Source organism: Ictidomys tridecemlineatus, chromosome 16 (genome assembly GCF_052094955.1).
Source record: "Ictidomys tridecemlineatus isolate mIctTri1 chromosome 16, mIctTri1.hap1, whole genome shotgun sequence".
Classification (NCBI taxonomy): Eukaryota; Metazoa; Chordata; class Mammalia; order Rodentia; family Sciuridae; genus Ictidomys; species Ictidomys tridecemlineatus.
The window spans coordinates 14,065,014-14,196,820 of NC_135492.1; the positions used below are offsets into that span (position 1 = coordinate 14,065,014).

Here is a 131,807-nt window from a genome sequence, read left to right on the forward strand (position 1 = left end):
ATTAATCCTCGGTATACACCCAAAATAAAATAAAAGAAATCAGACATTGACATAGGACTATTCTGTCCAGCTGAGATTATGGGAAAAATATTGATGTGATCATAGACTTCAGGCATAAAATAATTTTATTAATGTTTTGGTTTGGTACAAATAGGCCTTTAAGTCCAAATATAGCTTTTGAATAAAAAAAAGATGATTTGAATTCAATCAATACAGAGAAACGGAGGAAATGACAATTGAACCTAGAGAGGTTCACATAGGAAAGAAGCCGGAGGATCCAATCATGCTTCCTGCCGACTTCCACTGGCTAATGAATAATGGCCAGTTGGGCAAGGGTTGGAATTCTATGGGGAGTCAGTGCTGTGGAGCTATCTCTGGACAATTGTAATTGTTCTTCCCAGTATAAAGTTTCTGGTGACCAATGAGGTTTGACCTTACAGGAAAAGACTTTTACAATCTATGGATTTGTGAGAATTGTTGCAAGTATGAATGATCGGTTTCTTGTTAACACTTGAAGCATACTTAAAATTTGCCACATTCTTAACATTTACATTGTTCTTATCCAGTATGAATATTTGGTGAACAACAATACTTTTCCTAATAGAATAGCTTTGCCACATTCTTTGCATTTTTATGTTTTCTCCCCAGTATGAATTCTCTGGTGTTGAGAAATGTGTAATATTTGATAAAGAGCTTTGCCAAATTCTTTAAACTTGTATGGCTTTTTTCTAATATTAATTCTCTGATGTCAAATAAGTTATATTTGATTAATCTTTGCCACAATCTCAAATTTGTATGGCTTTTCTCCCATAAGAAGTCTCTGGTGTTGACTAAGGAGTGACCTTCAATTAGAAGCTTTGCTACATCATAGATATTTGTATGGTTTCTACCTAGTATCAATTCTCTGGTGTTGAGTAAGGCATGATTTTTTATTAAAAGCTTTGCCACATTCTTTACATTTATATGGCATTTTTCCACTATGAAGCCTCCGGTGTCGAGTAAGGTGTGATTTTTGATTAAAAGCTTTGTCACTTTTTTTCACATTTGTATGGCCTTTCTCCAGTATGAACTGTCTGGTGTCGAGTAAGTTCTGACATTTTATTAAAAGCTTTGCCACATTCTTTACATTTGTATGGCTTTTCTCCAGTATGAACTTTCTGGTGTCGAGTAAGTTTTGATTTTTGATTAAAAGCGTTGCCACACTTTTTACATTTGTATGGCTTTTCTCCAGTATGAACTCTCTGGTGTTCAGTCAGGTGTGATTTTCGATTAAAAGCTTTTTCACATTCTTTGCATTTGTATGGCTTTTCTCCAGTATGAATTCTCTGGTGTTGAGTAAGGCATGATTTTTTATTAAAAGCTTTGCCACATTCTTTGCATTTGTATGGCTTTTCTCCTGTATGATATCTCTGGTGTCGAGTAAGGTTTGATTTTTTACTAAAAGCTTTGCCACATTCTTTACATTTGTATGGCTTTTCTCCAGTATGAACTCTCTGGTGTCGAGTAAGTTTTGATTTTCGATTAAAAGCTTTTTCACATTTTTTACATTTGTATGGCTTTTCTCCAGTATGAACTCTCTGGTGTTCAGTCAGGTGTGATTTTCGATTAAAAGCTTTCTCACATTGTTTACATTTGTAGGGCTTTTCTCTACTATGAATTCTCTGGTGTTGAGTAAAGCATGATTTTTTATTAAAAGCTTTGCCACATTCTTCACATTTATATGGCTCTTCTCCAGTATGAATTCTCTGGTGTCGAGTAAGTTTTGATTTTTGATTAAAAGCTTTGCCACATTCTTCACATTTGTATGGCTTTTCTCCAGTATGAATTCTCTGGTGTTGACTAAGGCATGATTTTTGATTAAAAGCTTTGCCACATTCTTTACATTTGTATGGCTTTTCTCCAGTATGAATTCTCTGGTGTTCAGTAAGGTTTGAATTTTTATTAAAAGCTTTGCCACATTCTTTGCATTTGTATGGCTTTTCTCCAGTATGAACTCTCTGGTGTTCAGTCAGGTGTGATTTTCGATTAAAAGCTTTTTCACATTCTTTACATTTGTATGGCTTTTCTCCAGTATGAATTCTCTGGTGTTGACTAAGGCATGGTTTTTTATTAAAAGCTTTGCCACATTCTTTACATTTGTATGAATTTTCTCCAGTATAAATTTTCTGGTGTTCAGGAAGGGGTGATTTTTTATTAAAAGCTTTGACACTTTCTTTACATTTCCAGATTTTCTCTCCAGTATGATTACTGTAGCATTTAGAGAGGTTTGAGAAACACTTAAATACATTTTCACATTTCTTCAATTTGTAAGGTTTATCTCCATTGTAAAGCCTATTGTTTTTAGTAACACATAGAATTTGAGTAAAATATTTTTCACATTCTTTACTTATGGAGGATTTATCACAGCTCTCATAAAGAACTGAGGAATTTTTACATGCTTTTACATATTTTTTTAACTTGTAGAGCTTCCCACCAATATTAATTCTCTGGAGGTCAGAAATTCTTGTAGTTTTATTAAAAATGATTTCACATACCTTATAGCTGTAATTTGTCTTTTGATTATAAAAGCTTGGATAAATAAATTTTGGGTGTGGATTAAAAACTTTTTCACTTTTCTCATTGTAAAGCTCTTTTAAATGATCACATGGGTGATTTCTAGGATTTAAAAAAAGAAGAAAATTTTAATGACTTTCACAGAATTTTCATTGTTTTACACCAAATCTATTATGCTGCGAATTACCTAGCGTAGAGACTGTCTACAGGTCCTAACAGATTTATCATAAATATAGGTCTCTCTGAGTATCAATGAGGGTGTTTTCAAAATTCTTTCTACTTTTAAATTAAGCAATATTAGGTAAGTACAAATACTCCCACAATCATTATAATTCCATGCATTGCAACAAGGAGAAACTGTTCATTTCATCATTTTTGTAAAGTAACAGTCAGAGAGACTACTAAAACTCAGAAATTTCTTCTTCTCCTTCTTTTTTTTCTATCTTGTCTAAAGAAATATTTGTGTATATTTACTCAATGGTGAATTTTAAATTATTCCAGTGACTAACTAAAGCATGAAATAGACTCCGTTGCAAATTTTTCATTTTTTAGAGAAACAGTATAATTACAAATGCTGTTCAAAAATGTTTAAAAGAACACACAGGTCCTAAAATGTGACTGCCAAATGTGTTCTTGTCTCTCACCAGCTTAGCCAATGCCCCACATCCCTACAGTTCCACCTTTCCTCCAACAAACTATTGTCTAGTTTTAATTTGTGGGGAATCCTGCAGGTACCAGGACATATTATTGCCCTGATATGCCAGAGCATTCTTTATTAAGCCAAAGAGCAAATTTCATCTGAGCTTGGCTGCTCAACTTTCCAGCAAAAATATCTATCACTGAGGGTGTTTTTAAAATTCTTTCTATGTAACTAGCTTATTGAAATAAGTTAGAGAATACTTTTGATTTGTTGAAAACATATTCCTTGAGATGCACAGATAAGTAGAGCTAGGGCCTCAGAAAAATCTAATGGCAACAGGATTTATTTCTTTAGGGACTTGTATAGGATCCAGGAAGTCTCTGTTTCTCACATTAAGAAAGTTTTTCTCATTCCAACCAAAACCACAAAAATGCATAGATGTTTTGGGATATTCACTTGCAGTCTGGTCAAAATCCCTGTTGATATAAAAGATGAAGCAGTGCATGTCAGATGGAGCTGCTGAAAGATATCTATAAACTGTGCATGAAATTAAAAAAAAAAGCATGGAAGCCTTTAGGTAAAAAGTCTGGTATCTAGGAACTCACAGTTGAAATCCAGCTGGTTTGAGACTATTCAGTACACGTTATATACTACCTAGTTTTGTCTAAATTAAGCATGGCATTGGAGATGGTATCATCCATTGGAGCCATATAGCCACTTAGCATCACAGAGATGGGTGAGACATGTCAGAATGGCAATGAACCTGTCTCAAGAAAGACTCTTCCCGTTGAAATCTTATTCCTACTTTGATGCACACTCCCTTAAATAAAGAACTGGAAAAATTATCTAGAAATTGTTTTTCAGAACTTATGTGGTCTAGAGAATCTATAAGATGTTTTACCGCTTTTAACATAAGTTTTTGCCTGATCTTATATTCCTTTACTAATTATTTCAGATATTTTTTTTTTCAGATGACTCATCACCTTCCAAAAAAGAAATTACTCAGGTGGGATGCTTGATGTCCCATGACATGGAGTAATTATGCTAACTTATGAGCCATAAATACATTGGTAACTACACACAGACTGCTTCAATTTGAATTAAAATTATAAATAAATATTTACAAGCACCTTTGACTCAAACTATCAAGTTTCGTGGAGAAGGTACTAAAAAAGTGGGCTTCTGCAATGGTAGACAGAATCATTAAATGACAAAGACATTATAGATCTTTTTTTTTTATCTTACAGAGGAGAAGTTTAATGGTAAGCCATTCCTCATTCAAAGGTTGTCTTAAATCACGACTGTGGCTGCTTTACTTTTCTCAAAGGGTTATACAATTATTAGCTTATGCCCTTCATTGTTCTTCATTTGCCCCACACCATCCCTACTACTTCTATCTCAGGCTTGTTTTATACCTCTTACCAAGATCCCAGAAAAGTGTCAGAAGCCTTCCACAATTCTCACAAGACCCTCATGTCTGCTTTTGGGGTGTGATTCCTGCAAGACATTTTGGCTGTGGTCTTTCTGGGAGACTGTGCTAAAAGTTCCTGGGACATTTCTGTGTTTGGATTGTCATACATGACAGAAGAGCTATATGCTTATTTGATGTGTTTTAGAAAGATTCAACTGCTTCTCTTCTTATTTTTTTTTGCTTAATTATTTCATTTAAAAGCAATACCTAACAAACTTTCACTGTAAGCACATTTAATTATTGAATTGTTCTTTTAAACAGAAATGTCTTACTAAGGCTTGTTTCAGCATTTCCTTAATCTGCATGTATTTCTTTTAAGTAGAAATAGTATGCATGTGTTTAAATTAGACAATTTTTCTATACTGTGTAGAAAATCTCTTTTTATTACATTATAAAAAAGACAGATTAGAATGCTGCAACTTTAAATTAATGATCTGTACACTTTTCTCTAACCTGCGCTTATGTAGAGATTATTAAAACTTTTAAAAACATAACTGACTATAAGCATTTTATAACTTTTTGAGTTTTTTTCCATTAAAATGCCTATTTCTATTCTAATCCTATTTCTAACGCTGAGAATACTGGATGAGTCTTTATTATTCTAAAGGTATTTTTAAGAGACAGCTTCATATTGCCCTGTAAACATTGTGTAAATGTAATTTGATACGTGTTTTTGCAATTTAAAATATTGTGCATTGCAAGTGGTTTTACAAAAAATACTGAGTAGTAAAACTTTTACAATTACAATAGTGCAATTTAAAGTTTTAATGAAAGAAAAACTGAATGGCACAAGATGAGCAGTCAGTCTTCTGAGATTTTTGTAATAATATAACCTGATGAACTTGTAATTTTTTGAATAAATAATTTTCATGTTTTTTTTCAATTCATTAAGACAAATTTTCTGAACTTCCCTCTCTTTCAATTTCAATTTCTTGTTTAAAACCAAGTATTAACTGTCCTGCTTTCCATACCTTTGCTTTTTCAAGTTTTGCAAAAAATATTGTATTTCTTGCTCCCCTGAAAATTCTTGATTTTTATTAGAAGACATACCTAAAAAAATAATAGAAAGTATTTCATTTACTATGGTGAATAACTCTGCAATTATATAAAACTTTATTAAAGTGGGGGGGAATAGCAACAGAACAGTATGACTCAAGGTGATTATTACTCAAGAAATACATAGAATTTACTACAACATGATGACAAAAACCTTGAGAATTTTGAAAATTATCTTAAGAAATTATAGCACCACAGATGAGGACAAAATGCAAACTGACTAATATTACTACAACAATGTCAAAATAGCCCTTCACTTCAACATATTCAGAATCCACCTGTGACTCAAGTGTTTCAGAGAATGAATATCTCTTATTTGTTTATTTATATTTTTATCTTTGGGGGCATTATTTCATAAGAGAACACAGGGGTATTCTATCACCAAACTAGATCCACAGGCATTTCTTTATATCTATATCTGTATCTATATCTATATACTTTTTTTTAAAGACAGTTTATTAAAAAGATGATGAAATTTATTTTAAACTGGCATTCCACTGTCTCAGCTTTCCAGTTATATGGAATTAAATTTATATATCATTGCACATCACCTTTTTTTTTGTTTACTTCGTAACTTCCAAATATTTTCCGAAATGACTATAATGATCTAATTGAAAAGATTTTGGATAGTAATAAACCAATGAAAATAATAGCTCACACAATAAAAAGTATAATCAACTCAAGCAAACAAACAATGTAATACTAGTAATTGAGAGTTCAAAAATTGATGTTGTTAATTATCTAAGTAATGCCAGAAAACCACCTGAAATGTATTTAATGAACTAAATATCAATGTAGAAAATTGAAAAAAAATTAGAAAAAATAGCAACAAAAAGTTAGAAATTATATACTAAAAATATTCTTTTAAAAACCATGTCTCAGGCTGGGGACACAGGTAACATGTTTGAATTCTTGCCTCACATTCAAAAGAATGGGCTTAATCCCCAGCACGACCCCCCCACACACAGTCTCATAAATTAGAAATTTGAGGAAGAAAATATATCAAAGGCTAGAATTAATTAAAATACACAGGTACTGCTGGAAGATGTGGTACATGACTGTAATCCCAGTATCTGGGGAGACTGATGCAGGAGCACCATAAGTTCAAAGACAGACTCAGCAATGGTAAGGCACAAAGCACCTCAGTGAGATCCTATATACTTTTATATAATTCAAAAGTAATGATAAAATAAACATTGAAGGTAATAAAATAAAATAATCACCATAAAATCTATGAAATACAAATTAAGGCAGTTTTTTTTCATAGTAGAAAAATTTATAAAAAAATCAACAAAATTTGAAATCTACAGAAATAAGTTCTCATCAGGAATTTAAGTAGAAATAAACTAATTTGTAAAAAACTAAACAGAAAACAATGTGATTAACAAGATTAAACATAAAAATATATTAACTATGTCAGATGCAAATCTACATAATGTTTTCTTAAGATATAAGGTCACAAAAGTCTAAAAACAAAAAGATATAACAAATATTACATTCAAAATTGCATAGGTTATGATAATTATATAAGTGAGAAACAAAGTACAATATCATAAAGATAAATATGACTAATCACTGGAATACAATCATAGTTGAAATATTTGTAACTCCAATCATATTTTTTATATATAGAAAGAAATCACAGAAGAAAATTCAACAGCATAAAAAGCAACACAGTAATAGTAGGATACATCTATCCCCAGTTGATGTAAATAAAAAAATAAATCATTGCATTAGTACTCAGGGAATGAAAATACTTCAAAAAGCATTAAAAACTAATTAGGTTTACAGAGGCAATCTTCTTTATAGTGTATGGAATATTGTTCCAAAGACATCAGGTTAAAAATACAAAACAAATGTTAAATACATTAAAATATTGAAGTTGCTTTGTAACATAAAATAGTAAGTTGGAAAGTAAAAGTGAAAGTGATATTCAAAATTTATGAATATGAGTTTAAACCACATTCAGCAATTAAGCAAGGCCCTAAGCAACTTACCTAGGCACTGTCACAAAATAAAATATAAAAACAGCTGCCAGCTAGGCACAGTAATATACACCTGTAATTCAAGAAGCTTGGGAGACTGAAACAGCAGGATTGTGAGTTCAAAGCCAGCCTCATAAACAGCAAGGTGCTAAGCAAATCAAGGAGACCATGATTCTATGTAAAATTTAAAAATGGGGCTTTAGATGTAGCTCAGTGGACAAGTGCCCCTGAGGTCAATCCCCAGTACCCTTCCCCAAAAAGAGCTGTTGATGTGGCTCAGTGGTTAACCACCTGTTCTTAAAAAAAATGCCAGTAGCACCCCCCAAAATCTAAGAAGACTATGTAATACCAAACAATCAATATTATTTTTGTGTAAACAAAATAAGTTATTTGAACAATTCTTTAGAATATTCTTGGTACATCAATAAGTATACATACTAAAATATTTAAAAAATAATTCCTGATATAAAATAATAAAAGCTACAATATTCACTGGAATGAGGTTAAATGAGAAAGCCATGGGTAATAAAATTGAAAGTATATCAAGTAGCCCTCAAGTTGATGGTCAAATCAAAATATATTTACAGACCTATTCTCATTAAATAACATTCAAAAGAGACCAATGTGGCAAGCAAATCAAATATCATTTCAAATGACTACATGAAGGCAATTTGAAATGAAAAAGTTAGAAATCTTTTCAAAGATAATAAATTATATAATATCTACAATGATCAACATTCAGGAGAGTATATTAAGTAAAATAGTAATTCACACCCCCACACCAAAAAAATACCAGGTAATTCTACTTCTGAGAGATATCTACTGTAGCCAAATATAAAGACCAAAAAGAATGGCATTAGGGATGAAAAAGTAAGAAAAAGGAGAACTTGTTTGAAGAAAAAATGTGATAAAAATTTTTTAGAAAAAAATGTTACAAAAAAATTTAAATGAACAGAACTAACCAGTAAATTTAAAATATATAAGATAATAAGTTCAGCAAAGATATACACTTTTGACCACAATTACATATTTGACAAATATATAAAAGATAAAAGAATTGTAAGCATCTTTATGGTACATTTAAAAAGCTAATGTCTTACTCCTAGACAAAAGAAAAGATTTATATATGTAGAGATGATGAATATGCCATTAATTCTAGCTACTTGGAAGGCTGAAACATGGAAATATAATTCCAACCTTTTGCCACTTAGCAAGAGTCTATTTCAAACTAAAAGTCAAAAGGGGGTGATGATGTAGCTCAATATTACAAGAACCTCTGTGTTCAATCAGCTGTATTTGTATGTGTGTGTGTGTGTGTGTGTGTGTATATATATATATATATATATATATATATATAAAACAAACTTTAGATATATTACATGATTAAGCACAAAAGCAGAGTAAATAATCAAGGCAATATACAATCATATATAAAACAGGGGTAATATTTTTACTTGTAAGTAAAAGCATAGAAAACTTGATTGAATATTGGCATATGGGTCACATGCAGTTTAATTTTACCTAATGTTGTCCTAAAGTGACGTCATGATAATTTCTATTCAATTATTACATATAGATATGAAAACAAAAACAGTATCACTAATGTGAGAAAATATAATGAACAACACTGAAGGTCTCTAAAGAATGAGAGTCAAAAAAGACACAAGAATTAGAGAAATGTTACCTACAATATTATGAATAATTGTATTACAATAGAAAACTTTCTTTTAATTTTTGTAGCGATAGATGGATAGAATGCATTTATTTTATCCATTTATTTTTAGGTAGTGCTAAAGATAAAACACAATACCTCACATGTGTGAGGCAAGTCCTCTGCCACTAAACTACAGCCCCAGCCCTAAAAATTCTTCTTTAAACCACATTGATCAGCTATACTTACATTTCCACTAGGTGTAGGTATTGTGAAATACTGCTATTCATTACATGGTGAAAAAACTTTACAGAATATTCAATATAAGCATTCATATAAAGTTCTGATGAGAAAAATTTGAATGAATAAATATTTAAATTATATTAAAGAAACTCTCCTGTAATATTAATACCTTACAATGGTTTGCCTAGAGATATTTGGAAATGAGCAGATTTTCTAGGGAGCCTCCAAATGCAAATAAATGCCAGGTTATGCATATCCTCACAGTCATTGTGGAATAATTTGTAGGGGGGACAAGAGTTTGTTTCCCCGCCTTAGAATGCCCTGCAATTTTCCCTAGGAACTAGTCAAGGAATTAAATACATGTGCAATGTAAAGCTGCTATGGCAGTGCCCTGCTTGAAAAGGCTCTGCACTAGAGTATTATCAGCCTGAAACATAATCTCTGGCACACAACTCCTTGGAATAAAGAAACTCTCTTTTTAGACAAGCACAATGGTTCACTGAGTCTAAATCTGTCCATAAAACAGTAAGTTTATACAATGGACTTTCTTGAGAGCTACACAAAACTCCTAACACTGCACATTGCAACTTAGTATTTAACTGATATATAAGCTGCATAATGTTGCTAAGTTTGTAATCTGCCTAGTAATAAAGTGAACAGTGTATACTAGTAATGCCAATGACCTAAATTAACCTGTTGATATAAATAAAGCTTGGCAGTTTGGCCTCTTTGTCACTATGCCACATTTCCTGTCACTTATCTGTGTCTTCTTTTGATTTTCTTTTTTTTAAAAAAAGAGAGAGTGGGGGAGAGAGAGTGAGAGAGAGAGTGGGGGAGAGAGTGGGGGGAGAGAGAGAGAGAGAGAGAGAGAGAGAGAGAGAGAGAGAGAGAGAGAATGAATTTTAATATTTATTTTTTTCAGTGGACACCACATCTTTGTTTGTATGTGTTGCTGAAAATCAAACCCAGGCTGCATGCCTGCCAGGAAACTGAGCTACCACTTGGGCCACATCCCCAGCCCTTCTTCTTTTGATTTTCCTACAATATTTTGTTAACTGAAATGTAGGGAGATCAGTGAAGAACAGGAAGGAGCTTAAATAATTGATATGCATGGTAAACAGAGAGTATGAAATGCTCTTTAATGATTGGAACTGAAACAAACCTAGGTTTGAAAAAATATTTTCTGTCAGATTTTAGCTTATTAATTAACATTTTTAAATGTGAATTCCTCTTTAATTTTGCACCTCTTATCTCTATTCTTTGCTTCATTGACTTCTACCCAATTTCATATGTCTACTGTCACTTTTCTCTTCAAATCCCAAGGTTATTTCATTGGAAACCAAGTGGTGACCAAGGATTACATAGAGACATCAATACTTTTTTTTTGATGGAATATGTCACATTTTGTTATTTTCTTGGTAACTAAAGACATCTTTTAATGTTACACTCATTAGGAAAAAAAGAAAGAGAAAATATCCAATAAGAGTTTACAAAATTATTTTCTCAAATATGTTTTTTCCTAGACAAAAACACTAAAATACTTAGAAACCATTTTCATTCTCTACATTGTAATCAGTACTTAGAAAAGATAAGTTACACCTAAAAAGAAAAAAAATCTTTAACATTTTTTTCTACATAAACAAATACCCAATCTTTGTACTAAAAACAAGAAACAAACTTATTAATGCAGAATAGACGCTACCATAAGATACTCTATAAAGTTAAAAAAATAAATATTGTTTTTTAATTAAAAATCCTGAATGAAATTTAGGCTCACCAATAAAGAGTAGGTTTTTACAGATCTCTAACATCACATCTCCATATAAAGTCTGCTGGGAGGGGTCCAGGAATTTCCATTCCTCTTCTGAAAATTCAATGACCACATCTCTTAATGTCAATGGTTCCTGAAATAAAAATGAATACATATTACATAAACCATATGATTAATAACATAGTACTTAATTTCATACAAATATTAATGAGAGTTAAAAAAGGTGGCTTTCACATATGGTAGTGATATCAACCATTCAATAAGATACATTTTTTTTGTGGTGCCCGGGACTGAAACCAAGGCGTTTTGCATGAAAGGCAAGCACTCTACCAACTGAGCTATATCCCCAGCCCCAATAATTCATTTTAAGCAGTAAAATTGGTGGATAATTTTGGTATAATGAAATCCAGCCAGCAGCACATGTAAAGCAAAACACTGAAGCAAAAAAAGTGGGAAAAAATCCAACAAAATTCCAAAGGATAAATAATAGTTGCAATTAGTTAATGAATATTCAAAAGAAGAACCACCAAACAAATCAATGATACTTGAGATATGCATAGCAAAACTGTAAGTAATAACTATACTCATATGACAGTGGTCACCTTAGTGTGTAGAAGACATAAGAGATCACTAAAGACACACCAAAACTTTCAATAATCCACATAATTATGGATTATGTGGATTATTGAAAGTTGTCTATCTTCAATCTCCAAAGTTGTCTATCTTCTCATTATTTAAATATACCATAAATCTATACTGTATTTTAAAAATTACTTTTACAACATCACAACTCACTTCTAAAACAAAAGAATAAAATTTTTAACTATCAAACTATTACAAAACACTTAGGTACTTGGGTCAACTTGAATCACATGGCACAAAGTTATAACAAAAAATAAAAATAAAAAAAAGCAAATTAAGTGAATAGACTATTAATCTCTCAGTTAATAAGGAAACTGACATATTAGGTTTAACATTCCCAGATTAGTAAAACCACTCTCACTGTGAAACTGTATCCTCACTTGGCTCATTTCAAAGTAGAAATTGAAAGAATACTAAGCAGTTAAGAAAAAAAATTCTGAAAAGCTCTTGCACCCTAAATGCCTCTCTGACAGTTTGGAAATACTCCTTTTACCAGGGTCTCAGTTATCACTAGTGAACAAACACATACATGAAGTTAGCTTAACATTCTGATCTGTGGTGTCTTTCTTCTGATTCAGCATTATTATTTTTTTTTAATTTAGAGATTTAATCCAGGGGCACTCTACCCCTGAAATGCATTTCAAGAAGTTTTGATTTTTTTTATTGTGATAAATGGGCTTACAATGTTGCTTAGGGTCTCTGAATTACTGAGTCTTTAATCATATTTACTTTCTTCCTACCTCATTTTTCCACATCACAATGATTACAGGTTTGTGCCACCAGTCCTGACTCTGCAACCACCTTTGATACCAAATGTGCAAACTTGCATAACAACCAATATTTGAACAACTAGTAGTCCAATAATTCAGTTCTGATACCATTCAGTATAGATCCCACAAGTTTGGTGTTCACTACTATCAAATTTTACTAACTGAGGTGACAGTTTTAAGCCCCAGAATAGAACAATATTTATATTTATAATTCATTTTTTATAAATTAGGGGTCTCTACATCAACTCACTCAAGTTACTTATACTGATAAAAAGAGAACACACTTATGTATACCAGCTTGTTATAAATTATATAAATCTGGAAACTGATAATTGAAACCTTGCATAGAATCTAAAAAAAATGACAGAGGAAAATGCGATACTATATATGCCATTTAAGGAAATAAGTGGTTGAAGATATTACCTTCAATTTTTATGTTCTGCCATAGAAGAGCCCCTTTCCCACTATGAATTACAAGATCCTCACTATTTTAAATATGCTGATTCAGATACTCCTATTTAAACACTTTTAAAAACATTCAAGTTTGTGTGTGTGTGTGTGTTTGTGTGTGTGTGTGTGTGTGTGTTTAATGGGAATAATTTGGGTAAATCAATTTGGACTGTTTTGAACATAAAGCTAAATGATTCATTTTTATTTTTTATCATGAGATAATAGTAAAAATGTGCATAACACACAATGTATCTTCAACTTAGTTTATTCTCTTTTTTGGTGTTCATAGTCTACTTATGATTTTTAACCTAGAATAACCTTAGACATAATTTTTATAAAAGAGTTTCTTAATATGAAAGCAAGAGAACAAGATAGGTCTACTGAAAAAATATTTCCTCCACAAAGAGTTTGACTAAACACCTGAAGTTATATTAAAAAAACATTCTTTGATTTTTTTTTTCAACATGGAAAATCTATTCTCTATATACCCCCACATGAAAGGCTGAAGTGGACAACTCCACACAACACACAAAGAAACCACACAGAGCTAATGTGTTTTCAACTATGAACCAATGGTTCCTAGTTCTGGCTAAAGTGTACAGTCACCTGAAGGGCTCCTTAATTTCCAAAAATAAAAAATAAATCAATATTGCATTAAAACAATGTAATCCATATCCCTGGAGAAAAACCCAGGAATGTGTGTCTGTGAAAGATATGAAATAAATTACCATGTGCAGTAAAAACAAAAAACTACTACTTTAAATTAACATCTTTTGATGAATGAGTTGCAAAGACATATAAGATATGTGCTCATGACATTGGCCACCTAATTTCTATTTTTTGTTTGTGCAATTTTTTTAGCTATGAAATATATTTGTGATAATCAACTAACAAATAAAAAATGTCATATTTAAATCAAAGTTCTGGAGATTATTTTTGATAAATGCTTGGTGTTATACCATCATGTTTGAGGTGAGTGAGCACATTATGGCAGAAGCCCTTGACAAACAGAAGCACCAGGTGTCAACAATTTCTTTCAAGTACATAGTCTACAATAAACTAAACAATTCCAAATATGTTTTATTTTTGCAAAGTTGTCACTAAATAAAACACCCTTGAAAATAAACCTTAAATATATGAACTATTATTGGGCAATTATTCAAACCAGAGTACCTGTATTATATTATTGATATCCTTTGCATACACTGATCATTGATATCCATTTTGCCTATTCAACTCAGTTAAAAATTACTGGGAATACACCAGACACAGTTTTAAGTGCCTTGATTATGAACCACATCATTTTATCAAATAATTTAATTGAAGAAAATTATTAAAAATTGTGTTAAACCATGTATTGTGCTGCATGTCAATAATCCTAGCAATGAATGTGCCTTATGCTTTTGGATTGCAAGTTCAATGACAGAATTCGTAACATAGTATGGTGTCATTTCAAAGAAAAAAAATTATATTCACAAAGTGAATATTTTCCAGTGAATAATATATATATATATATATATATAGACACACACACACACATATCTCCACTGGTGTGTGTGTGTGTGTGTGTGTGTGTGTGTGTGTGTGTGTGTATTTAGTGATTATTTAGTGATACCTACTTCCATCCACTGTACTGAGGGAAAAAAGTGAATAAAAAATAATGTTTACCAAATGGTTGCTGAATTAAATAAATAAATAAAGTTATGTCCAAGTGTTAGAACATAGATAAATGCTTGAGAATGATAAAATATTAAAATAGAAAGAAAACCAATTTGAGATTTATACCAAATCATACATTTTTACTAGTATTCTGAGAAACATAATTATTTCACAAATATAACTTTTAAATTTTTTATGAAAGTATGATGTACATATAAAACCACATGAAGCATTTATATAAAGATTCAGAAGTTATTCAAAAGTAAACACATTTTGAATCAGCCTTGCTCAGGACAGTCTAAATCAGTTTTTTCATCTACTATTTCAAAGAGCAAAAAGGTTCTTAATAACTAGCATGGGAATGTTTTACTACATAAATGTAAAATATACCTTAAAAAAGTAAATATTTTACCAGTTACCCAGATTGAATACCTGTGTATTATATGCCATTTTTATTTTTTCTATGCTTCTACCCATTTCACAACATAGGCCAGCCATCCTCCTTGTATATTTATTTTTTGGTGATGTCATATGTATATGTCTTGAATGTCATAGAAATACATTATACAGTTTAAAAAAATTGGAATGTTAAAAACTTCACTGCTTTTAAGCACAGAGTATTTACATCATTGCCCCCAACCCCCCCAAAAAAACAAAAAAAACCATTTTCTTTTACATGCATCTTTGTTTTTCCCAAAAGGATGATACTGTAATGTATTAAAAATCTATAATTTTATTTTGCCTGGCATAATGCAATATAATTTAAATACAGCTGCTGTAAGAGACAATAAGCATGTGTGCATCAGTAAAGTGTTTCTTTATATTGATGACTGCTTTTGTATTTTATGGATGCACTACAAATTGTTCATTTCAACATTCAAGAATATTTGAGTTATTTCTTATTTTGGACAATTAGGATGAATGGGGCCATCAATAATTTTAAACAAATAATTATTCCACTCAGCTTATTCTTTCCTAGTATTTCAATGAGAATATATTTTATTTTTACTGGTTGCTAAGAAAATTATAATTTCCATCTTATCATTTCAATTTAATTAGAGCCAATATTATGAGTTTACTAAATACAAAAACCTTACCACAGACTGTTTATTTTCTTGTACCCTTTGTGCAAGTACTATAAATGTTTATGTACACATTATACATCTCAAAATACACTGAATAATTTTTGTACAAAATAACCATAGATTATTATAAAACAAAGAGAAACAAGTGTCAACCTTAACGTTGCTAATATCTGTTAGCCATGGCGGTTCACACCTATAATTCCAGTGACTTGGGAGCATGAGGCAGGATGATCACAAGGACAAATAGTGCTTCTGCTACTTAGCAAGGCTCTAAACCACTCAGCAAAACACTGTCTCTAATAAACATATAAAAAGGGCATGGGAGCACAGATTTGTCTCAGTGCTTAAGTGTACCTAGGTTCAATCAGTGGTACCACAAAAAGAAGATTTCTAATATATTACAAAATTTAGGCAGTGTGGTAAAATTTTGAAAATAATACAGCACATACAGAATTCAATAGATAATACTGAGAAATTATAAAATGTTATTAGTGACATTTTGGCTGCAATATTGATAGGTATTATTAATAGTTTTTGTTAAATTTTCTTTCCTATGTGCATATATTTCTAAGTATAGATTTTTAATATAATTATTTATAGGTTGAGATACCATTTAAACAACAGAATATACTATTCTTTTATACTGATTTTTTTATGTTTTACAAGACACTTTTTCTCAGCTTTTTAAAGTTTCAGGAAAGTGAATTCAGAAACAGTTTCAAAGTCACTGAACACTACACAATAAGGAGTATAGAGATCCTTTAATACCCCTGGTAAAAACTCTAAGACACATTAGAGAAGAAAAACAGTTCTATGTGACCATTCTGAATTTAAGTCTTCACTCTCAAATTTTTATGTACACAATGACAGCACACTTTAGATAACATTCAGCCAGAAATTCACCACATTAATCAGAAGCCCAAGTGCATATGCTTTGTTGACTTTTTTTTTAGGTCTGTTATAACTCATTAGGGAAAAACAACAAAATTAAATAGCAAGAGACACAAGTAAACTACTTGGTATATACCTTATTTTTACCATATTAAAAATGTTGGTTTGAATCTCAAAAATCTACAATTCAGAAACAAACCAAAAAAAAAAAAAAAGACCACGAAAGAGACACAAATACATCCACTCAATGAAAGAAGTGAAAGAAACATTAACCAGTAGTAAATTTTCTATTCTCAATTAAGTAGATGACAGAAGCAATAAATAATTCCTCCAATTTTTAAAAATAAAAACATATTTTCAGGAAGTTTGTCAGAATCAGCCCTACACTTTTGAACACTGCAAAAAATAAAATTTATTAAAAAGTATTTCAGAACAAAATATTTTATAAATGAGAAGTTATATAAAAGATAGAGTCACATCTGCAGTAAGCAGCAGGTAAGATATTAAATAAATAAATAAATAAATAAATGAAATACTGAAAAATTTGCCTTACCAAGCTCATTCTGTTTCTGAAAATATGCTAGGCAGCTTTCAATTAAGCTTGCAAATATATACAAACAACCTGGAAAACCAGTATTTATATTTGACACCTACCACTTTAGGAGGATTCACTTTGGTTACATTGTCAATTAAACTTGCAAAAAAATCCATAGATTCCTATTGCAACTAAAGAAAATAATCACAAATATAACAGCTTAAAATAATAAAAACATATTCATTTATAGTTATGGATGTTTTTATTATCAGGACAGAGGATTAATAATAAATATTAGAAAAGACACACTCCTTCAGAAACTCTGGAAGAATATCATTTCAGCTTTAAATGGCTATCGGTATTTTTTCTGTGGTTACAAATGTTTCCCTTCTCCTAGTAGTGATACAGCCTTCAAAAGAATAAAGAGAGACTATACACACACATACACACACACACACACACACACACACAGAGAGAGAGAGAGAGAGAGAGAGAGAGAGAGAGAGAGAGAGAGAGAGAAAATGATGCTGTGATAACAAGTTACAACATTGAAGCCTCATAGAATCTGAGAACTACAGCAACATAGAAGTTAGATCCTCCATTGAGCTTATTTTTATTCTTGCACAGAGTATTAGACAGAATCACAAAAAAAATAAAATTTCATGCACAGTGGATGAAGAAAGAGAGAGGACACTGATCCAGGAGAATGTAGCAAGACAGGTTAATTATGCACAAAAGTGACTATGACAGATAAAATGTGACATCATACACTGTCTCCAGATGCAGAGCAGAAGACAGAGCTGTGTACAGAGTGGAAGTCTAATTTATTTTTTCTTGAAACCCTGAAAACCCTCTTAATTACATGGAGCTTTGGATTATTCCAACTAATACTCTATTTATACTTTCTGCCTGTCCTTGGTCATCCTCTTACAATGAATGTGCATGGTACTTATTTGAATACTGGGAAAAAGAAACTATATCAGTGACTTATATTACTCAATTTTTAAGACCCTTTCCTGTTTATTTTCATGGATTTCTGTATGAGAAGGCCAAGTTTTAATATTGTAGATGAGGAACACTCAGGTATCCAAGCTAAAATATAAAGTGAGAGAAAATACTTGCAAAGTACATATGTAGCAAAAAGTTGATATGACAGAATAAAAGTGGTTTATATTTTTGAGAAAAAGAAGGCATACCAAAAGAGAATGTTATGATTAAACTATTTCTAATTCACTTAATTAAAGAGGAAATATTAAACCATTATGTAAATTTACAAAAAGGAGTATAAATCATGACTATTGAGACAAGTTTACTAAAAAGCAAATTCACTATTGCATATCAATCAGGAAGGAGAACATGAAATAGAAAGGCCAAAAAAATGACTGAAATTATAAGCCTTGTGGAAAATTGATTTGGTACTGCCTACTTAGGTATACCTCAATGAGTCATCAGTTCTACCCTTGGCACCAAATATTCTGAATTTTCCAACTGGTAACTGACACTCCTGTTTTAATCATGAAAATACACTGCTTCTGCCGCCATCTTTCACTGTCTAGTTTCTCTAAGTCAGGGCTCTGGTTACCAAGATTCCCATGAGCCCATGCCCTGTCCCACAACAATGTCAGATTAAAGCATAAGGAATGTGGCATCCTTGAGAATTAAGGATCTGAATGTGGACACACATGAAAGAAAAAGCAAATTGCAACAAGAAGAAAAAATGGTGAAGGACTAAAAGAATGGATCTAAGGAGGATGGAGAAATTGCTAACTGTGTATTAGATGAGAAAAGAGGTTGATCCCATGGGGAAGAAGACAGGAAATATGTGGCAGCAGGATACATACCCCAGTGGCCTCATATTTGGACATTTCTGAAAAACAGAATGCTGTAATAAAACAAGTATGCCACACACCTGGCTTCCTGCTCTTAGAGCTTTACCAGAAATGTCACTCTCATTTTCTTTCAAGACTTTGAATTTATCCCTCTCCAGGCACTGCTCATCCAACTTAAATCTACTGGTCCTCTACTTCTGAACCTGTTCCGTCTGAGCTCCCTCAGATTGTCTTCAGTAACTCATACCTAATCTTTTTTTTTTCTTTTTCCTCAAACCATCCCACCACCCTTATACTCAGGTAACCTCTCATAACTGAACTCTTCATGCTCTATTGCTGATATTTTGAGCTACCCTTCTTTTTTATGACTCCTGGGTCAAGCAAGGCCTGGACCCATCCTAGCGCAAATGGCACTAGCAGAACTGAGAAGCTGCTGTGAAGTTCCTGAGGACTCCTAGGGTAACTCCGCTGACTGTTAACTATAGATAGAAACAAAGTCAGTTTGACTTGCTTCATCTTAAACACTTAGCAAAGACAGTCAAAGCCAAAACACAGCTATTCCTGGACATTTTAATAATAATAATAGTTAAATGTAACTTCCAAAAAATAAGTAAACTGGAGGCTACAAAAGAGATTCTCAGACAGAAATGCCTGATAACTATCATCTCAGACAGGAATGCCTGATAACTATCAAAAGGAACTGCCAGAGTAGTTTTTAGTTTAACGCATTTATTTCTAACCTACACAGGTAGGCTTAATGTTTGCTAGTATGGTTATCCAGCCCTAAGTAACAGAATTAAAGATTTCTTTATTACACACAGGTCATACTAGTAAAAGAATTTTGCAAGATCAGATGATATTAAATTATTAAACTATATCTTAAGGGACGGACAACTATAACCCTAGAAGTTAAATGTTGTGTTTACATCCCTGACATTTCTGGTAATGTGACAAATATCCTTAAAAATTTACATGCTCAGATAGAAGCCATGTCCTCAGCAACTTTATCATGGAAACAATATCTTAGCTCTTGGTTCTTGGTACTTCCTGGTGGTAAACATTGTTAGTCTTCGTCTTTGCCATCATACTCATTGGCATATTCCTGTGCTATGGGATTTATTGCTACATCAATATGGTTCCAGTACTAATAAATTCTTGTTTCTCTTATAGACCACCCATCACTCAAATGGCCCTCCAGCCTATCATGGACCACTCGATAGACCCAATTTTTAAAGGGGGACTCCAAACTGCTTGCCCCACACAATGTCTCTTTTCAGCCTGAAGAAGCCAGAAAGATCTTCTTCACCCACTTTCCTTACAGCAGTAAGGAGTTCCCAAATTAGAGCAGGGAATAAAGCCATATTTAAAGTTAGGTAGTCAGTGTAGTTAGGTAAATCGGGTCTAATATCGAGTGAAATCTAAAATGGAGGCCATGCTGGGAATGACTCCAGGAAAACACAGGACAATTCATGGAATGTTAATGAAGTACCTAAAAGGCCCTAGGCCAAAGTCTACCTGGAAGAAGTATTAATGAATAGCCCCAAACAGATTTGGAGATAGCCCATCCCAGAGAAGTGGTAATTAGGCCCACCTGTGTCCCACCCCTCAGGCCTTTCAACCTACATTCTTTCACCAAAACTATAAAAAGGGGAAACAACCACACTTCCATGGATTCCACCTCTTGGGTCCCCTTCTTCCTCTGGGAGAAGTCTTTTCTGCTGTCCTTTAATAAACTTCTAATTTCTACACTGATCTTGCCTCAGCGTGCTTCTTTGGTGTTATTCTTCAACATCGGGGAAGCAAGGACTCGTCACTGGTCAACAGCGGGTGACACTATTTGGTCCAAAAAAAAAAGCTTCAGGCATAATTGGTGTAAGATTTTGTTTGCTACACAATGAGATACATATTTTACTCATTTCTTGTACAATTGATGAAATAAATAAATGGTCCCAATTGTTTTTGATTGTTTGTTTGTTTAAAGAATAATACTTTAAAATAACTAGTTGAAACAAAAAAGTTGAAGTCACCACTAGGGGTGCCTGGAGTGTATAGTGAAAGCAAGAGAACATGAAGCTGTTCTATGTAGCATCATTAATGTTCTATTTCTTAATAGAAATAGTAGTCACATAGTAATGTTTCACTTGTAATAATTCATTGATCGGTAGAGTGTGATGCTGATCAAGTATTTGCATTGTTAAATATAATCAAATTAATTCCATAAAACTTGGTGGGGAAGAGCATAAACGAGACAAAAAAAATTAGAGTACCTGAAATTACACTATTAAATGATTAATTCAAAATAAAAGTAGGAATTCATTCACTAAATATCAGTCTCAATATTTTGAGAAAGGCAATTTTTATATGTAGAGAGTATAGGGAAAATACTAACAAAGGAGTGATACTTGAAAATATTAACAGTGAATATAGCATAGAAAGTATCAGTAATTCCAAATGTTGCATTGAGAAAACAACTAAAATTAAAAGAGCTCTGGTAAATTTTATAAGGAAAATTTTCATATTTATATATTATATACTTGTAAAATGTATGGTATGTATAATGATGCCTCATTTAATTATGTGGATACATTATAGAAAATGCACCATAAGGTGAATGATGCAGGGTACTTACATAATTCTACATGGTATACACCACTACACACCTAGGTTATAATTTAGCCATTAGAGTACATAAAGTCCATCATAAATGAAAACATTGTGCTACATATGACTATTGAATTTAACATTATAGCAATCAATATAGATATCATGATGAGGTGAGTTATTAGCCCTGTGGAACTAAAGACCGAATACTTAAAAAGACTCTGGCCATTTAGACAATATATAAAACAGAAACAGAACTACCATAAAGGAGAAAAAAAAAGATAAACTTTCCAAAAAAATCTGCTTAAATAATGGAGTATCTGCATAAAAAATGCCATTGTATCATTTCCTAGTATTACTTAATAAATCACTCACTGGTAAAATATACTTTAATATAAAAGAAAAGTATGATTTACGCCAAAGTTTTTACAAGAAAGAAATTTATACAGTGTACATAATAGTTGGTGAATGTAATACCAGCTACTTGGAAGAAAAAGAAAGAAATATTGCAAAATTAAGATCAGCTTAAGCATCTTAGTGAGATGCTTACTCAAAATAAACTTTAGAAATGGCTGTGAATGTGTCTGAGTAGTATGACACACCTTTTTTTTAATCATGAATAATAATAACATTAAGAGACAGATATATGTTTTATTTTTATTTTCAAAGTTAAATGACACCTTTATTTTTTGAGAGAGAGAGAGAGAGAGAGAGAGAGAGAGAGAGAGAGAGAGAGATTTTTTAATATTTATTTTTCAATTTTTGGAGGACACAACATCTTTATTTTATTTTTTTTTATGTGGTGCTGAGGATCAACCACAGCACCCTGTGGATGCCAGGTGAGCACGCTATGACTTGAGCCACATCCCCAGCCCCTAAATGATATCTTTATGACAAAACAGTAAAATACTTAAATGCAAATCATATTTACAATATGACACCATAAAGGGTACAAACTGAAGTAAAAAATTGGGGAAAAAACTAATTGCCTCACATATGACAAAATGTATGCTTCACATATGAAAAAAGAGTAACAGAAGCTAAGGCAAAAGGATCCCAAGCCTTAGCAACACATCCAAGCCCATAAGCAAATTAGAGACCCTGTCTAAAGCTTAAAAAATAAAATAAAAATATTAGGGGATGTTGCACAGTAGTTAAGAATTCCTGATTTTAAAACTGGGCACCAAAATAGAAAATAAAAATAAAAAGAATATCAAACATAGAGACTCCAAAATAGAGAAAGTAAGAGCTATGATTGGTGGCAGATTTTTATACTCCCAGCAGCTCAAGATACTCAGGAAAGAGATTGTGAGTCCAAACCTAGTCTCAGAAGTTTATTAAGGGACTAAGCAGTCAAGTGAGAACATGTATCAAAAGAAAATATTTTTAAAAATCTAGGATGTTGTTCAGGGGTTAAATGCCTCTGAATTCAATCCTCAGTGCCAATAAAAGAAAGGAAAGAGACTTCAATAGCCACCTTTTAAAAGAAAAAATAGTGTTCAATAAATATAAAATAGCTCAATAGCTTTAGAAATTTGAAAATGGCAATTAAAATCATATCTGTGGCACAAAAATTAAATAGTATAAGTAAAAACATGGAGCAAGTAAATTCTCAGGAACTAAAAAGAGAGTAAAAATTGTTATTTCTTTTAAGAAGTGGCTGTTAAAAATACATGTTTCTTCCCCAGCAGAAGCATATGTTTATTAAAATTACTGCATATCTGAACCATGGTAACATATATGGATATGGCCGTATTGGTCCAAACAGCTGAAATCCAGGACATGGAGAAAAAGCAATGTACATTGAGAAAGATATAACAAGAATAGGGTTAGAAAGGCAAAGGGAATACAGTGAGAAAAACGATTTTCAAAACCCATTTTCATCATAATATATTCAGTTTGAAAAATATGTGAGTCATCACATAATTTTATGTAGATGTCACATACATGTGTTATTTTGCATTCATGCATATATAAAAATATGTAGAGTTTGAGAAAATAAAAATATACAAAAGGACATAAAAGACTTTATCATACACATCATTGTGCACATGATAAAAATGATCATTACCAAGATGCAAAATTTTCCCTAAATCTACAATATCACTTCATTAAAATATTAGCATATTTTACTTTTAATGAGAGAAGTGACTAGAGAAAAAAATTCTAAAATTCATCCGGAATGTTATATGTTATATATGAAACCAGCAGCCCCCAAATTCTGAATTTAAAGAAGAACTTATTTTACAATAATGAAAAAAAAAATTCATAGATGAATGTGTATGTATGTGAAACTTTATGTATACTTAATAGGAATTGAAAGGTCAACATAAATCTAAACACCTCAAAAACAACATCACATGTGAATGGTTGACATGGCCAACCTGAAGAAAGATCAACTTGGGGGAAGAATTCACTGGCGTAGTTTGTGTACAATCTGCAAAACACAGGATTACAATAATAGCCCAATAATAAAAGGCATACATTAAGTGAGGGCAATGTTGGGAATATAAATAAGTAGTACCTCCTGATTCACTTTCCATTAATGAATACATTAAATGGAAATATAATATTTCAAGTTCCTCTTAGGCAAAGTAAAAAAATTAGTTGAAAGATTTATATAAACTGTACAACTTGAAAATGTCTACCCTTTGATGATCTTAAAAAGCTAGGGTAGGCTGGGATCTAAGTCCAGCCTTAGGCAATGTGCTATGTAATTGGAACAGAATTACCACCAGCTAGTGAAACCCCAAGAAGAGGAAGATTGGGACCATATATATAAAACCCTACCACTAAACTGTTTTCTGTGCTTTAGATCTTAATTTTGCTTGTGCTGAAGAAGGATCCTCACATTAATACCACTAAGAATACAGAAAAAAATAATAGTTATCTATGTTCTTTCAAGGGCTTCCATGGGCTTAAGACCCTGGGATTGGGACAGAGAAGTTAAATCACAAATAACTTAGTTTATGCATTTATGGGTGTTCAGCACACAAAGAGCTCCAGTCTTCAGCTTGCCCCTCTAAAAATTCCATGACAGCCAATTTTTGCCAGCAGGAAAATTTTTTCTTTATTGACTGATAAATATCTCAACATCTTCCATTTAATAGAAGAAACTAGTTACCTCACATATAAGGAAACACTCTAGAGAAAGAAAAGTAGGAGGCTTAGGCAGAGGACCCCAAATAAAAAGCCATTCCATATGCTCAAGTTCTGGGAATAAAGTTTACTGATCATAGGCAAATCTCCCCTAGATAACAAAATATTTGTTTACTATTGATTTGCAAGCAACTAAATGGGCTTCTAAAATCCCAAGCAGTAGTTCAGATAAGGGGTTATAAAGCACATATATTTGTTAATTCCCAGAGAAGGTTTCCATACACTCTCTCTGTGGATACTTGACAAACTGGACTCCACAATCTTCCCTGAAATATTTGATAAGAAAGTCAAATAGTGGACAATTGTATACTGAACACAGTTGTTAGAGTAGCTTTCATCAGCAGTAACAGTTGCACATGCCTGTAACCCTGGCAGCTTGGAGAGTTGAGGCAGGAGGGCCTCGAGTTCAATGCCAAGACTCAGAAAAAGTGAGGCACTAAGCAACTCAGTTAGATGCTGTCTCTAAATAAAATACAAAATAAGGCTGGGAATGTGCATCTCAGTTAAATCTCAAGTGCCTACCCCCCCCAAAAAAAAAGAGAATAGTTTTGTCAATAATCTAATACCAAAAAGTCAAGAAACTATGAATATGAAAAAAAAGAAAATCCTTGCACTCTGTTGGTGAAAATGTAAGTTTTAAAAAGTCACTTGTGAAAATAATGTAAACTCCTTGAACTATTTAAAACAGAAGTAACATATAACATGGTTAAATTAATTCTGTATATAAATTCAAAGAGTTAAAATGAGTAAGTAAAAGAAATGACTGCATGCCCACTATCATGTAGCAGTATTGCCAATAATCAAATAAAAAAAAAAAAGACTTAAGTAAAGGGTGTCTCAGGAGATTTATTCCAGGTGCAGGGCATCCAACTACTCTCCAGATAATTTCCACACAATATTTCAGAGTGCTTCTCCCTTTCCAGTGTACAGATACGGTCTCAATACCCTGTGCAGTAACTATTGCCTGGCTTTCAAGGTGACTTGCATTTTCCCAATAGATTTTTTATTATCTATGTGGAAGCAGAACCTCAGTCTCCTGAACACTGTGAAGAAAGCCTAGAAATGAATCTGAAAGAATGACAAGCTCCAGAAATTAAAACTCGATCAGATAGTGTAAGTCATAGCTTTTGTACTTATCATATGTTGGATTAAACAATTATCATCCAAGAGTACCTGATTGGAAACTGCGTCTCTCCTAGTCTGAATCCACCGAGCCTACTATCTAATAACAGTAGATGCCTTCAACTCCAGGAATCAATGAGGCCAGAATGAGTCAAGATAGGCATGTTTTTGTGTGCATTTACTTCATTTTCTAAAGGTGATTATAATTGAGTACAGACAGCAGCTTTTTTAAAAGGCAAGTTTATCCAAAAGTGATGGAGTCTAGCCTGGCAATAGGATATTTACATTAAGCCTTTTATATAGGATAATATCAATGTATAAATTAAATGCATACATATTGTTAATTACTGAAAACTATATAATGGGCAATATTTTTTTTTAATTAAAGTCTTTTGATCTAATTTCTAAAAAGACAGTTAGAGCTCTCAACTGAGAAGCACTCCCGTAATCTCCAACTACAAATAATATGTAAGGCACAGGTGTAGACTTAACTATTTTAGTATATACTATTAAAAAAAGACATAGTTGAAATTTATTTTAATCACAAAACTGAATATATCTAGAGTATTCTTATTATGAGACAAATATAAAGTTAGTAATAAAGAATATATATGTATTTAGAACTCCATCCTCACAACTCCCTCATTTTTAATGCTCTAGCACAACTTAATTCATAATGATCACATTCCATTTTGAGAATATGGCTTCCCTGTCCTTGGTAAGTCAAAGTGCCTGGACGCCTGCATTCCATACAGGAGATATGAGAATACACTTTCTAATATGCTTTTCCACAAAACCAAACAGCAGTAGTGGCACTGCCCTCAGAAAGAGAAGTAAGACCAAAAGAAAAGGTATAAAAGATAATGATTTTTTTTCTATTTGATGCTGGACACAGACTCATTCCCATTCCAGATGTCAGATAGCATAACAAAGAGTTCCAAAAGTTGGATTTCTCATTTTGGTATATCTTTTCACAGCCTTGACTCTAAAACTTAAATATATTAAAGACAAACATCTTATTTTGTAACTTAGCCTTTGACCTAATGCCTACCTAGGCTGTGATATTGTTTCCTCAGTTTGTATGAGGTATTGTAACAGTTTTTGCATCAATCTGATGTATACATGTCTGCATTAGCTAATAGCACCTCAATAATGGTCCAGACTTAACATAGGGAAAAAGGAAAACAGTACCAATAAGGCAACTGCTGTTTTCCACAGAATTTTCTCCAAGTATGTGACAGAATCTTGGTTTCCAATTATAAATGGTGAATGATTCACTCTAAAGCTTATTAGATTTTGATTGGGCTGCTTTATTAATTCAAGCTGGGCTTATCTGGGTTTTTCTGGTAAAAAAAAAATTAGCTAATGGCTGGTGAGCTTCAGGGGGTTAGCTATCATCCTCACAGCAGCACCTTGATTCTCTGCTTTGATAATTCCTCCACTAATGTAGGCTTGTTATTTTGGACACAACAGGATTTGAAAAGTAAAATCAAAACAAATCAGGATCTTATGAGTGTAGATACTATACTATTCACTTTCATCTTTACTGGTTCCTATGAGCCACAATAAATAAAAAAATGCAAATAACAGTGGTGGGTGTGTGAACATAATTCAAGTGTCTCAGGAGACTGTGGCAGGAGAATTCTTAAAAACATTCTTTAAACTGAGCCTCAGCAATGTTGAGAAACTAAGAAATTCAGTGAGACCCTGTCTATAATAAAATAAAAAATAGGGCTGGGGATGTGGCTCAATAGCCAAGTGTCACTGAAATTAATTCCCAGTACTCCACCCCCCACTCCAATAAAAAAAGAAAGAAAAAAAAAGAAATAAATATTAGATAAACTTAGAAATAGATTCTGCATTTTAAGAGGTGAAGATGAAAAACACAATACATACTTTAAAAAGGCAGAAAATAAGGAAGAATTGCTTATATTAAGCACTCTATATCATTCAACCCTATTTTATACATGAAGCTTATACAATTATTTGAAGGAAAAAATGTGTTTGTATATCCACAGCTATTAAGCAGACCAGGTAGAATTTAGAATCAACTATGCATGACTCCAAATCCCAAAGATTTCCACTAAACCACATACTAAATGCAAATTTGCTTACTCTCTGAGGTTTTGAACAGAGACATACCAAAAAGAGGAGGATCTGTATCCATATTGTGTACATCACCAGTGGGGACAATATACTCAAGAGTGTTCTTCTGAGCCTTCTAATAAGAACTTGCAATAATTTTGAGTAATGGCTGATGTCTCAATTTAAAAAAATATCAGTAATCAACAATATATTCTTAATTTCTTACCATGTGAGAAATATGAAAATGCTACAATCTATCCCACAGGCATTGCATTAAAATATTCTATGAAAATTTTAGAAAAAAATACATCATCTGTGTCCCAAAAGTGCTAAAAATAAAAATTTAAAAACCCATTAAAGAGTGTAGAAGAACACAGCACTTTTAAACAAGATACCACAGAATACACTAGAATTCCCTGATGAGATTATTATCTGTGCCTTTCTATATGAGAACATTAAGCTACATGGAACTTGTGTCAATACAAAAGGATTTCAAATAGACATAATTGGGAAATGCATCCCATGATTATGATATATATGCATTGGTAGAGCACTATTTTAAATTTAATTGCAAGAATTATTTTAAATATCATAAGATAAATCCATATATGAGTTAGAGTAAAAAAATAAATATAAATGAATAGAAAACAAATAATAATTTAAATAAAAATCAATTCTAAAAGAAACGTGAGGTACACAAACCCCCCCTCTGTCAAGAGTAATCCGTGGTATACAGATAAAAATTCAGTTGCAGCTATTACCTAAAGAGGCCACATTTATCCTAAAGTTATCTGATTATTAACACTTCTGTTAATAAGTGAGAATGATTTTCAATAATGCAAGTTAGCAATATTTCATCTTTATAAAATACAAAAACTAACAAAACTTGGTGGCACTTATCTAAAATCCCAGTGTCTCAAGAGGTAGAGGTAGAAAAATAAGAAATTTAAAGATAGCATCAGCAACTTAGTGAGGCTCTAAGGAACTTTTAGGGGTTCTGTCTCTAAATAAATATGTAAAGGTATGAGGATGTGGATTAGTGGTGAAGTGTCTCTGGTTCAATCCAAGGTTAAAAAAAAGTGTTGTTTTCTCTTTTTTCTAAAAATGTTCTGCTTCAATTTTTTTCACTAGTTGTTCCTGTTAATGTCTCATAAAATTAAGTAAAAAAGTTCTGTCATTACATATTATATCTTACTGACATTGACATATCCTATTACCTTAATCATTATAATTATTTGAATATTAAGGTAGTATATACACAAATAAGTTTGAACAACACAACAATGGAAGAAAACTAGAAGTCTATAAGTAAACTTCATGACTCTGGTCAATTTAATTTCGACAATTGTGTCAGAAAAATTAAATGGAGAAAAAGTAGTCTCTTTAATGTAGATTGATAAAAATGCATGTTTATGTTTTAAGTAATGTTATTGGATTTTACATGAGATTATGTACAATATTTAACATAAAATATGTTTTGCACTAGAATATAAGAATTAAAACTATTAAAAAATAAGAAGAAAACAATTACATATTTATAAATCAGATTCAGCTGTGGAATCTTCATTATGCTTCCAAAGTAAAAATAAGAAATAAGAAACTGGACTTGAAAGAACTGCTGTAAAAAAAATAACCTCACCGTGAAAGTGAAGACATAATTATCAAGTTTTTCTTTTTGTTTTCAAAGAACTATCTTTTCCAAGTTTTTAGACTTGGCTAGAGAGCAGTCATTCCTCCTTATTGAGAGGCTGATTGAGCCCAGAGCCCAAATAATTACCTTTTGAGGCTCTCATACTCCAGTGACAAAATGCATCCTTCATAATTACCCAACAATAAGGGAGTAAACCATTGAAAAAAAATGTTATACATTCCAGAGACCCCCAAATTTTTAATCTGTTAAGTCAATGATAATTCCTAAAATCTAGATGACTTCATAGTACATAGTATATGGTACAGAGTACATAGAACTGCTACCACAGTTCTAATATGTCTTTGTTATACCTTCGAATGAACAACTATGTGTTTATTTTTGACATTATTCTTTTATTCCTTTTGCCTATCCAAAGCAACTGTTTTATATTATGTAAACAAAAATTATAAACATTTGCAAAAATACCCTAAAATAAAACAATTTGGAAAAGAAAAAAATGTAAATATGCAGAAAATTGAAAATTCCATGCCTCTCTGATACAAAAGTAAAATTACATTGATGGTTTCTTGGTAAAATAAAGAATTACTAGATGAAGAAGCATTCATTTTTGAAATATACCAAAAGTAACTGGAAATGTATTGAGACTGTCATTCATATAGGAATATTTATTACTGAACTACACATAAGAACCAATATGTAAAATCAATGCAAGGTAAATAGATAAATGGAAACATGTAAATCCTCACAGTAGACTGTTACTCAGGAATATTATATTTGTGTTGCTAGAAATTGAATTCTGGGCCTCACACAGGCTAGGAAAGAACTCTACCTCTGAGTTATTTTCCCAGCCATATTGAGCAAGTAGGATTCATGAGAGCACTAAATGTTACAATGAATGTGTACATGGAAACCTTTAGCTAATTGAAAGTAAGCAGAGAAACTGTAATGTGATTTACAATTAATATTATATTTAATTTTTTGCACAAGTAAATTCATGAATCCAAAACACATATAAGTCATTGCCTAGACCTATGTGAAAAAAAAAAAAAACCTGCTAGTGGGCACTAATTTCTTTTCATCTAAAATAGTTTTGGAAACTAAATGCTGGGGATGGTAAACATGTGAATATACTAAATGATAAAGAATTACATCCTGAAAATATTTATAAAGTAAATTTAAAGTTCACATGTGTTTTCTAGGAATGAAAAGATAAATAATTTATGAAATTCATAAAGCAGCCAAAATTAAAGCCTGTAAAACAGAGAAATAAAAATGTAACTTATTACTGTTAAAAAAAGCACTGAGTTTTCATTATGGGATCCACTTACATTTATGTGAATATTCTGTGACTTTTTAAAATTTTCATTGTTACTTTATAATTTGTAATAAGTATATAGAAAAACTATGTCTATACATCAACCACTATTGTAAAGTTGTCAAGTTTTTAATATTCTTATATGAATTAATATTCATAGTTTGTGAGTGTGTGTGTGCATGCACCAATGGAGATCAAATCCAAGATCTTGCACAAGCATGACAGGTGTTTGACTGTTTTGCCAAAACCCATGTAAAAATGTATATTTTTAATCTTTGTGCGCTCTCTCTCTCTCTCTCTCTCTCTCTCTCTCCCTTTCTTTCTTTCTGTCTCTCCTTGTCTCTCTCTTAGCCCCTCACTCTCTTTCTCTCTGTTTTGTATTTTTGGACACAGATGGCACCCTGGAGTCATTTACCACTGAACTACATCCCTAGTCCTTTTGATTTTTTTGGCAGGGAGTTTTTCTAAGTGTATTAGACTAGCCTCTAATTTATAATCCTCCTGCCTCAGCCCTCAGTCCGAGGATTACAGTTATGTCTTGCTATATCTGCCTATTTATCTCTTTTTGAAAAGATATCTAATGCCAATTTTCAACTGTATTATATATATTTCTTATTGCAAAAGTGAACATTTACTATGTCCTAATTAACATTCTGCTAATACTATATTGATTGTTGTTGCTGTTTTATGAGTGGATAAAAATTTCACATGATTAACTAGAATCTTCTAATACTTCACATATATGCTTTCTTGTATTGCCTATTTATTTTATGTAGATTATAAACTTGATCTCCCTGCTGACTAATGTGCTCAGTCTCACACAATCCTCAGTTCTCTGGGCTCCTCAGGCTCCTCACTCCTGCTTTTGCTATAGTTGAGTGTCAGAAATCTCTCTTACCTATGCTCTTGCATATGTCACCGGGTCTTAATCTAACATAGCAAGGAACAAGACTGCATTAAAACAAACAAAACTCATCTAAAACTAATAGCCATGTTTTCAGACACTATGCATAGGGACACTCAGATTTGTGAAAAAGGAGTCACAAGGCATTTACTAAAAGACAAAATGAAAGCTGACAAATAAGATCCTGAGCATAAAGTTTCCTGACATGTTATTTACACATAAGTTATATGAGTAATTCACAAAGATGCAAATTACACAATTTAACATACATTGGTAAAACTGGCAAATTACACAATTTAACATACATTGGTAAAACTGGAGACTGAGGCCAGAGGATTACAAATACAAAGCCAACTAAGCAAGGTCAATCTATTTTCAATTGTCCTCTTTTAAAATCTTAATAACTGTAGGGGGCAGTGGAACACTACTGTAATCACAGAAATGATGAAGGTTGAGTTGATGAAGGATTGCAACTTGGAGTCCAACTTCAACAACTTAGTGAGGTCCTATGCAACATAGAGAGACCATGCCTTAAAAATGAAAATTCTCAGGCTGTGACTCATTGGTAAAGTGTCAATGGGGTCAATCCCCAAAACCCTTAAAATGACTAATATCTGAAATTTACTAAAAATGAATTAATTATCTAATAGTTCTTTGAATTACAAAATTAGCACTTAGGTGAAACAAATATGGTCTACAAGTTTATTAGCCTCTACTTTAATTTCTATTTGAAGGAGATAACTAAAAGTTGCAAATCAAAGGAACATGATATATATTGTAAATAACTGATGAACTGTAATCTCCTGAGACCAGGACGTATACATTACTTTTAATTCATTATCCAGTTTCATAAAGCCTAATTATAATAGTATGGGTTTAATAACCAGTTTTATTAACAAATATTAGTTTAGTAATAAAATAAAAACCAAATGTGAAGTATGTATCTTGTTGTGGATGGACTTTTAATTTTTATTTATTTAAGTATATGTGATGCTTAGAATTGAACCCAGTACCTCAAACTTTCTCAGCAAGCACCAGGCATGATGGTGTACATCTATAATTTTAGTAAGTTGTGATGGTGAGACCAACCAAATAAGTACAAGATTCCTTGTTATGATGGTGAACTTCTGCAATACCAGTAGCTCAGAAAAAAAAAGCAGGTTCTCAAGGTTAAAGGCAACCTCAGAAATTTAACCAAAAAAAAAAAAAGAGTTTTTCAAGTAACTCAGTGGTTAAGTTCCTCTACATTTAATTCCTGATACTAATGAAAGTACAAAACTAATTGGGCAACTAAGGAAGAGACGATTTTGCTCAATTATAGAGCACTGCTAGATTTGATCCCCAGTACAAATAAGAACAAAAATAAAAATAATAAAATAAAGAGCCATACATTTGTACCCAACCAAATGTATGTGTGTGTGTGATTAAAAAAAAATGTTAAACACTTCAGTCTGAAGACACTCTTTATTTTTTACATGTTTTTCTTTAGAAACCTCAAAATATGTGTCAAACAATATAAAGAAGAATACTAAGAATGCTTACCACATAGTGAGAGGTTTTTTTGATTTTGTTTTAATTTTTCAGGCTAGAGTTTTTGAGGAACTAGGGACATATATTCTAACTATGCAGTTTTATGTGTTGCTTTCAATATCCATTAAGAAAGTAGAAAATGTGTATTTCTATTGCCTTTTATACTTTTGTTTGTACCTTTACGTGTCTATTTTCTTGAGCTACTTTTCTGGACCAGCAATTATAAATAGTTGCAATTTTTTTCCTGTTCACTAGTTCTGCTGGGCTAACCTTTCATGAATATCTTCATGCTGTCATGCTAAAGGTCTCTCAAAATATTATATTTCAATGAATGTACACTGAGTAAATTATTAGCTGTTTTTAATGGACACATTGTAGTAACATTAATTACTAAAACTACTCACAATCACCTATGAAGTAGTCACACTGCTATTTTCTTTATAGGCTTACCAAAGGTGATGATAACCTGAATAAATAAAATTAAATATTTTTTGAATGAAACTAAATTTTGTCATTGGCCTACTCATCATAAAATGACAAATTTGAGTACAAACAGTAAAAAGTATGTCTGAAACTAGCTACATTGGGGTCATATAAGATTGAAGAAATATGAGCTTATTCATTTTTAGTTACTACATAGCTACAAAAATATTAAATGTTGTAAAACACTCTCAATATCATGACATTAACATGATATATATTTAATTTAGTAAGTACTACAGAAAATTATAGAGAAACATTACCCCCCAAAAAAAATTTTGCTACCACAATAATAGTTGCATGATGAATAAAAATATATTTTTTTAAGTGCAACATAGTTGTATTTGCAAGTTTAAAATGACATCAAATGAAGACGTGCAAGATCTAGCTGGGAAAGGTGGCTTAAGTCTAGAATCCCAGTAGCTCTGGAGACTGAGGATGGAGGACTTCAACTTCAAAGCTATCCTCAGCAACAAGGCACTAAGCAAATCTGTGAGGCCCTGCCACTGAATCAAATACAAAATAGGTCTGTGTATGAGGCTCAGTACTCCAGTAGCCCTGAGTTTAGTTTCTAGTTATCCCCACCACCAATCAGAGACTTTGATGGGAGACTTTGAAGAAACCAATATCAATGAGGTAGAAAAGTAGAAAATGGGACCATAAAATTGATCAAACTACATTCACTTGATGAAACAAATGATAGGAAACTAGCCAGTATATTGACCAAATTTAAATTGAGTAGGTTAAAAAGCTGGAAATAAAACAGCCAATCTCCAAAATATAATACTAGAATGATCAGAGTATATATATAACAGTAGAAAACTTCCTTTTGTAAAAATCAGTTTTTTTAGTTCCAAATAATAAAATGAGTCCTTATTAGGATCATAAGAAAATAATTGTCAAGGCAGAAGTTATCAGAAGTAACTAAAAGCAAAGAGAACATGTGAGTATCTAACATGATGAGAATGGTTTAGCAAAGAACACCAATAAGTTACATCACAAAGAAACAGGTATTTCTCTCTCTCTCTCTCTCTTTCTCTCTCTCTCTCTCTCTCTCTCTCTCTCTCTCTCTCTCTCTCTCTCTCTCTCTGTCTCCTGTGTGCTAGGGGATTGAACCCAGGGCCCTATGCATGCAAGGCAAGCACTCTATCAACTGAGCTATATCCTCAGCACTGGAAACTAGTATGGAAAAATCAATCACAAATAAACTTACATACTATTTAGAAATTTAACGTTGCTTTATCAACCTGTTTCATACACTCAGAAAAAGCAGGGAAGTTTAAATCATATTTTAAAGCAACTTTGTACAATGTTCTCTTAATTCCTACTTAATTCTGATCACATTATCATGATGGAAATTTGAATACATAGATTTAATTTTCAGTAATTTCTGATTTTTAATATGGCTAAAAAAATTAAGTCACTTATTGAAATGAAATAACCAGAAATTATTTCTTAAAATTATGGATTATTTAAATACAAGACTTCCACAGTGTGAATGATTTTGAGTATATAAATTTTTATCAAATTGATGAAATAGCCATACTTCCTATAAAAGTCTAAGAGAAAATTATTACTTGCATTTTCTCAAATCTTATAGCTTCTAGTGTTCTTTAGCTTGTGACCACAAATACTTCTCTTCTGAGTTGGTGGAATACAAAAGATAGATAAGCCTTTTTTTTTAAGAGAGAGTGAGAGAGGAGAGAGATAGAGAGAATTTTTAATATATTTTTTTTTTTTTTAGTTCTCGGCAGACACAACATCTTTGTTATTATGTGGTGCTGAGGATTGAACCCTGGCCGCACGCAGGCCAGATGAGCGTGCTACCGCCTGAGCCACATTCCCAGCCCCTAGATATGCCTTCTCACAGGGAAGATGATAGGAAAACAGCAGGGGAACTACCTTCAATTCCCACAGGGTCTGAGAACCATATTATACCATATGGAAGACCCTCCTATAGACTGACTATTCCAAACATTGTTTGCAAAGATAGAAAAAAAGTCAGTTTATTGAACAAAGTGAATGAAGTGGGTTTGTGCCTCTGCAGATGAGAATAAGTTGTAAAAAAGCAACAAAAGTGAGTTCAGGACTGGGCATTACAAGACTTGGCTGACAAAATCCTGAAAACAAAAAAAAAACAAAAATTCAAAAAGCACTTTTCCCACCTAAGCTTATTTGAGAGAATCAAATTCAGATGAACAGCAGAGGAAAGAGGCATATCCAAAGTGATAACAGTATCTATTTTTATTAAATTTTTATTATTATTTCCCATAATTATAGAGTTCTGTATCACCTCAATTACTACTTTTTTCATCTTTCAGGTGTTATCATTACCTTGTTTATACAACTCATGCTGTTATCATTACCTTGTACATACAACTCATGTACACTGAATTTACCCTGCATTTATGAGTCCATCATAGGAATTTCACAGAGAACACCAGAGGTGGCGCTGTATTGGTATCTAAGTCATCCAACACACATTTCAGAAAAGAAGAGCTAAAAGCAACCAATGATACTGCCACTTCAGAAAACCAGAGAAAGAAGAGCAAGGAAAACCTAAATTAACCACAGGTAGGTAACAGAAAAAGTGTGGAAGAAACCACAATCAGGAAATCCACAGTCTGCAAAATCAAGTTCTTCATGAACATCAGCATCACTGATTAACTGTCAAAAGGCTAAGAATACAGAGGACAGGGACTGGGGTTGTGGCTTGCCTAGTGCTTGAGTGAAACTGGGTTCAACCCTCACTGCCACATAAAAAGAAAAAAATAAAAAGTGTAAAATATATAATAATATTAAAGAAAAAAACAACAAGGACTGAAAACCTACTAACAGATTTAAAAGTGTCATCATCAACAATGCATTGGGACTTCAAGATTATTTTAAATGTGCTTGACACAAATTAGACAACTTGCAGAAACTGGACCATTTCTTTGAGAGAGACAATCTCCTACAACTTACATACAAGGGGAAATACACGAAATAAATAAGCCCATGGCTGCTGAAAAAAAACAGACTCAGTAACTAATTACTTCCCCAAAAGGCAAGGCAAGGCTCTTTCACCAATTTTCTACTTTTTTCCCAGAATATAGAAGCTGAGTTAACACCTCCTAGGTCTTTCTGAGGCATAAGTTATCATATTATCCAAATTAAATAAATAAAGAAAAATATTAAAAAGAAGACTATGAATGATGCTCATAATCATAAATGCAAAATTTAATCATAAATGCAAAAAAATGTACAATTAAGTCATCACACTCCAGGTGTCTATGCAAATGATGTAAAAATTATGGGCACAGGAAGCCTCACTGCAGTTCCTACAGCAGCCATATCCACAACTGCCCAAAACTAGATGCAAGGAAGATGCACCTTTCAATACTGAGTGGACAAGCTGAAGTTTAACCACACCAAAGTGCGTCACCCAGAAAATGAGCTCTGCAGCCTGGAAAGATTCAGCACCCTTAAAGGCAGACTGGTAAGTGAGAGAAGCCAGTTTGAAATGGCCAAGTGCAGTAAGATTCCAAGTCAAGAACATTCCAGAAAAGACAACATTATAGATGCATTAGCAGAACTGATGGGTGACAGGGACTTAGGGAGCAGAGAGGGAGGAAGGAATGAGGAGGAGTGATGAATGGGTGGAACACTGGATTCCCAGAGCAGTGAAACTCTTCTGTATGACATTATCTTTTATAAGACGTGAAACACACAATCACATCACACAGACGAGGAGCCCTAAGGTAAAGGATGAACTTTGGCTTATCCTAACATGTTGCTTCATCCATTCTCTTTATCAAATGTTCAACACTGGTTTAATAACTAACAAATACCCTACACGAATGCAATATGTTTAAAACAGTGGCGACTATCAGCTGGAGAGAAGGGGTATTTGATACTATGTGTAATGGCACATTTAATTGTCATCTTGATTGGATTAAAACATGTCAGTGATTAATGAGCTTGAGGGTATGTCTACAAATGATTGACATATGGGATAGTGAGCCAAACTGGAGGACCTCCTTAAGCTAGGCAGCACCACCCAATAGAACGGTGTCTTGGGTGGGACAAAATTCTTCACTCTCCCAAAGTGGACTCTGCCAGTGATTCTCTAGTGAGTTTCCAGAATCTTTGGTCTGGACTAAGGCAGCACCATTGATCCCCCTTGTTCTGAGGCTTCAGCCTCTGGGACTCTGCAGCTACTACTTATCAAGCTCTCCAGCCTGCAGATGGCCACTGTGGACATCCACCTTCGGGTCAAGTAGGCCAATCTAATGAATCCCCTTTGATAATCATACTTCCTCTTGATACTTTTCCCCTAGAGAACACTGACTAATGAACTATGTAAGCCTAAAATTGCTCATAAAAACAAAGTTTATCTAATAAAGAAGTAAATAAACTACCAAGCCATGAAGTTTTAAAAATGTATATATAAGAAACAATATTATATGCTAAATACCTTTTTCATGATAATGCAAAAAATAAAGCAAAGAGGAAGAGTCATAGTTACAAATTTCAAAAGTATGAACAAAAGCAAGAAAACTAATTTTCAATACTATTTTCATCTGGAAAAAAATTGGATGATAAGTCTTCAAAACTCATTCCAACTGCTAGTGTAGTGGTGTGCACCTGTAATTTTAGCCACTAGGAAGGTCCAGGCAGGGAAATGGCAAAAGTTTGAAGCCTGTCTCAGCAACATAGCAAGACACTCAGAAATTTAGTGAGATTGGTCTTCATCAAAAATATAAAGGGGGCCTGGGACTGTAGCTGACTGGCAGAACACTTGCTAACATGTGTGAGGCACTGGGTATGATCCTCAGCACAGAAAAATAAATAAAATAAAGGTATTCTATCCATCTACAACTATACAAAATATTGAAAAAAAGAAAAAGATAAAATAAATAAGAAGAAGAGCTGAGGATGTGCTCAGTGGTCAAGTGCCTGTAGATTAATTCCACAGTAAAACACTTGCCCACCTCCAGAAAGTTGCTCACAAATTGAAATTTATTTTTGGAAGATAACTAAGCATGAGCATGTCCATGGCATAAATTCCCAGCACTCAATAAGTAAGCAAATAAATAAACAACAGTCTACAATACTAATACTCATGGGCTGGAGAGTAGCTTGGTAAAATACATGTAATGAGAGATAAAAATGAGTATGATACAAAAGGTACACAATTAGAGGCATAAAAACACAACAAATCAGTGGAAAGACACTACACTTTCTGACAAAGAAGACTGCATGTTTCCATGATCTAAACTCTCTGAAAAAACACTGAGCTTTTCAGTAAATTCTGTGAAATTTAGGGTATGGTTTACTGTATTTTGGAGGTGAACTTTAAGAAAAACTATATCTAAAATTGGAAATACTAGGGTTGGGATTCTGGCTCAGCAGTAGAGTGCTTGCCTAGCACATGAGAGGCCCTAGGATTGATCCTCAGCACCACATAAAAATAAATAAATAGGTTGTGTGTCCAACTACAGCAACAAGAAAAAATACTTTTCAAAAAACTGGAAATAATAAACTGTATCTAAGACCAGCCAAAATGTTGTACAGGATAGAGAGAATAGAGAGAGCATTTATGTTACTCCCAAGTTTCATAAGCTAAAAGGCTATCTCCCAAAGGGGTGGCCCTATGAGGAGGCAGTGGGGAGGAAACAGGAATTAGGTGACATGATGAGGGGATCAACACCCTTATTTAGACACATGGGTCTCTCCTTTGCAGAAAACAGGTGTCATTTACTCCTTCACTGATATTCAGTGATTAAATGACTACAGTTGGGTATTCAAGGCATTGCCAAAATTGTCCTTAAAATTTACAATGAAGACTGGTGTGATGGTGCACACCTGTAACCCCAGCAGTTCAGGAGTCTGGGGCCCTAGGCGATATAGCAAGACTCTGTCTCAAAACAAAGAATCAAAAAGGGGCTGGTGGTTAAGCACCTCTGGGTTTCATTCCTGATAACAAAAAAACCACACAGTTAACCTGAACCTGCCAAGTCCAGACAACAACAGTGAAAAACTGTCATCCTTTGTCAAAATCATCACCTTGTGAAGGACAGATACTAGTTTTCATGAAATCACATTCATAAATTTATCCACCACTATTTTTGGTAGAATTGGACTCAAATTCTGCAGCAATAATGCAAGACAGAGTTTCTCTGTATCTTACGTGGTATTTTGGAATCTAGGGTGGGATTTCAAATTGAAACCACTGAAAAGACAAATCTGAATCTTACAAACTTTCTATACATACTCAGGGATAGCAAAAGGAATTAGGTAATTAGATGTTTTCTTTTTCTTTTTCTTTGATGCCCCCAAGATTAAACCCAGAGATATTTTACTACTGAGCCACATCCCCAGTCATTTTTATATTTTATTTTGATATGCCGTCTCACCAGGTTGCATAAGGCCCGGCTAAGTTGCTGAGGCTGTCCTCAAATTTGCAACACTCCTGTCTCAGCCTCTGGAGCAGGAAGGATCACAGGTGTGCACCACTGTATCTGGCTGGCTGTAAGTTGGGATTTTTAACAACAACAAAAAAAGGTGGACTTTAACCCACCTCTCTCTTGCCTCTTTAATAATATTCCTTCCCATTTGGCTCTGAATAAATAAACCTGGGCCTCAGATAAGTGAGTGCATCATTTCAAACTGATACACAGAAAGCTTTGGTGCTGAGGGAGCACAGATGTGTCAGGCTCAAGGGGCAGGGAAGGTCCCTGACAGCTGGGACATGCTTCCTCCTGGTCTTGCTCATGGAAAGCATCCAGGATCACCCTCCCAGGCACCTGGACCATGACTCCAGTCTATGAGGCTTTACAGGTTTGCACAGCTCTGCACTGGGGTGGGTGGTCCTTATGCTGTGGGAGAGGTTTTGCTCCTTCACACCATGAGAGACTAAAAGGGCAGGAGTCACTGCTCACCTGGCCCCTCAGCACCAGCATCCACAGGCTGACTGTCCACCTGTCTCCAGGGAGTGGTAACAGAGCTTGGGGAAAACAAGGTCCCAAGGAAGTAGCTGTTTAGATGAGGCCTTTTCCAGAAAATTCCTCAGCCCAGGGCCCCCAGCAGCTTCCCTGAGAGGCTGCACCCCACAACTCAGGCTGCCCTCTAGGAGGAGCTGACCCAGGGCCTGAAATTCTGTTCACCCTGCAAGGCTCAGGGCAGCTGTGGGCACTCTGTGGCAGCTCCAGGAGAGGAAGTGGCTGAGGAAATGGGACTCTGGGAGGTGTCCAAAGGGAACCTCTGTCCAAGAAATCTGACATGGTGTCTACACCTAAGGAACATAAAAGGAGAAGCACAAGATTTTTACAGCTGTGAACTCAAGTTCTCTATACAGTTGCATCTACATCAAAGAACCTTCAGAGTACTTGACTTTGGCTAACTAGACCACCATGAGGGTGGAAAGGCAGGGTTCTGTATGGAGATCAAACATTATCTTGGGCTATTTAAGCCTTTTAATAGCCAATCATCTTAATTTCTGTATCAGACCACAATCTCAAAACTTCTCAGAATATATCACTGACCTTACCAGACGTCTCCAAAATCTACCAAAGCTCAGAGTGCAGTAACAGACATATTGAAGAAATTTTCTTTAATATTTTTTGTACCCCACCAATCTGATGTTCCTACCAATGCAATTGGTTAATGCAGTGATACACAGTTTCTTTTATAAAAGTTCATGGAGGACAGGCACAGTGGCACACAACTGTAATCCCAGAAGCTTGAGAGGCTAAGATAGGAGGATTGCTAAATTTAAAGCCAGACTCAGCAACTTAGTGAGACCATCAGGAACTTAGTGAAATCATGTCTGAAAATACAATATAAAAAGGGCTGGAAATGTGGCTCAGTGTTTAAGTTCCCCTGGGATCAATCCCTGGTATATTAAAAAGAAAAAAAAAGAATGAAAGAAAGAAAGTAAGTAAGAAAGAAAGAAAGAAAGGAAGGAAGGAAGGAAGGAAGGAAGGAAGGAAGGAAGGAAGGAAGGAAGGAAGGAAGGATAGATGGATGTAATCTCTTCCATGCAGAGTCACACACATCATTTATGGTAACTTGAATCCATGTTCCTTAGTATGATAATTAATACCTGGGTTAAAATGAACTATTTTCTGTAGCTAGGGTTGTCGATGCCTTTAATCCCAACAGATTGGGAAGCTGTGGCAGGAGGATCACAACTTTCAGGCTAGGCACCATAGCCAGATCCCTTCTGAAAATCATACTGAAAAGAGCTGGGGAGGAAAGACAGTAAAGGAATCAGACATTATTATAGTGGCAATACCTTTTTTCACAGAAAATTTTAAATTGGTTTCTCCAGGAATCTTCACCATGGTTAATTTTAGGACTGTCAAAAAAAGACTGTCCACAAAAAAGTGTAGATAAATTTTCTATTTTTGTGTTGCCTATTTTACTGGGCTACTAGTTTGGAAGAAAACAGCACTCCAGGTGCTGGACTCCCCCTTACTATTTTTTTACACACTTGTATCCAGTATAGTAGTTTGTAGAAATTTGCAAACAAGGCCTCTGGCCTTGAGCTGGGCTTCACAGACAAGTCACCAACTGGGCTCCATGGTAACAGCTGGTGGGGGAGGAAAGAAAGGGGAGAAGAAGCTCTTCCCTCCTTAGGTGATGTCTTTGAAGGGTTAACTTGGCCAGAACAGAGAAAGAAAAACCTGCTTTTATGTGTGTGATGTGACAACTTGACTATGGTGACTCCGCTTTGTAAACTCAGCCATGACACTCAAAAAGCTCATGACTGGGGCCATTTGTATTCTTTTGTTCATGAAAATTCCCCCAAGAACAAAGAATGATCTATGGGACCAACTGGAGACTAACTGACCACAACTTTCAGGATTGCTTACATTGCCTGAACCCCCAAACTTCCCTTTTGTGGTTTTTGTGCTTAAATATGAAGCCAATTGAAGGCAGGGGCACCACTCTGACCATCTCATTCTTTCAAGAGCAGAGTGTCTGCCACTGGCCAGCAATAAAGGCTTAACTGGAATGAGACTGTGTGGTCTGAGAGTTCTTTAGGGGGTCCCGGTATTACAATGTGAACTTCTAAGCCCCTCCCCTTACATGCTGGGTATAAAATTCTGAAACCACCTGAACTCAGGGTTCAGGAGATGGATGGATTGAATACAGCAGAAGCATTGCCCTCTGATACTGGCTGCAGCTCTCTTCAGTGCCTCGTCTCCTTTGTCCCTACATCATTATTACCCTGTGTGCTTACCGAACTATAGGACTGGTGTGACTCTACATCATGGACTATCAGAAAAGGGAGCAGTTATACTCTAAGGATGTAGCCCAGAATTCTATATCCCTGGGATCAATAAACAACCTCCTTTTCTTATTCCCTTTAAAGCAGTTATTTTGACAAAACACAAGGAAGTGTTAAGTGAGCATTCTTTCCCCTCAAGGATAATATTCACAAATAGAAAACAAATGCTTTCAAAAGTGTTCTTCTTGCCAGGGACATTGGCACAGGGCTGTAATCTCAGATACGTGGGAGGCTGAAGCAGGAGAGTCACAAGTTGGAGGCCAGCCTAGATTCCAAAACACAGGGAAGGAAAGAAGGGAGGAAGGGAGGGAGGAAGGGAGGGAGGAAGGGAGGGAGGAAGGGAGGAGGGAAGGGAGGAGGGAAGGGAAGGGAAAGGGAGGGGGGAAGGGAGATTGATTGATTCTTTCCAATATTTCACTAAGTGATAATGACAATTACCAGAAGGTGTCCATTTGAAACGAGTGGGAAGAAGAATGTCTGGCTGAGCTGTGAGGTGGAGGGAGGGTGGCATTTTAGAAGGCAGGAGGCGCCTGCAATTTGGAGGACCTCCACTGGGTTGAGCTCCACTGGGAGAAGGAAGGTGCATTTGTGGCCCTGCTTCCTACATGTTGGGAAAAGTAAGTGCGGGCCACCGGTAGGGAGCAAAGGGGACACCTGGGACCTGAGCCACCCTTCAAAACCCAGGGAACCAGGGGACGGAGCCAAGGGCCACCCGACAGCGGGAACTCCGGGGCACTCGGCAGCTCACGCGCGCCGCCCCGAGGCAGGTGCTGACCGCCAACCTTCAGCGAACTCACCATTTTTGGCTTCTCTGGTGACCTCTGAGCACCCAAGATCTCCGGGAACACGGGCAGCGCAGAGTCAGCTGGGTTGCAGGAGTAGCCCAGTCGGTGAGGAAGAAAAGCCGGGAGGTTGCTGAAGCCCGCCCTTCCCCTGCCTCTGCGCACTGATGGGACAGTTCCCCCCCAACAACCCGGATGTATGGCCTCCAAGCCCGCCTCTGGATCGTGATTGACAGCTAACATCATCCAATCACTGGCTGAAATTAGGTAGAGTGACAGATTCTTGGCCCCAGCCCCTTTCAGGAGGAGCTTCCGGCTGTGCTGAGAAGGAATCCAGGTGGGAAGCTTTGGCTTAGGCTCTGGGACAGAGGTGACACCTGCTGCTGAGCTAGGCTTCAGCCATAGAGTGCTTTCTGAGCATGGCGAGGCCCTGGGTTTAACCTCAACACAAAAACAAAGCACAGCTTCTCCAGGAGGATGAGGCTGAAGGAGCCTAAGGTCAGGTCAGCATCTGCAAACAGTGATACCCAGTCTTAAAATAAAATGAAAAGGTGGGGATGGAGCTCAGAGGACGGGGTAAAGCTTTATTGGGTTTATTCTCCAGTACCTTAAAAAAAAAAGAACGATATTTTATTATATATTATATATATAATATATATATTTAATATATATTTTGTATATATAAAATATATATTATATATATTTTTTATAAAATATATAGTACATATTATATATTTTATATATAAAATATGTATTTTATATAATATTCTATATATAAAACAGGTATTTTGTATAATATATTTATATTTTATATATATAAAATATATATTTTATATATAATATATATTATATATATAATATATCTATAAAATATATATATATTTTTTTCCCCCAGCTGATGCGCAACCTCAAGCGACTTAGAAAGACACGGGTCTCAAAAATTTAAAACACTATTTAAAGATACCATATATATGACCCATATATAATATCTAAAAATGAAAACTATTTAGTAATTCTTCTCACCTCCTGGCCTCTGTTGCTTTGAGGAGGCTCCTGATCTATGAAAGGAAGCAATTGGGGTTTGCTCTGATGCTCAAGGTTCCATTTCCAGCAGAAAAGGTGGGGGAGGAAGTAGGGCGATCCTCTAGGGCAGCAATGTGCCATGGAAATAAAATGGGTGCTTTGGGCTTAGTGTAGATGTTCTACTTCGACTGTTAGGAAGCCTTCTGCAGAGATGTGACTCTGATGAGCCCACAGGTCTGGTCAGGTGTTCACCCAAAACCAAACAGAAAAGGTTATAATGCAAAGCAGGAAAGAAACTTTGACCAGTGCAGCTACACCAGGAAGACAAGGAAACCCTGTCCTTACCCTGTCTTCAGATGCTGAGAAGGAATTTGAGATTTTATAGAAAGGGTAATCATAGGCATGCATGGATAGAGGAACTTGTATCTAGGATTCAGTATTATCTGTAGGATTTAAGCTTCAGGCATCTGTGGTCTTATAACTTGTCTGTGAGCTCACACTCACTTGCCCCCTTGACACATGTCACTCTATTGCAAAGATTGACCTCACTTTGTCAGGAGGAAGTCCCCCTCCAGTGTATTCTTTCCATGTCAAGGTCTTCAAGAAAAGCCACAAGCCCTAGGAAGCAACATACCCCCAGGAGCTGACCCAGCACTCTCAGCATCCTGGGTTTAAACTGATAGTCAAATCAGAAAGAAACCAAAACCCTTCTCAGCTGGGCCCATTAACCCTGCATATAAACCATAAAAAATTGCCACTTGAGGCCAATACTACCTGTCATGTCTATCCCCCTCTTGGAAATTAAGTACAACTTTATTCTCTACTCTTAAGTTGGGCTTTGTGAAGTCTATCACATCCTGCTTACTGGCCCAAGTTCATTCTACCTAACAATATTGCCCAAGGCCAAGGGGGGGCTATTGTGTAAAATGTCATATTCCCACAGGTGTGGAAAAGTGGACACATAGCTGCCCAGGGCTGAGAATTGAATTCCAGGTGCCTTTATTGTCCCCCATGGTAGAGATTGAATCGAGGGCAGGGGGACTGTGCCACTGAGCATCCCTTTTATTTTGGTTCAAAGAAGGTGGATGTGAGCATAACTGTAATGGGCCTGAGAGAATAACTCCAGATGGTGACTCCAACCTACTATCAATCCAATGAAGAAGTTGACAAATCAGAGGGTGAGGCCAAGCATGGTTGTTCATGTTTGTAATCCCAGAGGGTCAGGAGGCTGAGACAGGAGGATTGCTAGTTTGAATCTAGCCATCAGCAAAAATGAGGTGCTAAGCAACTCAATGAGAGCCTGACTCTAAATCAAATACCAAACATGGCTGAGTATGAGAATATAGTATTTTGCTTTAAATGTACAATTGAGACATAAGAAAGGCAGCCTGAGGGCAAGTAGAGCAAAATGGAGAGTCATGTGTACAGCCCCAGACTGTCCATGTGGCAGATCCCGAGTCCATGCACCTGAACCACCCTGGACCCACACAGCAGGTAGGGGAGGGGTCACCCTGACCAAGAGAGAAAGAAACAGTGTTGATTTACGTAAAGTCAAAAGTGACTAGGTCCAACATGCACTCAATCCAAGAAGACTTTCCTGGCACAAAAGGACAAAGAGAGTTGGGGACAACTAAGGGTGTATTGCTTTATATGAAAATATGTGGGGGTTTTGATACCAGGGATTTAACTGAGCGCTCCCTAACCACTGAGCCAAACTTCCAGATCTTTTTGACTTTGACACAGGGTCTGGCTAAGTGGCTTAGGGCCTCCCTAAGCTGCAGAGGCTGGCTTCCAACTTGCAGTTTTCCTGCATTAACCTCCCAATCCACTCGGATTTCAGGCATGGGCCACTCTGCCCTGCAGCATGCTTCTTTAAACAGCCCAGTGGGACACAGGAAAACCCAGGTGAAGATCTGGAAGTTGGTGCACCCCATAGTACTCTGCCAAAGAGGAACTAGGGTGGAAAGTGGGGACCCTTGTGAACTAGAGGATAGAATGCTGACTGCAACTTGCCTACTCGCCCAGATGTTCTATCCTGTCACACTGTCAGCAAAAGCTGTGCTTTTTCTGTACCTGTGTCTCTTAGTCTTTTAGGGGACACAGGCAAGAATGGTGGGAACAGACGGTTAAGAGAATAATCCTGTAAAATGGGCTCGCTGTGCTGACCTGCAAATGCATGATTTCCAAAAAGCAATTTACCTGCAACTCTGCCTGGCCCAAGTAGACAGGAGATGTCACATTCCTCAGCCAACTGCCTGTGATCTGCATGAGAAATGCAGGCAGGAAACCCCCGTAAGAGGAACCCAAGTGACCATGCGGGGACAGACTTTGTGACTCTTTCCACAGACCAGATTTTGGAAGAAAGGATAATTTTTTGGATAAGAATCTAATTAGAATGGCTCAGCATGGGCCAAGGTGACATAGAGTTGCCATGACCCTCGAGACTTGAAAGTATTATGTCACCCTGCTGTCAAAAGTCCAAAAGTGCACCTGGGCAGGACTCTCTGGAAACTTCTCACGGACTCCAATAAAACTAGAGTGCAGAAGAGGCACAGGGTCTCTCTGCTGTCTGATAGGAACCTTTCTCGCCCTTGAGAATGTCCCCTTTCTCTTCAAGATGTTCATGCCTGTTACAGGGCAACATGTCTGAAAACATTCTGATGTGATTGCAAAAATCAAGGGTTCAAGGAGGTCTTGTCACTGCCTCAGTTTCTCAGGAGGTCCCAGCTCTATAATGAGTTCATTCTCTCTAAAATAAAAAAAAATCAGAAACCTTCATTAACAAACAGCAAAACAAAACAAACAACAACAACAAAAATAGATCAGTAACCTGCTAGACCAGCCTCTGCAATTTAGCTTCACTCTGTCTTAAAATAAAACTTGCAATAGAGATGAAGTTCAGGGCATGTAGTTCAGAGGGCTGAGCATGATGGGGCACACTTCAAGTCACAGCAGCTTGTGAGGCTGAGGCAGGAGGACCATGAGTTCAAAGCCAGCCTCAGCCATGGTAAGGTCCTAAGCAATTTGGCGAGACCCTTTCTCTAAATAAAATACAAAATAGGGCTGGGGATTGGGCTCAGTAGTTGAGTGCCCCTGCATGCAATCCCCAGTCCCCACCCTTCCTCCAAAAAGACATAAGAAAATAGAATGTAAAAGGGCAGATATAAAACTAACGACATTAACAGTGACATTATATGAGAATTGACTGAGTGATCCTATCCAAAGGTAGAGGTCATCAGAAAAAAAAAAAATAAAAACAATGTCCAACTCTACGCACCTGAGACCCAGATCAGGAAATGTAATGAGAAAACTAGTCCCATCTTTGCCCCAGATCTCCCTCCTGGCTTCCTGATACCTTTTCCTTTGGGTTCTATGATGTCTCCTCTGACCTTAAGGGTTCACAGAAAGAGAGAACAAGAAAGAATGAGAGAGATAGTTTCAGGGATTGATGTAGTGATCAGTCAGAGCCTCTTGCTTCAGGACTGGAAACCGGGGGCGTCATTCAGAGTGGCTCCCCACATATTTCCTCTTCCTTAATATTTGAAGGCGATTGGGAAACTGTATCTTTCAGTCACTGGATTCTTGGTCCGAGGTCTTCATGATCTACTATTGAAACACAGAAGGTATTAGTAGAAAACATACTATCTCTAGGACATAACCAACTTGGAAGATCCAGGTTGTTGTTGTTGTTGTTGTTGTTGTTATTATTATTATTATTCTGCCAAACACTCACCAGAAGATTCTTCATCTTTTCTCGATTTTATTGGGAAGCCTTGCACTTGGCAATGGTAACATAGACATTGTCATTTGGCATGACGCTTCAGGCTCTCCACAAACCACGGAGAGTCAGACCCCATCATTCCTCCTCCAATTAAAAAAATCCTGCAGGAGAAGGGTGGAGTGTGTGGGAAGGGCGCCCCCTGGCGGGCTCTTGCAGGAACACGCGGCTGCAGAGTTCTTAGGGTCCCTTTTAGCCTCAGATTGTGTCACCTGAGCAGCAAGTGGAGACACACTCTAAGATCCCCCAGATTTCAGAGATGGGGTATTTGCACAGGACATATCAATAACCTTTGGAAAACATTCATTAGTAAAATCATGTTATATTGATGTATGCATAGATTTTGGAATGCTTCAGTCTAGAGACTGTTTTCACATTCTTTATGGTGTTTGAAGAGAAAATTCTTATCAATTTGATGAGGTACTCTTTATCAAATTTTCTGTTGTTGCTGGTGTAGTGGTTCATGCCTGTCATCCCAGCAGCTCAGGAGGCTGGCACAGGAGGACAGCGAGTTTCAAACCAGCCTTGGCAACTTAGTGAGGCCTGAAGCAACTCAGTGAGATCTTGTCTCTAAATAAAATATAAAGAAGAGCTGGGCATGTGGATCAGTGGTTAAGTGCCCATAGGTTCAATCCTTCATACCAAAAAAATAAAATAAAAAATAAAAAATTTTTAAAAGTGGTTTCTGATTGAATCTTCAGTATGATTCTAAGACATCTTTCCTCTCTCAAGATCCCCAAAATTCCCTCTTGTTTTTATGTCCTGATAATTTGAGTAATTTTAGTATTTGCATTTCTCTGTGTTCCATGACACTAGTGTATATTTGGAAACATTATACATACATGGAGTGTAACTTATTCTGATTAGGATCCTAGTCTTTTAGTTGTACATGATGTGGAGTTATCCTGGTCTGTAGTTATATATGAACATAAAAATGTGTTCCATTCAGTTTACTCTCTTTCTTATACCATTCCCTTCCCTTCCCATAATTTCCCTCTATCTAATCCAATAGACTTTTATTTTTTTCCTCCTCAATCTTCGTGTGCGTGTATGTGTGTGGGGGGACAACTAGGCTGATTGCATAGTTGAGCTATTGTGAATTGAGTTGCTAGAAATATATTTGTGGCTGAGTCACTGTAGTTTGCTGATCTTTAAGTCCTTTGAATATAAATCGAGAAGTGGCATAGCTGGGTCAAATGGTGCTTCCATTTCAAGTTTTCTAAGGAATCTCCATATTTCTTTCCAGCATGGTTGTACCAATCTGCAGTTTCACCTACAATGGGTGAGTGCCGGGTTTCTGTTCTCATGACTAAAAGGCTCAAGGGTCACTTTAGTTAAACTAGGATAACTGGGCTGCATGAAATAACCACACAAAAGACACAAATACCTTTTTCTTTCGGGTTGCTGTGATGGCTCCTCTGACCTTAAAGGACCGCAGAAAGAGAGAGAGAGCATGCGCTGACCCCTTTTATTGAAGAGAAGCTATTCAAATGAGGCAAGGGGTCAGGTTTCAGGGGGCTGAGTCTATCTTCATGATGTCCACTGTCAGCAGGTTGACTGACACCTGGGTAGGCCACACCCAAGGGCACAGTAAGAGGAGGGGACACACACAAGGCACTACCCTGGAAGATTCTATCCTAAACAGGGCAAGGGGATATATTACAAATGAACAGGTGAGCATAGCTTCACCCATGGAAGGTGTAGCAAAACACACCCATTTCTGTGACTGAGCGCCTCAGCACCCAGCTGGGGAGTGTAACTCAGTCACCCATAAGGTTGGCCTCCCACATATTCCCCCTTTCTTAATATAAAAAAAGGAATGTAACTGGGAAATTTTCTTTCAGTCACTTGGCTCTTGGTCCAAGGTCATCACAATCTGCTATTGAAACACAAAAATAATTAGTAGAAAACATATTATCTTCATAACAGTCAACATAATAATCTGGATTATTATTACCTTGCCAAACACTCATCAGAAGATTTTTAATCTTTTCCCAATTTTATTGGGAAACATTGTTTTTGGCCATAATAACACACATTTTCATTGCCATGACATTTAGGCCTCTCCATAAACCATAGGGCAAAGGGCTCACTCACATTATTCATTACATTGTCTTTTAGAACATCATTACTTAGTTCTCATCCTTCCATTAGCACTTATCTGACCATGAAAGAAGTTGGATGCAATTTAAGTCAAACATTAAGAAAATCCATACATTGTAAGTTTTAAGACATAGCCACAAAGGTCGAAATTGAATAAGCAAGGAATAATATTTAAAGTAGTTACTTTAGGGATTATGAGACCAGCAGTTTGGCTAGGTCTGGTTAATAAACATACACCTTTTTCAAAGCCTGAATATTAACTTCAGCATATTATACTTCTGAAATATTAGCTGGCAATAATTAATGAGGCAGTAAGTTGTATTCTTATAGGCTACAGGATATTTATTATTTTTTCTCTTCACTCTCATATATAAGGAGTTAATTAGGTCTGTCAGTAATAAAATACCCTTGGAAAATTTTATTTTAATAATCTTTCCAACAATTGTCCATAAAGGTAAATGTAGTCTTGGTCACTAAAGTCCAGCAAAATTGGCTGGCTTGAGTTTTTTATCTGCCGTCACTGGTGTGCTCAGTTTGTTGCTCTGCTATTTGGCTACCTCAGTCCCAAGAACTGGTGATAACTGGCTGGTGACAAACCTCAAGTCAATGTCCAGTAGCTCAGTTTCTTTTTGCAATGTACACAACTATTATAAGGTTTGAGTGGGGCATGCCTGTCAATCTACATAAGCAAGATGATATCCATAAGCCGATCATCTTCTGTCTAGTGTAACCAAACTGTGAGAAAACTCTATGTGCTCGTAGCTGTTAGTTGCAACTGAAGGCTATTCTAACATTTTCCCCTCTTCTATTAAATTTATTGTCAAAGGAGAACCCTGACGAGAAAAGAAAGGAAAAGAAAAGGCATAGAAAAAAAATGAGCACCAAGAAAGAGAAAAGCATCCAGACATGGCCTATTACTGTAGCTGCATTTGTCTCCTGCTGTGGTGAGCAGGCAGTCTCTGTTGACTAGGTCTCTGTCACTAGGGTTCTGATCTGAGCTGGATGTGGGGAGCAAAGCAACCATGGGGCAGGAGACCTCTCTCAGAAGGGGAGAAGAATTAGGCCTTTGCACCTCGGGGGTGTGAGGTTCTTTGCCTCACCTTTGCTGGCCCCCAAATTTTCTCCTGATGGCCTCTCTGTGACTGTGCCTGTCTTTGGTTGTCTCTCCCTTGAGGAATCTTACCTGTCATTGGCTAACCAGCCATTCTCTGGGGCCAAACAGGGTGATGTGGAGTGTTCATGGCATCGTCCCCAAGAGGGCTCTATGTCTCCTTGATAGATAATGCCCCCGTGGCCTCCATGCCAGCATTTACCCTAGGATCAGCAAACTCAGGTTACTTCTCCATGGAGGGCTCAGCTCACAGCACCGGGATGGTGGGGATGAATTCAGGAATGAAGGAGACAGGCCATAGAAAGACAAACAATAATATAGTCACAAAGCTGAGAGAGACAGACGAAGAGTAGATCCCTCATACAGAACTGGCCCTTAATTGGTGTTACTCACATCTGGTCTATAGCTGTTATCCACACGGATGCAGAACAATCCGTTATTTCAACACTTTCTTTTTCTCAAAGATACTTCCAGACAGTCTGTTTACCATAGAATCAATATATAGGTATAACTGACCATTACAGTCAGGACAATTAATTTAGTTTCATGGGTGGACTTTCCAGTCCACACTGCAAGACACTTTAAAGGTGAACCTGGAAAATGGGTCCATACAAGTCTTTTCATCATTTTTATTTACCTGACAAGCTCGTGAAGCTGCATGGCTATAAACTTTGTAGCTGGAAATTGACCTTCCTGGGCCAGGTTTCTCACTTATTATAATGATAACTGGTTTAAACTCTCCTTTGATATCTGATTAAATTTACTGAATCATGTTCAGTAACACTAAGACTCTCAATAATATAATTTAAGAAAAAACTTTTAAAGTATTTTGTAAAATCTAGTGTCTCTCTGGGATCCTGTATCCCCCCTTTTCTTTATTTAATAAAATTGAGTAAAGGCTTGGCATAAGTCATAGTATTATTAGTTTAAGTTATAGATAATAGTACAAGTATTTAAATGACTAAGAATAGATTTACCTTTTATAGATTATTAAAATTTTTAATATAGACTAGTCGATCCATCCTAAAAATTTAGAAAGAATCCTCAATCTTTTTGAGAGAAGGTTTCAAAATCTCTATATTTTAGAATATTATCCTTTAAATAGGTATCTCTTAATTGCCTTTAAAAAATATGATGAAGGTTATTTTCTGTGTAGGAAGCAGTATATAAATCTTACTGTATTTTTTATGGACAAAAGATCTAGTTAGATAACTTATATAATATCAATGAATTTTTTTAAGTTTGTAACCTTTATTGTTTAAAATTAATATATAACTTTAATATGGAGAACATTAGTCTTAATAAAACTTTTTTTAAATTTTATAATTATCTAACAAACAAAATATGTAAAAATTAGTATCTCAGTGTCTTAGAATAAATCAATTTTAGTCTCTAAGGACAATTGTTAAAATCGGGATTTAAGTTAGTAGTTCAATATACTTAGTGTTTAATCAACAATGTGAATTTATTTACCAAAACTAATTTTTGTCTTAAACAGTAAGAATTATTAGGCAATAAGGATCTTACTTTAAAGAAATAAACTTACATTTTAATAGGTAGTTTATCATGTCAAAATATGGACAAAATCTTAGCTCATATTAGTATAGTTAAATTAGGAAAATAACCTTAAATACCCTTAAATTAATTATAGTCAGTTTAGTATATATAGATCTCTTTTTAAATTGTTCTAACTTTTTACATCATCTGTTTAGATAACAATATAAAAATCTTTTTTACTTAGGAAAATGAATATAAAGATCTTGTTTTACCCAAAGATAATTTCTTTCTTCTTTTTAGGATCCATGTGTGCTTTTTCTTTGTTAAAGCATCTTTTTCTTTTAGAATTTTTTTTTTGGCTATACTTTGGAACAATTTCTGAAAACCTTAGGATCTATAAACAAATTATTATACTTTGATAAGAAATATCAATGAAAATATAATTAAAATCCTTAGATATTTTGTAGACATAATTATAATTATTTATCATCTTATGAGTTTGAACAGTAACTTTGAGAATTAGAAACCACTTGAAGATTGTATTTTCACTTAAAAACAAATTTATAGTAAACACATTTATCTCAAATATCTGTAACTGAAAAGGGAGAGTATCTGATAAATGTAAATATAAAGCATAAATTATGGGTTTTCTGTTAAAGAAACACAGTTAGGCAAATATATATTAACTAATCAATTAGGCATGTGCTAATTATTTTATAAATTAACTGCCACAGTCTGGCTGGGCACAATTCAGGAGCCACTTGTCAAAAGAAACTAACTTTATTTTTAGAACTACAAATGCCAAACAAAACCGCTTCTCAGGAAAAAACCCTTAGAGCCCAACTGCCACCACCGGCTTCCCACAAGCCTCTTACCCCCACACCAGCCTCTCCACCTCCCACAATTTTCTTGCTCTTGAGGCCGATTGGCTGGGTTACGTGGGCGGAGCCAAAGAAGTCCCCCAATGAGCAGCTCCGTGGAGGAGCCAATCAGCTAGATGTTGCTGGGGCCACTGTGAGCCAATCATCAGCTGGCAGTCTGAAGGGCAGGGAAACTGCCCAATGAACATCACCGCAGAGGAGCCAATCAGCTAGATGTTGCTGGGGCCACTTTGAGCCAATCATCAGCTGGCAGCTGGAAGTTTGCTGGGGCCCCTTTGGCTGTGGCTCTCAATAATTAACAAATATAGGTTATCTAAATATCTAAAAAATATATATATTAAGAATAAGAACATAACTTATAATTATATTAACTTTATGTAACCACGTGGTCTTAAAACATTTGGATCCATTTTAATTTATTCTTAACTAGGAGTGCACTCTTCTATGTGAAGTCACTTGATGTAACTGTAATAAATCCTTGAGTATATATATTTATTTTTACAGTTAGGATGACAATAAGGATTTTTTGGTCATCACAGAAACTTTGCTGGCTTTATTCCTGTTTCAAGCAAATGCATCCTCATAACCTCCAAAATTAAAAGTAAAATATAAAGAAGCATGTTTGATATCTCTCATCAATAGAACATTATTTAGTAACACAACTATAGAGAAAAGTCAGGTTATTTAACTCAGAACTAACTTAAATTTAGGGCTGCAACATAGAAACCTGTGGAATTAAATTTTGTCTCAAAAAGATATCTTTTGTTAACATTTACAGGTAGGCATTCTTAAAAATAGACTCTGAACAGCTCAGTAGAAATCTGAAACACAGTAATACAGGTTAGTCATTGGAAGGCGAAACTAGAATTCCTGTCTGAGTGACTGTGGAAGAACCAATCGGAAGCCCGAAAAAGTATGGGAGGTGAAACCAGGAAGCCCGTACTTCCGGCCAGGCACCCCCTGGTTACCATAGTGATGCAAAAAACATGGAGTCCACTGCCCATTGTTAGAGCAAAAGTTCCCCAAGTTTTCCTCACTGATTGCATTTTGTTTGATTTTGTCTGCATTTCCCCCCACCTGGCCACAATCTCACTGCAGTAGCAGCTTGTTCTGTCTCTGCCACCTGCGGTTGCAGCTCCTGTACATTCTGCACTTTTTTCTGTGGCATGTGGGTGCTCCAAAGGTTTTTTACGCTAGCATTACCATCAGATCTTAAGTTAGTCTGTGTTTGGCATTTAGGTCAAGTAATTCAAGGGTTAAAAGAGCTGCTGGCTGCAGGGGCTAGGACCCCATAGCAAGCAGGGAGCAGCAGCAGCAAAAGTTTCTTGTACCCAGCAGCTGAGTTACAGCCATTCTGATTCATAGGAGAATCAAGTAGTAAAAAGGTCCATTCATACATTCTGAGTATTGACAAAAACAATAGAAAATTGAAACTTATTTCTCTCCAAGTAAACATCACATTTTCTCTCCCTTTATCTCACTCTTCTAGCGCAAACTTCTAGAACATAAAGGCCAAAAAATCTCTTTTTTTTTAGGCTTTTTTTTATGCAATGCTGAGGATAGAACTCAGGTTTAACCCATGCTAAGCAAGCACTCTACCGCTGAGCAACAATTCTAGCCCCCCAAAAATCTTTTATACAGATTTATAAAAACAATTTTAAATATGTCAAGAGATTTGTAATCTTTTGAAAAACCAATAAACAAAAATTTTAAAAAACATTTTAAAAAATCCACAAAAGTGCGCTTTCCATGGAGAGGACTCAACTCAACAACATACCCCATCAATCATCTTAATAACTATATTTATTTAGAGTCTCTACAATTATACCCCAATATTAAAAATTTTAATGTCACAGATTTTCCTTTTGTCTAATTCACTTACTTTCTACAATTTTACCCACAATACTCTGCAATCCTAAGCATGCTTAACTTCTGGAGACAACTTTCAACTTCACTTTCTTTAATATTTAAATTGGAGTCCGCTTAGGAGCCAGCATTTGTCCCTTTTGTCCCAGGGGCTTAAAGACACAGACCTTTCACCCCACGTTGGGCACCAATTGCCAGGTTTCTGTTCTCGCGACTAAAAGGCTCAGGGGTCACTCTAGTTAAACTGGGCTAACTGGGCTGCATGAAATAACCACACAAGAAACACAAATACCTTTTTTGGGGGGGTTGCTGTGACAGCTCCTCTGACCTTAAAGGTCCACAGAAAGAGAGAGAGAGCACACGCTGACCCCTTTTATTGAGGAGAAGCTACTCAAATGAGACAAGGGGTCAGGTTTCAGGGGCTGAGTCTATCTTCATGATGTCCACTGTCAGCAGGTTGTCTGACATCTGGGAAGGCCACACCCAAGGGCACAGTAAGAGGAGGGGACACACACAAGGCACTTCCATGGAAGATTCTATCCTAAACAGGGCAAGGGGTTATATTACAAATGAACAGGTGAGCATAGCTTCACCCGGAAGGCTATAGCAAGACACACCCATTTCTGTGACTGAGCACCTCAGCACCCAGCTGGGGAGTGTAACTCAGTCACCTGTAAGGTTGGCCTTCCACAAGGGCTGACATCTCTGGATCAATCTTAAGTAATCTGAACCTTGGTTCTGGGTCCTCCATGTCTGATATCACATTCAGGTACCCCAATAGAATGAGAGGCACTTTCTGGGGAAACACAAGCATGACTTTTACCCCACATTATCACTGAATCTTATTCTTTCTGTTGTTATGTTTGTAAATTCTTCCACCAAACATGGCTCAAGGGACCTGCTGCAGTGGAAAAAAATGTGTTTTTCAGCTGCAGTGTGACTTTCAGAGTCACAATTAAAAAAAATTAAAACAAAACATGATTAAAGTTATTTTCTGGGATCTTATCCCCCACTTTTTTAATAATTGTAGCTTAATAGATAAATGAGTTTATTCTACAATGGCTTGACCTTGATGCTTCTATGGAATATCTGTTTTATGATCAATACAAAATTGACGGCAAAACTGCTAAAAAGAAAAATTGGTATAAGCTAGTGTATTATCAATTTCAATCTGTAAAAGACATTCTAATGCTACAAAAATAGCTAGACAGTGAGAAATAACATGCTGAGTATTTTCTTTTACACAGGCAGTGGCAAAATAAATTTAGAGTAAGTATCAACAATAACATGAACTTAACACTGTTTGCCAAATTGAGGGATGTGAGTTACATTCATTTGTCATAACTGATTTAATAATAAACCATGGGATTAACCCCAGTTGGTAAAGATAAATTGTTTAAAACATTGTGAGATTTGATGAACAATTTGACAAGTCATTTCCCAGGAATATTAAGGTTTTTTTATGTAAAGAAGAAGCATTCTGATAATGTAAAGAATGTGAGGCTTGTGCACAATCATATAAAGATATTTATTCACAAACAGCAACAAGTTAATCAATCTTATCATTACCTGATGCTAAAGGACTTGGAAGATTAGAATGTGCTCTACTTATAGGGCTAATGAAACATGGATAGTGACACAATTGAATTGTCTTTTGTAAGGTCTGAAACAAATTAAATAACTCTTGCAATGATGTGTTCCCCTTAGTTGATGTTTCAATATTTTTGTAACACAAACAGCATGTAAAATATCTGAATAAACATTGATTGATTGGCTCATTTGCAAAATGAATTAAAACACAAATGAGAGCTTTAAGTTCTGCTCATTTTGCAGAAGTATAAGATGTCTGTATTATCTCTGTATGATCATGGCTATAGAAACGTACATTTCCTGAAATTGATCCATCAGAAAATATTGTTGGTGCTCCAACTATTGGTTAAGCACATACAATTTTGGGGAAAATAAATGTAGTCACAAGAGCAAACTAAATAATTTTATCATGAAGGTAATGGCTTTCCATTTGACCAGGGAAATTAGCAAAAGCTATCTGCAATTATTAGAAGACTGCCAAAGCCAATCATGCTCTTGAGTAGAAAAGGGAACAACAATAATATTAGGCTATGACCCAACTATCTGCAAAACACATGTCATTCCTTTAATAACTGAGTAATAAAGCCATGGAAATGAGTTGATGACTTTTGAGGAGAATGAGGTAGGCAAGGCCACTCAATAATTCCCAATTATTGCCATATTGCTCCTGTAGGAGTATGAACATTGGGAAATGTTAGACAATATACAGGCTCTTGTGGATTAATTCTAGTAAGCTGTGCAGTCTCCATGGCAGACTCAACCTTTGGTATGTTAATCCTTTTTTCTGCCATAAGTTGATGAGAAAGTACAGAAGGATCTCCCTGGGCAATCTGAAACAGAGGACTGAAATCTGCAGTGGCTAATTTTAAACTTGGTCACACCCAATGAATATCACCTAGAAACTTTTAGATGCCATGTGCCTTGGGCAATCTATTGTGCTTGGGGGTGCTGCTGATATTTCCCAAGGTAAAACCTAAATCTCCATGGCCCCATAATGAGACAAGACCCCAATTAATTCACGGATGACTCCCTGCAACTTATTTGGGCCCTACCTCAAAATAAAATATAAAAATGGCTGGGGACAGGTCTCAGTTGTAAAGTGTTCCTGGGTAAAACCACCAGTACAAGAAAAAAACAAGCTAACAAATAAAAACAAAAAGAAAACAGCTGGAGGGCTCTGCACATGTGAGACAAAATCATCCGTAACAGAAATTGTTAGATAGAGGCAAGAATATGATATATACTTGTAATTACATAGATTAAATTATATATTAAATATATGCATATTTGTGATAAAAATTAAGATATATAATATATATCAATAAAGTGGGCAATCTCACAAACTAAGTTATAAATGTACACATGTCTAAAAACAGTGTTCCAAAATATGTGAAGTGAAAACTATCAGGATTAAAAAGAAAAAAATCTACAAAAAGTGGTGGGAAATTTGTGATATCCCATTTTCAAGAAAGAATGAAATGACTAGCAAAAATCCATGTAAAACAAACTGACTTGAACAACAATATAACTACACTAGGTCTACAGGACTATACAAAATGTTCTCCCCCAAAGAGTAGAATACATATTTTTCTCCACTGTGTAGGAAACATTGTACAGGACTTGCCATTTTAAAGCCAAAAAAATATCAATAAATTTAAAAGCACTGAAATCAGGACAATGACCTTTCGTAACTACAATGAAATTAAGTTAAAAAACACAAAATTTAAAACTTTGCAAACATGTAGCAATTAGACAGTGTACTCTTTAGGAAGAAAAAAAATAGAAAATAGTTTAGGTGGAAAAAATGAAAGCAAACATGCCTGAATTTATGAGGTGCAGCTAATGTAGCCCTCAGGAGAAAATTCATAACCACAAAAGCCTACATTATAAAAGAAAAACCTCCCAAACCAAAATCTAACTTTATGCAGCAACTAGACAAAGAAAAGTAAACTGTAATCAAATTGCACTGGGAATGAATTTTGATAAAGAATAGAGCAAGAATAAAAGAAATATACAAAAGAAAGAATTAAGAAAACATCTTCATTGTTCAAAGGATTTACAAAATTGATTGTTCAATTAACCAAGAAAAGAGAGAGAGAGAGAGAGAGAGAGAGAGAGAGAGAGAGAGAGAGAGAGTACTCAAGTTCATAAATATAAAAAGTAAAAGTGAGACCATCAAAGCAAACTGCACAAAAAAATTTAGAGAATTTTAAGGGCATATTATGAACAACTAAATGTGAACAAATTCCTATAAAACTTCCATCAAAACTGACTTAGACATAGAAAGTCTAAAAAGACTTAATAAGAGATTGAATCAGTAAAAAACACAATAAAAACATCCGTATCAGAGCTGAGCATTGTTGGCGCATGCCTGTATCCCAGTGACTTAAAAGGCTGAGGCAGGAGGATCATGAGTTCAAAGCCAGCCTCAGCAAAGCAAGGCACTGAGCAACTCAGGGAGATCCTGTCTCTAAATAAAACACAAAATAGGGCTGGCGATCTTGCTCTGTGGTCAAGGGCCCCTGAGTTCAATATGGTACCAAACAACCACAACAAAAATCCTATTAGAAATGTGAAGTGAAACAATCAAACTATATCTAACTCTAAAAGCAGATATATGGCTTTATGTGAATTAAATTCTAATGTCTCTACCAAAGAACTATTTAAATAAAAAATTTCAGCCTTTATGCAGCATATAGCACCAATCAATCAATATAATTTTTGAAGCTGAACAATAAATATTCAAAGCAAAATTATTTAAATTTTCATTTATGGTAGTATCAAACATTAAATTCATAGCAAAAAAATTACAAATATGTCTTCTAAGCAGAAAATACTATACAAAATGTTTAAAAGACTAAGTAGGCATCCATTATTTATTCATAAGATTTAATGTTGCTGAAGTAGTAAAATGCAAGTTGATTTACATACCAATGTAAACCTTACCAAAATTCCCACATGTCATTTTTGAAAAATATGGAATGGTAAGCCTAAAGTGAACATAGAAGTTCAGTCAACCTCAAATATGAACTATAGGTTTTCTTCAAGAAAAATATAAAGAACAAAATTGGAAGACTCCCCAATTTTAAAGCTCAGTATAAAGTTTCAGTTCTAAAGAAAGAGGATCCTGATTCCTCACCCTGTTCAAAATTAATTCAAAAAGGGTAAAAGACCTGACTGTAAAACTACAAAATAAACAAGAGAAAGCAATTTAAGCTCTGGTAAGGACAACAAATGTTTTAGAAATAATTTCAAAATCAAAAAATGAATAAATAAAATAAAAATGGCATTAAACTAAAAACCTGATTTATAGCAAGGAAAAAAAGTGGAAACTCTATAAAATGGGAGAAACTCTTTGCCCAGTATGCATTTGATACAAGCTTCATATTTAGAATACATAAAGAACACAAAAATAATAAAACTAAACAAACAATCAAAAACTAAGTAATGCATTTTAAAAGTAGGCAAATAAAGTAGACAGTTTTAAAAAGAAGAAACAAAAAGTTCCAGTAAACATATAGAAAAATGCTCAATATAATAAGCCTTCAGGAAAATGCAAATCAAAAATACAATGTGGAAGACTGGGGAAATAGCTCCTTGGTAGAGTTCTTACCTTGCAAGCACAAGGCCCTGAATTCAGTCCCAGCACCACAAGAAATAAAAATACATGAGGTATAATCTCATCCCAGTCAAAATGGATAACTTAGAAATGTGACAATCACTGATGTTGATGTGGAGAAAAATCAACACTCATGCATGGGTGTGTGCAAGTAAATTGGGTAGCTGATATAAAAAACTATGCATATTACTCAAAAAACTAACAATAGCTGGGATCGTGGCACACAACTAATCCCATATATTTAAGAAACTAACGGGGAGGATTACAAGTTTAAGGCCAACTTGTGCAAGTTCAAGGTCAAAGAGGACAAAACTCTGTCTCCAATAAAAAAGAAATATGCTGGAAGCCAGAAATGGTGATAAATGCCTGTAAAGTAGGCAACCTGCGAGACTACAGTAGGAGGATCCTGAATGTGTTGTGAGGTTAAAGAAACTTAATGTAATTCTCTCTCAAAATAAATTAATAATAATAATAATAATAATAATAATAAATAAGGCACTGTCATGTAGTCTAATGGTCAAATGTTTGCCAAGCACATGAGGCTTTGGTTAAGTCTTCAGTATCTCAACTAAATAATACTAAAATAGAATTACCTTGTGATTCAGGTATCCCACTTGGGGGTTTGTAATGAAAACAATAAAACACTCATCTGATAACTGGATGTCCATCTTTATTGAGGCACTTCCCAGTTAAAATGATATGGATTCGCCTAGGAATTCTGGGACAGATGGATAAAGAAAATATGGCATATATCTAGGCATACATCCATAAAAGTCAAATGCTGCCACCTGCAACAATTGGGTGAAATTGGAGGATAGTGTGGTAAAATGAAATAAAACCAGACACAGAAATACAAACACTGCATGCTGTCCCGCATGTTGGGGAGGCTAAACCTGAACTTAGGTTGGTGATTTTTAAAGGTTAAAGAGTGGAAGTGAAAAATGAGAAAGGGATTTCATCAGTGGATGTGGCATATGTGTTAAAATATAAGCAGAGACCCTTTATTATGTATATATAGTACATCTTCACAAAGATATTTTTAAAATGTTACTGTAATCAGTACTGAGTCACGCTTACAAAATGATTAAATGGAATAATATTGCCAGGCATGGTTGTGGATGCCTATAGTACCAGCAACTCAGGGGACTGAGGAACGATAATTGACAATTTTAGGTCACCGTTGAGAACATATCAAGATATTGTCTCAAAACCAAAAAAAAATGAACTGGGTATATATCTCAGTGGTAGAGTGTTCCTAGATTCAAATTCATTACTGCAAAAAGAAATAAGAATACAATTTAGAAATAGATCCTTATATTTATGGTCGATTATTTTTCAAGAAGAATGCCAAGACATTACAGGAAAAATGTTTTCAAATCATCTGGAACAATAATCCATATAAAACATGGAACAATCTCAAACACTATTTCACACGTTTCACAATTAATTTTAAATGAAGAAAAGTGTAAATATTAGAATTTAAACTACAAGATTCTTAGCAGAAAACATGTAAAAATCTCAGGATCCTGCATTGAACAATAGATTCTTAGTAAAGACAAATTTTCTTTGTTTTTTTTTTTTTTTGGTAAAAGGGATTTGAAAGGTTAATAAAATAGGTACTTGTCACTCCATTTTTCTATATGCTTAACAAAACATTGCTGAAATCTTAATAACTGTTTGCTAATCTTGTTTCCAGAATGTTCTGTCCCCAACTGTGAACTGTTTGTTAATCTTGTTCCCAGAATGAGCTGTCCGCAACTGCCAAACTACAAAATGTAACTTCCCTCCCTGCTCTCTCCAAGAAAAGTATATAAACTCTGCTTAAGCTGTTCTCAGAGCTCTATCTCTCTTTGCTATAGAGAGAGCCCTAGCATGCTGGTCTCCAAATAAACCCTTCCTTCTGCTGTTGCATAAGACAGTCTCTTGTGGTCTCTTCCTCCGACATTTTGCTGGACCCTTACAGATTGAACCCAGGGGAGCTTAACTACTGAGCAAGATTCCCAGCCCTTTTAAAAATTTTACTTAGAGCCCAATTGCTAAGTCTGGCTTTGAACATGTGATCCTCCTGCCTCACCCTCCCAAACTGCTGGGATTAGAGGCAGGGGCCAAAAGATACTGCTTATAATGCCACATATTTAGAAAGTATCTACAGAATTTTAGATATGAGCTTTATGATGTGGCATAATAAATTTTGTGAAGGGTAAAGAAAAATATATTTATAATTTAGCCAATATGTTTTCTTAAACTATAGACTTCATCTAGCCTTCCGTATATACTATTTGAAATTTCACTGTTCCCAATGGGGACTTCTATCTGAAAAAGTCCAAACACATTTACCTTGTAGAAGTCAAACCTGGACATACATTTTTCTTAATCTATAGACTTAACTAAAATTGAAATTTCTCAAGAGTAAAGATTATTCCTCTAGAGCCAAATGATCCATAGCATTGTGTGGAATCATATTAGCTGAAGGGCTATAAAAGAAATAATATTAACTAATTACCTTCTGACCCCTAATAACATCTGTATACTTGTAGCTTCTTCATGTAGTCATGAATGTATTGTTGAGTCAACAAAAAGAGAAATCTTATAATTTTGTGGGCATATTTTTAACAAATTATGAATTATCATAAAAAAGGTTCTCATTTTCACCAAACTCACAGAAGTGCTAAAAGAGTCAAGATTAAGCCTATTACATTGAGAAATGTCTTTGTTCCTTTATTAATTATTTGTTGGTACTGGAAATTGAACTCTGGGGTGCTTTACCCCTGAGCTACATTTTTAAATTTTATTTTTTATTTTTGAATTTCAGTTACAAATAACATTAATGTTTATTTTGACATGAATCATACCACTTTTAAACGAGGATTATTCTATATGAGTGGCGTGAATAAAATAAATACAAATATTATATAGCAAAAACCATACCCAAAGTTATGAAAATTTCCTCAACTGTTTTTATGACTTTTATGCTTCTAGCTATTACACAAAGAACTTTGATCCTTTTTTAATTTTACTTTTGTACATGATGTGAGGTACGTATCCAAATACATTTTTTCTTCTTGTGGGCATCTAGTAATCTCAGGGGCATTTTTGCTTCAGCTTTTACTCTTAAAAAATATAAGCAGTGTGTGTGTGTGTGTGTGTGTGTGTGTGTGTGTGTGTGTGTCTGTCTGTGTGTGTGTGTGTGTGTGTGTGCGTGTGTGTCTGTGTAATCCCTCTGAACACTAGTTACAAATTGCTGCCCATGCAGGTCAGGCAAATTGTTGCCCACGCAGTTATAAATTGCCACCCCGGACCTGCAAATTCAGCTGAACTTAAGGGCACTCATGTGAATTTCCAGGAACACCAAATAACATAGTCACACTTTACCTTTACACAAGCTTCAGGACTTCTTCTCTGCTCTTGGCCTCAGGCTCCCCAAAAGGGAGGGCAAGAGAAAGTCATGAGAGGCTGGTGAGAAAGTGACCACATTAAGAAGAGAGCTTTCATTGGAGGACTCTTGTTCTTAGAAAGTTTTATTCAAAAAAGGCCAGAGGGGCAGGGTTACAAGGACCATGAGGGTAAATAAATCCTCATGAATAATGCCTACATCTGAAGACCCCCCTCTCTATCTGAGCTTTGACAATGCCCAAGTCATCACAAATGTAGTGACTGGTCAGAGCCTCCTGCTTCAGGACTGGAAGGCATGGGTCACTCAGAAGAGCTTACCACATATCTGTTTTTCTTTCTTTGAAAAAGCAGTTGATGTGTCATTATTTTGAGTCTCTGAATTCTTCTTCTAGGGGCACAACATCCTGCAATTACAACACAAGAGAGAATAAGTAGCAATGAGAACAATACAAAGATATACCATGCAGAGTGTTTAAGAATGTTTTCCGGGGTTAAAGCTGTTTAACTCTAAGTATTTGATCAGCTAAAAATTAGGATCTGAAAAATAAATCTTACATTTTTGTATCTTGAATGTGATGATGAAGCTCCAAAAGATCCAAGCATTCTTCTGCCAAATATGCAACAAATGGTTTTGAAGCTTCTTCCAATACCACTAAGAAGCATTGCATTTTGGAGCAGTAACACACACATACTAATAGCTAGCATGACATTTAAGTCTTTCCTTGAATTTCAAAGTGGAAAGTTCATTATCTATATTCATGACAGCAGTCTCTAAGGCATTTAGCTTGGTCTCAATCCTTTCATTAACATTTATTTGATTGTGAAGAGCCTTGGAAGTATTTTGAGTCAGATAATTAAGAAAAAGTGCATGTTGAATATTTGAGGTAAGGCAATCAAAGCTGTCACCATGGATGCAATAAAAAAAACTAAGGGAACAACTCTCACTATTATGAGTCCAGGAGCACACTTAGGTCTTGCTAGCTGGGCGTGTATTTGTTGTAAGACTTGAAAAGCAGCATCAGCCTACCATGGCTCTGAAATATTTTCTGGTAATAAAGGAGGGCTGATGGAGCATCATCGTTCCTTTTTCTCTATTATTTCTGGTGATATAATTAGTTAAATTACATTTACTACATGTTACAAGATATCTATCATCTTCCCTTTTAACTTTTACATTTCCTGTAATTAAAACATAAGGAGATTGAACACAGGCCCATAAGCTGTAGCAAGAACCTTCCTGTTACAGTTCTTGACTACAAAGTCTGGTAAAGCTTTGTCAGTAAAATGTAAGAATTCTGAGGCAGCAATTAAGCGCCAAACATTTTTCTCAATGCCACCTTCCCTGAAAGTAAGGATGCTACTAACAAATCCTCCAGGATTCATGGCATTACCCTTGCATAACTGCCTTTTGTCAATTTTAGAAGACCAGTCAAAAATATACCCACCATTTCTACACACCTTATGCTGTACTTGAAAAGTACAAATAATATTTAAAGTTTCTAGTATTAACGATAAAAATGAAAAAGAGATGGAGGGGGCCAGATCTCTAGACTCTGAAATATAAGCAATTAAAAACAGACTTATTTGCAATTTTGCCTTGAGCATAGTGGTAGGATTATGAGGGGTACTATGAGAATATGAGCACAAATCACAGATTTTATATATATTTCAATACAGCCCATTAACAAACTCAACATTAATTTTAAAAGAAAAAAATTAAATCTCCATTGTTTAGGTCAAGCCCTAGCTACCAGAGATCCAGGGATTCTTAAGGATAAGTGGCTTAGGTGAAAGAAGAGGAGACAGGACTATAGCTGCAAGTTATGAGCAGCCTTCAGAAGTACTCGCTGCCCCTAGAGGGCCTTTATTTTTAAACATTATTTACAAGTGTTTTTTCATGTAGTTAATGGATAGCTTCAAAGCTCAAAATTTCTTTGACTTACATAATTTTTAAGAGTTAAATATTTTCAGATATATATTAATTAATATACATACATTTTGGAAGCACTTCAGAAAAGTGCAATATTTTCAGATATATATTAATTACCTAAGATATCGAGTACATTGTTTAAAATATTTTCCTGTAACCTTTGCCAATCACGATTAAGCTTTTACATTTTCACCTCAATCAATAAGTGCTAGACTACACATCTCGACTACATGTACCTTGACCTATTATTAGCTTTTAATTTTAAAGCATACAGATAATAATATCATTAACCTTTAACTTTAAAGCATACCTATGATTATTGGTAAGATTTCTTACTTCTAAAGTTCCAATAAAACACTTAAGTTAGTTAAAGCCTATTACTTAAAAGCACTTTTCTGAAGTGCTTCCAAAATTTATGTATATTTATTTTATATTATTCTATTTTTAATTTAAAAGGTAATTTTTTTTCATATGACCTATTTAACTGCTTTCTTTTAAGACTTTCTTTGATACTTTTTCAAAATACAACTATTTGTATGTTTTTGTAATCTTTAACAAAAGAGCAGGCTCTTCAACACAACCCATTTACCATTAATATTAACAATGTGTTTCCCATTTTTATGAATTCCTGTGTAAGGCAAAGGAGGGCCTGTTAGTACGGGGAAATGTATGTTGCACAGATTATAGATTTAGAATGTGGGGCTTAGTGCAAATTGTTAAGTTTTTCTCAAGAACCTTGAGATTTGTAAGCTTTTCTTCATAAATTTTTGAGGAATAACACTATTGTTTCAATCCTGAGAGATTTTAAAACACATCTCCAGGCATGTCTTAATTGTATCTTTAGTCTCATTTTGGAAATTTTCCTGCCATTTCCGTCAACATGTACTTTTATTATTGATTGATGTATACCCTATTTTCCATATTATGAGTATCATAAACAATACATTTAACCCTCCACATGGTTTCAGTTTCGAAATGGTGTAGCTCTGCCACGGCATCTCCCATGCTGTGACCCTATCAGACAGAGGGTGCAGGAACAACTTAACCACATTATCTATAAGACACCAGCTATTTTCAATATGACTTCTGTAGAACTTGTGATTGAATCTTGAGTTCCAGCCTATAATGGGTCAATTTATTGTCACTGGAAAACAAGTCATTCTAGAACTTATTGGCTCACTCGACCCTTGAGCCAAATCCCCAGCAATATTTTGTATTTTATTTAAAGAAAGAGGTTTCACTGATTTGCTTAGCACTTCTCCCTTGCTGAAGTTGGCATGGAACTAACGATTCTTCTGCTTCAGCCTTCCAAGACCCTGGGATTACAGGAGTGCACCACTGCACTCAGCTCTGGTCACAATTTTAATGCCAGCATTCCCTCTTTGCCTTATCAACTATTTTTATGCTATATTTCAAATGGATGCAGTATTTCTAATTTTTCCTCCAAGAACTAGATGACAGGTTATAGATTTTGCTTTCTATTTGTAAGCATTTCACATGAGGAAAAAAGCAGACACAATGATGTGATGAGAAAAAAGAAAAAGGTGACACTTTAAAAAGAGAGAATGTGTCCTCTCTGTAAAGAGAAGAGCATGGCTCTCTTTTTCTCCAATTTCATTAGAGATCTAAAAAAAGATTCTAAAGCATCCTGCAAAGGTACACTTCTTGACTTTAGACAGACAGCAGGATAATATCAAACTCTCAAGTATCCAGTGCCATGAAAACTTTAGGTTAATTAGCCTTATGTTCATGATTTATAATTGAATTCTTAATCATAAACTCTTGCAGATTTTATGCTTAGTAGGAATTATCTTTATTTCCCTGAGTTCCACAATCTGGTCTTAAACAAGGTCACGAAAGTCTCCCCTTTAGCGTAACTTGTGTTCCACTTGCAAACATTATTTTGAAACTGCATTTCTTCTGCAGATAATAATTTGTTAAAGAATGTAACACATTCTGTCCAGTTAATCCAGAAAGGGTGCAAGTAAATTGCTTCTTGAAAAATATAGCATAGGGTCAATGTGTTGAGCCTATTTATTTATTTATTATGCTGTGTGTTGAAATCAGAGCTAGTCAACCACTGAGCTACATCACCAGCTCCTTTTTTATATTTTGTTTACAGACAAGATCTCATTGATTTGCTGAGACTGGCTCTAAATTCATGATTCTCCTGTCTCACCCTCCCACGCTGCTGGGAATACAGGTATGTGGCACCATGCCCAACCTACCATTTACCTTAAAGGTACTTCAGGTCTTTTACTAGGTTCTGTAAAAAATACTACAATGAAAATATAGTCTTTTCTATGATCTAATGACTCCAATTTTTTAGATACATACCCAGAATTACTACTACTGAATCATATGACATTTTTATTTTAACTTATTGAAGAACCTTAATACCATTTTCAAAAATAGCTTTACTCAATTTATATTCTCACCAGCATTTTTACAAGTGAATCTTTACATCCATGCTCATATGCTCTGGATTACCTACTAACTTTCAGATTTTTGTTTTTTACTTCTAAATATTTTACTTATTTATTTACTAGTCATATAGACAAATAACTTTTATTTTATTTATTTGTTTTTATGTGGTTCTGATGCTTGAACACAGTGCCTCCCATGTGCTAGGGAAGCACTCTATAACTGAGCCAGAACTCCAGCCCCTACCTTTCAGATTTTTATCATAGGCATTCTGACAAGACTGCTTAGGGTGAAGGAAAGTTTTCATTTGACTGATGCATTAAATTTCTGAGGCAAGTGTGTTATATTCCAGGCTGTCAAGTAGCTAGGAGAAGAGTGTTCTGTATTTTCTGTGGTGAAACAGGAATCTGTGATTTCTAATACAATTTTAACACTACTGCTGCAAATTTTAGCTTTTGGAAGTAGTTACAAACAATGCAAATCCAACTATTTGTAATGTATGAATATTTGCACATGCTCAGTCTCTGTTGCTTATAGAAATTGGATGTTTAGGATATACTCCCTGGAACAGAAGTCACTAATTTTAGATGCTCAGTACATGGAAAAACTACTTCTGAAAAAAACTGGAAGGCCTGGAATTATTACTGGGATGAACAATGGTAGGACAGAGCTCAGAAAGTGCTGAAATATTCTTGAGTCTATCGGTTGTTTGTTTAATTTTCCCCTTTGATACTTATAAATAAGTTAAGAGAGAAGCAATTCTTCCACCAACAGAAGTTAGCAAAACCACTGGAACTTAGGCCTAGTGCAGATGACTAGAAACTTTCTCTAGAAACTTCCAGATGACTGGGAGCAAAAAGTAACAATTAGCATTTTGAAGATCATTCTCAAAAAACACCATAAAGAGTAGCAGAAATATCTGAGGGGTTCAGAACTCAGAATTCATTTTTTAATTTGTTGATCATTTTATTATGGAGTCACTAGAGTTCATTTTATACTCTGAATACTATAAAATAATTAAATATGTAATGTAAAATATTCTTTCCTGCTCAGCAACTTGTTGTTTTAAAAAATATTTTCACATGTATGACCTCCTCAGCAGCCACATGAATGTTTATAGCAGCTCAACTTGCAATAGCTAGACTATGGACCAACCTAGGTGGTTCTCGAAAGATGAATGTTTAAAGAAAATGTGGTATATATAATCAATGGAATATTAGTCAGGTTGAAAGTAGGCTAAAATTATGGCAATTTCTAGTAAATGGTTGGAGTTGGAGAATATCATGCTAAGTGAAATAAGCCAGTCTCGCAAAATCAAAGACAAATGTTTTCTATATTATGCTGATGCTAATTCAGGAGGGAGGGGGGCATTGGGGCAGAATCACTTTATCTTACATTAGGTTGAGGAAAGTGATGGGAGAGAGGGAAGAGGAATGTGGGAATAGAAAAGATAGTAGTAGATTGAAACAGAAATCATTACTGGATGTATATATATTTGACTACATGACTAATATGATTCTGCAACATGTACAAGTATGATATACCAAAGTGTGTATATATATATATATATATATATATATGCATTCTACTGTCATGGGGATGAAAGAGGGTCTGGGGATGTGGCTTAGTGGTTAAGAACCCCTTGTACTAAAAGGAGTGAGAGAGAAAATAGGAAGACAAATCAGAAGGCAGGATGGATCCACACAATTCCAACAAGTTTCCCATAACTCCTGCCCTTATTACCAAGTACTTAGGGTCTGTTGATATTGATACATCGGTGAAAATATAAAAAAAAATATTTTTTCTTATGATCTGGAGACATAAAAATTGACTTGCAAATTTCTACCAGGCCTGGTAGAATGGTTTGGAAACAGTAGTCCCATCCCATAGAATTCCAAAGTTATTACTTATTTTTTTAATTTTCTTTTTTTCCCTTTTTTTTAATTAATTTTTCAAAACATTACAGAGCTCATAATATATCATCTTTCATACATTTGACTCAGTTAGGTTTTGAACTCCCATTTTTACCCCAAATACAGATTGCAGAATCACAATTGTTACATACTCACATTTTTACATAATGGCATATTAGTGACTGTTGTATTCTGCTACCTTTCCTATCTCCTACTATCCCCCCTCCCCTCCCCTCCCATCTTCCCTGTCTACCTCCTCTGCTGTTGTTCAATTCTCTCCCTTTTTTCCCTCCCCCTTGCCCCTCATAACCTCTTATAATTTTGTGTATCATTAAAGGTCTCCTACTATTTCCATATGTTTTCCCTTCTCTCTTCCTTTCTCTCCCCCCATTCGTCTTTGTTTACTGTTAGTCTTTTCCTCTTGCTCTTCCCTCCTGTTCTGCTCTTAGTTGCTCTTTTTATATCAAAGAAGACATTTGGCATTTGTTTTTTAGGGCTTGGCTAGTTTCACTTAGCATAATCTGCTCTAATGCCATCCATTTCCCTGCAAATTATATGATTTTCTCATTTCTTAGTGCTGCGTAATACTCCATTGTGTATAGATGCCACATTTTTTTTTTATTCATTCATCTACTGAAGGGCATCTAGGTTGGTTCCACAGTCTAGCTATTGTGAATTGTGCCACTATAGTCATTGATGTGGCCGTATCCCTATAGTGCGCTCTTTTAAGGTACTCAGGGGATAGTCCAAGAAGGTCGATAGCTGGGTCAAATGGTGGATCCATGCCCAGCTTTAACAGGAATCTCCATACAGCTTTCCAAATTGGCCTCACCATTTTGAAGTCCCACCAGCAGTGTACAAGTGTACTCTTTTCTCCACATCCTCGCCAACACTTATTGGTGTTTTACTTCATAATGGCTGCCAATCTTACTGGAATGAGATGGTATCTTAGGGTGGTTTTGATTTGCATTTTTCTGATTGCTAGATATGGTGAGCATTTTTTCATGTACTTGTTGATTGATTGTATGTCCTCCTCTGAGAAGTGTCTGTTCAGGTCCTTGGCCCATTTGTTGATTGGGTTATTTGTTATCTTATTGTCTAATTTTTTGAGTTCTTTATATACTCTGGATATTAGGGCTCTATCTGAAGTGTGAGGAGTAAAGATTTGTTCCCATGATGTAGGCTCCCTATTTACCTCTCTTATTGTTTCTTTTGGTGAGAAAAAACTTTTTAGTTTGAGTAAGTCCCATTTGTTGATTCTAGATGTTAACTCTTGTGCTATGGGTGCCCTATTGAGAAATTTGGAGCCTGAGCCCACAGTATGTAGGTCATAGCCAACTTTTTCTTCTATCAGATGCCGTGTCTTTGATTTGATATCAAGCTCCTTGATCCATTTTGAGTTAACTTTTGTGCATGGCGAGAGAAAGGGATTCAGTTTTATTTTGTTGCATATGGATTTCCAGTTTTCCCAGCACCATTTGTTGAAGATGCTATCCTTTCTCCATTGCATGCTTATAGCCCCTTTATCAAATATAAGGCGGAACTGTGACCACTGGCAGATCAGGCACAGTGGCCTGCTGAGGGGCAGAGCCACCCCCTTCCCATGCACCAGCAAGTCAGTCGGACCTGGGACCCACTGGGCAGGTCAAGCCAAGCAACTTGCTGAGTGGCAGAGCTGCCCCAAACTCCTGCAGTGTAGGTGGACGTGCAACCCACCAGCAGAACACGTCCAGCGGCCTGCTGAGGGGCAAGCCCTCCCTGCCCCCCCTCCTCCCCCCCTGCCTGCAATGTAGATCAGGCCCAGCGGCCTGCAGAGGGGCGGAGCCGCCCCCTCCCCACCAAAGTTATTACTTTAATTGAACCACTTCGGCTGAGTTCCCAGCAAATGTGACTGCCATTGGGGTAAAGGTTCAGAGACCACATTGCTTCATTTTTAGATGAGTGTGAGATCATCCTGGGCAACCGAGTCCACCACTGTCTCAAGAAAGAGAAAAGAGGGGGAGCCTTGGTGAGGGTGTAGCTCAGTGGTAAAGCAGCCTTGAGTTCAATCCCCTGTGGAGACCAGTGACAGTGATTGGGAGACAAGTGTCTGAGATGGAGGTCTCTAATGACTTAATGGCAGTGGCATGCTTGGTGACTGGAAAAGTTTCTATGCAAAAGTATAGGATGCCTGGTTGCTATGGCAATGCTCTCCTTTAGGGAGACTCTGTTGTGGGAGACTTTTCAGCTTTGACCTTATTCTCAGGCACAAAGTTCCTTGCTAAGTCAACCACATGGTTCACCAGTTCCACTGTTTTAAAAGAAGCTTTAAAAAAACTTTAAAGGATGGACTTTCTTGAGAGCTGCAGGGTGCTCTTAACATTGCACATTTCAACTATAGAATGTAACTGAGAAAATAGCTGCATACTGTTGCTAACTTTGTAACTTTCATAAATACAAAGAATAATGCTTACATAGTCTTTAATATGATCAATGAAAGATACAAAATAAAGATTGCTGGTGTAATTCTTTATTCCTTTTTTTAGAGAGATAATTTTTAATATATGTTCATTTATATTTTTAATTTTTTGTGGACACATCTTGTATTTTAATTATATGTAGTGCTGAGGATCAAACCTAGTGCCGAACACACGCTAAGTGAGCATGCTACCACTTGAGCCACATCCCCAGCCCTCCTGGTATAATTCTTTAGACCTGCTGCTCCATCATAGAGAATTGCTCCACCCGATCCCAGATGTTGCATCTTCTGCGTGTGTGACTCTTTATTTCTTCCAATGTCCTATCAAACCCTGACAGAACATGCTAGTTTAACCACACTTGTCACAGCAATCCCCAGTAGCAAAAATAAATAAGTAAAAACCATCAATCTCTAATTAAATCACTTCATATGTTTTTTGATATGTTAAAACAAGGTACATGAAAACTAAAAATTCTTATAAAATCTAATGTGCTTCTCAGAATATTTAATAGTCTAACATTTTCTAACTCATTAAATATGAAAAAATCAGAGTTCTCTCTGGGCATCCTGAAATGTTTAAACATAGTCACTGATAATAACAGAGGAAAAAATAAAATACCTAACTACAGAAATACAGATATTCTCTATCTCAACATTAGCCTTGGGTAGATTACTGCTACTTTGATGATCTGGTCCCGTCTGTAAGTATCCATACCCAATTCCAAATATAATGAAAGTTACTAATCCTATCTCATCAACAACTGGTATATATTTTGGCCTTAGAATTGGCTAATATTTGTTTTCTCTATTTTAATAGCATTCTAATGCAAATTGTCCTTATCACTAACAGGACCAAATAAATTCTCAAACTACTCATCAGCTTTTCACAAATGACCTGAGCAGAGACTCACAGCATCACGTTTTTTGCAGGAGCACATCGTAAATTGCTGACATCCTCCTCCAAGGTTGCTTGACATTCCTTAAAGACAGGAAAATCTGACACCTTTTAGACTGCACTGGACCAGATGGTAATTTGTTCTTTATTTATCAGTTTCATTTGAGCTCCTCAATGACATCATCTATAAATCAGAGACCTCCATATGGAATTCCTCCACCAAAAGCTCTGAAAAGACAGGCACGTTTAGCACCTTCAGAGACTCCTGAAAAATAGAAGCTTTCACAAACTCTTTATGATAAGGACATTATGGCCACTTGTGATGACTACCAATTACAGAGGGTTCCCAGAGCAGAAAGCTGCTCCTCATGGACCTTTCAATATCATTACTTTTTAAAAATCATACACTTGATTTTAATTGAATTGGTGAATTTTACAGAGTTCCTGAATTAATAAACCATGCCTGAGAATCCAAAGAAGAAAACAATATAATGGACAAGCCCATCCACCCATCATATGGTTTATTAAAACTTGGTTTCTAATTCATTTTTCTTGGTTATACTGCGAACTGAACCCAGTGACACTCAACCAGTCAGCCACCTCCTAGTCTTGTTTTCATTTATTATTTTGAGTTACTTGTTAGACACAGGGCCTCACTGAGTTCTTTACTCCTTGTTATCCAGGGGGGCCAGCTTTCAAATCACAACCCTTGGGCTAAGGTTGTGGCTCAGTGGTTGACAATGTGCCTAGCATGTGGGAGAAACTAAGTTTGATTCTTAGGGAAAAAAATGTGTGTGTGTATATATATATATATAATTTTATTAAAAAATGAAAAGATGGGCTGGGGATGTAGCTCAAATGGTAGCGTGCTCACCTGGTATGCATGGGGTGCTGGGTTCAATCCTCAGCACCACATAAAAATAAAATAAAGATGGTGTGTCCACTGAACACTAAAAAATAAATATTAAAAAATTCTTTCTCCTTAAAAAAAGTGAAAAAAAGTCATAATCCTCCTGCCTCAGAATCTTGAGCCACTGGTACTTCAGGTGTATGCCAAAGCACCTGAAGATTCTCAAGAATTTGAGAATTTCAGAGTCTTTCATAAAATTTGAACAATATTGGAATCTAAGCCTGCTGCAAGTCTTTAAAACTACTAGTACACTGCACCATTAAATAAACCTCTCCATTTTATCTCAGTTTGTTCCACATAAGCATCACACTACAAAAGTTTGTGAGAAAATGCATACATGAAGGAAAATATGTGGTTCAAGGTCAAAGAGGTTACTTGTTATTATGACTGGCCCCCAAATTATGTCTTTGGTATGACAAAGAATATTTTAATTCTCATTTAATCATTGTACATTCTCACTATTTGCTTAGCTACAAACCCAAATCCATCAGAAGGTAGCCACCTACCTGCCAGCTCACATGACAACACTACTGTCCAAAAGCGACAGGCAGGTTCTGTCAGGAGATTCTGTAGCCTTCCTATAAGTCTGATTCCTACACTGATGTACTCACCAAGACTGAACTCCTACAAACAATGCCCACACCCCAGGACAGCTGCATTCACTCCAGTCCCTCACACTGCCAAGGAGCAAGCCTGCAACTACTGCCTTTGGCAAATGGATTTATTACATAGAAGTCCAGACTGCGTCAAGTGATCACACACCTCTATTCAATATTTCTTCTAAATCAAAGTTGTAAAACTAGGAAATTGCCACACCGACTCATTGGCTGCAAAGAAAGTTTTTGGAAATTTTGGGAAGCGTTCAAAACTACCTTTTAAAGATGAAGTTTTACTGGATGGCTTATGCTGTATTTATCAAAAACAGAAGGGCCACAGCACACTCTATTTGCCTTCCTTTCCAAATGAGCACTAAGACACAGCAAAAGGCTGGAACAGAGATAGAAGTGACAATCAACCCATCTTTGGCATGTTGGCAAACTTCAACATTTGGACACAAGTATGTAAGGAACTCTTACCAATAATCACACATGATCCATGACACCTGAATAGGTTGTGGGTGAGGTTTTGCTCAGGAGGCTTTGAATCATTGGGACAAGTAACTGAATCCTTTAGCCTGAGCAGAAACAGCCCACTCCACAGCAAGTACTGCACAATATAACCTGATTGGAGGCTGTAGCTTTATTAGTGATGTAGGGCACATGAGGCTAGACACCCAAGGAATGTTCCAGGAGCACATTGATTAGGTTCTGAGGGGTATCACTTAAATTTTTTCGGTTCACTGCTTGGAATTTCATTGATCTTTATTTACATCTAGTGGGACACGGATGGAGGTTAATATTTTATGTATTGGTATACATAAAGGTTTTGTTGTTGTTGTTGTTGTTTTGATTAGTTCACAGAAAGTGCTTTGTGTACCACTTGTAAGATTAGTCAGAGGTATTCCAAGCTTTGCCACAAAAGCAGAAGTCTGTGTTATAACCCACATTGAGATCTTTGCAAAATCATTTTCTGACATTCTGTTGAAAGAAAATTATGGTGAAGGTCTCCTAAGAAGCTTATTTAAGATTATTTGGTGGAGAAGGGAGAGCCGCTATATTAGGACACCAGAATGGGATGCTCCTTACCAAGCCTTTGGTCATGTAGTGTGTGTTAAGAAAACCATCACACAATTTTTTCCAGGGCTACTGAGGTACTCTAAAACACAGAGAAAAATCAAGCCTGGGTTTTCTGGCATATTCCACCTAAGTATTATTCATGGGGAGAAAACCTAAATTGGATGTAGTTTTTTTAAAAAAATTCACTGGTATAAAAGACCTTTAAAAAGGAAGAGATCAGCTGCAATTGTGGAAGAAACACCTGCAGAGCTACATCTGCTGATGTGGTTATTTGTGGGGTCCACAATCACAGCTGCAGCAAATTCACCACCTGAGCTACAAAGCGTTCAGTGCTAGAATGCCTGACTAGCATGCACAAGGAAGGATTTGGTCCCCAGGACTGGGAAAAGAAAAGAGAAAGCAACTCAAGTATAGGGCAAAATATATTTTGAGAAAGCGCCTCTCTAAACAATATACACAAATGACATTGTTTTATAATTCTCTGTAATGTGCCTACATACAGCACAATACATGAGCCTTATAACAAGCACAAGTGACAAGAGTGATGGTCCCAGAGTCATCAATAGATCAATAAGCAATCAAGCAAAAGGAAGATGCCAGCTGCAGGGTACACAGACACATCCCTATGGTCCCAGCTGCCACCCTCACCCCATCTCAAAAAATAACAATTAAAAGGACTGTGGAGAAACTCAGTGCTAGAGCACTCCTGGGTGAAATCTGAACTAAGAAAGAGAGGAAAGAAGTTCAGAAGAGCCATTTCACCAATCTGTACCAAAGGCTGGAGTAGAGAGGCCTAAACTAACATATACAATATGTAATGAAACATTAGACACAAAAGACTTAAAATACGGAAAAATGGAATCTAACAATAAGAGAGATTTAACCCAGAGAAACATGTTGCTTTCAAATCTTCATGCTGATGCAATACTCCTCTCCAACCCAGTACCCTGGGTTGGAGGGGAGTATTTTAAAGTACTCTCTGAGTACTTTAAAAAAAGAAAGAAAGAAAAAAATAAATGAAGGCACACACCATTGTCACACAGCTACAGTGGTTATCTCAAAATAAATAAATAAAATGAAATAAAATAAAATTTTCCTCATGTCTGAAAAAATTCAAATAGATCTGAAACAAGCAAAGTTCTCACCACATTTCTACATAAAGGGCTTTTTCCCAGTGTGATTTCTTAAATGCTGTTCAAAGGGACCTGGACAGTTGAAAGTGTTACTGCAATTTTTAAAGATAGAAAGGGGATTTTAACATGTGAATTCTTTTGTGCCTTTGGAGAAAACTCTCAAAGCTGAATACATCCCCATATGGCTTATCCTCAGCATTTTCTACACTATGAGTCTTTTCATACAACTGAAAAAAACTAGAACAGCTGAACCCTTTATATTTCTTACTTGCATAGGATTTATTCTTTTTATTCCAAAACAATATTCCCAGTCCTTAGGAAAAAAATGAGAAAACTAGAAGATTTCCTACATTTCTCACATTCACAGGGCTTCTCTGCATGAATGTTTTCATATATAAGAAAGGAAATGAAGCTGACAGAATGTAGCAAATCCCCCAAATTCAGAGGGATTTTTTTTCAATGTGAGTGAAATGGCTTTGAAGGCAACAGGGACAATGGAAAGATTTGTGATATTTTTCACATTTAAAGAGTTATTCAGTTGGAAGTTTGGTGTATGCCTTTAATTCCTCAGACTCGAGAGGCTGATTCTGAAGAATCAATGTTGGAGGCTAGCCTCAGCTTCTTAGGAAGACCCTAAGAAACTCAGCAACTCCCTGTCTCAAAATAAAAAGTAAAAAGGAACTGGAATGTAGCTCAGTGGTAGAGCACCACCAGGCTAAATCCCCAGTGGATCGATTGATCCTTTGCTCTCTCTCTCTCTCTCACACACACACACACACACACACACACACACATTCACACACACACACAAACACACACACACACACACACACACACACATTTTCAGCTGTGTGAGTCTCTCTTGTCTTTGAGGATGATGTGAAATGTGATTTACCATATTTCACATTCAAAGGATTTTTCTCCAGTAAACTTCCTACATGTATATGAGTGAAACAGTAATAACAGAAGAGTTTACCAATTGTTTTCATGCATATGACTTCTATGAAGTATATGTTCTTTCACATGTGTGAAGCAGACAAGATGTGGCAAAGGCTTCTCCACATTGTTGACATTCATTGGGCTTTTCTCCATTATACATTTTTCCGTGTCTGTGAAAGTCACTGGATCTAGCAAAGGCTTTGTCACACTGCTTACATTATTAGGGCTTCTCTCCAGTATGAGTTTGTTGATGTGAGTGAAGGTAAGAGGACTGAGTGAAGGCTTTGCCAGACTGCTTACATTCATAGGGCTTCTCTCCAGTATGAGTGTGTTTATGCATCTGAAGGTAAGAGGCAGTAGTGTAGGCTTTTCCACATTCTTTACATTCAGAGGGCTTCCCTCCAGTGTGTGTTCTTTCATGGCTCTTAAGCTTATAGAATGTAGCAAAGGCTTTCCACATTGTTTGCATTCATAGGGCTTCTCTTCAGTATGTGTTTTTCCATGTTTATGAAGCTGACAGGATGTAGTAAAGGCTTTGCCACACTGCTTACATACATAGGAATTCTCTCCACTATGAATTCTTTTATGTATGTGAAGGTCACCAAATCTAGAAAAGGCTTTGCCACACTGCTTACATTCATAGGGCTTCTCTCCAGTATGCACTCTTCCATGTATTTTAAGTTCACTGGATCTAGCAAAGGCTTTGCCATACTGCTTACATTCATAGGGCTTCTCTCCAGTATGAATTTGTTCATGTGAGTGAAGGTGAGAGGACTCAGTGAAGGCTTTCCCACACTGCTTACATTCATAGAGCTTCTCTCCAGTATGAGTTCGTTCATGTATCTGAAGGTAAGAGGCAGCAGTAAAAGCTTTTCCACATTGTATACATTCATAGGGCTTTTCTCTGGTATGCATTATTCCATGTATGCGAAAATGACGGGATGAAGCAAATGTTTTTCCACATTGTTGACATTCAAAGGGTTTCTTTCTAGTATGTGTTCTTCCATGAATCTGAAGACAACTAGATGTAGCAAATGCTTTTCCACACTGCTTACATTCATAGGGCTTCTCTCCATTGTGTTTTTCCATGAATTTGAAGGTGACTAGATCTAGAAAAGGCTTTTCCACACTGTTTACATTCATAGGGCTTCTCTCCAGTGTGTGTTCTTCCATGAATCTGAAAATGACTAGATCTAGCAAAGGCTTTCAACACTGCTTACATACATAAGGCTTCTCTCTAGTATGTGTTCTTCCATGTTCATGAACTTGACAGGATGTAGCAAAGGCTTTGCCACAGTGCTTACATACATAGGGCTTCTCTCCACTATGAGTTCTTTCATGTCTGTGAAGGTCACCAGATCTAGCAAAGGCTTTGCCAAACTGCTTACATTAATAAGGCTTCTCTCCAGGATGCACTCTTCCATGTATTTGAAGTTCACTGGATCTAGCAAAGGCTTTGCCACACTGCTTACATTCGTAGAGCGTCTCTCCAGTATGCACTATTCTATGTATTTGAAGTTTACTAGATGTAGCAAAGGCTTTGCCACACTGCTTACAATCATAGGGCTTCTCTCCAGTATAAGTTTGTTCATGTATCTGAAGGTAAGAGGAAGCAGTAAAGGCTTTTCCACATTTTTCACATTCATAAGGCTTTTCTTCGGTATGCATTCTTCCATGTATGTGAAGATGACGCGATGAAGCAAATGATTTTCCAGATTGTTGACATCCAAAGGGTTTCTTTCTAGTATGTGTTCTTCCATGATTCTGAAGGTAACTAGATCTAGTAAAGGCTTTTCCACACTCCTTACATTTATACGGCTTCTCTCCAGTGTGTGTTTTTCCATGTCTGTTAAGGTGATAGGACATAGCAAATGCTTTTCCACATTGATTGCATTCATAAGGCTTCTCTCCAGTATGTGTTCTTCCATGTGCATGAAGCTTAGAGGATGTAGCAAAGGCTTTTTCACATTGTTTGCATTCATAAGGCTTCTCTCCAGTATGTGTCCTTCTATGTGCATGAAGCTGATGGAATGTAGGAAAGGCTTTTCCACACTGCTTACATACATAGGGCTTTTCTCCTGTATGAGTTCTTCCATGTCTGTGAAGGTCACCAGATCTAGCAAAGGCTTTGCCACATTGTTGACATTCATAGGGCTTCTCTCCAGTGTGTGTTCTTTCATGGCTCTTAAGTTTATAGGATATAGCAAAGGCTTTTCCACATTGTTTACATTCATAGGGCTTCTCTCCAGTATGTGTTCTTCCATGTATATGAAGCTGACGGGATGTAGCAAAGGCTTTGCCACACTGCTTACATTCATAGGGCTTCTCTCCAGTGTGAGTTCTTTCATGTATGTGAAGGTCACCAGATCTAGCAAAGGCTTTGCCACACTGCTTACATTCATAGGGCTTCTCTCCAGTATGAGTTTGTTCATGTGAGTGAAGGTGAGAGGACTGAGTGAAGGCTTTCCCACACTGCTTACATTCATAGGGTTTCTCTCCACTATGAGTTCTTTCATGTATGTGAAGGTCACCAGATCTAGCAAAGGCTTTGCCACACTGCTTACATTCATAGGGCTTCTCTCCAGTGTGAGTTCTTTCATGTATGTGAAGGTAACAAGATCTAGCAAAGGCTTTGCCACACTGCTTACATTCATAGGGCTTCTCTCCAGTATGTGTTTTCTGATGTATTCTAAGTAATCTGGGATAAGCAAAGTCTTTCCCACATACCTTACATTTAAAATGTGCATTCCCTCTGTGTGTGACATTGTGCTTTTGAAGACTTATCTGTGAAATAAAGATTCGACCATCTTGTTTACATTCATAAAATTTCTCTCCAGAATCAGTTCTTTCATATCTTCTAAATAAAGAGGAGAAATGAAAGCCTTTCCCACATACCTCACATTGAAAAGGTTTATCTCCACTGTGTATTATCATGTGTCTTTGAACACCTGGGAGAGAAGAAGAGGCTTCACCACATTGGTGACATTCATAGGGTTGCCCCCCAGTATGAGTTTCTTCATGTCTTTGAATGTCATTGGAACAACTGATGACTTTTCCACATACTGTACTTTCATATGGTCTATATTCAGTTTGTAACAACATTTGTGTGTCAACACTTTTGAGAGAAACCAGAGATTTCCTATATTGTTTAAATTCACATGGCTTCTCTTCATATTCTTCACGCTTATAGTATTTGTGTCCAGAGTGAGATGTGATGTGCCTATGAAGGAAAGAAGGACATATGAAATCATTTGCACACAAAATGAAGTCACATGGATTTAATCTATTAAAATTTGTCTTTGTTTGGTTAAAAATTGGAATCGATTTGAAGGTTTCCCCACACTATTCTGTAGGGAAAGTTTGAAGTTTACCATAGGACTTCTTTGAAGAAGAAGTGACCAGCACATAATTGATACCTAACTCATTCACAGTTTTCTATTTTTTTATAGGTCTTTAAATTTCTACCAACATCACATAAAGGCTAGATTTTCTGACTTGTTAAAGTTGCCTGAAAATAAAGAGATTAAAAGGAAACAATCCTTTCCAACACAGCTTCTCTATGGCTATTATTCACATAGTCATATTCACATATGCAATTTCATAGTCCTTTTTGCATGTCAAATACTTTGAAAAGACTGAATACCTGTTAGAGATAAGTATGTATTTCTGATAAAAAATATTATAAGAATAAATACATTTCAAATTATGCATACTTCTTCGGTTGGTTTGCTTTAAAAATTATATGACAGTTCTCAGATTCCCTCACGAATTCCTCTTGTGAGTAAACCTACAGTTACCTTAGGATTCTTCCACAGTTTTCAATCTGATCTTCAGTGGTCTTGTCTTCCCACTTGTTTCCTAAAATGAGACAACATAATAATCATTATGAATATTTAGGACCTAGAAATGCTTGGCCAAATTGTAGGTGCCATTTATGCTTCAATAATTCATCAACTGATTTCCTTTTCACCTTCTACATAAATGAGCAAAATAAACATGAGTTCTCGATTTGATTAATTTTAAAACCATCATTATTACCTATAAAAGCCAGGTTTCTGAGGACTTCCAGCATCACATCTCTGTAAAGGATCTTCTGGGAAGCATCCAGAAAAGCCCACTCCTCCTTGGTGATGTTCACAGCCACATCCTCAAAGGTCACTGAGATCTGAAATATCCCACAAATGTATAGACAACTCCAAGACACATAATTATGAAGATATCCAACACACAGAACAAGGAGAGAATATTAAAAACTATGAGAGAAAGAAGGCAGATTACATTCAGGGGTAAACCAATTAGGTTAATGGCTTATTTTTTATCACAGATGTTGAAAGCAACAGGATCCTGAAACAACGTATTTCAAACGCTAAAAAATAATGGATTCCAACTAAAAATACTGTATCCAGCAAAATTAAGCTTCAGATTTCACAATGAAATTAACATATTCCATGATAAAAAAAAGATAAAAGAATTTGCAGCCAGAAAACCAGCACTGCAAGGCATTCTGAGCAAAACACTACAAGAAGAGGAATTGAAAAACAGCACCCAAAACTAACATTGGGAGGTAACCCAGTATAAAAAAGAACAAAAAATATAACCAAAAAGGAATAACGAGCCATATTAAAATAAATACATAGATAAGCATGTCTGGAAGAACAAACAATAGATCAATAGTAACCTTAAACATTAATGGCTTAAATTCACCAATAAAGAGACAAAGGCTAGTAACCTTGAATAAAAAAACGAATCCAACAATATGCTGCCTTTAGGAGACTCATATGACAGGAAAAGACATACACAGGTTGAAAGTGAAAGGCTGGGAAAAATCATACAACTCACATGGTCCTCTGAAGCAAGCAGGAGTTGCCATACTCATATCGAATAAAATCAACTTCAAACCTAATTTAATCAAAAGGGATAAAGAAGGCCACTATATACTGTTAAAAGGAACCATCCACCAACAAGACATAAAAATTATCAATATGTATGCACCAAACAATGGTCCTGCAACGTTCTTAAAACATACTCTCCTCAAGTTCAAGAGTCAAATGGACCACAACACAATAATTACCAGTGACTTCAACACACCGCTCTCTCCTATGGACAGATCCACAAGACAAAAGCTGAATAAAGAAACTGTAGAACTCAATAACACAATTAATAACCTAGACATAACCAAAATATATAAAATATATCAACCATCATCAAGTGGATACACATTCTTCTCAGCTCATGTGGATACACATGGATCCTTCTCAAAGATAGACCATATATTATGCCATAGGGCAACTCTTAGTAAATATAAATGGGTGGAGATAATATAATGGACCTTATCTGATCATTTGGAATGAAACTGGAAATAAATGATAAAAGAAGGAAGGAAAAATCCTGCATCTCCTGGAAAATGAACAATATGTTACTGAATGATCAATGGGTTACAGAAGACATAAAGGAAGAAATCAAAAAATTCTTACAAATAAATGAAAATACAGACACAACATATCGGAATCTATGGGACACAATGAAAGCAGTTTTAAAAGGGAAATTCATTGCCTGGAGTTCATTCCTCAAAAAAAGAAAAAAACCAACAAATAAATGAACTCACATTTCATCTCAAAAGCCTAGAAAAAGAACAGCAAAACAACAGCAAATGTAGCAGAAGGCAAGAAATAATTAAAATCAGAATGGAAATCAATGAAATTGAAACATAAAAAAACATTGAAAAATTGATAAAACTAAAAGTTGGTTCTTTGAAAAAATTAATAAGATAGACAGACCGTTAGCCATGCTAATGAAGAGAAGAGAGAGAACTCAAAATCCCAACATATGGAATGAAAAGGGCAATATCACAACAGATACTTCAGAAATACAGAAGATAATTAGTAATTATTTTGAAACCCTATATTCCAATAAAATAGAAGATAGTGAAGATATCGATAAATTTCTTAAGTCATGTGACTTGCCCAGATGGAGTCAGGAAGATACACACAATTTAAACAGACCAATGACAAAGGAGAAAATAGAAGAAGCCATTAAAAGACTACCAACCAAGAAAAGCCCTGGAACAGATGGATATACAGTGGAGTTTTACAAAACCTTCAAAAAAGAATTAATACCAATACTTTTCAAGTTATTTCAAGTAACAGAAAAAGAAGGAGATCTTCCAAATTCATTGTATGAGACCAACATCACCCTGATACTGAAACCAGACAAAGATACTTCAAAGAAATAAAACTACAGACCAATATCTCTAATGAACATAGATGCAAAAATCCTCAATAAAATCCTGGTGAATCGACTACAAAAGCATATCAAAAAAATTGTGCACCATGATCAAGTAGGATTCATCCCTGGGATGCAAGGCTGGGTAAATATACAGAAATCAATAAATGTTATTCACCACATCAATAGACTTAAAAAACCACATGATCATCTCGATAGATGCAGAAAAAGCATTCGATAAAGTACAACATCCCCTTATGTTCAAAATACTAGAAAAACAAGGGATAACAGAATCTTACCTCAACATCGTAAAAGGTATATATGCAAAACCTCAGGCTAGCACTATTCTGAATGGAGGAAAAACTGAAATCTAGAACAAGACAGGGATGCCCTCTATCACCACTTCTATTCAATATAGTTCTCAAAACACTGGCCAGAGCAATTAGACAGATGAAAGAAATTAAAGACATAAAAATAGGAAAAGAGGAACTTAAATTATCACTATTTGTGGATGATATGATAATATATCTAACAGACCCAACAGGGTCTACAAAGAAACTACAAGAGTTAATAAATGAATTCAGCAAATATAAAATCAACTCGCATAAATCAAAGGCATTCCTGTATATCAGCACCAAATCTTATGAAATAGAAATGAGGACAACCACCCCATTCACAATATCCTCAAAAAAAATAAAATACTTGGGAATCAACCTAACAAAAGAGGTGAAAGATTTATACAATAAAAACTACAGAACCCTAAAGAGAGAAATAGAAGACCTTAGAAGATGAAAAAATATACCCTGTTCATGGATATGAAGAACTAACATCATCAAAATGGAAATATTACTCAAAGTTCTCTATAGTTTCAATGCAATGCCAATCAAAATCCCAAGGGCATTTCTTGTAGAAAGAGACAAAGCAATTATGAAATTCATATGGAAAAACAAAAGACCCAGAATAGCAAAAGCAATACTAAGCAGGAAGTGTGAGTCAGGCGGTATAGTGATACCAGAGTTCAAACTATACTACAGAGCAATAGTCACAACAACAGCATGGTACTGGTACCAAAACAGGCGGGTGGATGAATGGTACAGAATAGAGGACACAGAGACCAATCCACAAAATTACAACTATCTTATATTTGATAAAGGGGCTAAAAGCATGCAATGGAGGAAGGATAGCATACTCAACAAATGGTGCTGGGAAACTCAAAAAAAATTAACAATAAGAAAACAAATAAGGGCTGGGGATGTGGCTCAAGTTGCAGCGCACTCACCTGGCGTGCATGCGGTCCAGGTTCGATCCATCACCTACAAAACAAAAATGTTGTGTCCGCCAAGAACTAAAATAAATAAATGTTAAAACTCTTTTCTCTTGGGCTGGGGATTGGCTCAAGCGGTAGCGCGCTCACCTGGCATGCGTGCGGCCCGGGTTCGATCCTCAGCACCACATACAAACAAAGATGTTGTGTCCCCCAAAAACTAAAAAAATAAAATATTTAAAAAATCTCTCTCTCACTCTCTCTTTCTCTCTCTCTAAAAAATCTTCTCTCTCTCTCTCTCTCTCTCTCTCTCTCTCTCTCTCTCTCTCTCTCCCTATCTCTCTCTCTCTTAAAACAAACAAACAAACAAACAAAAAAACCCCAATAACCCAATGAACAAATGGGCCAAAGACTTGAACAGACACTTCTCAGAGGAGGACATACAATCAATCAACAAGTACATGAAAAAATGCTCACCATCTCTAGCAGTCAGAGAAATGCAAATCAAAACCACCCTAAGATACCATCTCACTCCAGTAAGATTGGCAGCTATTATGAAGTCAAATAACAACAAGTGCTGGCGAGGATGTGGGGAAAGGGGTACTCTTATACATTGCTGGTGGGACTGCAAATTGGTGCGGCCAATTTGGAAAGCAGTTTGGAGATTCCTGGGAAAGCTGGAAATGGAACCACCATTTGACCTAGCTATTGCCCTTCTCGGACTATTCCCTGAAGACCTTAAAAGTGCATACTACAGGGATACTGCCACATCAATGTTCATAGCAGCACAATTCACAATATCTAGACTTTGGAACCAACACAGATGCCCTTCAATAGATGAATGGATAAAAAAAAAATGTGGCATTTATACACAATGGAGTATTACGCAGAACTAAAAAATGACAAAATCATGGAATTTGCAGGGAAATGGATGGCATTTGAGCAGATTATGCTAAGTGAAGCTACCCAATCCCTAAAAAACAAATGCCAAATGTCTTCTTTGATATAAAGAGATATAAAGAGAGCAACTAAGAACAGAGCAGGGAGGAAGAGCAAGAGAAAAAGACTAACATTAAACAGAGAAATGAGGTGGGAAGAAAATGGAGAGAAAAGGGAAATTGCATGGAAATGGAAGGAGACCCTCATTGTTATACAAAATTACATATAAGAGGTTGTGAGGGGAATGGGAAAAAAAAACAAGGAGAGAAATGAATTGTAGTAGTTGAGGTAGAGAGAGAAGACGGGAGGGGATGAAAGGGGGGATAGTAGAGGATAGGAAAGGTAGCAGAATACAGCAGTCACTAATATGGCATCATGTAAAAACGTGGATATGTAACCGATGTGATTCTGCAATCTGTAATTGGGATAAAAATGGGAGTTCATAACCCACTTGAATCTAATGTATAAAATACGATATGTCAAGAGCTTTGTAATGTTTTACACAACCAATAAAAAAATGAGAAAAAAAGAAAGAAAGAACTCAATAATCTAAAAATGTCACCATGGGCTGGAGATGTGGCTCAAGTGGTAGCGCGCTCGCCTGGCATGCATGCGACCTGGGTTCGATCCTCAGCACCACGTACAAACAAAGATGTTTTGTCCACCAAAAAACTAAATAAAATATTTTAAAAAATTCTCTTCTCTCTCTTTAAAAAAAAAAAATTGTCACCTTGTCCAAAAAACAGCCTTACAAAGTTTTATAACTCTCAAAACAATCTTCTTAATAAACAGCAGGCGCTACTTTTCTAAGTCTCACAGCAAAATGAATATCCAATGATTGTCAAACTCTTCTTAACAGCAGCCAGTTCACTACCATAATATACATTTATGAGACACATACCAATGTTCTGCTCAAGGACATTTTGATCAAGGGTGGGCCACATTTGCAATGATTGTCTGTTGTGAAAGAGATTCATTGTGCCTGTAGCAATGGTGGTGCAAACAAACCTAAGGCAGAAGCTCTTCCAGAGTGTGGTAAAGCAACAAGTTTGTAGCCCAGAATTCTGAACTATCCCACACAGTCTGCGTGTGAAAGAGCCCACCATTCACATCTGTAAGCATGCTATGATGTCTGCATAGTGATGGAACAGACAAAGAAAATGTTCCTGCCACTTACACAGAAGCATACTCAAGGACTGAAACCATACAGAACCACCCCAAACAATGAAGAACCCACAATTACCCTCTGAGACATCAGCCCAACTCTGTCAGGACAATGATGCAGACAGGAGGGCTTCATGGACCTTCAACCAAACGGGAAGCACACTGAGGTTTCAGGGTCACAGCAACACTCCACAGGACATAAACCACACCCCTAAAAGTGGACCACCAGTGAAATCCCATGTATGCTCAAAGAATATGAGAGCTAAAGCAGAAATCAGATCACAAGAAGCTGAAAAGCCTCCAGGGAAAAAGACATTAAACACAGGGCTCTGAACAGACACAGGACAAAGAGGTGACTCAAGAAAAAAGGTGACCATTTTGAAAGAAAAAAATGTAAAAGTCCATCATAGGAATTTCATAGAGGACACCAGAGGTGGCGCTGTATTGGTATCTAAGTCATCCAACGCACATTTCAGAAAACAAGAGCTAAAAGCAACCAATGAAACTGCCACTTCAGAAAACCAGAGAAAGAAGAGCACGGTAAACCTAAATTGACCACAGGTAGGTAACAGAGAAGGTGTTGGTGAAACCACAATCAGGAAATCCGCAGTCTGCAAATAAAGTTCTTCATGAACATCTGCATCACTGATTAACCAACAAAAGGCTAAGAATACAGAGGACAGGGACTGGGGTTTTGGCTCAGTGGAAGACTGCTTTCCTAGTGCTTGGAAGAAACTGGGTTCAATCCTCACTGCCACATAAAAAGAAAAAAATAAAAAGTGTAAAATATACAATAATATTAAAGAAAAAAGCATCGAGGACTGAAAACCTACTAACAGATTTAAAAGTGTCATCGTCAACAGTGCATTGGGACTACAAGATTATCATAAATGTGCTTGACACAAATTAGACAACTGCAGAAACTGGACCACTTCTTTGAGAGACACAATCTCCTACAACTCACACAAAAGGGGAAATACACAAAATAGATGCATCCATGGCTGCTGAGAAAACCAGACTCAGAAACTAATTACTTCCTAAAAAGGCAAGGCAAGGCTCTGACATCTCAAACAGGCTTCCATGAGACACATAAGAACTGCCACCAGTTTTCTACTTTGTTTCCAGAACATAACAGCTGAGTTAACACCTCCTAAGTCTCCCTGAGGCATAAGTTACCATATTATCCAAATTAAATAGATGAAGAAAAGTATGAAACAGAAGACTATGAATGATGCTCATAAACATAAATGCAAATTTTAAACATAAATGCAAAAAACTGTACAATTAAGTCATCACACTCCAGGTGTCTATGCAAATGATGTGAAAATTATGGGCACAGGAACTCTCACTGCAGTGACTACAGCAGCCATATCCACAACAGCCCAAAGCTAGATGCAAGGAAGACGCACCATTCAATACTGAATTGAAAAGCTGAAGTTTAACCACACCAAAGAGCATCACCCAGAAAATGAGCTCTGCAGCCTGGAAAGATACAGCACCCTTAAAGGCAGACTGGAAAGTGAGAGAAGCCAGTTTGAAATGGCCAAGTGCAGTAAGATTCCAAGTCAAGAACATTCTGGAAAAGACAACATTATATATGCACTAGCAAAACTGATGGGTGCCAGAGATATAAGAAGCAGAGAGGGAGGAAGAAATGAGGAGGAGTGATGAACAAGTGGAACACAGGATTCCCAGAGAAGAATATTCTCTTCTGTATGACATTATCTTGTATACGACGTGACACACACAATCACATCACAAGGAAGAGGAACCCTAAAATAAAGGATGAACTTTGGCTTATCCAAAATGTTGCTTCATCCATTCTCTTTATCCAATGTTCAACACCCTACACCAATTCAATATTTTGAAAACAGTGGAGACTATCAGCTGGAGAGAAGGGGTATTTGATACTATATGTAATGGCACATTTAAATGTCACCTTGATTGGATTAAAGGATGCTGATGATTAATGAGCTTCTGGGTGTGTCTATGAGGGTATGTCTACAAATGACTGGCATAAGGGATAGTGAGCCAAACTGGAGAACCTCCTTAAGCTAGGCAGCACCATCGAATAAGATGGTGTCTTGGGTGGAACAAAATTCTTCACTCTCCCAAAGTGGACTCTGTCAGTGATTCTCTAGTGAGTTTCTAGAATCTTTGCTCTGGACTAAGGCAGCACCATTGATCCCTATTGTTCTGTGGCTTCAGCCTCTGGGACTCTGCAGCTACTACTTCTCAAGCTCTCCAGCCTGCCGATGGCCACTGTGGACATCCACCTTCAGGTCAAGTACGCCAATCTAATGACTCTCCTTTGATAATCATACTTCCTCTTGATACTGTTCCTCTAGAGAACACTGACTAATAAACTATGTAAGCCTAAAATTGCTCATAAAAACAAAGTTTATCTAATAAAGAAGTAAATAAACTATCAAGCCATGAAGTTTTAAAAATGTATACATAAGAAACAATATTAATATGCTAAATACATTTTTTATAATAATGCAAAAATAAAGCAAAGAGGAAGAGTCATAGTTACAAATTTCAAAAGTATGAACAAAAGCAAGAAAACTGATTTTCAATACTATTTCATCTGGAAAGAAATTGGATGATAACTCTTCAAAACTCACTCTAACTACTGGTGTAGTGGTGTGCACCTGTAATTTCAGCCACTAGGGAGGTCAAGGCAGGGAAATGGCAAAAGTTTGAGGCCCGTCTCAGCAACAGAGCAAGACACTCAGGAATTTAGTGAGACTGGTCTTCATCAAAAATAAAAAGGGGGTCTGGGACTGTAGCTGAGTGGCAGACCACTTGCTAACAGGTGTGAGGCACTGGGTATGATCCTCAGCACCACAGAAAAATAAATAAAATAAAGGTATTCTATCCATCTACAACTATACAATATTTTAAAAAAGGAAAAAGAAAAAATAAATAAAGGGCTGAGGATGTGCTCAGTGGTCAAGTGCCTGTAGGTTTATTCCCCAGTAAAACGCCTGCACAACTCCAGAACATTCCTCACAAATTGAAATTTATTTCTGGAAGATAACTAAGCATGAGCAAGTCCATGGCATCAATTCCCAGCACTCAATAAGGAAGCAAATAAATAAACAACAGACTACAATACTAATTCTCTTGGGCTGGAGAGTAGCTTGAAAAAATACATGTAATTAGATAAACATGATTATGATACAAAAGGTACACAATTAGAGGCATAAAAACACAAAAAAATCAGTAGAAAGACACCACACTTTCTCACAAAGATTGAATGTTCCCATGTTATAAACTCTCTAAAAAACACTGAGCTTTCAACCAACTTCTGTGAAATTTAGGGCATGGTTTACTGTATTTTGGAGGTAAACTTAAGAAAAAGTATATCTAAAAATGGAAATAGGAGGGTTGGGATTCTGACTCAGAAGTAGAGTGTTTCCCTAGCACATGAGACACCCTAGTTTTGATCCTCAGCTCCACATAAAAATAAATAAATAGCTATTGTGTCCAACTACAGCAACAACAAAAAATACTCTTCAAAAAAATTGAAAACAGTAAACTGTATCTAAGACCAAGCAACAGGATAGAGAGAATAGAAAGAGCATTTATGTTGTACAGGACAGAGAGAATAGAAAGAGCATTTATGTTACTCCCAAGTTTCATAAGCTAAAAGGCTAGCTCCCAAAAGTTTGGCCCCACGAGGAAGCAGTTGGGAGGGAACAGGAATTAGGTGACATGGTGAGGGGATCAGCACCATTATTTAAACACATGGATCTCTTCTTTGCAGAAAACAGGTGTCATTTACTCTTTCACTGATATTCAGTGATAAAATGATTACAGTTAGGTATTCAAGGCATTGCCAAAGTTGTCCTTAAAAATTACAATGAAGACGGATGTGCTGGTGCAAACCTGTAACCCCAGCAGCCCTAGATCATGTAGCAAGACTCTGTCTCAAAACAAAGAATCTAAAAGAGGCTGATGGTTAAGCATCTCTGGGTACCATTCCTGATACCAAAAAACCACACAGTTCATTTGAACCTGCCAAGTTAGGACAACAACGGTGAAAACTGTCGTCCTTTGTAAAATTCATCACCTTGTGAAGGACAGATACTAGTTTTCATGAAATCACATTCATAAATTAGTAGAATTGGACTCAAATTCTGCAGCAATAATGCAAGACACAGTTTCTCTGTATCTTACGTGGTATTTTGGAATCTAGGGTTGGATTTCAATTTGAAACCACTGAAAAGACAAATCTGAATCTTACCAACTTTCTACACATATTCAGGGGTAGCAAAAGGTAAAATAGGTAATTAGATGTTTTTTTTTCTTTTTTTCTTTTTTCTTTTTTGTTTGATGCCCTCGAGATTAAACCCAGAGATATTTTACTACTGAGCCACATCCACAGTCATTTTTATATTTTATTTTGAGGAGTAGTCTCACCAGGTTACATAAGGCCTCGCTAAGTTGCTAAGGCTGTCCTCAAATTTGCAACACTCCTGTCTTAGCCTCTGGAGCAGGAAGGATCACAGGTGTGCACCACTGTACCTGGCTGTAAGCTGGGATTTTTAACAACAACCACCAAAAAAAAAGGTGGATTTTAATCCACCTCTCTATTGCCTCTTTAATAATAGTCCATCCCATTTGACTCTGAATAAATAAACCTGGGCCTCACATAAGTGAGCAAATCATTTCAAAGTGATACACAAAAAGCTTTGGTGCTGAGGGAGCACAGATGTGTCAGGCTCAAGGGGCAGGGAAGGTCCCTGACAGCTGGGACATGCTTTCTCCTGGTCTTGCTCATGGAAAGCATCCAGGATCACCCTCCCAGGCACCTGGACCATGACTCCAGTCTATGAGGCTTTACAGGTTTGCACAGCTCTGCACCGGGGTGGGTGGTCCTTATGCTCCAGGAGAGGTTTTGCTCCTTCACACCATGAGAGACTAAAAGGGCAGGAGTCACTGCTCACCTGGCCCCTCAGCACCAGCATCAACAGGCTGAGTGTTCGCCTGTCTCCAAGGAATGGGAACAGAGCTTGGGGAAAACAAGGTCCCAAGGAAGTAGCTGTTTAGATGAGGCCTTTTCCAGAAGATTCCTCAGCCCAGGGCCCCCAGCAGCTTCCCTGAGAGGCTGCACCCCACACCTTAGGCTGTCCTCTGGGAGCAGCTGACCCAGAGCCTGAAATTCTGTTCACTTGCAAGGCACAGGGAAGCTATGGGCACTCTGTGGCAGCTCCAGGAGAGGATAGTGGCTGAGGACATGGGATTCTGGGAGGTGCCCAAAGGGAACCTCTGCCCAAGAAATCTGACATGGTGCCTACACCTAAGGAAGATAAAAGAAAAAGCACAAGATTTTTACAGCTGTGAACTCAAGTTCTCTATACAGTTGCATCTACATCAAAGAACCTTCAGAGTACTTGACTTTGGCTAACTAGACCACCATGAGGGTGGAAAGGCAGGGTTCTGTATGGAGAGCAAATATTATCTTGGGCTATTATAAGCCCTTAAATAGCACATCATCTTAATTTCTATATCAGACCACAATCTCAAAACTTCTCAGAATATATCACTGACCTTACGATACATCTCCAAAATCTACCAAAGCTCAGAATGCAGTAACAGACATACAGAAGAAATTTTCTTTGTTTTTTTCTGTACCCCACCAATCTGATGTTTCTACCAATGCAATTGGTTAATGCAGTGATACACAGTTTCTTTTATAAAAGTTCATGGAGGCCAGGCAAAGTGGCACACAACTATAATCCCAACAGCTTGAGAGACTAAGATAGGAGGATTGCTAAATTCAAAGCCAGACTCAGCAACTTAGTGAGACCATCAGGAACTTAGTGATATTATGTCTGAAAATACAATACAAAAAAAACTTGGAATGTGGCTCAGTGTTTAAGTGCCCCTGGGTTCAATCCCTGGTATATTAAAAAAGGAAAAAGTAGAAGGAAAAAAAATGAAAGAAAGAAAGAAAATAAAGAAGAAAGCAAGAAAAAAAAAAGTGATGTAATCTTTTCCAGGGAGGGTCACACACATCATTCAGGGTAACTTTAATCCATGTTCCTTAGTATGATAATTAATATTTGGGTTAAAATAATGTATTTTCTGTAGCTGGGGTTGTCGATGACTTTAATCCCAACAGATTGGGAAGCTGAGGCAGGAGGATCACAACTTTCAGCCAGAGCTGAGCACCATAGCCACATCCTTTCTGAAAATCATACTGAAAAGAGCTGGGGATGAAGGACAGTAAAGGAATCAGACATTATTTTAGTGGCAACCAATTTTTTAAAAAACAAAATTAACTGGGTTTTCCAGAAATCTGCACCATGGCTAATTTTAGGACTATCAATAAAAGAGTATCCACAAAAAAGTTCAGTGTAGATAAACTTCCTATTTTTGTGTTGCCCTACTTTACTGGGCAGCTAGTCTGGAAGAAATCAGCACTCCTGGACTGGGGATGTGGCTCAAGCGGTAGTGCGCTCGCCTGCCATGCGTGCGGCCCGGGTTCGATCCTCAGCACCACATACAAACAAATATGTTGTGTCTGCCGAGAATCAAAAAATAAATATTTAAAAAAAAATCTCTCTCTCTCTAAAAAAAAAAAAAAAAAGAAATTAGCACTCCAGGTGTTGGACTCCCTGTTACTAGTTTTTTACACACTTGTATCCAGAATAATAGTTTGTAGTAATGTTCAAACAAGGCCTCTGGCCTCGAGCTGGGCTTCACAAATAAGTCACCAACTGGGCTCCATGGTAACAGCTGGTGGGGGAGGAAAGAAAGGGGAGAAGAAGCTCTCCCCTCCTCAGGTGCTGTCCTTGAAGGGTTAACTTGGTCAGAATAGAGAAAGAAAAACCTGCTTTTATGTGTGTGATGTGACAACTTGACTATGGTGACTCCACTTTGTGAACTCAGCAATGACACTCAAAAAGCTCATGACTGGGGCAGTTTGTATTCTTTTGTTCATGAAAATTCCCCAAGAACACAGAATGATCTATGGGGCCTACTGGAGACTAACTGACCACAACTTTCAGGCTTACTTACGTTTACTGAACCCCCAAACTTTACTTTTGTGGTTTCTGTGCTTAAATATGGAGCCAACTGAAGGCAGGGGCACCACACCGACCATCTCATTCTTTCGAGAGTAGAGTGTCTGCAACTGGCCAGCAATAAAGGCTTAACTGGAATAAGACTCTGTGGTCTGAGAGTTATTTTGGGGTCCCTGTATTTCAATGTGAACGTCTGACCCCCTCTCCTTACATACTGGGTATAAAATTTTGAAACCACCTGAACTCAATTTTCAAGGGATGGATGGATTGATTACAGCAAAAGCATTGCCCTCTGAGACTTGCTGCAGCCAGATAAACCTGTTTACAACTATCTTCAGTGCCTTGTCTCCTTTGTCCCTACATCATTATTACCCTGTGTGCTTACCTAACTACAGGACTGGTGTGACTCTACATCATGGACTCTCAGAAAAGGGAGCAGTTATACTGTATTGATATAGCCCAGAATTCCATATCCCTGGGATCTATAAACAACCCCCTTATTCCCTTTAAAGCAGTTATTTTGACCAAACACGAGGAAGTGTTGAGTGATCATTCTTTCTCCTCAAGGATAATATTCACAAAGAGAAAACAAATGCTTTCAAAAGTGTTCTTCTTGCCAGGGACATTGGCACAAGCCTGTAACCCCAGTTAAGCGGGAGGCTGAAGCAGGAGGATCACAAATTGGAGGCCAGCCCAGATTCCAACACAAAGGGAAGGGAGAAAGAGAGGGGGGAAGGGAGGGGGTAAGGAAGATTGATTCTTTCCACTATTTCACTAAGCGATAATGACAATTAGAGGACGGTGTCTATTTGAAACCAGTGGGAAGAAGGAATGTCTGGCTGAGCTGTGAGGTGGAGAGAAGGTGGCCTTTAAGAGGGCAGGTGGCGCCTGCAATTTGGAGGACGTCCACTAGGTGGAGCTCCACAGAGAGAAGAAAGGTGCATTTTTGGTCCTGCTTCCTACACGTTGGGAAAAGTGAGTGCGGGTCACAGGTAGAGAGCAAAGGGGACACCTGGGACCGGAGCCACCCTTCCAAACCCAGGGAACCAGGGGACAGGACCCAGGGCCACCCGACAGCGGCGACTCAGGGCGCCACTCAGCAGCTTGCCCGCCCGCCGGGCCCAAAGGCAGGTGCTTACTGCCTACATTCAGCGAACTCACCATTTTTGGCTTCTCTGGTGACCTGGCGTCCTCTGGAGGAACCTGCGGGCACCCGAGATCCCCGAGAACACGGCAGCGCAGTCACCTGGGTCCCTGGAGCAGAGAACACGGGGCCTGGAGCAGGAGCAGCCCATTTGGTGAGGAAGAAAAGCCCGGGAGCTTGCTGCAGCCCACCCTTTCCCTCCCTTTGCGCACTGATTGGACAGTTACACCAAGCGACCCGGATGGATGGCCTCCAGGCCCGCCTCTGGATCGTGACTGACAGCTAACAGCATCCAATCACTGGCTGAAATTGGGTAGAGTGACAGATTCTTGGCCCCAGCCCTTTTCAGGAGGAGCTTCCGGGCTGTGCTGAGAAGGAATCCAGGTGGGAAAACTTGGCTTAGCCTCTGGGACAGAGGTGACACGTGGCGCTGAGCTAGGCTTCAGCCATAGAGTGCTTTCCGAGCGTGGCGAGTCCCTGGGTTTAACCTCAACACAAAAACAAAGCACAGCTTCTCCAGGAGGCTGAGGCTGGAGGAGCCCAAGGTCACGTCTGCATCTGCAAACAGTGAGACCCTGTCTACAAATAAAATGAAAAGGTGGGGATGGAGCTCAGAGGACGGGGTCAAGCCCCACTGGGTTTGTTTCCCAGTACCTTAAAAAAGAAAGAACGATATATTATTTTATATTATATATATAATCTATATTTTATATATTTTTGTATATATAAAATATATACAATATATTTTTTATAAAATATATAGAATATATTATATATTTTTATACATAAAATATGTATTTTATATAATATAGTCTCTATATATTATATGTATTTTATATATAAAATATGTAGTTTATATAATATATTCTATATATAGAATGGATATTTTCTATAATATATCTTATATATTATATATATATATTTCTCACACTAAGTACATCTAATCAGAATATTTTCTATAATATATATATTATGAAAAATAATATATATATATATTAATATATATATATTTTTTCCCCAGCTGATGCGACCTCAAGTGACTTAGAAAGACACTGTCTCCAAATTTTTGAAACACTTTTTAAAGATATCATTTATATGACCCATATATAATATCAAAAAATGAAAACAATTTGAAAACTATTTAGTAATTCTCCTGACCTCCTGCCCTCTGTTGCTTTGAGGAGGCTCCTGATATACAAAAGGAAGCAACTGGGGTTGGCTCTGATGCCCAAGGCTCCCTCCCTAGCAGAAAGGGTGGGGGAGGAAGGAAGGCAATCCTCTAGGGCAGCAATATGCTGGGGAAATAAAATGGGTGCTTTGTGCTTAGTGTAGATGTTCTACTTCGAATGTTAGGAAGTCTTCTGCAGAAATGTGACTCTGGTGACCCCACAGGTCTGTTCAGATGTTCACCCAAAACCAAACAGAAACGATTATGATGCAAAGCAGGAAAGAAACTTTGACCAGTGCACCTACACCAGGAAGACAAAAAAACCCTGTCCTTACCCTGTCTTCAGATGCTGACAAGGACTTTGAGATTTTATAGAAAGGGTAATCATAGGAATGTATGGATAGGGGAAATTGTATGTAGGATTTAGTATTATCTGTAGGATTTAAGCTTCAGGCATCTGTGGTCTTATAACTTCTCTGTGAGCTCACACTCACTTGCCCCCTGGACGCATGTCACTCTATTGCAAAGACTGACCTCACTTTGTCAGGAGGAAGTCCCCCTCCAGTGTATTCTTTCCATGTCAAGGTTTTCAAGAAAAGCCACAAGCCCTAGGAAGCAACATACCCCCCGGAGCTGACCCAGCACTCTCAGCATTCTGGGTTTGAACCGATAGTCCAACCAGAAAGAAATGAAAACCCTGCTCATATGGGTCCCTTAACCCTGCATATAAACCATAAAAAATTGCCACTTGGGGCAAACACTGCCTGTCATGTCTATCCCCCTCTTGGAAATTAAGTACAATTTTTTTTTTCTCTACTCTTATTTTGGGATTTGTGAAGTCTATCACATCCTGCTCACTGGCCCAAGTTCATTCTACCGAACAATATTGCCCATGGCCAAGGGGGGGCTATTGTGTAAAAAGTCGTATTCCCACAATGTGTGGAAAAGTGGTCATATAGCTGCCAGGGCTGAGAATTGAATTCCAGGTGCCTTTATTGTCCCCCATGGTAGAGATTGAATTGAGGGCAGGGGCGCTTTGCCACTGAGCATCCCTTTTATTGTGGTTCAAAGAAGGTGGGTGTGAGCATAACTGTAATGGGCCTGAGAGAATAACTCCAGATGGTGACTCCAAGCTACTATCAATCCAATGAAGAGGTTGACAAATCAGAGGGTGAGACCCAGCATGGTTGTTCATGCCTGTGATCCTAGAGGTTCAGGAGGCTAAGACAGGAGGATTTCTAGTTCTAATCTAGCATCAGCAAAAATGAGGTGCTAAGCAACTCAATGAGAGCCTGACTCTAAATAAAATACCAAACATGGCTGGTTATGAAAATAAAGTATATTGCCTTAAATGTACAATTGAGATATAAGAAAGGCAACGTGAGGGCAATTAGAGCAAAATGGAGAGTCACGTGTACAGCCTCAGACTGTTGATGTGGAAGATCTCGAGTCCGTGCACCCGAACCATCCTGGACCCACAGGAGGTCGGGGAGGGGTCACCCTGACCAAGAGAGAAAGAAGTAGTGTTGATTTAGGTAAAGTCAAAAGTGTCTAGGTCCAAAATGCACTCAATTCAAGAAGACTTTCCTGGCACAAAAGGACAAAGGGAGTTGGGGACAACTAAGTGTGTATATCTTTATATACAAATATGTGGGGGTTTTGATACCAGGGATTTGACTGCGCGCTGCCTAGCCACTGAGCCAAACTTCCAGCTCTTTTTTACTTTGACACAGGGTCTGGCTAAGAGGCTTAGGGCCTCCCTAAGCTGCAGAGGCTGGCTTCCAACTTGCAGTTTTCCTGCATTAACCTCCCAATCCACTGGGATTTCAGGATTGTGCTACTTTGCCCCGCAGCATGCTTCTTTAAACAGCCCAGTGGGACACAGGGAAATGCAGGTAAAGATCTGGAAGTTGGTGCACCCCATAGTACTTTGCCAAAGAGGAACTGGGGTGGGAAGTGGGGACCCTTGTGAACCAGAGGATAGAATGCTGACTGCAACTTGCCTGCTGGCCCAGATGTTCCATCCTGTAACACTGTTAGTAAAAGCTGTGCTTTTTCTATACCTGTGTCTCTTAGTCTTCTAGAGGACACACGCAAGAATGGTGGGAACAGATGGTTAAGAGAATAATCTTGTAAAATGGGCCCACTGTGCTGACTTGCACATGCATGATTTCCAAAAATCAATTTACCTGCAGCTCTGCCTGGCCTAAGTGGACATGAGATGTCCCATTCAGCAAACTACCTGTGATCTGCATGAGAAATGCAGGCAGGAAACCCCCTAAGAGGAACCCAAGTGACTATGTGGGGACAGACTTTGTGACTCTTTCCACAGACCAAATTTTGGAAGAAAGGATAATTCTTTGGATAAGAATATAATTAGAATGGCTCAGCATGGGCCAAGGTGACATAGAGTTGCCATGACCCTCGAGACTTGAAAGTATGATGTCACCCTGCTGTCAAAAGTCAAAAAGTGCACCTGGGCAGGAGTCTCTGGAAACTTCCCAGGGACTCCAATAAAACTAGAGTGCAGAAGAGGCACAGGGTCCCTCTGCTTTCTGAGAGGACCCACTGTCGCCCTTGAGAATGTCCCCTTCCCCTTCAAGGAGTTCATGCCTGTTACAGGGTGACATATCTGAAAACTTTCTGATGTGATTGCAAAAATAAAGGGTTCAAATGGGTCTTTTCACTGCCTCAGTTTCTCGGGAGGTCCCAGCTCTATAATGAGTTCATTCTCTCTAAAAAAAAAAAAAAAAAAACAGAAACCTTCATTAACAAGCAGCAAAACAAAACAAACAACAACAACCAAAAAATAAATCAGTAACCTGCTAGAGCAGCCTCCACAATTTAGCTTCACTCTGTCTCTAAATAAAGCTTGCAATAGAGATGTAGTTCAGGGCATGTAGTTCAGAGGGCCGGGCATGGTAGCACACACTTCAAGTCACAGCAAATTGTGAGGCTGAGGCAGGAGGACCATGAGTTCAAAGCCAGCCTCAGCCATGGTGAGGTCCTAAGCAATTTGGTGAGACCCTTTCTCTAAATAAAATACAAAATAGGGCTGGGGATGGGGCTCAGTGATTGAGTGCCCCTGCGTTCAATCCCCAGTCCCCACCCCCTCAAAAAAACATAATAGAATGTAAAAGGACAGATATAAATCTAACGACATCAACAGTGACATTATATGGGCAATCCTATCCAAAGGTACAGGTCATCAGAAAAAAATAAAATATAAACAACGTCCAATTCTACGCACCTGAGACCCAGATCAGGAAATATAATGAGCCAACTAGTCCCAACTTTGCCCCAGATCTCCCTCCTGGCTGCCTGTGTGAATGCAGGTTGGGGCTCTGGCTTCCATCAAGACTCTGATCAGGAAGGGGAGACCCACAGAGGTATGGGGAAGCTCTGCGAGAGACCAGGTTCCCCTTGGTCAGGATAGCCACAAAGGGCTTGCAGTTTGAGGTGGGCTCTTCCTCCGGCAGAAGGACCAGGCCAACAGCTTACCAAGTGCTCTCTGGGAGGGAGGAATTGAAAGTTGAAACTCTCCTGCCCACCTCTGGCCAGAAAAGTAATGAGAAGGGTCCTTCCAGTCCCCTGTTTTGGATGTTTTCAAAGTGAAGGGGGGCTGAGAGAGAGTCAGAGAGAGTTGATGTAGTGATTGGTCAGAGCCTCCTGCTTCAGGACTGGAAGGCAGGGGGTCATTCAGAGTGGCTCCGCCCATATTTCCTATTCCTTAATATTTAAAGGCGATTGGGAAATTGTATCTTTCAGTCACTGGATTCTTTGTCTGAGATCATCATGATCTACTATTGAAACAAAAAAGGCATTAGTAGAAAATATACTATCTCTAGGACATCACCACCTTGAAAGATCCAGGTTGTTGTTGTTGTTGTTATTATTATTATTATTATTATTATTATTATTATACCAAACACTCATCAGAAGATTCTTCATCTTTTCTCGATATTATTGGGAAGCCTTGCACTTGGCAATGGTAACATAGACATTTTCATTTGGCATGGCGCTTCAGCCTCTCCACAAACCACAGAGCAGAGGGCTCAGTCACAATATTTACCACAGTGGCCTTTTAGAGCATTTTAACTCAGTTCTAATTTTTCCATCAGCATTTATCTGACTAAGAAAGCTCTTGGAAGTAATTTAAGTCCAACGTTAAGAGAATCCCTATGTTGTAACTTTTAAAAAGAGCCATAAAGACTGTATCATAGAAGCAACGAATAATATTTAAATTAGTCCCGTCAAAGATCCTGAGACCAGGAGCTGGCCTAAGTCTGGTTAACTGGCATTCACCTGTTTCAGACCTGAACCTTAACTTCAGCAGAGTGTAGCTCTGAAATATCAGCTGGCAATTACTAAGATGAGTTGTATTCATGCAGGCTACAGGATAGTCATCATCCTTTCTCTTAATTCTCACATTTAAGAAATCTATTAGGTCTGTCAGTGATGTAGATATTCTGACGGCAGAAGACAAACATCCTAACATCCTTTTGGGTGCCATTTCATGAGGGTTAGGGTATTATCAATAAAACCTCCAGGTGACAGGCATCCTCCTGTAATTGTTCTTGTCCATTCTAGGAGACCAGCCTAAATGCATGCACTATTTCTAGAACTTTTGTGTTGTACTGACTAGACATTTGCATAATACTCAGGAACAATACTTAGGAAAGGTGCCAATTTCTATTGTAGAATGATCAGGGCAACCCTATATTGGTGGATACCATGTGTACATAACTGGCCTGTAGAGAAAAATTCTATTTCAACAATCTTTCTATTTGGACAACTGTCCACATAAGTAGTCTTAATTTCTAAGGGCAGCATGATTGTCTGGTTTAGGTTTCTTGTATGGTGTCTATTCCTCAGATAGAATCCCAGACATCCTGTTTGCCATAGGATCAACATATAGCTGACTACTACAGTCAGTAGGATTAATCTAGTTTCATGGGTGGGCTTTCCAGTCCACACTACAATGTACATTAAAAATGGATCTGAGGGCTTGGGTGGTGGCTCGGTGGTGGAGCGCTCGCCTAGCACATGCGAGGCCCTGGGTTTGATCCTCAGCACCACATGAGAACATAAACAAAATAAAAGGATTGTTTCCATCTACAAGTAAAAAACAAATTGAAAAAATAGATCTGAGAATGGGTCCATAGAAGTTTCTTCATAATTTTTACTTACTTGACAAGTTCATGAAGCTGCATGGTTGGAAACTCTGCAGTTGGAAGATTTACCTTCCTGTGTCAGGTTTTTCAGTCATTTTCATGATGACGGTTTAAATTCTATCTTTTAAACCTGATTTAATTTACTTAATCATGTTCAGCAGCAATGAACATGATTCAGTAAATTCAACAGCAGTCTCATTTTTTTTTTTTTTTTGGTGGTGCTGAGATTGAACCCAGGGCCTTGTACATGTGAGCAAAGCACCCTAACAACTGAGCTATATTCCCTGAGATTCTCAATATTACAATTAAGAAAAAAATTAAATATTTTGTAAGAACTAGTGTGTGCCTCTAGGGTCCTGTGTTCCCCCTTTTCTTTATTTAATAAAATTGAGTAAAGACTTGGCATAAGCCATAGTATCATCAATTTAAGTTATAGTTAGTAGTACAAGTATTTTAATGATAAGATTTACCTTGTATTGATTATTGTAATTTCCCAATATATATATACTAGTTGATCCATCTTAACAATTTAAAAGGAATCCTCAATCTCTTTCGGAGAGAAGGTTTCAACATATCTTTATGTCTCAGAATATTATCCTTTAAATAGGTGTCTCTCGATGGTCTTTTAAAAAATGTCATTAAGCATTATATAAATCCTACCAAATTTTGTGGATAATAGTCCAATCAGAGAACTTCTATCATGTCTGTGAATTTTCAACAAGGTTTGCAACTTTTATTGCTCAAAACTAACATACAACTTTAATTTGGAGAACCTCAGTCCTAATAAAATTCCCAGATCTCAAAATGATTCAACAAACAAAATATTCAAGAATGGACAGTCTTTGAATCAATCAAATTTAGTCTCCAAGGAGAATTGTAAAAATTAGAATCTATGTCAGCAGTTTAATGTATTTAGTGTTTAATCAATGATGTGAATTTATTCACCCAAATTAATCCTTGCCTTAAACATTAAGAATCATTAGGCAATAAAGACCTTGCTTAAAGGAATTAAACTTAACATTTTAATAGATCTTTATCATGTCAAAATATGAACAAAAATATTAGCTCAGTGTCAGCATAGAGAGTAAAATCAGGGAAATAGCCTGAAATATCCTTGAATTAATCAGTTAAAACTTTTAGTCAGTCCAGTACATATAAATCTCTTTTTTTCACATTCCTATATTCTCTAATTAATAATATAAAAATATTTCTATTTAGGAAAATATTTTTATCATAAAAATCTAGAATATAAAGATCTTGGTTTACCCAAAGATGATTTCTTTCTTTTTAGGACCTCCAGTGTGTGCTTCTCCTCTGTTGAAATTCCTTTTAGAATTTTTCCTGGTTACACTTTGAAATAATTTCTGAAAATAATTTCTGAAAAATAATCATCTTTGTATCTTGATAAAAAAAATATTAATGAGGGCTGGGGTTGGGGCTCAGTGGTAGCACGCTTGCCTGGCATGTATGAGGCACTGGGTTTGATTCTTGGCACCGCATACAAATAAATAAAAAAAAAGTAAAGGCCCATCAACAACTTAAAAAATATATATTTTTTTTAAAAAAGAAAAGAGATATCAATGAAAATATAGTTAAAGTCCTTGGATATTTCTGCAGATAAGGGCATAACCTAAAATAAATACAGTATATAATTGATTAACTTTATGTAACCACGTGGTTCTTAAGATATTTTGGATCCATTTCAACATGTTTTTAACTAGGAGTACACGACTGCATGTGACATCATGTGATGTAGCTGATGATCCTTGTGTATACATTTATTTATTTCTTTTAATTTATTTGGTCAGGAACAAGAAGAAAAATTTGGGGGGTCATCCCAGGAACATGGATGGCTTTGTTTCTGCGATAAACAAATGCTTCCCCTGAGATACAGCCATCTGATCCTGTAGGAGGTTCAGAAAATACACACACACACACACACACACACACACACACACACACACACACACACAGGCTGAACCCTTTTATTGAGGAGAAGCCATTCAAATGAGGCCAGGGGTCAGGTTTCAGGGAGCTGAGTCTAGCTTCCTGCTGTCTTGTCCACAAGAGGCTTGGTTTCAGCTTTGGAGTTGTTCTGTATCCTCACTTGCAGTGAAAGCATAAATGAGAGTCAGACCCCATCATTCCTCCTCCAATTGAAAATCCTGCAGGAGAAGGGTGAAGTGTGTGGGAAGGGCGACCCCTGCCAGGCTCTTGCAGGAACACACAGCTGCAGAGTTCTTAGGGTCCCTGTTAGCCTCAGATTGTGTCACCTGAGCAGCAAGTGGAGACCTACTCTAATATCCCCCAGATTTCAGAGATGAGGGTATTTGCACAGAGCACATAAATAACCTTTGGAAAACATTAATTAGTAAAATAACGTTATATTGATGTATGCATAGATTTTGGAATGCTTCAAACTAGAGACGGTTTTCACATTATTTATGGTGTTTGAAGAGAAAATTCTTGATTAGGTACTCTTTATCAAATTTTCTGTTGTTGCTGGTGTAGGGGTTCATGCCTATCATCCCAGCAGCTCAGAAGGCTGGCTCAGGAGGATTGCGAGTTTCAAACCAGCCTTGGCAACTTAGTGAGACCTGAAGCAACTCAGTGAGACCCTGTCTCTAAATAAAATATAAAGAAGAGCTGGGCATGTGTATCAGTGGTTAAGTGCCCATAGGTTCAATCCTCTATACCAAGAAAATAAAATAAAAAATAAAAAAGTCTTAAAAGTGGTTCCTGATAGTACCTTCAGTCTAATTCTAAGACATCTTTCCTCTCTCAAGCTCACCAAAATTCCCTCTTGTTTTTCGCCCTGATAATTCGAGTAATTTCAGTATTTGCATTTCTGTGTGTTCCATGACACTAGAGTATATTTGGACACTTTATACATACATGGAGTGTAACTTATTCTGATTAGGATCCTAGTCTTTTAGTTGTGCATGATGTGGAGTTACCCTGGTCTGTAGTTATATATGAACATAAAAAATGTGTTCCATTAAGTTTACTCTCTTTTCTACACCATCCCCCTCCCTTCCCATAATTTCCATTTATCTAATCCAATAGCCTTTTTTTTCCCTCCTCAACCTCCGTGTGTGTGTGTGTGTGTGTATGTGTGTGTGTGTGTGTGTGTGTGTGTGTGTGTGTTACATTTTCTTTGTCCATTCATCTGTTGAAGGGCAACTGGGCTGATTGCAGAGTTGAGGTATTATAAATTGAGTTGCTATAAACATTTTTGTGACTGAGTCACTGTAGTGTGCTGATCTTTACGTCCTTTAGATATAAATCGAGAAGTGGCATAGCTGGGTCAAATGGTGGTTCCATTTCAAGTTTTCTTAGGAATCTCCACACTCCTTTCCAGAGTGATTGCACCAATCTGCAGTCCCACCAACAATGGGTGAGTGAAACTTTTCCCCACCTACTCACCAATATTTAATGATACTTGTATTCCTGAGAATTGCCCTCCTGACTGGAGTGAGAGGGAATAGTTTTAACTTGCATTTCTCCAATTGCTAGAGATATTGAACTTTTTTTTTTTTCATATATTTGTTAACCATGGATGACTATATATTTAGTGTGTGGCTGGTGCTGGTGCTCCAGCTTCCTCATTCTGCAGGACAACTTTTGAATCTTCTAGAATCATTTTAGAAACACTTCTATCCTATTTGAAGTTTGTAGTCCATTTACTATAATGAATTGTTCACAGTTGTGTGTATGATTCCATCTTCAAATACTCCCATGTGTTTATAAGAATCCAATCTCAGGCTACAACTTTGTGGTTTGTTCAGTGTAGTTTTTTTAGTAACAACTAATGTCACTGTGCTGAACCACAGAGTTTTGTCATGCATTTGAAAGAGTGGGTCATAGTTTTGGTTTTCTTCACAAATTGATGTTGGTTTTATGGAACTTGTCAATTTCTCTTGTTGGGGTGCAGCGGAGCGACGGAGGGGAGAAACCACACAAGAGACTCACTTCATGCAATCGCAGGGGGGAAGTTTATTGAGGATACTGTTCCAACGCGCTGGGACTCTGTGCCCACTCAAGAAGGGAGAGCAGCTCAGAGCCCAGAGCGGAGGTCAGGTGGAGCTTAAGTACACTTTTTGGAGAGGGTGGGGGGCTTTGCATACATCAGAACAAATCATCATAAGGCGCAGGAAAATTGAACAACAATTCTGAAACATGATTAGTACATACATTGGCGGGAACAATTTAGGCAGAGATGATTGGCCATTTCTAAGTGGGGTACACATTTAAACTGATTGGTTCTGGGGCCTAGATGCGTACATGCCATGCTACCTAGAGCCCTTGGCTATTAAACAACCAGAGAATCAATGGAGACATTTACTAGGCAGTTCCCTCATTGTTCTAACAATTTTACAGGGATTACAAGTTCTGGGGATAGCAGAGGAATTGTAACAATAGACTTGTATGATTGTAACAATTGTCTTTTACTTTTTAACCCAATCCCTGCACTTTGGAAACTTTAGGATGCCTGGTCTTTTACACTTTAACTCAGGCTCTGCGGCTTAGAATCAGCTTGGAAATTTTACCTTTACATTCCCCACTCCTTTTCCTGACTACTTTTAATCTTAAAAGTACTGAATTAAAATTATTGGAAGGTCTCATTTTCCATTTCCACCAGTGGAGCATATTGCTGCCTGATTTACCATGAGTTGTCCTGCGTTTCCTGGAATCAATTTCAGCATGGCCTCCATTTTAGATTTCACTCGGTATTAGATCCCGATTTGTCTAGCTAAACTGACTACCTAACTTTAAATCTGGCTTCATTTCCCCTTCTAATTTGGGAACTCTTTACTGCTGTGAGGAAGGGGGATGAAGAGAATCTTTCTGCCTTCTTCAGGCTGAAAAGGGACGGCATGGGGCAAGCAGTTCGGAGTCCCCCCTAAAAGTATCGGGTCTATTGAGTGATCCATGATAAAAGTCCAATTGAGGAGTAATAGGCTGGAGGGCCATTTGAGTGATGGTTGGTCTACAAGAGAAACAAGAATTCATTAGTACTGGAACCATATTGATGCAGCAATGAGTGCCATAGCACAGGAATATGCCAATGAGTATGATGACAAAAGACAAAGACTAACAATGTTTTCCACAGGAAGTACCAAGAACCAGGAGCTAAGATATTGTTTCCACGACAAAGTTGCTGAGTACATGGCTTCCATCTGAGCATATAAATCTTTAAGGATATTTGTCACATTGCCAGAAATATCAGGAATGTAAATACAACAACCAACATCTAGGGTTACAGATATCTTTTTCCTTAAGATATAGTCTAATAATTTAATGCCATCTGATTCTGCAAAATCCTTTTACTAGTATGACCTCTGTGTCTAATAGAGAAATCTTTAATTTTACTACTTAGGGCTGGGTATCCATATTAGCAAACATCAAGCCTACCTGCCTTGGCTAGAAATAAAGGCCTTAGACTAAAACTACTCTAGCAGTCCCTTTGACAGTTATCAGGCATTTCTGTCTAAGAATCTTTTTTTGTAGCCTCCAGTTTACTTATTTTTGGAAGTTACATTTAACTATTATTATCATTTAAAATGTCCAGGAACAGCTGTGCTTTGGCTTTGACTGTCTTTGCTAAGTGTTTAAGATGAAGCAAGTCAAACTGACTTTGTTTCCACCTATTTATAACAGTCACCTGAATTACCCTGGGGAGTCCTCAGGAACTTCACAGCAGCTTCTCAGTTCTGCTAGTGCCATTTGCGCTAGGATGGGTCCAGGCCTTGCTTGACCATGTGGCTTCCCTCTGAAGCATCAGGGATGTCTCCCTTTTTAATGACCCTCCTCTTTACAGCAAATGCACTGATTGGCTTTCTGTCCTCCACTGGTCTCATTAATCTCCCTGATCAGGAGGTTATGTGGCCTAGAGTTGCAGAGCCCTTTGGAAAAGTTCCCTATTCCCTGATTAAGACTGACTCAGAGGGCAAGAGCCAAGTTTTTAATTTTAAAACTTAATCTTAAACATCCAGCAAATAAGTCAACAGCCTTATATTAAGGGCACTAAACCTCAATGTCTATCTCTCTATCCTGTAGGTGATAACTCCCCATCCTAAGTTAACCCAGGTTGTGAGCTCTTAAAGCAGTACCTCTTTAAAACATTAACAGGCAATCCTTAGACCATCTAAAAGCAAACTACAAAACAAAACTAACTAGGATAAAAACATATTTAGTTTATGTAATAGCTACCTTGAATTTTGGCAGAGTTATACATTATAATCCCCTGTTTGAGGTCCTGGCACTCGTGACAAAAACCAGCTTTTGAACACAACCTTAAATGCACTGAAATCTGGTCTATTTCTTTCATAGTCACTTTTACATGTAGTGAGATGGGACAGAGAGTTTTATCTCAAGTAAGGCAGGGCTCTTTATAAATCTTAAATACTATAGTTCTGAAGCTGATCTTTGCTTTTAGACATCATTTTACAAAGCCTACATAAACTGTTGCTCAAGTTTACATGGACATTAGCTACCACAACATAATATCACACCTAAAACATGAATTAAGGGAAGGCTGAAAGCTTTTAACCTCTTGTAGGAAAGTAGCAAAGTACTTCTGTGTTTTACAATAAAACCTTTACCCAGATTAGGCTCTCATTGACTTAAAAATACATTTAAATTATATCTCAGTGTAGAAAGTAACATAGAACTTTACATATCTTACTGATAACAAGTCCAGTTATAGAACACAAATGATAAATAAATTTCCAACATGTTTTTTTTCTTTGAGCCTAAAATTACCATACAACTTTAGGACACCAGCTTGTAAAGCTTCTACCCTACAGACCTGTACACCTGGAAGACACGAACACACCAGTAACATCACAATTACACTGATGATCCCACGCCAATCAAGTTTGGCTTCCAAAGAAATGACTAAGGGGGAGATGGCAGGGCTTGGATAAATGGCAGGCAACCTGTCTATTGGCAAGTTTTTTTCAGATATCATCACCAGCACCTAAAGAAGATCAGAGCAAATAAAAACAGAATGAAGATAAAAATTAGAGCAAAGATCAATTTCTGGCAGAAGTTCCATGTTGGGGGGCTGACAGAAAAGAGACCAAGGACCATAAGGAAGCTTAAAAGGACATAAAGACTCATGAATCCAGGATGGCAGATTAAGAGGTTCTCTGAACTTGTTGTTTCCCGCTGTCCCATGTCTGCCGCATTCCATCGTGCCTGGTAGTGAGCTTCAGCACTGAGTGAATTGTTCTCTTGAAGATGCTGGGGGTCCATCAGTCGTCAGAGACTGGTAGTGTCTAAGCAGAAGCTGGTTGGAAGTTTAATTTGAGACTTTCTGCAATCGGATTTGAAGGAACTTTATTATTCAGAGCAAGAGAGCACAAGAAAGTATTGAAAAACAGTTGTTGTTTAACCATAGTTGTGTAACTTACTCAAAAACTTATACACATAACCAATTTACATAAACCTCCTTTATCCCTTACTTAAACCCTCTTGATTACTTAGTCACATAGACTCTCCTATCTAGATACAATTTTTTTTTATTAGATCCATACCTAGAACCTTTTAGTTTTTCCTTTTTATCTATTAACCTCCTTTTGTTCACATTTTGAAACAATACTTGCCAACCTTTGAATTTAAGCAGAGTTAACATTTTATTAGGGCCTTTTTTTGAACACCTAGAGAAACTTATAAGTTTAATTTTAAGGACATCTTTACTTTTACCTGTTTACCCAATCTAAATTGAACCATTTGAATCACGTGAATTAAAGATATTTGGATCTATTTTTAATATTTTTTATGAGCGCTCCTCATCTGTCAATTGTCATATCACTGCAGGATATATGGACATACACACATACATACCGACATACAACACATAACAAGAGTGTGCACACATAACAATGATAAAGGCCTCGTAGCTTTTCGCAGATGAAATCTCCATTGCAAGGTTTTTGTTTGTTTGTTTTTTTAAAAAACTCCACTGATCAGAAAAACATTAACCTAGGTCCTCAGGATCAGAATTACGAGCTCAAAAAAATGCAGAATCTAAGAAAAAACAAGAGTCCTAAAAAAAAGATGACTGGCCAGTAGTTAGTAAATACCATACAATTTACTTCTTGGTTTGGTCTAGTTTGAGTTCAGGTAAAAAGACACTTTTACTCTCTTTTTTTTTTTTTTTTCTTGGGCCTGAGCTCCAAGCTGCTTCTGTTTGCATACCGGCTTAAGCCCTGGCTAAGATCTGGAAGGAGCAGGGAAAAACTGCTATTTTGAGCAGACACTTTAGGCCTAAGGCATTTTAACCTTAAGTTATAATTACAAATTTAAGAAGCAATTTCTAAAATTTCATATCTTTTTACACTAGAAAAACTTGTTCACATAAAACTAGAAATAGGATCTCTACCATCAGAAGAAATTTCTTTAGGACCTCTAAGCCACTTTGCTTTTTCTGAAGTTTTTAAAGTAGCATTAAGTTACATTAAATTTGCCCACACACTACCATGTATATCTAAAATTAAGCTTTGAAAATTTCTAAGACTGTTGGTATTTAATTATCTAATGTTATTGTAATAAGCCAGACCAACGTTTTAATTTAACACTTTTTCCTAAATCTTACACACTGAGAGAAACAAATACCAAATCATAATTTACTATTCTTGCTCAAATCAATGCACTGTATATCTAATGAAATCTCCTTAGGCTACCCAGTTCAAAAATTGAAACCCTTTAATTTTTTTTTATCCCAAGTATTTAAGTTTTTTTAGCATGAACTTTCTGAAATCAAACTAAACAATTCGCTTAAACCCAACTTTTAACGGCAAGATAGTGCAATGCCTTAGAAACCCATTTAGATACCAGATTGTTACAATAAAAAATTAATTTTTTAGACACACATTTAACCTAGATTATCCCTAAGAAACAATCAGACAACCAGATAAGAAAATACCTCTCCAGGTTTTGAACTTTCATTTAATTATGACTCCCATCAGTAGCACCATAGACTTCCCCATAAGTGGACCAGATGTTTTCATGTAGGGGCAACTATAGGTGTAAAATTAAGGGTCTCAGTGTGGCTGGCTTTACTGCATTCAGTGTCCCTTCTTTTTAAGTAAACAGAGGTGGCTTAATCTTTAAGATGTAGATAAGGATTGAGGACACTCCCCAGAGCTAAATGGCTCTGGCAGCTGCTGGGAGTCCCTTAATCTTATCTCTCACCTGTAGATCAGCTCCTCCAGTTTGGTTTGACCTTAGGCACTAGGCAATTTTTTTTCCTAACTTTTTAGTAACCAGCTCCCAAAAAGCTCATCCTCTGCTTGCAGTTGTTTCGAGTGCTAGGCTTCCCCAAGAAAGCAGAGTGGAGACTCCTTAAAAGTTTCCTCGGGAGTGTTAAAATTTGTGACTGAAAATTTGGTTCCCATCTCTAAAGCCAATTAACATCAATTTAATAATGAGGACAGGGCTTTGAGAAAAGTCAAAGCGAGATGTCAAAGTTGTTAAATCCCCAGCAGGCATCTCTATTTGCACTCAAGCCAGTTATGGGAGGGAAAGGAAACATTGTTTCCCTAGCCTCAGTATTTAGCCTTAGACAGAATTTATCACCCGCCTTGGGCTGCATTTCCAAGCAGCCCGACTCCAGGAAGACCCGTTCGCTTCTTTGGCCCGTGATCACTGCGGCCGGGGAGGGCTGTAACACTCGGGGGGGATTTGGGGACCTGGTCCCTTTTACCCCCACGAGGGAGAGGGCCGGTGCCCCAGCGCCGCTTTTTTTTTTTTTTTGCTTGCCGGGCGGACAGGGGTGGGGCAGTCCCTTGCCGACTCCGTCTCGGACCCCTCCCACCCCGCTGTGGTTGCAGCCGGTTGCCGGCAGAGGAGCGGGAGAAGGGGCGGTCCCCCGCCCGACCTCACCCCTGATTCCGTCCACCCGTCTGCCCCGCCCGCCGGAGCACCCCCCCTTCCCGGGAGACGGCCAGGGGGTGGAGAGGACAGGCGGGTGGAGGGGCTGGAACAGGGACAGGACAGATCTGCCATACCGCCTGGTGGAATCCTCCCAACTGACTGCACGGACCCCACCCATGCAGGAAGAGATTCCCAGAGGTCCTGAAAGGTTAGAAGCCATGATCTAAGTGGCCATGCGGCCGGCTGAAAGACAATATCTCTGACTTTGCAGATTAGAGAGAGAGAGATGAAGGGACTCTCTTGGGGGCCATTCAACTCTGAGGGTGGGCCACTCTGAAGCGCAGAGAGACAACACAAACGTGACGCAAACACGGACACACACACAGTAAACGTTTAACACAAGTCCAGAAGCAAAGATTAAAGACAGGCAGTAAACTCAACCTGAGAGAAAACAAAAGAATTGCCGGCAAAACCAGACGGGTTGGCAGCACCGATGGGGGTGTTTTCACCCCCCCCAGACGAGGGACCTCTGTCCCTCTGAGGATCGTGGCCCGTGACTCCAAAGACACGTCCGTCACAGCCAGCCACAGCCAGGGAAAACTCACGTTTTCCACTGGGAACCACACGCTACCAACCCAAAACCAGAAAGGCTCTGAGACCTCACGGTCCCTGGAAGCTCACGCTCACCATTGAGCCAGAAACCGAACCCGAATGCCCCCTGAGAACTCACGTCCTCCACTGGGCCAGACACCAAACCGAGCGATCGCAAAAGAAAGACAAGAAGGAGAAAGGGAGAGAGAGACAGAAAGAAAGGCGCCTTACTTACCCCCGAAGCAGTCCGTTGTTAGGGTCTCCCTGTCTGGCGATGCGCCTTTCCCGGCCAACGCACCAAATGTTGGGGTGCAGCGGAGCGACGGAGGGGAGAAACCACACAAGAGACTCACTTCATGCAATCGCAGGGGGGAAGTTTATTGAGGATCCTGTTCCAACGCGCTGGGACTCTGTGCCCACTCAAGAAGGGAGAGCAGCTCAGAGCCCCAGAGCGGAGGTCAGGTGGAGCTTAAGTACACTTTTTGGAGAGGGTGGGGGGCTTTGCATACATCAGAACAAATCATCATAAGGCGCGGGAAAATTGAACAACAATTCTGAAACATGATTAGTACATACATTGGCGGGAACAATTTAGGCAGAGATGATTGGCCATTTCTAAGTGGGGTACACATTTAAACTGATTGGTTCTGGGGCCTAGATGCGTACATGCCATGCTACCTAGAGCCCTTGGCTATTAAACAACCAGGGAATCAATGGAGACATTTACTAGGCAGTTCCCTCATTGTTCTAACAACTTTACAGGGATTACAAGTTCCGGGGATAGCAGAGGAATTGTAACAATAGACTTGTATGATTGTAACAATTGTCTTTTACTTTTTAACCCAATCCCTGCACTTTGGAAACTTTAGGATGCCTGGTCTTTTACACTTTAACTCAGGCTCTGCGGCTTAGAATCAGCTTGGAAATTTTACCTTTACACTCTCCAAGTTTGGAGAATACACTGAATCCTTATGTCAATTTGGGGTGTACTGTTTTCTTTTACTTTTTGGGAAATTTAAAAAATATATTTATAAAAATGTATTTGACTTTCACAAAACAATTATAGAATTGACAAAGATTTAACAAAATTCACGCCCAATTGAAGTTTATTACAATAATCTTCCCTAGGCGTGTTAGGCTCAAATTCAGGACCCTCAAAAGACCACCAGAGACCAAGGTCCATGTAAGCAGCAAAGAGGTGTTTATTGGGAGCTAATTCGGTCCTTCGTGTGCATCCAGCAACTGGTGATGCTGAGAGGCCCCTAGCCCAGTGTTTGCAGCAGTTTTATACACTATTTGGGGAAGGCAGGGACTTCACATACATCATAAAATCTCTTGGCAAATCATCACACACCGCAGGAAAATCATAAAACAACCCTAAAACATGATTAGCACATTCAATGGTGGGAACAAGTTGGGTAGCGGTGATTGATTAGTACAGAGGGGAATTCATTTGAACTGGTTGGTTTAGGCCATGAGGGTTGTAGGTGCTGAACTACATGGTTTTCCAACATGTTATCAACCACCATAAACTATAGGGAGGGTCATCTGGCATCCCAGGTATTTTCCCTGTCTCATGCTGATTGGTGGCTGCTAGGGGGTTGCTATGGGTCCCCACCTAGAGAAACTCAGAGACACCTGGCACAGCGGATATCTCCTGTTATTTGCAGACAAACAACTCAGCAGGGTGCATTTATGCCTAGGAGTGCTCTGTGGGTGTTTTCAAGGACAAGGGTCATGCCCCTTTTTTGAACAGGCTTTGCTCTGAGGTACAGGCTGGTTTTTCAGACTCAATGGCATTTTTGTCACAAAGGTTGGAGGATCTCTGATCTCTGTGCCCTTCAACAGATGAATGGATAAAGAAATTTTGGTATATATACAGAATGGAATACTATGCAGCCTAAAAGAAGAACGAGATGATGGCATTTACCAGCAAATAGATGGAAATGGAGAATATTATGCTACGGGAAATAAGCCAGTCCCAAGAAATCAGAGGCCAGATGTCTTCTCAGATATGCAGATCTAACTCACAATAAGGGTGAGGTTCTTGGGAAGAATAGAGGAACTTTGGATTAAACAGAGGGAAGTTAAAAAAGGAGAGGGGCTATGGGGGTAGATTGAAAGTAAAATAAATAAGATGTCATAACCTTTTGTACATACATGACTTCATGACCTGTGTAACTCTACATCATGTGAAACCAGAAGAGTGAGGAGGTATAATCCCCCTATGTAGCATGTGACCAAATGCATTCCGCTGTCCTGTGTAACTAATTAGAATCCATAAAAAATCTTTTCAAAAGTTCATTGTACATTTTTGTATAAAAACAGTATCTAGTACTTGGGAAATAATTCCCAAGTATTTAAATGAAATCATGAAGATTCATAGAAGGTCATTGAGCAAGCAGAAAGCAGCTAAGATTATAATGGGAGTCTTGAATCAATCATCACTCAGAGCAAATTTAATGTAGAAAACAATAATAACAGAAAGAAAAGAATTCAGAATCCAAGTAGGAAATAGGAGTCACATCCTGAATGTGAACTTGGACTCTGAGTTCAGCTGTCCGTCAAAGCACCGCATCTCTCTGCCCAGCCACAGGGTGCATTTGTGAATGGGCTGCAAACTCTTCTTATTTTCTGTGTTTCCTGCCCCAGTATTTCTGCTGAATGCTGTGACTAAACATTTGACCACTTGTCCTCAAATTCCACTTCAGATCTACTTCTAAAGAAAACGTTTCTACTCCCAAATGAAGAATGATATAAACATTTCAATGGCTTAAATATGTTTAATTACCCCAACCCTCAAATCTCACTGCCTTGCTAACCCGTGTTTAATGAACAAGTCACTTTCTGGGTTTTTTTAAACTTCATGACTCTTTTTCAAGCACATGTACCTCTTCCTTGCTCATCTTCATCCTCACATTGTAGGAAACTCCGTGGAGACTTGGGACAGTCTCCCTTCACCTGTGGGCTGAGGCCAATGATTTGCTTTTATTCTTGAGGGTGTCTCTGGGACCTGGACCAAGAAGGCCTCATTCGTAACACAAAACAGCCCTGGGTCCAGGTTGAGTAGTGAGGATCAGCAAGATATTGAAATGTTTTCAAGACATGTGGAGGGGCAATATGGTGCACAGAGAAACAAACATACTCAATGAGATTGTCTCAGTATTACTCTGTTGCTATTTTTTTATTTTTTTAAATTTTTTAGGTGTAGTTGGACACAATACCTTTATTTATTTTCTATTTATTTTTATGTGGTGCAGATGGAGTGCAGGTTGCAAGTTCTGAGCAGCCTTTAAAAGGAATCTGCTGCCCTTAGGAGGGCCTTTATTTTTATATCATTTTTGTAGATATCTTCCCAGGTAGTTAATAGTCTCAAAGCCCCAAACTTATTTGATGTCCATACTTTTTTCAAGAGTTGCAATCTTTTCTGACATATTGATTATCTAAGATATATTGAGGACATGGTTTAGAATATTTCCTGGGCAGCCAGGGACAGCTCCCTGAAGAACCTATAACTGTCTCTGCAAGGAACAGACCCAAGCCTGAGCATGGGAGAAACATTTCTTACATGATATGAAGTCTCAGGGTAAAATGGAGTATGTTTGGTCATTGCCCATATAACCTGGCCCATAACACTATACTACTCGACTACATGTCTCCTGGTCTATTATTAACTTTTAACTTTAAATCATATGTATAATTACTTCATTAACCTTTAACTTTAAAGCACACCTATAATCATTAGTAAGCTTTCTTACTTTTAATCTAAAGTCCCAGTAAAACACACTTCAAATAGTGAAACACACTTAAAATAGTTAAAGCCTATTATTCCGAAGTGACTCTAAAATATATCTATATTAATTTTACATTATTCTATTTTTAATTTCCAAAGTAATTTCCTTTTTTTATATATATATGACCTATTTAACTGTTTTCTTAAAGTTTCCTTGATCCTTGGTCAAAGCCCACCAAATCTCATGTCTTTATAATCTTCTAACTAAAGGGCAGGTTCTGCACCTCAACCCATTTGCCATTAATATTAACTATGTGTTTTCCACTTTCATCATGAATTCCTGTGTGAGGCAGAGGAGGGGTGTTAATGCGGGGAATGTATTTTTATTAACCTCTTGTCCTCAAGGGGAATACTATAATCTTCCTTTAATTAAGCCAGTTATATAGGGTGGTCCTTGTTGGCACAGCGATTGTTTTTTTTTTTTTTTTTGTAACTAGTCTATTGTAGAGGTTGTGGCTTTGGAAGGGAGGGGACATTAGTGTACATTGTTAACCCTGGGATAAACATTTCTTGTGGATTAGGCTTTTCTCGGGAACTTTGATTGGTCATCTTTCCCCTGTGAGTTTCTTAAGGAATAACACTATTGTTTGTATCCTGAGAGTGATTGAAACACACCTTGGGGCCTGTCTCAATTGTATTCTTGGTCTCATTCTGGGAATTTTCCTGCATTCTCAGGGAACACGTACTTTTATTATTGATTGATGGATGCCCTGTTCTCCATATCAGGAGGATCATAAACCAAACACTTAACATTCCCCATGGTTTCGGTTTCCAGATGGTGTGGCCCTGCCACAGCATCCTCCACACTGTGACCCTGTCAGACAGCGGATGATAGGAACCCCTTCACCAACTCCTGATTGTGAAAAACCCCAGGAAAAAAAAAAGATAAATTTAATAATAATATATAAAAAAAGAACTGGGAAGTAGCTTCAGCAGAACCCAACATGTCTGCCCTGTACTGAACAGGTGATTGAGAGCTGCCTAGGCCAGGAAGCCCTTCACCCCAGTCTTGAAGACTGGCAGCTGCACTAACTTCACTTAAGCATTAACAGCTTGGTAGGGCCAGGGATGCTCCTGAGCTGGTCAAAAGCTGGGAAGGAGATGAGCTGAAGAGGGAAGGACAGGATGGAGCAGCCAAGAACACATTAATCAAAAACCTTGTAGCTCCCAGTAGGGAGGGGCAATTCCTGGGACAAGCTATTTTAGCAGATTGGCTCAAGGGCAGGTTCCGGATAAGGGTGGAGGAAGGGCACTGAAGGAATTGACATGTCAATCCCTCAGGGAACAGTCTCCAATTTGCCAGACTTGTCAAAATTAGCCTCGCCCCTTTTCCCTGTCTAGACTGACTGGTTTAATTCTGGCTTCACCCCAGGCCCTGCGTGCACAAAGGAGCAGAGTCCAGCACCCTAGAGATTCCAAATGCAGAACCTGGTGGAGCTGAATTCCCACCAATTCTATGAGGGGGGTGGGGCTGTCCCAAGACCCTTGGAAGGAATAAAAAAAAAAGGGGGGGGGTGTTCCCTAAGCTGCCCTGGCTGCCTTGGGAGTCATCCTGCTTGTGCCCCATCCAGAATAAGCAGCTCCAGAAGTCCCAGCTTCACCAGGAGGTGGGGACCCTGGAGAACCTGTTTCCAGGCGCCACTCCCCAGGCCCAGAGTTGGGAGGTTAATTGGAGAAAGTGAGCCACCGGGGTCCAGGAGCGTGCCCAGCAGCCCGGTGGGCGGAGACGTCAGCCCAGGCAGGATTGCTCCCAGATCTGGGGTCAAGGTCCTTCCTGGGTGCCAGGGCACAGCCATGGGATCCACGCAGAGGTGCGCTCTCAGGCCCAGGGGACGTGCCTAGGCCACCGCCAGGTACTCAGGACCCCGGGACTGAGCCACTCAGGCCTGGGGAGGGAAAGAGCTCGAGACCCTGGGAAGGAAGCCGAGGTGCGAATCACCAAAACCCAGCCCCAGGTGCATTCTCTGCGCGGCCCAGAGAGCTGCGCTGGGGTGGGGCGCAGAAGGAGGTGGGGGGCGGAGCAGGAGGGGGGCGCAGGCCCAGCAGGAAGCGGGGCCCGGGTTGAGCCCCGGGGCCCGGGTTGAGCCGGGGAAACTGCACCTGAGACTAAGGCGGGGCTGCTCCCGGGTCGTGCTGAGACCCTTGGGCCTCGGAACCCCTCCAAGACCCGCTCCCTGCCCCTTCATGGCCTGTGTCCCCCACACCAGGTCGGCACAGATGCGCTGCAGTGTACCCCCACTAAGACCCGCTCTGCCCCCTCCCATTCGGAGCCGGGACCCCTCCCCAGGGCCAAGTCCCACAGTCTCTATAAGGCATGTCCCCTGCCCCATCCTGACATGGCTGTGACACCTTCCACATACACATGTTTTAAGATACGCAGCCCGATGCCCGTGTCTCCCCAATAAATTCGTAGTCTTCTGTGTCCTGTCCTGGTCCCCACCTCCCAGCCATGGCCTGTCACTCTAAGACAAAATCCTGTCCCTCCCCCAACACGGTCTTGACCCTGGCTGAGACTCCTGTCTAGTCCCCTCCCCAGATGGCTGTCTCGCACTATCACTCCCCGAATACCACCTGGTCCCGACTTGGGGATCGGCTTGAGTCCCGCCCCGCACACTTAGCGCCCCCTCCCGGATGCTGCTGGGGAGTCCCCAGGAACAGTCTAAGCCACTGCTGTCCCACTCCAGGGCCTCTCTCCCCTCCCCCGAGCACTGAGGTGCCTCCAACACTACGGCCGCCACTGGACCCCTGCGCCGCCCCTTCCCCTCCTAAGTCACTCCCCACTTTGCTCCTGGGACCAAGTGTCCACCCTGAGGCAGCTCCGCGGTGCCCAACACTAAGGCCCGCCCCCAGCATGTCCAGTCTCCCCATCCTAGGGCACACCCCTGCGCCACCCCACCTTAAGGCCTAGTCTCTCCCTAGACAGGCCCTGGTGGGCTCCTGGGCACGTCCCCTCCCAGCCTCAGCTATGTGTTTGTTGCCCGCTCAAACTGAGGCACACCCCTTGCTCCACCCCCAGCACATCCCCCTCTAGGACACGCCCCTTGCTCCGACCCCTTCAGTCCATTGGGCACTTTAGAACACGCCCTTGCACCGCCCTCCACCATGTGTCCCGCTAGGGAGGCCCCATCCAGCTCCTGGGCGCGTCCCCCTCGCAGCCCCAGCTCCGGGGTGCCCAACACTCAGGCCTGTCCCTGGCCCACCCCTAGCACGCCCACACCCCCACTCTAGGACACGCCCCGCCCTGCTCATGGCCCCCAAGTCCCCCATCCCGCCCCAGCGCAGCTGTGCAGGGCCTTATGACCCTCTCCCACCGCCCGCTAAAAACCACAGGATGCGGACCCTTGACTTTCCCTCATCCCCGCCCCCACCACAGCTGTCCCGCCCCCCCCAGCGCTAGAACACGCCAGTCCCGCTCTGGGTCTTCCAGTCTGCCCACTGCACCCTCGCGCGCCCCGATCCTCCAGCAGTGGGACCGGCCTCCAGTCCCCCAGCCCCAGGGTGCACAAGATCTATTGCAGCCCCCACCCCTTTCCTTCGGCTACCCTCCCTCCACATTGTGACGTCACAGTGACTTCGCCCACCTGTTCTCCCGGGTTGCCCCACCCCCAGCGCGTCCTGGATAGCTGAGTCCCTCTAGGTCCTGGGGCAGGTGGAGCCCAGGACCCATCAGTGAAGCTCCTAGTAGTCACTGGCGCGGTGGGGTGCCTGGCCCCCTGTTCAGAGGCTCAGGGACTCTCTTCTCTGCCGGCTGCACTGCGTCTCTGGGGTTGCTTTGAATCCCCCATGTGTGGTTTAAAATCCTAGTGTCCCTGTGAGTCTGGTCCTGCTAGTGCCCTGCCTAGATTATAAATTATACGTTATGACAGGCATCTACATATACTGGAAAAGTACAGTCTATATAGGGTTAGGTACTAGCTGAACTTTCAACATCCTCTGAGATTTTTGGAATGTGTCCCCAGAGGATAAAGAGGGGACCTCTGCTGTTTGCATGGGGTTAAAGTGGAGGAAACTTTCTTATTAGGAGGGCTCAGTGTCTGATTGCTTGCTGAAAATCTCCAGTTTGGGTGCAGGGGGGAAAATGGGCCTCTCTCAGCTTTGGTCTTGATTGGCCATTAGCAGTAGAGACTCCACTCTGGTTTTCTTGGGCTGCTGCAAAACCAGAGGCTTCCCACAAGTGGATAATTTTTGGGGGGCTTAGTTGGCATCATAGGAGTTCGGTTCAATCCCTCACCAGACCCCTGACATCTACATATGGATGGTGTAAACTTTGCATGCCAAATCCTGTACATTTATTTCTTCTGCAGGGACTCACCCTGCTTCTCCTCCTTGTATTTTGGCTTCTGCAGACCTGTGAGCAGAAATCACCGAACGCCTCCAAGCCAAACATCCTGCAGATGCTCTGGGCATCGGGGATGTTGGTTGCTATGAGAACCTTACACTGAAGTAGAGTGCGGTTTTGGTGTTGGGGTGCTGCCTTGTGTGCAGTTTCGTGGAATAATTCACTTAAAATCGACCAGTGCAAATGAAATTTCTTAGTGCTGCAGAACTCAGCACCAAAAATGATTATTTTCCAACAGTAGAAATAGGGTCTTAGCCCTCTCAAACGACTTGAGGAGGGTTTTTTCTGGGGCTGCTGTAATAAATAACCAAAAACAAAGAGACTTAAATGTAATCCAGGCACCACCACCCCTCCCCCAGCCCTGGAGGGCGGAGGCTGAGACCAGAGTCCCAGGCTGAGCTCCATCCATGGACTCTAGGGAGGCTCCTCCTGCCTCTCCAGCTCCTGGGGCTCCAGGTGGTCCCGGGCAGAACAATATAGTGGGCCCTCAAAAGCTTAAGATTGAATCACAATATAACCCAGCAATGCCACCGCTAGGTTCAGACCCAAAGGATTTGAAAGCAGTGAGTCCAAAAGATACTCGCATATCCTGTGTTCACAGAAACCCTGATCCCCAATAGGACTGGAGACTAGGGCAAAACGCATGTCTTAGTGGGGTGTGGGGGAGCCAGAGCCAAAATGATGGCCAGGAGAAGGTCTGAATGGAGATCTTTGGAGGCTAGAGAATCTTAGAGAGTGTGGGGTATTTTCTTATTTTGGCTAAACTGGGTAGAGGGTTACATACAGGCTTGTATAATTGTACTCAGTTCTGAGTCCTTTATTCTCAGGGTTAGCAAATCACTAGAATTTTACCCCAAATCCATCAGCCTGAGTCTTAGGTATCCATTTATGAACGAGCCATTCCTCCACCCACCCATCTGTCCATGTTTTCATCCAGGCATCATGCATTTGTCTATCTGCCCATCCGGTGGATGGATAGATGGATGGGTGGGTGGATAAATGGATGGATAGATGGGTGGATGGTGGGTGGGTGGGTGGATGGATAGATGGGTAGATGAATAGATGATTTCCTGGATGGATGGATGGATGGATAGATGGTTGCCTGGGTGGATGGATGGATGTATGGGTGGATGGGTGGATGGATAGATGGTTGCCTGGATGGATGGATGGATAGATGGGTGGATGGTGGGTGGGTGGGTGGATGGATAGATGGATAGATTGGTGGATGGGTTGATGGTGGGAGGGTGGGTGGATGGATAGATGGGTGGATGGGTGGATAGTGGGTGGGTGGGTGGATTATAGATGGATAGATGGGTGGATGGGTGGATAGGTGGGTGGGTGGGAGGATGGATAGATGGATAGATGGGTGGATGGGTGGATAGGTGGGTGGGAGGATGGATGGATAGATAGTTGGATGAGTGGATGGATGGATGGATGAGTGGGTGGATGGGTGGGAAGATGGGTGGTTGGATAGGCAAATTGGTAGATGGGTGGATGGGTGAATGGATGGACGGGTGGGTGGATGGATGGGTGGGTGGATGGATGGGTGGGTGGATGGATGGGTGGGTGGATTGATGGGTGGGTGGGTGGATGGACAGGCAGATGGGCGTGTGGATGGGCAAATGGATGAATGGATGAATGGATGGATGTATGGATGGATGGTGGAATGGTGGATGAATGGGTGGGTTGGTGAATAGATGGATGGATGGAAGGACTGACAAGGTTCTTTAGCCTTGGTCCTACTGGTACACTGGCCCAGATCACTCTGTGTGATGGGCCCATCCTGTGCATTTTAGGATGTTGACCAACATTTCTGGTGTTCACCTGCTGCTCACCAATAGCACCACATCTCAGTTGTCCTCAGGGGAGCAAAACTTTTCTTATGGGAGGTCACTGAGTGGTCAGCTTTAGGCGCATGAAGAACAAGGTCTGAGCTTTTATAGCTTAGCTCCCACCAGATGCAGCCTTCTCCAAGGGAGAAGGGAAGAGACTAGCACCTGTCATCTGACAGTCCATGGGGAATTCCTTGAGCTCTAGGGGCTGGGTCACTGCCTTTGGAATTCGTATCTACAGTGTGATTCTCAATCTATTTTTGCACGTCTGACTGCAAAAGCTCTTAGGTGAAGTGTTTTATCTTCTCTTTGAATTTTGCACCTGAGAAACCTGGTAGGAAACTCAGGGTGCACCCTTCGTGGATGCTGATGGGATATTTAAAGCATACAAGCTCCCTGGGTTGCATGCCCCCCCCCCAAAAAAATAAGAAAAAGCCAAAAACTTTGCCTTTGTGTGTGACATCGGTCATCTCTTCCTTCAAATGTAATTTTGTTGGGGTCCATCTTCCTCTAAGAAGCCCTGCGATGTAACCACAGAGTTATTGTGACAGGGGGTTCCCCATAACTCACCCTAAGAGGAGAATGTCACCACGCAGATGTGCATTTTGTACCCTGAACCCACCTAAGGTCCTGGCTGAGCCCAGACTGCCTGGGCTCAGAACCCACGTCATTCCCCAGCTGGACAAAAGTGTCTCTCGCAGCCCGTGTTCATAATCACTGTGCAACATCTGTCATTCATGACCTCCAGAAATTGAAATGGGCAAGGTGTCTCTGTGCCAGCCCCCCAGGCCAAAGCCAAAATTCAAAATCTGGGGTGCCTTTTGTAGCTTTGGCAACAGCTGAGGTGGGGGGAGGGCTGTAGGAGGAACCACCCCGGGTGAGCCTCATCTGTCCTTTTCAAACTCAGAGAACTGGGTGCACTAAGACAGGTGCCACACAGCCTTGGGAAGTTCCATGGAGGCCTCGTCTGAGGCCGAGAGCATTCCCAACGCTTTCCCAAGTGACATTCATCTGATTTTCTCAGGACCCCCAATATCAACCGGCTGGTGGAGGAGGGCATGAGACTCACCCAGCACCTGGCGGTCCCCCGCTCTTTACCCCTAGCAGAGCCACTCCGATCAGGTGGGTGTCGCAGGGACACTGGACAGCAGCTCCAGGCTGCAGCCTGGACCCCATCACCACTCTAGCTGGGTAGTGATTCCGCAGATACTGGGAAATTGAAAGCTAATGTGCCCTCCTGTTACCTTCCTGCAGTGTGTGCTCAGAACAGGACCTCGTATGCCCTCACCCCTCACGACCCTCAGCCCCTGTGGGTGTTAAAACCTACGCACAATACCGGGCATGGTGGCGCACACCTGTCATCCCAGCGGTTGGGAGGCTGAGGCAGGAGCATCATAAGTTCAAAGCCAGCTTCAGTCAAAAGGAGGCCCTAAGCAACTCAGTGAGACCCTGTCTCTAAGTAAAATGCAAAATAGGGCTACAGAGGGGGCTCAAGGGTTAGGTACCCCTGGGTTAATCAAATGGGAGTCACAGATAACCACACACCTCTTCCTGAGGTCTAGATTGTCCCTAGCTGATCTGGGACACACAGCAAACTTCAGGTTCTGTGGGAATCGTGCTGATACTCAGAGAAAAAAATTGCTCAGGGAAAAAACACCCAACACAAATGTCTGTGCACGTCTGGTACAGGAGAAAGGTTTTTTTCCTTCTGATATTTTCTACGTACCAGCTCTTGTCTCATAAAATTGCCAGGTAGGTGCCCTTGGTAGGCTGTGCAGAGGGAGCCTTCTGGGATGGGATGACCACCATTATTGGTGGATGAGAAGCAGAAATACAGTGATTGACAGGTGAGATACAATGCTCCATAGATGATGGTGGTGATACCATCAATGAAGGAAGATGGATTAATGATGCTCAATTGATAGCAATCCTGTCAATAGATAATAGAGGAACAGGTGATAGCTAATGATGGGTGATAGAGGTATATAGAGGTGACAGATGCGTAATGCATATACAGGTGACAGATAAATGATGTGTGGATAGAAAGGGGATAGATGCAACGTAATGGTACCTGGATGATAGGTAATGATTGATAGATAGATAGATAGATAGATAGATAGATAGATAGATAGATAGATAGATAGATAGACTGGGTTGGTTCTCATGATAGGCAAGGTGTGTCCAACTTATGCAGCTGACATTGGGGCAGATGATGCTCAGTGGTGGGGTCATGCTGTGCACAATAGCACATTCAACAACCTCTCTGATGTGCACCCATTCCCTACCTAGAGCACCACTTCTCCACCTTCCCCAAGTGCTGACAGCCAGATTCTTGTCCCCTGGTGCTCAGAATCCCTTTGCTAAGACCTGTTCCTAGCAAAGGGAACATTAACCTTGCTCTGCTGTGGGATCCGCAGGAATGGACAACAATGAGTACCTGGTCCTCTACTGGAATGCAGGCTCAGGCGGGCTTCCTGCCAATGAAACCACTATTGCAAAAATTCCAAAGGAACAAGGCTATGCCACCAGCCTCATAAGTATTTGAACACCTGATTCCCCTCCCATCCAAATGTCAAGGGACCAATTTCCTCTGGAGGAAAAAAAAAACAAAACTTTCATCCTTCTCCGCCTCCTGAGTTGGTATCTGGCTCCACTCCGGCCCTCTCGGATGGTTTTCAGTTCAGAAGTTCTCCTCATTGCAGAGGTTTGGGGTTCTTGATTTATATTTTGCCTTCTCTCCTTCTATGAACCTGTCTATCTTCTTCAGCCCCAAGGAATCAGAAAGCTCTTCAGAGCCTGGCTCCACCACCTGTAATTCCAGTAGCTTGGGAGGTTGAGGCAGGAGGACCGCAAGTTAGAGGCCCACCTCAGCAGTTTAGCGAGGCCCCAAGTGACTCAGCGAGACTCTGTCTCTAAATAAACAAAAAAGGGTTGGGGATGGGGCTCGGGAGTCGAGTGGCCCTGAGTTCAATCCCTGGTACCCAACACCAAAAGTAAGTCTTGGTTGAGGTCACTCATAGCCTCTGCTGATTCAGGATCTGCTCTTTTGAAGGTTTCTTTCCCCTGACTGCATCCAAATGGCCTCGGGGTTCTTTGTCCCAGGCAAAAGCGTGCGCCCTTTGTGTGGCTGACCACCCACTTCCACTCGCAGGAAAGTGGCACCAGGGCGTGAGCTGCGTGTCCCGCGGTGACCACTGCCACCACTCGCTGAACCATAGCTCCCACTACTTCTATGGACTGCCCTTCACCCTGATCAACAACTGCGACCCTTACAGGCCCCCAGAGCTGGGGGTCACAGTGGCTGCCCGGTTCAGCCGCTACACCCGAATTTTGGCTCTGGGCGTCCTGACACCCATGGCTGCCAAACTCAGTGGCCTCCTCTCGGATTCCTAGACCGCAGTCGGGCACACAGCCAGCCTCGTCTTCACCACGTGGTTCTCCAGCTGTGGGTTCCTGCGACTCTGGAAAACTGTGTGCTAATGCGGAACCACCAGGTCACCGAGCACCCCATGGATGTGGGGAGCACCACCAGACGGATGCTGCAGGAAGCCACGGCCTACGTTCAAAGGTGGAGACCCTCACGATCCGGGGTGGGGGGCAGTTTCTGAGCTATGAGCTACCCTGGGGTCCCATAGCAGCAAGAGCATTGAAAAGGTCCAAACTCACACTTCACTCACAAATGAAAGGAAGCTATTCTTCTTCATGGCTACATAGTAATCCACAGTGTATATGCTGAAGGATTTCTTTATGGAGTCACTTTGCCCATGTCTGTCATCCTAGCAGCTGGGGAGGCTGAGGCAGGAGGATGGCAAGTAGGAGGCTAGCCTCAGCAACTGAGAGAGGCCATAAGAGACTCAGTGAGACTCTGTCTGTATAAAATATCAAAAGGACTGGGGAAGGGACTTAGTGGGGAAGCACCCCTGGGTTCCATCTCTGGTGCTAAAAAAAAAAAAAAAGAAAAGAAAAGAAAAAGGAAAGGTCCAACCTCTTTGTATGAATTGGTTTCCACACTTGGATCTCTGCGTTGAGTTACCGGGTTGCACTGGAAAGTATCCAAGTAGTGGTCATGCATCAGGGACTCTTTCCAAGGCCCAGGGAATGCCTGAAACCTCAGAAAGTACCCAACCATTCATATATAAGTAATAAATATTCATACATATAGTATAATATATAACTATTTTCCTATGCGTACATACCTATGAAGATATTTAATTTATAAATTAGGGAAAGTCAGAAATTAGCAGCACCTAATAATAAAATAATAATGATGGCAATGTTCTGTAACACAGGGTGGGTGGGTGGGGTGTCCCGTCACTCCCTCTCAAAATATCTTCCTGTAGCATACTGACCATGGATATTGTTTTACTCAGACAAAATTGCCACTGTGACCAAAGGTCCCAAGAGAACATTTGGAGAAGGAAGAGTTTATTTGGGGCTCATGGTTTCCAAGGTTCAGTCCATGGTTGGCCAACTGACTCCATGGTTCTGGCCCAAGGGGAGCAGAACAAAATGGCAGAAGGCCCTGGAGGAGGAGAGTAGCTCAAGACAGGGCACAAGGAAGCAGAGAAAGCTCTGCTCACCAGGGACAGGATAGAGACCCCAAAGGCACAGTCCAGGGATCCCCTTCTCCAGCCACACCCCACGTGCTACAGTCACCACCCAGTGAGTTCATCCAAGTGGATTAATCCACTTCTAGGTCACACCTCTCATGATCTAATCATTTTACCTGTGAACTTTCTTGCATGGTCTCACTCATGAGTTTTTGAGGGGACCCCTCACAGTAAAATCCCAGCAGGTGAACCCAGGTCACGGATGTAGCACATTCAAGGTCCACTGTGGACACCATCATCTCCCGTCCATAATTCCAGTGGTTTTCTAATTTCACAAACAAAAACAGGCCCTTTCTCCTCTTTGTGTCCCAGCTGCACGTCCACACTCCTCTGGTGACCTTGAAAGCCTTCCTCAGGAGAAGATGCCATGGTTTATACAGAGACAACGTAGAGGGGATGGAGTGGTTTGTAGGTAAGTCAAGATCAAGAAAGGGTGAGAGTACACCCAACTCGTGTCACTTGTTTGTTCATTTCTTCCCAGTGATAGTCTAATTTTGCACAAAACCAATCATTTCGTTAGCAGTCAGTTTTGTGAGAAGCTGTCATTCAGCGTCACCCTTAGTGGTTACAGGAAGATGAGAGAAAACGTTAGCTTTCAGCATCGTGGAGGAAAAGGGCTCTGCTTTCGGGGCTTGGGGACAAGCTAGAGAGAAGAAAGAACTTGCAGACTCTTTCATCTGCGAGGGTTTCCTGGAGACATGGAAGCCCTCACAGGTCAGGTGACATGTTTTTGCACGAATATCCTGACATCTGAACTACGTGAGAGGCACATGTTCCCAAGGAGGACAGCAGCTCACGTCCCTCGTGAATTGGCCTCTGTGCCTTCAGAGGTAGGAAGGACCGCTGGTCTCCACGGTGCAGGGAGATACTGCTGGGTTTGCAGGTGTCCCGTGCTCTTCTGATAATGGCCATCATAAACTTTGCTGCTATTGGTTGTGGTTCCTTCCATGTGGGCTGGAATCTGTCATGGCTTTTCCCCGCCCCAGCCACCCTCTTACCCTTTTATTAGGGCACTTGACCCCACCGGCACTGCACATCAAAACCATGCCTGCTGACGACGTCCTGGATATTTCTTTGCAAGTCTCTCCTGATTTTCGAGGTGACGCAGTGCTAAGAAGACCTGGGCATGACAGTCTCAGAACCGTGATCACACATATCCCTGTAGTCTCTGGGCAGGGGGCTCTTTCTGTGACGGTCCAGTACAAGGTGGCTTGTGCATAGAATGGGAAGCTCATGCCCCCAGCTGAGACCCGTGTGAGTGCTCTCTCTGACACCTTTCACCTTCTCCACAGTTAAAGCCCTCCAAGCCCTTGATTAGAACCGTCTGAAGAACTCCACAATCACCTATTGGAACTCCGATCATGGAGGGTTACTGGAGGCCACAGATGAACACCAGCAGCTGGGGAGGTGCAACGGGATCTACAGAGATGATGGGCTAGCCACAGGGAGGAACAGAGACAGGGAGCCAAAGGAGTCCGCATCGGAGGTTCCAGAGCATGGAGACTATGGAGGAGGAGGGGGAGATGATGATGAAGAGGAGGAGAAAGAGACAGAGGTGGAGGAGGAGATGGAGGAGAAGAAGGAGGAAAAGAAATTAAAGGAGGAAGAGGAGGCAGAAGAGGAGGAAAGGAGATGAAAAAGAAAGACAAGGAGGAGGAGGAGGAGTAGGTGGAGAGATGATGTTGATGATGAGGAGGAAGATGAGAGATGAGGAGGGGGAGAGGGAAGAGAAAGAGGAGGAGAATGAGGGAAAAAAGGATGGGAAAGAGGAAAAGGATGAGAAAAGGAGGAGGAGAAAAAAGAAGAGAATTTGGAGGAGGAGGTGGTAGGGGAGAGGAGAAGGAGGGGAGAAGGAGGAGGAAAAAGAGGAGGAGGAATAAAAGCAAGAGGAGATGAAGGAGGAGGAGATGTAGGAGAGATGAAGAGGAGGAAGAAGAGGAGAGATGAGGAGGAGGAGGAGAGGGAGAAGAAGTAAAAGGAGATGGAAGAGCAGGAAAAGGAGGCTGAGGAGGAGAAGGAGGAAAAGAACGAGGTGGAGGAGAAGGAGGAATATGAGGAGGAAAAGATGGAGAAGTAGGGGAAGATAAGGAGGAGGAATAGAAGTAAAAAATGGAGGAGGAGGAGGAGGAGATGGAGAAGAGATGATGATGATGATGCAGAGGAGGAGAAAAGAAGAAGAGGAGAAGAGGGAGAAGAAAGAGAAGGAAGACAAAGTTACAGAGGAGTCAGAGAAGAAGGAGGAGGTGAAGGAAAAGGAGATAGAGGAGAGAAAATGATGAAAAGGAGGAGTAGGAGAGATGAGGAAGTGGGAAAGGAGAATGAGGAGGAGATGAAGGAGAAGATAGAGGAGGAGGAGGAGAGGGGGAGGAGGAAGAGGATGAGAATGAGAGAGATAAGAAAGAGGAGGAGAAGGAGGAGGAGATGGAGAAGAAGGACAAAAGGGAGAAAGAGCAGGAGGAGGAGGAGAAAGAGAAGGAGGAGGAGGAGAGGAGAAGTAAGAGATGAAGAAGAATGAGAGGAAAGAGATGAGCAGGAGAAGAAGAAGGAGCAGGAGGAGAAGAAGGAGATGTAGGAGGAGAAGAAAGAGCAGGAGGAGGAGGAGAAGGGGAAGTAGGATGACGAGAAGAAGAAGGAGATTAAGAAAAGATGATAATGAGGAGGAAGAAAGATGAGGAGAAAGTGGAGGATATAGAGGAGATGGAGAGGAAAGAGGAAGAGGAGAGACGTTGAGGAAGAGGAGAAAGAAGAGGAGAGATGAGGAGGAGGAAGAGGAGAGAGATAAGGAGAAAAAGAAAATGGACAGGGAGAAGGAGGAGATGGAGGAGGAGGAGGAGATGCAGGAGGAAAGAAGAAAGAGTGGAGGAGGAAGAGAAAGAGAGGGAGGAGATAGAAGAGAAGATGGAGGAGGAGAAAGAGGAGATAAATGAGGGGAGAAAAAGAGAAAGGAGGAGGAAGAAAAGGAGAAGCAGGAGTAGAAAAAGACAGAGAATATTGAGAAGGAGGAAGAGATGGAGAAAAAGGAGGAGGATGAGATAGAGGAGGAGGAAGAGGAGAATAGGGAGTAGAAGAAGGAGGAGATGAAGGAGGAGGAGGAGATGGAGAAGGAGGAGGAAAAGAAGAGAAAGAAGGAGAAATTGGAGGAGGAGAAGAAATAGGAGGAGAAATAGAAGAAAAAAATGATGAGAATGAAAAAGAGAGATGGGGAGGCAGAAAAAGAGAGAGAGAAGAAGAAGGAGTTGGAGGATAAGGACAAGGAGGTGGAGGAGGAGGAGAAGGAGTGTGAATGAGAGGAGGAGGAAAAGGACGGGGAGGAGTAGGAGAACGAGAAGGAGGGGAATGAGTAAGAGTAGGAAGAGGAGTAGAGATGAGGTG

The 131,807-nt window shown here is 38.4% G+C and overlaps 1 protein-coding gene and 1 pseudogene across 1 annotated transcript; one reads left to right on the top strand and one right to left on the bottom strand.

The window, feature by feature from the left end:
• Positions 1 to 231: 231 nt before the first annotated feature.
• Positions 232 to 82,489, bottom strand: LOC144371472 (uncharacterized). The gene is given in 5 exon segments (XM_078033779.1): positions 232 to 433; positions 1,096 to 2,200; positions 79,879 to 80,357; positions 80,359 to 80,485; positions 80,488 to 82,489. Coding segments are annotated over 5 exon segments (3,681 nt in total). The 5' UTR covers positions 82,379 to 82,489; the 3' UTR covers positions 232 to 354.
• A 43,755-nt stretch (positions 82,490 to 126,244) lies between these two features.
• Positions 126,245 to 131,807, top strand: part of LOC144371212 (arylsulfatase D-like) — a 6,402-nt pseudogene continuing 839 nt past the window's right edge.